At 40.7% G+C, this 118986-nt stretch overlaps 3 protein-coding genes and 1 long non-coding RNA gene across 4 annotated transcripts; 1 reads left to right on the top strand and 3 right to left on the bottom strand.

The window, feature by feature from the left end:
- Window positions 1-3340: 3340 nt before the first annotated feature.
- On the bottom strand, window positions 3341-6245 carry LOC110987407 (uncharacterized). The gene is made up of 2 exons (XR_002599266.2): window positions 5818-6245; window positions 3341-4963 (listed from the first exon to the last, which is right to left on the bottom strand). It is a non-coding gene; the product is annotated as an uncharacterized LOC110987407 (long non-coding RNA).
- Window positions 6246-12931: 6686 nt separating this feature from the next.
- On the bottom strand, window positions 12932-14181 carry LOC147799765 (uncharacterized). The gene is made up of 2 exons (XM_087133820.1): window positions 13393-14181; window positions 12932-13195 (listed from the first exon to the last, which is right to left on the bottom strand). Exons 1-2 carry the CDS (start codon window positions 14179-14181, stop codon window positions 12932-12934), a joined length of 1053 nt encoding a protein of 350 aa, XP_086989946.1.
- Window positions 14182-27501: 13320 nt separating this feature from the next.
- On the bottom strand, window positions 27502-36495 carry LOC110987408 (two pore potassium channel protein sup-9-like). The gene is made up of 2 exons (XM_022250121.2): window positions 35921-36495; window positions 27502-29466 (listed from the first exon to the last, which is right to left on the bottom strand). Exons 1-2 carry the CDS (start codon window positions 36219-36221, stop codon window positions 28664-28666), a joined length of 1104 nt encoding a protein of 367 aa, XP_022105813.1. The 5' UTR covers window positions 36222-36495; the 3' UTR covers window positions 27502-28663.
- Window positions 36496-47429: 10934 nt separating this feature from the next.
- Window positions 47430-107335, top strand: LOC110987388 (membrane-bound glycerophospholipid O-acyltransferase 2-like). Its single transcript, XM_022250082.2, has 12 exons — window positions 47430-47550; window positions 51025-51170; window positions 56516-56686; window positions 61106-61161; window positions 61390-61444; window positions 67343-67520; window positions 72094-72184; window positions 72480-72581; window positions 75704-75807; window positions 96704-96901; window positions 97007-97158; window positions 98282-107335. The coding sequence occupies exons 1-12, from the start codon at window positions 47479-47481 to the stop codon at window positions 98502-98504; spliced, it is 1548 nt and encodes a 515-aa protein (XP_022105774.1). The 5' UTR covers window positions 47430-47478; the 3' UTR covers window positions 98505-107335.
- Window positions 107336-118986: the final 11651 nt, after the last annotated feature.

The raw sequence follows: 118986 nt of genomic DNA, 5'->3' as shown, positions 1-118986 counted from the left end.
GGCCAGTTCGTGGAAAAATACCCAGACTTTGTCAATAAAAATCCGCATGTTCTTTGCCAATACAGAAGACATTCTGTTAGCTTATTAAACTTACAAATAATGTGTCAGAACCTTTGGTCATTGATTATACGCATTCTGCAATTTTAACTTGTGAATATGTGTTCTCCCCAATACTGTTTGTTATTTTTTTACTTGTCAAACATTTTGGCGTTGTAATCTTTGTGCAGCCGCTTATTCATTCATAGTCACACAAAAATAATAGGCAATACATGCGCTAAACTGAAAACCATTCTGTGCACTGACGTTATAAAAAAAACCTTGTAATTGGATTAGTCACATCAATCCATAAAAGAGAAAATGTTGAACCTACGTTGCGCGTTTGAGTCAGTCTGCTTGTTTCATTATAGAGTTGTTAGACGCTTTGCATTGAATATATCGATGTTATCCAAATGACTCTGTAAGCATGATCAAACCAACAAAAATCCTCAGTCATGAAGTTTTCTTAAACATTTTAAGACTCAAAATACAATGTATTTGTCTTTTCCTTGACTGCCTAATCCATTATATTAATTGGAAACGTTGAAATCAAATTTAAGCACATAAGAGAAGGGCTGGGGTAAAGTTAAAATGGCCGGGGATTCTTTCAGCGATCTGGCCCATAGGTACATCTCACAAGCCATGCAGATACGTCGGTGTTTAGCAAGCCATGAAAGTGTAACAAAACAAAAACCGTAAAACAACCTTAATTGAAAAGTTTCAACAGGCACTCAAACTTGAGGAATGAGATTGAATCTGGAAGCAAGATACTTAAGTCACACTATTCTGAATTGTTTCAATGGACTTGCATTGTAACGACATGCAGTTTTTGTATTCATAACATTTCTGTGAATTTTCGGACGTATAATTTGATATATCGTATAGACAAAAGTTCAATTTACGTGGCCATTTTTTGCACGGAAGGTGATTGTCCGCCCTGCTCACGTAGTCATCGTGCCGTGTTCTCTCGGGTGACAGGCGAAAATAACTTGACGCTCCGGCGAGCGGAATTATTACTAACACGGACTCTTCCTAAACAGACCAAGAAGCCATTACAATTGTACACACCTGACTGCTTTCCTTCGATCCCATCGCCGTAAACAAGACTGACGCCCTGGGCTTTCAGGGTATAAGGTCGCCGGAGCACCTGCCCTCGTTCCTTGTCTTTATTTTCCCAGAAACTTTGATCTGGGCAGTAAAATGCATGCAAGGATCACTTATACTTGCCAATATTTCAAGGAAAACGAAAATAATTAAAACTCCCAAATTCCACGACTCGAATCTTAATGTGTTTCGGCGTCAGCATAATGTAAAGAGGTCGTGGGCTCATGTCCCATACTGGTTCTAGGGGAACACGATACATACACGGTGTTAGAGACATTATGCCCAAACAGTGAAAATCCCAACATCCAAATCACTCACTCTCACTTCTCCTTTAATTTTCGGTCACCCCTCACCAGATATATTCATAAACTTATGTTAGGTTTTTGTCGACAAAGGGAATGGATGTAGTGGTTTCTTTCAGACGTGTAGAATCTTCTTGAAGGTATCAGGAATATTCAGTGAAAGAAAATCTTTAATTTCCGGTGAGATTTTTGTGAAAATCATTTTCTCTTCAATCATTTTTAAGTACAAAGTGGTATAACTCCTTAACACAACTTATAGCATTTTTTTGTCAAGCTGAGACGGTTTATGAGTACCTTCCAAAACAGCATATTGAGAAAAAGCCGAAATGTCCTTGATATACTATTGTGGTCACAGCACCAGTCTCCGTAATTAAAATGGCATCGACAAAGATTACGCCCTGAGTGGTTTAAGGCGCTGAAATTAGGGCATGGGGTGTTCCAAGTTTTCATCGTTTCTTTCAACTCGCATCGTGAAATCGATTCAACCAAGTCACCATACAAATCTTTGAATCAAAGACAAGGCATTCATCGTATTAAATGTGAACACCATAGAACCAGCAAAAAACAAGACTATAGAACAGATGGAATAGTCTTTAAACTGTGTAAGTTAAGCTGGAAATTCGCATGTATCTAACAATAAGACATGTATAATTATGAAATCCGTAACTCTAAAATTGACAGGTTTATAAAATGCGCTTAAAATGCTTATTTTTAAAGTTAATACCAGGTTAAAAATTTGCACAGTGACATTGAAAGGTCTTTTTTATGAAGTGTGATACTGTTCATTATTTTGCATTGTATAAAATGTAGGGGTTTTCGTCGTATGCGTCAAGAACCTCATAAATTAAAACGGGACAGGTGGATTATGTCAGAGTTACGTTAAGATTCCTTTCCAATTCAAGAAATAAATCCTTGGCAAAGTAATAGGATTGCCCAAAGCTGTTGTATTCGTTGAGGCACTTGTTAATTAGACATGAGCAGGGTTGCAAGTAGAGCAAACGAACAGTTTAAATTTTGGTTAAGAATTGCATTGTCCCAAAGCATATATATAAAAAGTACGATGTTAATTGTTTATAATTATTTTAGATAAGGAAGGCATTAATTCCTGATCACTGTATGCACTTCTTTGAATGTTTGATCTGAGTTCACGTTGTGCAGTTGCAAATTACTCAGTGGCTGCCCAATACTTCTATGGTTTTTCTTGCTTGCCAACATACTGCCCTTCCGCCTGAGTCCTCTATACTGACTGCCAGGAAGGCTGTTGAACTACCCACCTGGCCAGTTGATTGAAGCTTTCCAACTTGTTTGGTTGAATAGCAATTTAAGTCCGAATCCAACTGAGCCAGGTTCGATCCGATCGGTGGTCAGATTCGACAGACAGGAATTCAGTCCACATCATTATATCTTAGAAATGTGTGGACAACGGATCATGAGGAAATCTTGAAGTCAAAGACTTTGCAATCAAGGGGATAAAAGTGATGTTTCACAACAAAATTATAGAAACAATTCATTGAGACAAAAATTATTGAGGGAAGAATTAGACTTGGATCAATGGATACCTCACTGAAATAATTTTATGGACTATCATCAAGTTTGGTAAGGTGCCAGGAAATAATGACCAATCACTGCCTCAGACAGCCTGACAAATTGAATCTCAGTGACGTCTCCTAGCAACTGGTACACGAAATCTCAACTAGGGTATTTCATGCACGATTGCCACGCATCCAATAAAAGGCAAATGGATTTTTGCACTCTGGTCCAGAGTTGAAAGTTTTGTAACTGGTTGTTGGCCAAACTAAGGACAACAAAAGTGTCATTTTGATTTATGCGGTTCATAGGACTAACGATTGGCTGTTGTGGACATCAGAAGAACTCAGAAGGCCGTTTCAACATTCATGTACTAAAGTATCTGGAACAAAGTGTTTAATTATTTAATAGGGTGTTACATTGCGAATAATATAGAATTATTTAATTATTTAAATAATCTCTCTTGACAGTTACTTTGAAAAAAATATCACAGTTTACCTTGATTGAAAGAGTTTAAAACCGTCTTGTTTAACATTGATGCTGTTATAAATTACCAGAGACCGCCACTATTTAATTACGTTCCAAATTCAATAAGACAGCGTATGGTATGTCATCAGGACCATCTCTTCTTGTGTTTTTAAGCAGTTCATGGCACTTGAGTCCGTAGCTGATAACCAGCTATTTGGGCATCACGACGCAAAAGCATTGTTGGACTATTCTAGATCTCACAATAGAAAACTGTGTAGACGTTCAGATGAAATGGAAATTTACTGTTTAAACACGTTGAGTTTCATATGAATTCCAACAGAGTCTCGAAGTTGAACCCAGATAGCTCGCTTTCGGAACCCTTGGATAGGAAAATTAACTTGAACTTGCAAAATTTTAGAATATGCAATTATTTTTGTTTATTTGTTTCTAACAAAATCAACATCGAACATACATGAAAGTTACTTGCTAGCCTGTAGCACTCTGATAAATTGGCTGAACTGGAAGAGAAATATCTTGTCGGAAATTGACCTCTCACTTTCCGAAAATCTAGAATACAAGAGGACTTGTGCAACTTGGTGTGCACGTACAGAAGTAACAATTTCCAAGATTATTTTTGGTGTTCTTTAGGTTAAAAGTGAACTGAAACAGCAGGCCACAAAATGTATACGTTTCATTTAAAACGAATTTACTGGAGTAGTAAGCATTATAAAACAAAAAAATTAAACCCTAACCTTTGTTGACAAGAACTGTCCAAGGTAAGCCCAAGTAAATCTAGTACCCATCAGCTGTACATGTACATTGTAGGTAGTATAAGCAACGTGATACTTCTTGTTCTCATGTTTGTGTAACCTGGGTTCACCCAAAATGGCAGGAACCGATTTAAATAACCAACTCCTTTCGGGAAAACAAATCAATTGTCGACATCAGTTATACTGTGCACAGTTGAAAATTGCTTTATTGCAACCATATTACGCATTAAAATAGTATTGTCATGTCACCGCTGACTGTATAACCAAAGTGGGAAAAACATATGTATATTTCAGTATCTGACTGTAGCACAAAACCCAGATATATCGCCCTAATGTTCATCAAGGACAATTAAAGTTCTCTGTAGATATGCAGCTGGCGACGTCAACGGATCGTTGTCGTGGGGTGGTGGTGTTCTTGCGAGAATTCAGCTCGGCATTTTCTGTGGAAAAGAGTTCAAAGGATTGTACAGGTACTTGCGGATTTGGTGTCACTAGATTGCTGGCACTTGATGTCACAGGCTGGCTGGCTGGCACACTTGGTGTCACAAGTTGGCTAGCATGTTTGGTACCGCAAAGTGGCTGGTGTTTGGGTGATACTGGGCGATAACGGGGCTGAGGACAACGTACTCCTCAACGATCCCAGACCAGGCGGTGACTGGCATACAAGTGTTGAGATGCCACGGGAGCGGGAAGGGCAAGCACAAAAGTCCCCTTCTGGCTATTCCCAGTAGACAACTCGGCCTGATATCTCTGTATCTAAAAGAGCCAAACATGGTGGTCCATGCCACACCACCAAATGTTCTAACCACTCTAAAGTGGACTAAAAATGGCGAACTCTGCTTTCCCTTAATTAACGCATCTATTTTACATGTACGTTTAAGAGTTTTGACGCAAAACACAGACTTATATACATGTATACACACCCATAAATTTAACATGTGGAAAAACAAAAGTTTACCCCCCAAAATGAATAAAACTATCTCGGCATCAAATATGCTTCATGGCGCCATATGACCAGACTTTAACATAAAAAAAATGAAAGTGAAGGCCAAAGCTAGACTGGCTCAAAGGTTTCTCGGTTTCGAATTAAACATATGCACTGATTCAAGCTAAGAATTTTGACTTCTCAATGACAATTCCCATAAACAAAGAAAAAACTCTGCAGTCCGAGTCATCGGACAATAGTTTGAAATCTCTGAGCGAGTTCTGACAATCCAAGTCGAAGCAAGCTTTAAAATATTCCATAAAGCAGTTCCCCAGGTTAAGGGCAATTATAAGAAAATAAATCGTCAAACATGCCAAAGGCTTCTAAGAGAATGAACGTGGTAACAGCCATGAGCTACATGCTGGAGATCTCTCAACAAAGACGCATGTACGTTCTGCATTCAGTAACATTAAAACTTTATAAGGGACTGTTTCTCACTTTGCCTAAAGCCACAGCAAAATGTACCAGAACGTTTTTCCTACTATGTACAGGCTATCATTAAGCTTACAAAGTTCTTGACATTAAAACTTGGCAAGGGTTCAAAAAGACACCATAGCAAATGACTACCAGTACACTTTTCTAAGCTAACAATCTATCTGCTCAAATTGGCATAAACTTGACTTACCTAAAAAAGCCAACATTCAATCTTTGCAGAACAGCAGCTTGGTGAAAGTCCCACTTGCAGGTATTTGGACCTCTAAACTATAGAGCTACAATGTACTAGGAACAATTTCCGTTGTCTTTTGCTCTGAAATACTGGACAAGGAGCGGAGTGCTTTACTGTTCGTTGTTTGCTGACAAGATGTGGAAATGCACATGGCCAGCAATTTTGGGCACATGTAGCCCACAACCTCCTGCTACACTCCAAGACCAGTTTGCCCTCCCATTGGACAGTCTTGTTACCACCACAAGGGGTAATGCCCTGATTGGGCATCCTGGAGGGCGAAAATTATGGGATGGAGGGTAGAACGGTGTAAGGCAACTCACTCCCTTAATCCCTCTCACTTACATAATCCCACTTCCAAGAAAAAGGGAAGATCAAGGCGTTACAGCTTGGGTAGACAGGAAAGAGATAAACATTTATTGTCTAGCTACAAGTTTCAGTAGAGAGGGATAGAGATCAATAAAATGGTGCACACATTAGGAAAACAGAGAAAATGGACACGAAGTAATTTCTAACCTCAGACCTTTATGAGGTCAGGGTTACATTTGCATGATTTGAAAACTCGCGTGCACGAACGCGGAGACCTAGGGAATGCATTGTTTATTTTTTCTGTCTTTATCTATTCGAAGTTTTACTTTCGAATTCAGAGGAAGAGTTCCGAACGTTCCTGAACGTTTTCTGAGGCGGTTTTACTAGGGCTTAAACATAACGTCACGCCTTGTTTATATGTGCGCTTTACAATGAGGACTCGATGGATCGCGTCCCACTTCACTGCCATAGGGGTGCAGACCAGTAAATGAAGTTCCATAGACAATGATAAATACTCCCACTTTAAAAAATGCTCACAAGTTTCTGAGGTGTTCAAAACACACGGCAATTATTTAAAGCTCATCTCCTCATCTTTTCTTTTCCTTTCAGTTTTTAGTGGCTTATCCGATCACTTCTCAAGATATTTTTATGAAGCCTGCAGCCATTTTGAAAAGAGATGCCTACACCCCACAGCAAAATAGACCATTTTAGGGCACTGATTTCATCCAGTCACTCTATTAACAAATCCTGGATGAGCCACTGCTTCGCTGAGTGATCCTTTACTTTCTTTACTTAAGTCAGAACTGTCCGCTAATGTAAATGATCTGAATCCATGATATCTTGACATTTTTGTTGTTTTAAACAGCTGCCGACTATGACAAAGCATGGAGGAAGGAATAACAAAGCATAAAGTCTTAAGACGGAGATATTCGTTGTGACCGCGTCTTCTGCATTTTTGATGATGGTGATCGGAAATGTAAGGGAAATCTGTGTTATAAAAATACTTGGAATTAAGAGGACATCAGCTTTAGACAATTGCAATTAGATAATTTCTGCGATTAACGTGATGATCTTCTGGTTCTGGAGACTCGAGAGTTTTGTGTATTTTTTTAAAAATAAATCACACATATAAAGGGCGGACATGCCTTTGTCTATGACACCAAGACAATCATAAAAGGGTTGTATCTTCGATGACAGCTCAACATGCTGTCCATATATGGTGTGTGAATATATTTTGGATCAACTAACGTACATTCGTTGTAACTAACAATATGTGAATTATCTAAGGATTGGTATTTTCAACTGACGAAATGTGCCTATAACATCATTCCTGTGATATTTTTGTGATAGTTATAATAAAACCGTGAGGGACCAAAATGTCCTTTGACAAAGAAATCTTACATCTACTTTGATCTTGTACACGTCTTATTCACGTTTGCCTCTGCATTTGACCTTGCTGTTCCTGTTCATTTTTTATTATTTATTTCCACCACTCGTGTCAACTAACGAAATCAATCCAGCACCAAAGTGCACGTTTCCTCGAACAACAAACCATTCACTCTGATTGGCTGATGACTGCGTGTATGTGCGAAATTGATCCAAGAAATTGATCTTCGACTAATTTCGAGCCTCTCCAGGATCATTTAATTAGCGGTCGAGCCCTGGGAAAAAGCGCGATGAACGCTGAACCTTTTCGGGTCGGCATATGAAGCGTTCGTATTGGTTGATTTCAGAAACGTACGTATTTTGCTATTTAAAGAGCGCTGCATGGTTGGAGTGCTGTACTAACTGAGAAACTTTTGTTGGAATAGGATGACCATGTCTTATGATACTACATCTACGTTACATCCGTGGTTGGCTCCATTGACTCGCATATTGATTAATAAGTCATGTTTTTGTATTAACTATCACACACAAAGCCATATAGCATGCATCTCTGACACAGTTTGCCTTTCATTTAGCAGACCCCCGTACTTTCCAGCTTGGTTGTTTTCTAAGTCATCACAAGTAACAAGAGTTCTTAATTCTGTTTATATTCTTCCATGATAATATAAACTCCTTGAAACATGATTCCTCTGACGCAGTTTACTCGTATCCAAAAAAGCTGGTATTATTCACAAAATGCGGAAATGACAAATGGGCACACGACAAAAGAAAGTTTTCCGCTCAGTGCAAAGACAAACTTAAATTAGTATGTTTAGTTTCCGACCGTTTCGAAAAACAAATAAGAAAACAACATGCTTCATTACGTCTGTCCCATTCTAAGGCCATTTAGATCATTCTTATCTTGTTTTTCTGGAGCCCTATTCTTTCTAAAAAGCCCTACCAGTATCTGAAACTTATTTTTAATAGATTGCAAGAATTAGACATATAATGTTTTGCAGAGATAATGCTGTATAGTGTTATATATCCATGTCAAAGTGTTTTGGACAGAGCAGCCCCTGCATCACACCCTGTTGACAGATTAGATATTACAATATTTACAGCATGCATTGTGCTCACATCATCTCTTATTTTTGCATTTGAAACGCAAAACGCACATGAATATTCTTGTGTCGAGAAGGAATACATTTTTATCTGGCTACTTACTAGCTTGCTCCCAAAACAGGACAAGAAAATAACATAACTTACCGTATGCAGTGTCTTGATGCATTTCGCTTTCGCAACGATGATTACATCGCTCTGACTTGATTTGATTCGATTTGAAATGGTTTATACTAGATCGACCACAGCAGCCAAAAGCTGAATTACGGCCAGATTATGTGTAAGCATCAAATATCAATTGCGTTGCATATATATTAACTAAAAAAGGATAAAATATAAAACATCAGATGAAAACAAACATAAATTTACGAGATTATTTTTCAGAGACGTGATTTAAAGTTGATAAAATACTGTGAAGATTGCTTGCTGCAGTTAAAAAAAAATAACTCTAAAAATACAAAACATGCCTGGTACCGACAAAGAAAGTGCCAAGACAGACAGTTAGAAAAAACAACAAAAAACAATTGATCAGACAGACCATAAGTGGGATTACCTAAGATCTATATAGCAGGATAAACAAGAAACCATCTTCCAAATAAAAATGGGAATGCTACTGCACCAGTCAGATTTACAAAGTCAAGCAGTAGCTACAAAGAATGACTGTCGGCCTAATAGTTAGAAAAAACATTAAACGGATTTCAAAATAAAAATGTACCGGTAAGTCAATACAAGCGAGGTTATGAAAGTAAAGTAAAAATACTATGGCGACAATCTCAGTCTCAATAAAAGATTCAGGTTCACGAAACACACAAAAGCTTGCTTTGTAAGGATACCAATAATGCTCAACCAGAGTTAATTTCATACAATTGACATTATACAAATTTCTGCCGTAACTCATTGTCTTGCTTTAATGAGTTATTTCTTGCTATGACAACTTACTGAACAACATGTTGCACCTTGTGAAATATATTTCACATATTACAAGTGGCACAAATGGGCTTCAAAGCAAGATGTTCAAAATAAAGTTTATTGCAGTTTTAAAATATATGGATAGTTTTTACATTACTCTGTGATCGTGTTAGATAGAGCATAACGTGACCCCCGATGAGCAAGTAATTACTTCTTGTGGCAATGATACTCAGGACAGGTTTAATATTCAACGCGTTCCGGGTCTACCTCAAGGAAGCAAATTGAGAAAACGGACACGCACTAGACAAAATGCATCGCATGGGTGCATTAAAAAGACCTTAGGGAATTAACGCTACAAGACGATCCTTTATTATGCATGTAAGAATTGTCCTTTATTTCAACGGTTTAGACTTTTTCGTGGTATAAACCTCCAAAATAAGGAATGCCATTTGGATTGTATGTCCTAAATATATAGCTACGATTTTTGGGGGGGATATCTAATTTATCATGAAAGCAGCATTCACTCCGTATTTGGGGCTGTTTTTCAATATCACAGTTGGTCACATGACAATAATAACCATGTGGGAAATTATTGACTTGGAGTTTTCAACTACATTAACCTACGTTACAGCCACTCTTTCCCCTGAAGAACACTGTTTACATTATTATTACCAAATTATTACCAACATCTAGGGAAAAAAGAAGCACTGAACTTTTGGCTTTCCTTATAACACGAACAATGGTTCAGACTGGACTTTAAATTTTATGAGTAGGCCTAAATCAAGTCCGTTCGGTAAAGACATCTGGTATTCCCAGATGCATTCTCACACTCCTATGAGGCAAGCCCCTTGCTTCTTAGTGAGCTGAAGCATACCACAGACAAGTTTCTGTAAAATTCGATGCATAAAATACTCTTTTGTGCGTTGTATTTACAGCAACTGATCAGGAGGGAAAGGCTTAATCAAATCAATTGTACTCTTGCCGTTATACTAGACACTACTGGCACTTAATAAAAAACGAGGGTATGGCGGTTGAAATGGTAACGAAACTTTCCGAAACGGGAAATTCAAGACAATAACGAATAGAATTTAATTTTATATCGCATAGGAATTTTGAGTTTTCTGCCCCAGGGCTCCACGTTTATATTAGTGAAAAGGTTGATATAAGCAACCTTACCATAATTTCGTGTAGAAAATGATGTCCAATGAATGGTGAGCCTTTCAGACTGGAGAGCCAAATGCCAATCACGAACAGTCCTATCAAAGGGCTAAGTTACATGACGTAATTGGTTTAGGCTACGTGACGAAAGCAATTACAAATTAACTTCTAATTCTGCAGTCTTGTATTAATTTCATGTACATAGTGAACTAAATATTGTAATAATTCAAGCGGCGTTTGCTGAATTGGCTTCTTGGTTAAAATACTAAAAATAAATGTAGTACGCCTTCACGATTCACTCAGAGTTCGGTAACTCAGTTGAGTCAGTGAAAATTTCCTGACGTGGAAACTGTAGAACTGAAAAGAAATGAAACTTTTAAATCATGTCTTATTTTGGACAGTTTCTAATTTTTAGTCTTCATGTGCGCTAAAGATGATGTCGTTACAACAAAACATTTTCCCGTCAGAGCTGAGAAAACACTGTCCAGAATACCAGCAATTACTCTAGAAAAGGTCTATCTGTAGAGTCTTTGTGCCATAGTACTGTGCCGAATAGTTTGTGTCGAGACGGGATAAGCCTGCGGCAAGACTCCTCAAGCGAGGAGGTGCATGTAATCAGATAACTTAAGCTTAGCCTGAGGACAGTATGCGAACGGCCAACGAACTCAGACGATGTAGTTTCTCTCACCTATAAAGGTCAGCCTCTTAATTCGGGGAGATAAACCTTTGGTGAAATTGCATGATTGCAGCAGGTGTGCAACGGCAATTTATACCTTTTTTTCTGGGTTCGTTGATGAAATCGTTTGGAAAAGTGAATCTACACACTGCGGGTCGGAAACGTAACAGTTCTACACGCTTCGTTTAGTTTGACTGCAATGGAAAGTAGGTCCGTGACCTGCATGCTTGCTATGGTACTTTGACATACTTAGGCGCCAGTTGTATATTCACATATTTAAAAGCTTGATCCCTGTAAAATTTGAGTGTCATTATTAATGACAAGTTGACATGGGAAATGCATTGCCAGAAAGCAGAAATTCCTTCCACTAATTGCACGCAACCTTGGTGGTCTTAGAAATTGAAATATTTTGTCACAGCTCGTTTTCTGATTTCTTTTTACACTACGTTATCCTTGCCTCATCTTCAGTATAGTATATATACCTGCCTGGGGAAATATGCGTAGAACATACCTTGACTTGACAAATTATACGTGATGTAGAAGAATTCTTTAAGATTGGTGAATGGCTCTGGCTTTAAGGATAACATCCTCTTTATTTGTTAAATTCAACACTTTACCTGTATATGATTTTTATAAATATCACTTGTGTGCTCTAATGGATAATTTTGAAACACAACCAGATGTCCATTTGTCACTGTCATTGTGAGCATGTGTGAAAGAATGTGGACAGTAGTCGAAAAGGGTTATGTGTACGTTTACTGATCAGAACGTTCTTTGATCGAGAAGGAAGACACACATTTTTTTTGAGTGCATAAGCATGGAGCTGACTGTGACAGGAACCAGTGCCAACTTGCCTGGAGACGCCTGATGCAGCAGGTTTTGTCGGCAAATCGGTGAAAACGGCCACCCACCAGTTTGGCAAAGACAGTGCCAAAAATCTGTCTCGACAACGCAAAAGACTAAATAAATAGTCTAATTCTTAGGAGTGAGGAATTTTGGAAAACACAGAACCCACGGTTATTTCTTCACCGTTAATGTTGGAAGGCTGAGTGTTGCAGAACTGTTCGGTTCTTGTGAATCTCAATTGCCTGACGAACACGACGTGGATGCCATTGTTCTATGTTGGCTATGTGATGGGCTTGTTGCCAGTGGACTTGGTGGTCTTCAGTGCTGGAGTGTTTGATGATGGCAGATTTCTCGAGATCCCCCCGTCGTCCGTGGGCTCGGTGTTCATTGAGTCTGGTAGTGAGATCTCTGCCATTTTCTCCGATATACACCTTGCTGCATTCGCAGGGGATCCTGTAGACGCCTGGCTTGGTCTTGGGGTCTTGTTTGTCCTTGTGAGACTGGAGAGCTGCTTGGATCTTGTTGGGGGCGGTGTGGAAAACTTTGTTGCCATGGTGTAGAAGGATGCGCTGGATCCAGTGGGAGGTATTGCCTATGTAGGGGAGGGTGACAGAACTAATGTGCCTAATGGGTTGACCTTGGGTATAGGAGACCCGCTGGTCTGGAGGCGGTCTAGGGTCTTGGGTCTTGATCTCACTTGAACCCGTTCCGCTGTTGTGCTGTGGAGATGTGATGGAGTTCCGGTTGCAGGTGGTCTTGGTCGCAGATGTTGTATGCTCGACGCACGAGGGTTCTGTTGACGCAGGCCTTAATGCTGGGGTGGTGGAATGACCGGTTGTTCAGGTAGCGGTCGGTATGTGTTGGCTTCCTATACACTGTGCGGGATAGGGTGCCATCTTGTAGTCTTGAAACCTCGACATCCAAGAATGCAATGCGTCCGTCTTGAGGTCTTGTGGGCTGTGTGGCCAGATGACGAAAGTGTCGTCCACATACCGGATCCATACGCTGGGCTTGAGGTCCGCGGAGAAGAGGGCTGTCTGCTCAAATTCTTCCATGAACAGGTCTGCCAGAACCGGGGATAGAGGCGATCCCATGGAGGTTCCGGAAGACTGCTCGAAGAATTTGTCTCTCCACTGGAAGCAGGAAAATGATACGCAGCTGATCAGGAGATCGTGGATTTGATGTGGTGTGAGGTTGGTCCGGTCGCTGAGTGAGGGATCGTGAAGTAACCTATCCTTGGCGATGATGCATGCTTCGGATGTGGGTACGTTAGTGAAGAGAGAGACCACATCGAAACTGACCATTATGTCTGTGGGGCGTAGAAACAACCCGTCGATGAACTGAGCGAACTTGTCCGAGTTCTTGATATGATGTGGGGTGTTGCCGACCAGAGGGTGAAGGATCTTGGTGAGGTGCCTGGCGATGTTGTAGGTGGGGCCGCCTCGGGGAGCTACGATGGGTCGGAGTGGGATACCGGTCTTGTGAATCTTGGGCTGGCCGAAGAATATTGGACATCTTGTACTGGAGGGTCGAAGCTGTCGGTATAGGGCCATGGAGATGCTGTCTGACCGTTGGAGGGCTAGAAGCTTAGCCTGGAATGTCTTTTGGATGGAAGGTATGGGGTTCTTGTGAAGGGGCCGGTAGGCACCTGACTCAAGAATATCCCGCACCTTACGTTCATAGTCAGCTTTGTCCATTACGACAGTTGCGTTCCCCTTGTCTGCAGTGAGGATGTGGATGGAGTGATCTCTTTGTAGGCTGTTGATGGCTTGCTGTTCGGTCTTGTAGATGTTGGGCTTGACAGGCTTGTGGTTCTTGAGGGCTTGGCTGATGTGGAGGTGGGCGTCGTCTGCAGCGCTCTTGTTCAGGTGGCGAAGGGCTGGCTCAACAGACTGGATGATGTCTGCTACTGGAGGGGACCGTGGGACCAAGGCAAAGTTCATACCGAGGGTAGGACTCTGGATTCCGTGGGTGACAAGCGGCGGTGACTGAGGTTGCCCACGGTTTGCCTTGTGAACGCAGCTTGTGAAACGGAGGTGGGGCTTAGTATGGTATAGACATGAGGATATAGAAGATCCTATAGTCCGACTGGGAATATGGGATTTACTCTGGTTCTTGGAGAGGCGACGGAATTTCTTGATCTGTCAGCGGCGAATTGACCTGAAGACATGGCGGCAGACATTGTCTGTCATTCTCTTGATCTTGGTGAAGTCTTCAGTTGAAACCGTTGTAGCGATATGATCCTGTATTAAACAACCCAACAAACACCCAAACAAACAAAAAACAAACACCCCAACAAACAACAAACAAACACCCCATTTCGGCGCAAAGCAGCTTAATCAACCACAGTAACTATCTCTGCCCTCACTGGTACCCAATTGCTCCGGGTCGGGAAGAGGCAATGAATGAGAAAGTGCCTTGCCCATGGCACACGCACCATGACCCTGGGCTGGATTCGAAACCGCAACCCGCGGCTTTAATACCCACCGATTGCGAATTCAACGCTCTTAACCACAAGGCTACGGCTGGGAGCAGTGGTTGTTCATTATACATTAGCACAGCATGATGGTAGGCAAATAGTTGTTCTCAGGACATCCATTTGCATTCACGGAATAATTCTAAAATGAAAATACTTCTCCAAGCCCATTTCTGAAATCTTTCGCGTTTTTTCATTTGCATTTGGAAGCTGTACGACCCAGTATTCATTAAGAAGTTGAACACATGAGTTGTGAAGAAGTATCAGGGATTCAGTAGGAATATATAGTCGGACCCTTAAAAGCATCCGTACTGCTTAAACTGAACACATTGTGTAACTGTCTCAATTTGTTCATTACAACATAATTCTTCAAGGCACTTGTATACCCTTTATTTCTTTTGAAACATTACTGCTAATAGTTATATTAAAATCATCAATACTCCATAGCAAAACTAAGACTTATAACAAGATGGTCTGCCTATATCTAATTCATAACTCACGTCACACCATTAGACAATTTCTATTCTACTTTATGAACATCCATGCCACGTATATTAGTTTCATCAGCATATACATATAAATTAAACCATTGATACAGAACCTGACATGTTAATTACATAAAGAGGAAAACGAAAGGAACTCCCATGCATACATTGAAAGCAGGTGCATTGGACCCTTAAAAAAGACTTACTGGGTGCGACCAGATAAGTAGGACTGTAACCATTAAGCACCGCTAGTGAACTCAGCTTCTTTAAAACGCTTTTCACGAATCAATGAATGCAACCCTGGATTATTTACTATCATCAATGTTATTAAACCAAAGATTTAACTAAAGCTGTTGTAGTTGAGATGAATGCGAAGGTCTAAAACAAGTAAAAGGTGACTACTTAGGGTGTAAGCGATATTATTGGAAATGAACGGGGCATTTCAGGGTTTTTGCTGGGGAGTCTTGGGAAACTCTTTTTTAAACAAGGGGAGCGGTTACTTCATGTAGTTGTCACTATTGGTGGAAAGCCATTCAGTCTCTTTGTTTAATTTGTGTAACGCCCTAAAAAATGACAATCAGCGCGGGGGTGATCCCCCGCGCCGTGCTTGCCCTTTGTAGTGTTTTACTTTCAATCGGAAACACTGAAATGGAGCTATACTTACCACAACACGTATTGTCACCAGATTTGTGAGGGACAAGACCATGGCACTTTTCCATTATTATGTAACGTAACGGAACTTTAAAAAGAAACTGTCAATGATTGGCCACTAATGGGCACGCTAATTTAAATAGGCGGCAGCTCATATCATCCTTTCCTGTGGCTTGTTTCGAGTTCATCTTCACCGAGTTCATCATTCATCGAGTTCATTACACATTCTACATATAGGCCTACTGATACTGTTTTCAAACGTAGTTTCAAGTCAAGAATGGCCTCAAGGTCATGCAAATCACAAAAACGGTTTATCAGCGCAGATTTTTGCAACAGATGAAACTAAATACGGGATAGCATTGGATACCAGATTGTAGTGTTATCTAAAACATTCATAGTCGACTAGTTGCAAAGAAAGAATTTTTATAAGAAAACTCAGTCTTGTGAAATGCGTTCAGACAAATAATGTTTGCTGTGAAACCTCTACATAATTTGATTACGTAGGCTGATACATCAGTGTTCCAAATGACATGAATTTCAAACCTAATTTATTCGCATTTTCCAACATCTTTTCATATTTCACGAGTTCAGACCAACAATCCTTACCAGCTGCACTATTTAGTTTTTATTAACTTTGCATGTAGGATACCCTATCTTGAAAGAAGTTTGATAGTGCACCATATGTGACGGCCAGTTGTCCTTCCTCGTTGTCGGCTCTCTCCACTACCGTATCCATTGCCAAACCCACCCAACCAACTGATAACTCCACAGTAAGATCCTTCCAACACCCCGCCACCAAGTCGTCCGTCAACCACACCCTTGGCCGTACAGCTTATACGAGATCTGTGAAAAGGATTTCCGAAGCTACCCTCTTCCCTGCCTTCATCAAGTCAAGTCACTTTACGCTCCAGCTAAAAGTCTCTAGCATCTGCTTTTTTCGCACTCTAATAACCAGTGACACAAGCCAATCCCTCTCTATCATCTCCTTCCACGGGTCACCGATTCCAAGCTTCTTTAGAAGACAGCGCTTCACTCTATATCCGGTATCCCAGAGAATCCTGGTCGAATCGTCGAGTTGACACTCACCGGTTACTCTCGGCACCACCACACTTCAAGCAGAAATTGATTCTACAAGGTTTACCTGCAAACTTCAATCAGTCTTAGTCTTTCTTTACCATGCAAAGTCTCAAATCTTACTGCGAATCTAATTCAGACCATTGTGAATTAGAGTTATGGACTTATACTTGGTTATCGTTCCCCTCATTTGGAATAAATATGTCCAACGACGCTTGAATAATGGCATTTATAGTCTCTCTAATCAACAAAAAATGGGTCATTCAAATGAATTCACTCGTTACTGCTCCACGTTAATTCTTTTGCTGTAGGTCTGATACTTGAGTAAATATACCTCAATCTTTGGTTAATTAATCGACGCGCAGCTGTCCAGCTGATGATGAATATTTTGCTGTTTGGCGTATCTAATGTCAGAATTTCAAACCAGAAACCACACACACCTACAACAAATTACTGATATGCAATTTCGAAATATCCTTACAGTTTTGTTGTACAATCGGTGGCCGCTTTGAGTAGAGGTTTCCACGGAGTAAATTGAATAATTGAGCAATGCCACAACGTGACAACCTTTGTACATTACTGACATACACCTCACCAATTGATAAAAAAACGTTCCAGATACATCATACTTATAGAAGGAAACCAGAAAGAAACTATTACCAAACAGAAAAGGAATTCCTCAAGGGGTATGTTTCTGATTGTATCGGGGCAAGCTTAAGGATATCTGTTCAGTACAAATCGTCATGTTTGTCTGTAAATGAGAAAAGCAGACAAATCAGATCTGTTTTCGTGCATATATCAAGGAGGGATTGCCAACTGAGCCAGACGAAACAGGTACAGTTCAGTTTGAGTCAACGCCCGCGGCTTTCTTAACCAGTAAAAACTAAACACGTTCCTTCTGATTTTTTTCTTTAAATGACAGATAAAATTATATTCAACGAAGACAGTCTTGATCCTAAAAATTAATGTGGTACTGGATGGTTTGGGTAATAACTGACTTTAAGACTTACCTGTTGGGAGCAATGACTAAAAAGAAACATTCAGCTCAAAACACGCCGGAATTTAGCTGAAGACGTCCACGCTAATGTGCCTACGTGTTTCTGGGAACCTGTTTAAAATCATCATTCCTTAGAAATAACACGTCACAAAGGTAACGTAGGTCCTACTGGAAGTATATCCCCTTGTCACTTTCCTCTGATTTTTTGCTTTCGTCTGTAAATATTTCCATCATGCAAATCAGTTTTTCAAGGACAATGAACAACATAATCTGCACGGCTCTTTTTACTATCACCAGCCTTGCCTAATTTGTCTTGATTTCAGTAGAGACGAAAATTCATATGCAATGAGCCCTGAAAATTTTATGACAATAAAGGCTCAAATTCCTGTTTCAATGTCAGCAGGCCACGCAGAAATAATAAGGGATGAAAAAATATAAAAGCTCGTTGCAAAGCAACAGATCCAGAGCAAGGATGCTCATAAGAGGATGACTTTGATCATTTCCGCCATTGCTAAATCTTGCGAAGTATCTTTTCTGATATTTACTCTTAGAAATGCCTTCATAGTAAAAACGAGTAAAATTGAACAAAACCACACGAGAGTATATCCTCTGCAGCTCCAATCTTAACAAATATCATCTCATTTCTGATTAATTATGCAATGTAGGTCCCTATCAGCTAAAAGGAAAACAAGTCTTACATGGATCGCTAACTGATTGACCTAGTCTTTTAAAGGTTCTACGCTGAAGCTCCATTGTTATTATGACGGCTAGTCACCAGCCTCATATAAAAAGACTAACCAAACTAATTTATCATTTGTCTCTTTAAAGCGCCTCATTGGTAAAATCTAAGAGGAATTTTTTGGACGTGTAATCTGAACCAAAGATGGCCTTTCACTGTCGCCTCTGAAAGTACAAGTATCGCCATAAAGTGATGACTAAATATTAATAGCTCTGTTTGATACTTCCGCCTCTGGTGTATCATGTACTTTTTAAAGATGTGTGGTTCAGGTAAACACACTGTCAAAAATATTTAATGTCAATAATTAATCGCACAAATCATCTCTTTAAGCTTGGACTTTATCGAGGTAATGGTGGGAATTGCTGTTTTTGAATAGGTCATTTGAAAGTCAGCGTACATTCATGGAAACGATATAAAGTCAATTATTGTAACATAAGCATAAACTATTTTAAAACATTTAAGGAGGGCACATTTCAAAAAGTTTTCAATACAAGTACAACATAAAACGATGAACAATAACGTCTGATTTGCCAGACGTTGCCCATTTTTAATAGTAAAGAAATATCAATTTTATGCTTGTTTCAAAAACGTAGCAGATGATTTTGCAAAAAAATAAAATCAGGAACTTCACTCTTGTTTTAAATTGTGCAGAATGTCATCAAACCCAGTAGACCTGTGTGTAATTCAGAACTGCAGTACAGAAGTGAACATCATGTTACTGTAATTTGAAAATGACCGATGAACTGTTCACTGACTCATAAAGAGACAAAGATTAAGATTAATCTGAAAAATGGACATACAACAACCGGATATTCTAGTCGATCAGCAATTTTGGCAGTACCCTTCGCGTGAAAAATAACCACTCAGCGGGCGGTAATTCACTGGCTTCTTACTAGCATTGTCGCTTTAGGAAAACGAAGTGTCATGTTTCAAATAGCAATTATGCCACTAATTACTTTAGCTTCCAGGGAACAGTTAGATTATACATAGATTACACCTGTTACCTTTAAGTGTAAACAAAATAGTGGAATAGTCAAGTTTAGCGTATTGTGGACACCTTTTGACACTTGAAATGATTGTAGAGCTATTAAACTTGGAGTAGAAATGTCATGTTGAGCGTATGTAATAAGTTTTCTGTTTGAATGTTGTTGAACAGTCAGTATTTTATTTCTCCTTATATTACAATTTTATCGAGAATGCATGAATAATGAAACAATGGTGTATGGAAACCTAATAAAAAATCGTTGAAATATGACAAAGTACGTGAGACAGTCGGCTGAATATGTCCGACTGTAAATGTACACTAATTACCGATGATATGTTTGAAGTCATAAACATTGTTCATGTACTCTGAGTGGCTCCATCAAAGCATGAAGTCCAGCCTAATCTAATCCACCCTAATGTAATGAGTGTCGACCATTATTACATAATGTAATAAGTGTTTTAGACTTAATCTTGCAGATTAAGTCACCGAGGCTTATAATATCTCGTATCTTTTCTATATATCTCTCATTCCAATATCTGACCCCAGCATTCCCTGTCTGAATTGTAAATATTTTATGAAAATTAAAGTATTGAACCCTAATAATAAATGTTTCATAGACTATTTGTTTGTAACATTTCAGTCAATGTTATTCTATGTGACTGTTTATCCAATCAAGTATGGCCTAAACTTTAAACTTCACTATTGCATATTCTCGTAGATGGAAGCTGGAACCTAAAATCCTGCATACATTTACAAAAGGCATCGGTATACAAAAGTTAGCTATTTCCATAACCTAGGTCCGAATACAAGACGTCACAGTTAAGTTCCCTAGATTAAAACCTGTGCCCCGCCTGCATAGCCTGCACGATTTGACAGTCCGCCATTTGTCGGCTTCTGTGATTCTGTGCAGCTGTCACGCCCACTCAACCATTTTTACCGGCTGTCTACCGCCTTGGTTTCTCAGCACAATCCCTTGTGGGTCTTTAACCTGTTAAGTATTAGCTAGATTGCTGGTTGCTAGGAACCAAAGATGTCTGGAGAACTGAGTCCTATTCCAAGTGCGATAATGCAGTCTGTCCACTGGTTTGACCAAGGATTAAATTAATCTGAGGGGATTAACGCGTAGTTTTGAGATTTTTCGGGAATAAAAAATAAAATAAAATGTAGGACAAACATGCAGCTGCCTCGGTGGTGAAAAGATCTCTAGCGTTATGGCTGCTAATAAATGCGTTCTCCTTTTGTTCCGGCTGCACAGCCATTTTTCCCCTTTTGTATGCTGCGAACACACGTGTATACATCTTAACCCGTACGTGCAATCGCCATGAAATACGTTTCAAGGTCATTACTAAAGCTCTGGATCGTAGAACTAAAGTTCATTAACGCATGCTCATATTTTATTATAAAACGGCAAGGAACCGCCAAAACACGTCACTCGACACTAAAGTGAACCTGGTTTTCTACTCTGTATAAGAGATCAAATTTCATATGATTTCCATATAATACACAGTATTTGACATGAACGCACCGTATTTAGACGATGGATGCTTTCAGAATTTTTAAATATGCTTCAATTTTCACCTGTGAGTCCATTCTTGCCTTCTTTCAAAGAATACAGTCTTTAACTCAAATAAACTATCAAAATATATAGAAATAAAAATTCAAACGGGACTCATTTGGAGTTTTAAAATCCGAGCCATATTTTGAAAAACTAACAGATTTTTTTTAATGTTAATTTCATTAAAAGGCAAAAGAATGGTTATTATATGCAGTTATGTTTCCTGATTTCAAATTCATCACGGCATTAGAATTCAATTAAAATGAAAACAAGTCTTGACACGACTAGTGCTACTATCTTTTTGAACATCCACAAATTCAGGCTATAAGCCATGGAACCATGGTTTTCATCCAATTTTAACGCAGTTTGTTATTAAAGTCGCATCTTCTCATTATACAGTTGAGAGGAGCGCGACCTTTTAGTTCAGCATTGGGATTAATCAGTTGGGAACTGAAGGGGCGAGGATGACTTATCACCCCGTCGGGTCCTTGGAGAATACACGGTTCCTCATGGACACGGGGAGAAAATTAATGAAGATCTGTCGAGATAGAGGATAATCAAACAAATAGAGTTGAAGGGGTTCAGGAGACACAGAGGGGGGTTGTGAAGTAAGACGTGATCAGAATGAACTTGTAAAGAGGGAAACTGTCAGAGAGCAATTAGATTCATAGAGAGAACTGTCATACAGAACTTAGGTATATTTTTTGAATGCATTCTGGCCTATTGTCATTCGTTCGTAGTATGACATTTAGCAGCATACGGGGAAAACCAACAGCAAAAAAAAAAAAAAAAAAAAACACATGCCGTAAATACCTTCCTACATGAGGAATTAAACATTCCCCTCTTGCAGTAATTAACATTTGGTCACACTTTCTATTTTGTTCTGTTGAACACTTGAGAACATTACATCACTTCACAATACTCCCAAATTATTGGTATGAATTACTGCCATCCCTTGGCGGTATAAGCACAGAGATGTATCAACATTGTCCCCCTGGGAAAATGTCATGTCACCTCGCAGAAACCCTCCATTTCAGTGATCAATAGCCCACGCAAAAAGACATTGTAATTGATGTCTAAAAGTCCACTGAAATTCCGGTATTACTGTGCAGATAAGCATAAATGAGAGTCTCATTACTGAAACTGATCGTATCGTTATGCCAATTACTACACCTTCATGTACTTGTAGTACACCATTTATAATGCTACCAACAGCATCCTACCCGTTGCTAAAACCATGCCGACCAATATCGCGCCCAAAAGAACGTTTCTTCATCAAGGTACTGATTAGTTCACTCAAAATTTACTGCATATTCTATGACTGAAATTTATGTGGTTTTTTTGGGGGGGGGGCTATAAGAGTGACCATATTCTATTACCCATGCACATTATTTTTGTGATTAACATCATCACTTTTGAATAATTTAGAAAATAAACTTACACGCAAGCCGAAGAAACGTTGCTTAGTTACAATATCAACAGTGGATGATTTTTGAACTCATTAAAAACATTATTGGGCGGGGGGTACTCAGTATAATACTGCTTCATCCAGTCATACAGTATTTTCACCTTTAAGAAATAATTCTCCATGCCATCAAGATATCAGTGCTTAAAACTCAATATAGCACTGCCTGTTACAATTTAGATATTTCACCTGGTACTCGAAAGGGCCTGAACAAAAAATAATATCGTCTAGCGTTCCAAAATGCTACAGATGATGCGATAATGCACAGCTGGTTGCAGAAATCGATGTAAGGGTACTCGGGAAGACAACATCAAAAAGTTGAACGCCGAGACCAGCTTTGATAAATTACTTGGCGCCTGGTGAGAAGACTACGTTGTATGGCCTTCGTGTGTATTGATTTTACAGTTTACTGAACATCTATCTTCCGCAACCGCTCCGCTCAATATTCAGGATGTTGAACCCAGTTGATGTAGGATGTTGGTAACACACTGCATCAACATACAGTTGTCTATATAGAGAAGTGGAAACAAGACTACAGGCATAATACGTGGATGCACGCCACACTGTAATCAAGTTTCGTATTTTAATTATCTACTCAGTACGTAAGTGAAGCATTTAAAATTGTCTATGTCTATTTTTGTCTCTTTTCATCAATATTTATGAAGGGTTATCTGCGACGGACGAACAATATTTTTAACTATTTTGGGTTGTTAGACATGGGATGGATCGTCAACGGAGCGACGAAATAAGTAGAGTTTTTCTTTTAATGTGATCCAGACACGTGGGGCACCTCTTGATTAACAGGTTTCTAATAACATACTTAAAATATTGGTATGCCATGTGGATACTTTCAAAAATATATATGTAACACAAATTGTAACCTAGCAGTAGGCTACACTTAAACGTGTATAAAAGTACTAACTAGTAGTAAAGTAGTAGTTTGAGTGAAGCCTTTCTGTTAACACTTAACAAAACGCTTGATAAGCAGTAGAAACACGTTGTACAGCTTCAGTTAACCAGCCAGCTGTAAACCAGCATGATTTGACACCTTCAGAATTAACATACAACGTCTCCAATACCAACAGCATATGTTACATAGCGAGTATAGTCTTTTATGCATCAATGCTTGTCATTTTTAATAACCGACTCGGCCTTGTGCTGGATTGTATTTACCTCTGATGTTCTTTCGCATAATGAACTAAAGAAGGAAGATACAGCATAATGTTTAGTCCATATGGAAAATATTTCACATCTGTTTCGCTTATTTCTGATTAAGTAAGAAATACCCAGAATTGTCACATTATGTGCCTTTAAGTTGGCCCGATATATAAGGCCTCTCGCAATGTGCCTTTAGGTTATCCTAGTAAGGCCTCTTGTGATGTTTCATGGATTAATCTTCAAGGATGCTTCGTGTTTATATTTGTCTTTTCGGGGGTATGATGGAATGAGTGAATCTTCCTGGTGTTAAAGCAGCGCGTTCATCCTCCATTAACACAAGCGTCCTTCATATTCAACCTGCAAACTGGAGGACCTGCTATAGGTGATATATCAGACACCTAATATTTCATGGTCGATTTTCTTTTACCTCCACCGTAATTGGCGTTTGTCAAGTCCTGCAATAGGCATCAAGGGGCTAGTAAATATAGCTCTGCACTATCACTATCAGAAAACTGTCAACATATTTCCGTAAATTAATACTTGGTATAACTTATTCCACAAACCTTTTAATAATTTCATGTTCACAAAGATGAAAAGACACGGGGGCAAGTTTCTCTCCGGAGACATGTTTCCTCCTTGATTTTCTGGGGATTTAAAGCTCAAACCCTCCGAAACGGCACTGCCACCTGAATCTCTGGTGGAGATTCCTTCAAAGATGAAGACAAGTTTGGACCTTTGTTTTGAAAAAACCCAACAAATCCCACTTTGTCTCTCCACCAATACCGAAACCATGATTCGCCACGTAATGTGATTAATAAACGTTGTCGATAATAAACGGAGAACTGTCTTATTTTCGAACACACTTTTGCGACTAATCTAATACAGAGACTAACAGAAACAAGTTTTGCATGTAAATTGTTTTGTTTAAGTTTCATGTGGAAGAACAAAAGGTTTTCTGACATGAAAATTACTTTCGCAATTAAACTCAAGGAAACACTGGAAATTACTAGGATAAGAACTTCATTTGCCATTAGATCAAAATACGCCTAAAAAGACAGACACACCAAAAATCTTTGTTAAAAATGAAGTTTAATTCAATGCTTCGTTTTTAGTTCCCAAAATGTTGAAAATCACGTATTACACAATATGAATTTGTATAAAAAACAAATGATAGCCACTTTAAGAAAAAGGACTATGTTTGCGCTGAATATTCAGGAATATAATATGAACCGTCATTTTAATCTCCACCAAATAACGCAACTCTTTATTCATGACGTTTTAGGTCTACTACAAGAAAGAACGGGTTGAAATCTTGTGCAAAATGCGGGTAACATGAGTACTTAACAAACGAAATAATCAATTAACCAAATACAAATATCAAATTAGTAATTCCCTGTCTAGATATGACTCAGCATCACAAATAAATTTTTCTCAATGCAGAAGTATCAATTTACAGGCTTCATAAACAAGCGTTTCCTGGTTTAATATATAATGAATAATATACTAATTCGAAAAATTCGTGTGTTTACTGATATGTATATTGGTAATGTTTACTTTGACAGCATGGCCTATCGTCAAACTGCTGCCTCCGTTGTTATAAAAAGGTTTGGATGAGTGCGTCAGCACAAATAATGGTGTAATAAACAAAGGTTTTCAAAGGTATTTGGCTTCTAAATCAAAAAGTCGTTTTGGTCTGATCTAGCCCATTGGATGCGTGTAGAAGCCTAGGATCGGCACATTGAACATGTATATTAACATTCTGTCAATGCTGAGTAATGTCTTGATTAAAAAAACCACAAACATCTCAAATCTACTAAACGCGTTTGTAATACTTACATTTTGGTGGTTATGTGCAATTACTTTAGAAGTAAAAATGTACAAAATTATTAAAACGCTGGAAAATCATTCTTTGTGTATTAAATCAGATACAATATCAATAACGGGTAATAATACCAGGTCTTGAGAGGAAACAAATTGGAAAGCTTAAATTAATAATAGAATGGATGCCTGGTATTGGCTCCATTAAATGATGCTATAATGTTGGGTGCTAATAAGGATATCCAAACCACCAGTATGAATTATTCACATGTAAATATCAAAGTAGTATTTAGACCTAATGCCACACTGTTATCCACGGCGCGACATAACTTATGTATTTACAAATAAATTAAGAATGCTGTACAAATCGGTACACCATTTTCTTACACTCTCAGGAGCAATGTGGACGTGCTAAACAAGTACGTGACCGAAATACTAACATCTCCAGCACATACGATGCAAGATATGGGGTGGAGAGCACCCCACCTCCCGTCTTTGTGTTGGTCATTGTTTGATCGGAGTCTCAGGAATTCTTTACAGGCTTCTTGGGGGGGGGGTGTTAGGTAACAATAGTCTAGAGTGTGTATAGAGATTGGACATGTGGGGGGAGGTACCAATCGGCCTCATATCGTGCACGATATCCTCCAGCAATGTCTGTTGCTTTTGCAATCCCTGTGGTACTTCAATAGCTTGACACTTGTCTGGTTAGCATTCCATTCAGAATAACCCAGTGAATTTTATAAGGCGACCAGGCACGATCTCTAGCCACGCAAATTGTACGACCGCCTAGATGGATTGTAAAATAACGATCTGCTTCTTGAGACCTCATTTTGCAGAATAAAGTACAGGCGGGTGCAAATCAAATCTATTTCGGTATACCCAGCTATTACTGGAAGATTGTCAAGCTCATATTTAACGAGCAGGTCACCGTTTGGGCGTCGCCCCTGGCCCCTTGCGATAGGTTTACGCTTCAGTTTTCCTATGCTAGTTTTTATCACTGTTGAAGAAGTTAGATTTGGTCAACTTCAGTCAAACTTGCTGCAGAAACGGCTCATGAATTTTGCATTTTCCCACACTATGCGTGGGTGCATCAGCAACACGTCACAAGAATAATATAGGTACACGCAACAGGGGCAGAGGTTAAAGATTGTGTGTGAATGGATTTGCATATATTGTTGTATATTAATTCAACACCAGTGTACTCAATCGAAGCTACCTGTCATCTGCTCAGTTTGCCACTCATTTAACCAAACAGTAGCACGTGGACTATCGTGAACAATTTTGTTGTTAGCTGACAAAGGGTCATTTAAGCCGCCACAGAACCCAATTTATTGAAGATAACCTGGTGTTATCAAGTGAATTCACTGGTACAAAAGCACAGCTTTATTTACATGTTACGAATACTTTTCACCTCTGCTGTAGCAGTAAAAGGAGAAATTGCAATGTTTTGGATTTATGCTAATGAAGATTTCCACATTTTGAGCAAAGCATGATGTAATTTAAGGCAGAACGAGAGTGTCTCCACAGCTTTATGTAGTATGTTTTACATAATGGTATAAGAATAGACGTTTGATATCAAATACTTAATTTGTCATACAGTTGAAATGTTCACATTTTAAAAACGCTTTCAGTGTTTAATGCTAACTGTTGTTTTAACTGTTGTTCATTATAAAGATGAGATGGTATGTTTGTTTGTTTTGCAAGCGGGAGTGTTTGTAGCGCGTAAAAACAACCGTTATATACCGCTATATACGGGTATAAGTGTGGCCCGATCTTATACATGTATTTCCTGTTCGCAGTGTCCCTTAAAAAGATAACAGTTTCTATAAATATACAATTATTACAAACTTGTTTTATTTATATAAAAGCAGCGGTTCCATTCAATGTAGTTGGATCCTGTGGGTCTGAGAATTTTGATGCATTTGCCTGATTGACCGCTTAAGAGCTCTGCTATGAGACTTATCATGCATTCGACCAAAGGTCTTGAGGTTGGTTTACTCCCTCGGGATGATCAACAAATCCTCAAGACTCGTCTGTCCAGGTAATTCAGTAAGGGCCAGCCATATCGTGTGAGCTGGCGCTGGTTCAAGTGTACATCAGGGGCACACGTCTCAAGGCACTGCCTTTCACCTAGAGTTGTGTAAATGTAGGCAGTCGTTTCCTACTTTGCATCTTTAGTGTATATCCATTATATAATCAGACTGTGACCAAAGAACCATTTTTGAACACCTTTTTCTCTAGGGTACAAAAGTCATCCTTTGGTTTGACGTTAGTAAGACGTTTCCTTGGCGATCTAACATAATGGTGTAATTACCAACAGTCAAAACAGCGTCTTTTTTCCATCAATATCACGCTGCCATCAAGAACCAGAATAAAGCGGAAAAGGTAAACTAGCCTCAAAGTAGGAAGGTTTTGAAGAGTACCTACCCAACTATAAGACCATACCCGTTCAGAAAAATATACATGTACACCCTTCAGAATTAACATCATTCAAACAGACTAGTCACCGACGAGACACAGAATTCAACAAAGTGAACTCAAGTTCTTAATTCCCTATACTGCTGCAGTTTAAACCGTTCCGAGATATTTCCTTTATCACTTTCGCGTGATCGTATTTTTGGAGCGACAAATGGCCTGATTTATTTAAGATATTAAGAGTGGTCCTTATGGTCCTTATTTGGGATCACCGAATTAGCTCAGTTTAATAGAAGTTTATAAAGACATATATTTATTAAAGCAATCTTTCTCCTTAACAGTGGTATGAACCGAATCTCGATTCAATATGCAACCATCTAGTTATAAGGTATATTTCTACCAGTGTTTCAACTGTTGTCAGATCTTCTAGTCAGCCGATCAAATCTTTTCACATGGTCCTCTCTCTCCTGTTTAAAATCCTGTTGGAAATTCATCGGGTAAATGTAGCCTTATTTTTTTACTTGTGTAATTCCTTGGCAGGTAGTTCCTTGGTTGTGTATCACCATCTTATAATTAAACTCCCGTCGAAAATCTTTGTTCGGGTAGGCTAGATCGATTTACGTTTTGAAGATCTTTCGCACGTCATGAAGTTTTCAAATGTTTCATCGTCCGAATAAGTGGCATGATAAATGGTAGGTCCCATGTGTTGGAGATGTATTGCGTTGGGGCCAATCCCATACGGATCATGATGAGTTCTATGAGGATGCTTACAGTTGTTACAACAGGAGGCACAAATGGATCTCGGGTCCATTTTCTTGCCAAGTAAAGCACCTCCAGCGTGTGAATGATGATAAGGTAGATGACCATCTATGTGATTAAGGTCTAACCCACTACTGCGTGAGGTCATTTCTTGAGCTTGAGCCTCACGCCTCTCGTCCTCGGTATTAAGCGTTAAAAGACGCAGCACCAACAAGTTCATAACAGAGGCGACCACAACTAAGGCTGCAAGAATATAGATAATCGCAAAGGCCGCATACTCCGGCCTTTTTTGTAGCATATTGTCCTGCTGAAGGGCTACAAAATCTCCCAAGCCCACAGTTGTTAACGTTATGGCTACGTAATAAATAGAATCTAAAAGATTCCAATTTTCAAAATTAACAAATGCCACAGCGCCACCTCCTGTGATCAACATGGTACACAGACCTCCCAACATGACAAGTTCCGTGTGTGATACCTCAGCTTTCTTAAACCTTACACATCGTTTGAAGTTTTTCACACAGAATCCCATGAATATGTTGAGCCGCTCACCAACACTTTGAAACATGACGAGGTTCAGCGGGATTCCGACTAAGGCATACAAAATACAGAAGATTTTCCCTCCGTCCGTCAACGGGGCTGAGTGACCATATCCTAAAGAAAAAAGGAACAGAGGTAATTTTAATACAGCACAAGACAAATAAATTGTTACGGTATACTGTAAACTGTAAGTGTAGCTCGACCAGATGAACACTGTGCAGGTATAAATCTGCTGAAAAGCTAGAAGCGAAGAGTCGGGCAGTGATGAATTTAAATGAAACCTACCAATCATCCTATACAAATCTGCATGCAAAGTCATTTTTCAGTGTCTACAAACTGATCTGTTCCGTTTTAACCCAATTTTCTATTAATTTGCATCCCAGTTTAACTGATTCTCACAAAAACTCGAAGTTACTAGCACTTTGTAACAATCAACAGTTTGACATTTAAGATCACGGAAATGCGATTTCGCAAAATGTAAGGATTGCATATTAAGTGTCATACAAATTCTTTGAAAGAATAATTTCCCAAGTTCCAAAATTAGTATATGTGCATGATCAGAAACTTGCTTAATAAAGCACAGTAAATACTGACGAGCTACTGTAGTTAGATGTTTGGCTGGTAATATGTTGTTGAATTGAACAGTGAATATTACGCTAAAAGTGCACTAGTGAAATCGACTCTATGTACTCAGAGTGCTTCACTTTCTATACACACGAGTAGATCAAAGACATGTAACTATATTATTCATCTTATATCCCAAAGTGTGCCTATTAATTCATTTCCATCTCAGACAAAACCAATAAAAGTATGTCGTCGTGTTGCATTTATTGCTGATTCAAGGATCTGTCACATTAGGAAAAGCTTGCCTAACTCTTGTAGGAGAGCACATGCCTGTAATGTTTGTGATGTGAAATCCGCCACAGACTATAGTATGTTTATATTAAAATCACATGCAGTATCCGCCCCGAGCTGAAGTGAGCCCCCAATCGGCGAAAAGAAAGACAGGTGGTTACAAGTGGGTTCTTGGACACGTTCCGCGAGTACGCAGTACGCAAAGACCACGCATGCCGGAGTAAGGTCGAGTTCGGTCGGCCTGTTCTTGACACGGCTTTTTTGTTCTCGCGCTCGAACGGCGGGAAAACGACTCAAGAACACTGTTGTCGGAACAGGATCATACACCCCCTCATCGTCAGGGTTTTACAGGAACAAACGGGAAAACTCGTGAAATTTTGATTTTTGAACAGCTGCAAAAAGTAGAAAAATGGCTCCCAAAGCCAGAGATAATTAATGGTACGTTTTGCAAAATTAACATGAATTATTTTCCATAACACAGAAATGAATGTTCCTGTTTAAATAGAAAGAATTCAGCCCATCCAAACACTAACTCTCGAATAACGTACATGGACTCGGGCGTGTTGCATGCCGCATGCTCACGTCGCTAACTACCAGCAATAGCTGGTTGTTTGTTCCTGGAGTTTGAGCGGCTGACCCACGAACAACAAATCGAATTGTTCGTGAGCATACGAGAACAAGCCGCCTGAACTCAGTTTAGTTACGAGTACCAAGCGTGCTCCGCGTCAAACGTGCACATACCATGTACGCACCTACGCGGTGAGTACCCCCCCAAAAAAACCCAAAAAACAAAAACAAAAAACCCACAAACCAAACCCAACCCAACCAAACCAAACTAAACCCAACCAAACCAAACCAAACCCAACCAAACAAAAACCCGCCCTCTTTTATTCCGCTCAAAGCGGATAGTGTCACAAGCAAAAGCTGCATTAAAATATGTACAGTAATCTACAAAATATCCAATTCAACACCTGCATGTCGCATGTAAATATCTTGAATAAACAAGTTATCAATTACTACTGAAAACTGCTTACCGGTACAATCAGCATTGATTTAAATACATAATACCCTAAAGCAATACCCTAATGCACGCTAAGACTAATGAACATTGTTCACAATGATCGTCGTACTGAATGTTTAAACTTTTAACAGTGTTCAACAAACTTCAACTGTTCATTTCATGACAGCTTTTGACAAGTGCACCTTATTTTTTACGTTGTGCATTACATGCATCCCTCCGGAAATGAAATGACAGCATAGTGAAAAAAAAAAAAAACATTCACATGCAGTATTAAATAAGCACAATAAAATGGTACCTCGTACATGTAACTGTGAATCTCTGTTAGTCTGTAAGGCGGGTGCTCAGCAACTGATTTTCGATCCAAAAAGTGACTTTTTCATTTCGAAATGTTTCAATGTAATCTCTACAGTTACCACTACCATATGTAGATTGAAAAGGTTGACTAAAATAGTTTAGTATACATGGCCTACAGTATAACAATTAGTCTAAAAATCCCAAGACATTATACCTGTGAGTAGATATAGATGCTCAAAGAACATGATGTACGTACATTACGGGTACTATGGTGTTTTGTATAAATGCTATCAAACGTAATTACACTTCATTTTTCATTGCACGCAAAATTTACTCTATATTGTATTATGATGTACCCCGCATCTAGGGTAAGTTGTTACAATTTCTCACTTCAATGATTAATGATCAATGACTAATAAAGTTGTCCTTCGGTAAAATGCTGTTTTTATATATTTTAGACATACATCAGCTTCAGCTATGACTGAGCGAAACACTCGTCACATTTTGTAATTGAGTTATGGTTTTAATGTTTGCTCCGGCCTTCCTCTACATACTACAGATTCTAAAACTCTTGTTTACTTCTTCCATCATTTGTACCATCTTAGCCATCATCTAATCATGAAACAGTACTCGGGGCATGTAACCACCAATATGCATTGTATTCCCAGTCCTTTCTTATTTGATTTTGAGGTCAAACCACGTAATTACCAACAAGACCCGAGATAAGAATAGACTCAATATCATTCCGTATGTGCATGATAATGTAGACCTTTGTGGTACTAAATTAACAAATGCTTATATCCCACTAGCATAAATTTAAAAAGCTGTAAGGCAAATCATACTAATGTAAAAGGTTTTGGAAATTCATTCAAAAAGGGTACTAAAACAGAAGATAGAAACATGGAATGTCGATGTCACTGGAATATTAAAATTAAACAACGATTTAATACCACGATGGACACCAACTTGCCAAGTTACCCCTTTCAGTTTTGGTTAAGTTAAGTCGTTAATACGACTCTAATCAAATGCTTTGTCGTGCCCAATATTCTATCTGTACCATTCAAACATGTCTTCCCGGGGTTAATTCATGTAGTTGAATACCCTTGGACGTATAAAGTGATGGTTTGTAGTAGAACCATGCAAAGAGTATGTGGGGGACTCCGGCTCTGTTGAGATGTATACATTCATCTTTTGTTTGACTGCTCTTTGTCCACCAACGATCTTGTATTTGGTATAATAAGACACAATTTAGGCGTGACAACAAATTTGTCACAGAACTACGCTGTAATAAGGACAGAAACATTTTTCATGTGGATTTATCATATCTCCATAGCAAAACTAATTTAATTTATAGTCAGCATGCATGGATCAGATAAGATAGGAATGTTTAGCAAAAGGTTTAAATGAATCGTGACTGGCATGACAAGATGGACAATAAAGTTTGAATGAATAGCTGCACCCAATGGTTCAACACCTATGTTATACGATTTATAGGTTCCCTTAATGCTGGAGGGGGTGCATTGCGTGTAATACTAACATTACAGCCTAAAGTTAGCCGGAAATTATTTTTATGTATTAATGACTACATTATACCTAGCACAGGTCAAAAAATTAAGTTTGAAACGTGTTGATGTTGACTAATTGTTTACGATATAAAAAAACTGATTTCAATATCAAACTTTTTTTGAGTCATTCCATTGTATTTTCAGTTGTATAACCACAAAGTTAGCAATGACATTTCCCGAGTTTTTTTCTCGCGATATGCAAAAGATTTATCAACAACTACAATTCGCTAATTCACACGAAAAGTTGGAAAATGGGTTGTTTTGTACACGTGTTCTGTATAGCACTGTACAAGAAAATACGACCTACCTACTATGAGATAACACACTGAGATACACGTAGCAAGTGACACATTTTGATGCAAAACTTGATTGCCTTAGGGTAGTTAATTAACCGTCATGGAATTGGAGTGATAGCAAAGAGTGCCCAACGCATGACATCACCTACGCGCCTATATCATGTACGAGCTATCAAATCTTCCATGGCAACCGGTAACCATATTCAATGCGTATTTATTGAGAGAGGCAAAACCATGGAAGTTAATACTAATAATAAGCAAATTGTAAGAATCTGAAGGACAGGAAAACCTCTGGTAAATGAGCTTCGAACTGAGAATTATATATGCCTGCTGTAATATACTTTATTTGAGACACGGAATAACATAGTTTAGTCTTCCTTTTCTTCATTTGAAATAATGTAGGCCTACGTATGAGGCCACAACGGGTTGGGTGACGTTCGTGCCGCATTAGTAAAGGTATATTTTCGGTTATTTCCTCTATCAAGTAGCAATCAAATAAAAAACATCACCTTGTACTTTACATTTCACAAACCGAGACACAATCAGATGCACGACTTTCGCAAGGTACATGTACAATGCACTTGAGATTTTAATTCTGTTGCATGAATAATTCCACTGGTCAGCCTGATCACGAGGCCAGTTCCAATTTCTTTTGAACATCCGTAATAAGTGTAAAATCTCATATTTTCCAAAACAAACTAACTTCACATATTAATATCTTTCATACTAACTTTATGATGCATACGGTGGACTGTACATCACACAGTAAGTCATGGTTCAGGCGCATAGGATTCGAATAGTGGCTCATGGCTATGGAGAAAGGCTGGCCTGTGCTCTGCGCTTCTCTTTAACTTGCTCTGGATGTTTCTCGAAGAATGAAAACATAGCTAAGCTTCACCAAGTACAATGATACGAGGAGGTTGGTGTGGCCTTAGGCAGCTTGTCAATTCGTCCTGATCAACATTTTTCTCCATCGAGGCGTGTATTTTTGCATATTTAGTAATTGACAGCTACATTGTACATGTATGCCGCATTTTCTTACATCATTGTATATGCTTGTCTAAATGCCAATGCATCTCACAACTTCCACTACACATAACAATACTCTCATTTCTACACGGATTTGTTCAGCTGATTCATAAGACATTGAACGTAATGCTACCAAGGCTCTGTCAGTTCACCGGTGTAACATAGGGAAAACAGTTAGGGGTTCCTTTAGCTAACACTACAAAGATAAAACACACCTCATTTTTTTTTAAATACACAGATGTGGGTACCCATGTCTTTTAACACTGACGACTTGAAACTGAAATGCAAACTAATTTCAAGGCGATAGGGATATGGAGACAACATGCACTGCAAACATGGTGTACGTGCATTTTTAACAAAAAACGGGAACGGATTATGTAAATCGTCTACTAACACCATCTCGTTGGATAGAATTCATATTTGTGATCCTTTTCGTGCGAGCATGTCAAGGTCATTATTTTTGCCATCGTATAAAGGTGTTCACAATGCAGCGCATGAATGTACATGTAGGCCTACATGTATACCGAGTATATGTACATGTAGAAAAACCTTTATATCGCGTTCTCTTAACGGATTTTACACCGAGTAATTATTCATATGTCGAAAAGTTAAAAATGGGTATGTCCACGATGTTTACCGTCGCATTGGCTTTAGTAGATAATATCATCCTTAACTGAACAAAACAAAAATGGAATTGCTTGAACCATAAAATTACGTTTTGAATATAAATGTCTTCGGAATAAAGATTTTATCCGATGTTCGTTCTTTTTACACGAAATATACACAGCAAACATGGTAACTATCACTTTGTTAACACATATATACTTTGTGTCCCTTTGTTACTTTTAATAATCTGACGAAAATAATTTCGCCTGTCGTATAGGAATCTAACCAATACACTAGGCTCAGTAGTATAAACACTTGTATAATTGTCGGCATACAGTACATTCAACAGACCTTGTTTATAGCGTTTAGGTGATGCTTTACATTTTTTTTTAATTTCACGCAAATCGTTTGAAGAGCAAATACTCGAGCAAGGCCGTGAATGTCTCATCGGGTAATACCTATAATAGCCTCCGTTTAGATTTTTTTCAAGTGTCTGTAGTCCAAACTTTCGTTTTGTGAGTACAAGGATTATGAAACTGTATTAATCTCTTAAAACAGCTCCCACCCATTTACTATTCCCAAATCCTCCAATTCCAATACTATTTTACATATACCCTTGGGGTTAGGGTTAACACAACACAGCCGTTTGTCCGCTGTTTGCAAATTTGATAATTATATCATAAATTTATTGTGTAATGGTGTTAAGTGCGGGAACCAATGATGACACTTTGAGACATTAACAGTCTATTGTATTTCTTACTGTGGTTGCTGTATGTACGCATCAGGTATAACTAGGCCCGTGTGGAAACAGGCATCGAGCTATTTGTTCTCTGAGTTAAAAATTTACAACACAGAAATGCTAAGGTTGTAAAATGATTTAGTATACTCATAACCCAACTTACCTATCGTGGTAATAACAGTCATGCAAAAGAAGAAAGATCCGGTAAATTTCCACTGCACGCCAGCTCTATGAGGAACATATTTAATCATGGTTAACCGCAAGTCATCCAAATCGCTGTCTGTGATATTGTAGTGTTCCTTTATTGTTCGGGTAATATTCTCCAACTTCAGTTTTTCTGCTTCTTCATGTTGAGACTCCAGTACGTCGAATACCGCTGCCCCAGCTAGTAGATAGAGGAAAGTTGAGATAAGAAGGACTAATGTCCGTACGTTTTGGCGCTTCATGCTTAGGCGCACGGACATTCATATGGCTGATATTTCCAAACATGGACGGCGACTCAACACCATCCACTCCATACACAGGAATGCCGTTGTACGATTGCACACGCCGGTTTGTTGGCTCGCCACCGGCAATACAGTTGCTTTGCGTGTTGTGTGACAAGCCATACGGACTCGTCGCTAGTGCTGGTCGGTTAGGCCAGAGAGCTGTGTTGACTCGTGGCGCCGCCTGGTGCAAGCTTAGGAAAAGATGCGGGTCGGGCTAAGCCCAGCGCCGTGTATGTCGGATATAGTGAAAACGTATTGAGCTATGTATGGCCTTAGCCTTCAATAGCAAATTTTGCAATCGACGGCCGTTGCGTGTGCTATTCTTAAGCCGTCGTAGGCTTAACTTGTAGAATTCATCTTGAGGGATTAGGCAGTAGGCTATAAATATTGAAGTAATTGCTGGAGTTGTTTTAATAATGATGTTGATAATGATGTTGATGCAGTGGTGATAATATTGATCTGCTCTGCCCGTTCATTCTAATGGTGTTATTCTGATCATCTAAATAACACCATTACCTGGCAGGTAATGGCATGCCGGCGATGTAAACAACCACATGATGGTGCTGGGGACGATGTACAGACCGTTAACGAAACAGATTGCAATGAATGACTTTTAGAGTCGTGGACCATAAATGTTATAAAAAGGAAACGAACAGAAAAAACCACACCATATGGACAAATGTACAAAGTAAAGCAACAAACTGTAATAACGAAGCCTCTGACATACGTAAGAATACGCTAAATATGAAGAGACATTTTTGTAGAAAACTTCACTTTCTCAACATGCTCAAAGGCAGCTTGCGGCCACTCCCATCATTCCCCATCCCTGTCCACAGGGTGGCGCTATTAACGGAAATAAGATTGCAGGCCGGTAAGCTTTTTTTATTTACACCGTAGCCTAGGGTTTTTCAATCTGGTAGTGCTAATTCGCGCTTGAAAAGAGACTAATGCTGACTGAACCAGTCAAAGCGAGCGCCCGAAAACACGCAAGGATGGTGCCTGCATGTACTACAACAAAAATCTGTATTTAGTTCCGACAGTTGATACTTCAGAGGTGATAGACCGATGGATTGTGACAGTATTGGGGTGATTCCTCTTCCTCTGATAGTCAAGTTATTTCTTTGGTGTGTGTGAAAAAAGCAGAATTTTAATCACCACCGTGATAGCTGGCTTGATGAGCTAGGTTAGCCAAGCTCACGCAATGTTTTATTATTACCCCCAGAGATTGTTTCGAAAAGAGGGGTCTGTTTGGGCCAAGAAATGGTGGGATTGTGTCAGTATGGCCCAGGATCATCTCTGTAGATTCAGGGGCACCCATCTGGGGGCAAAGCAGACGAAAATGGGATTGAAAATTAGTCAGAAGAGCCCCAGGAAGGTCATTTGGAATGGGATGTCATTTGAAAAATGGCCGCTGGGAGGGCTTGGCAACAATCACTTTTTGGGGGGTGAGTTTGTTTTGGGCGGATAATTAAAAAAGTCATTGGTTAACCTACTAAAAATTGAAAATCAAATGAAACCTGAAGGACCAAACAACACATTGTTTTTTTGTTTGAGAGGCTTCAGGGACTTCAGTTGCCTGCCATGGGGCTCCAAACTTGGTTGATTTTACACTATTTTCAATGGAGCTTGAATTGGTTCAGTGCACCCTTAGCGACATGCATTGAAACCCTTAGCAATTACGTAAATGTTTCTGCCCCACGTTAAATCCCATGCGCTCATGTATGTACTCAGCACTAGTGCACTAGTCTCTTTTCATGCGCAAATTGGCACCACCACAGAAAAAACCCTAGTCTACGGTGTAAAAAGAAAATACGCGGCCGGTAAATAAGCTGCCACAGCCAATAGTGATAGACTGTAAGTGTAAATCATAATAAGTATAAAGCGCATTGGTGATACATAAATTTATTAAATTTGCTTTTAAAGGTAAGATAATTTGATTAAGCAGGAAATTACAGATAAACATTGGTTAAAAAATTCTGAAAGTGAGCTCCAATTCACAGTCTCACACCCAGAGGCAATAAACTGTATCAGCAAATAGTACAGTTGAACCAGTTAAGAGAAGTTTTTTGAGGAAGATTCCGAGATATATATATATATGTATATATATATATATATATATATATAAATAAAAAGAGGCAGGAGTGCAGAATCAGAGCTTTTAATTAAAGAAATCAGGGAAGCATTAAATGCGGGTTTATTAAGTTGGCTGAACTTCCAAGTTGATAAGTTGTAACTTTAAAAAAGTCTCGAGTTATTTTACTTCAGGAACTTTCTGACAGACACCGGTCCCATAAATTATGTGCAGATGTTCTGATTTGATTAAGTTCCAGTAAGTGTAATAAATTGATAGACAAGTTTCTTGAAAAGAAACAGTGAATCGTAAAGAATCAAATATCAGACAGCCCACGTTTGGTTTTTAAAGTTTGGACGCCAGGTGTGGATCTGGCCTGGGGTTCCCCCAGGTTCGACACCAAAAATAAAAAAGTGGGTAGATAATCAGTAAAAATGTTACGTATTACCTATGTGTCCACAGTCCACAACAATCACATATGAAAAATATCCGAGGGGCCTATTAATAAGCCGCCCCCTGGAAAAATAAGAATCCGCTTGTGTATAGTCCCTTAGTGTAATGGACCGATGTTTCCGTGTTAAATTTAATGACAATTCGGGGTTTAAAAAATACAGCTTGTAGTTCACTTGATTTTCCTTCTGTTGTTCAAATATATCCACATGCAACCCAGTTTGTCTATACACTTCTCTCTAAATAACTAGTGTGACGGAAAACAATTGGAAAAAAATAATAATTGGGTAAAAAATCTTAAACAAATGGAGAAAAAATGTAACACAAGAATAAAGCTATTATTATATAGATTGGCGTGTGTCTTAATTAAACGGCAGCAAAGTATTTTTTCTGTCCAAAGATCAATGGAAAGGTAAGAACTTTCTCAAAATACCTCAAACTTACATCTGAAAGATATATTGCGGAGAGAGCAGAATTTGAGCGAGACTTTTCAAAGGAAGGCTAAACAATCATTTTCGAGAGGACATTTTCCCCTAGTGTAAATACAATAGTACACTGAATAGATGCGTTAATTTTTGTTATTTCAACGAACAGTCGTCGGGTCTCATTAAATCGAATACAAAGTTCAAGCAAACACCATTACTAAAAGGTGGTGACCTGTCCTAATGCAAGATGTTGTCTCTCACACTTTGCTTAAATTGTGACATTTGACTGTCAAATTACTGCAACAGCTAGTTTAGTCAGTAATGAGACTGTGGATACCCACTGGTGTTCATCTAGTCAATTTTGGCAGAGAAAATCATATGTTGCCCTTTTAATGCATCGTTTTATAATAACACGAAAACATAACGCCATCATCAACTCACTAAATGACGTGAAGGACTTGAAAGGAATTCAGAGACGCATAATCTATATGCCATCTTGCATAATTATCTAGAAACCCAAATCGAGGATTTCTTACGTCACTGGGAAGGACGCATAACTTGCTCAAAGAAGCTGAACTGAACTGTTACATATTAAATAGGCCTAGTCCGAAAAAATCTGCGAATTCGCTGCAAATATCCAGGCCTACATGTAGATACTTTGTATTTTTTTGTTCTTAACTTATCAATAAATGCGCACTCCCTCTTCGTAGCATCCCTCAGTCTCCCCTACGCAAGGAAGACTGAGGGATTTAAACGTGTTTTTAATGGGCACTGAGAGCGTGTGGACGGTTATGACCGACGAGATGTGACATGGACGTGTGGTCGAGCAAGCATGTCGCCACGACTGCGTGTACAGCATGGAGCTATAAAACAGTACCCATAATCCTTTGCACATGCAACTCCTAGCATTCCGTAAAATTCGCGAGCGGCGCGTAATTTGATTCGCACCACTAGGTTGGTTATTTTAACTCCCCTTGCGATCGTAAAAGTACTGGCGGTGGCCATCATTGCCCCCTCTGATCTTGGGCTGTGCTTACTCCTTGTGTTTATAGCTCCATGGTTACGGTCACTTTACCACACCGTGAAGTGTTGTTTATGAGTGAATCCACGCCGGTGTTTTACTTGTTGAAGACAGACACATGTACAAAGTGTACGTAAATTTTAAAATTTGGGACCTCTTTTCGAAGCCATGAAAAGGGGAAAAATGCACTTTCGATGGCCATCTGATCTGCAAGCCGACTTCGCCTGCACGTTCTGGACTGGAAAGTCCTGCGGTGCATTTTGTTTTTGCAAGACAAATTACATGAGCTGCACCGTTATAACGTTATGGAACGCCGTTATAGCGAACATCACTTTTATATCTAGCTAGTTTCGCTTGTCTATCATTTCGTTGCTGATTTCTAACATACATATGTATGCACCTCTGGTACCACACATCAGAATGGTCTCCCGTTTATTAGAGTTTCATTTTACAACCGCACTATGCCACATGCAATTAATAAAGTTGTTGCCCTTCCTCGATCGTGTAGTTTTGGTATAGAATCTATACACGAATGAAAAATGATTGGACGGTATACATACGGACTATTGGGCATGCATGATTGTCGAATTGAAACTGATACTCTTTGCACGTGCTTGTGTGCCACGACGATCCAACCTCCTCCCCAGCAGATTCTTTATTTCCGGCTTTAGTCTTCCAATGTAGTCAACCAGGAAAGGAATTTTCCTACGATGTAGCAACAACATTATCAAGAAAATAATCTGGTGTATTTGAGGTTTGCGACTTCCACATATAATGCCGTCATTATAGTTTGTGGACTTGCAAATATATATCTAGTTCAAGGGTCTGAGCAGGTAGCGGGGCGTGGGGGCGCACTGCATGCTCGAAATCACGGCAGATGTGCTCCTCATGTACAGAGACTAGGCCGATCCATCAATCTTCGGGGTTGTCTGGTAAATTCCTGACGACTCGATCTTGACAAAAACTTAGGTCCATCGCCCAAGGTTGAATATAGTTCGTGACTCGGCATGTCAGAAGTCACTAGGGAATCCTCGTCTGGGTTGGACGTTGTTTTCATTATGCACTTCATTTTCGAGATGTAAAGTACAGGCCTAGGCCTACACGTACATGCACAATGTTATAATGAAATAATGTTGCTTTTTGGATACTAACACACACACAAAAAAAACAACTGTACAATATTTTACCAGCCCCGTTGGATCATGCCTCAATTAGATGCAAGCGTGGTTGGTCGTGTCGGTATAAACCTTAACTTTGATGCAAGCGTAGTGGTCGTGTCGGTAACCGTGACTAGCAACATGCAGCTGGTTCAAACTGACAGTCGCAATTTACCTAAAAGCAACTGGGACAGGACACAAAAAATAGACAGAAGGAAAGTTAGGATTTCTCACCAAAAAATTTGAAGAAAAATAATGTGCCCTCAAAAACACACAAACAAACAAACAAACAAACAAACAAACAAACAAACAAACAAACAAACAAACAAACAAACAAGCACCCCCCAAAAACAGACTTCAGTCAAACTGTGCTCAAAACCGGTCAACTGAATAAAAAAGATGAACTAGTGTACACAATCGAAGAGCGACAGAAAAACAACAGGGTATAATATTGTTTCAACTACTAAAAAAAAAGAAGAAGAAAAACGCCTTAGAGAAAAGAAAAAAGACCACCTTGTCAAAATAATACCTCTGGCAGTATGAAACGCCAAGGAGGCAAAAACTAATTGGAGTCAACACATCGATCGTTCCCCTACATCGATCGATCGTTCCCCTACATCGATCGATCGATAACTCAATTGGCTCGGGACCAGACTAACGGGTACGGAACACGGGTGGCCTCGTGTGCTGGTGGGCTATGGTTACAGGGAACACGTGTTATTTGGTGCTGGAAGAGGTTACGTAACGTTGGCATCGATGTAGCTTCATCGCTCTTTCGTCATCGGTCTTTCTTCATCGCTCTTTTTTCATCGCTCTTTCTTCATCGATCTTTTTTCATCGCTCTTTCTTCATCGATCAAAAGAGTTCGATCAATCTATGCAGGGAAAGATCGATCGATGTAGAAGAACGATCGGTCGATGTAGAAGAACGATCGATTGATGTGGGGGAACGATCGATCGATATAGGGGAACGATCGATTGATGTAGGGAAACGATCGATCGATGTTGAAGAACGATCGATATGTTGCCTCCAAGTTTTTGCCTCTCTGGCGCTCCATAGGCAGAGACTCAAAAATGATTCAGCAGACCACCAAACAAGGCAAGGTTTGGCTGAGGGAAAATTTGTCAATGTTGCCTCCTAACAGCGGCCTGTCCGCTCAATGATCTATCTACCAGTAACATGCTAAACCATTCAGAGGGACCGTATTCCTTAGTATTATGCAAGGGGGGCTACAAAATAAACAAGGGCCAAATTTACAGGACGCTTTTGCCAAATGTCTTTTGTGTGGGGAAAAACATTAACATGGGGAGCACCGCTTCTTTATATTATTTAGACCCAGGAAAAGAAGCAATAAATTTGTCCCCATTACGCAAGCGTGGTTGATCATGTCGGTCACCGTGACTATGACGATGTTTTGTTTATCTTTGAATACAAAACGAGGCAGTGAGAGCTTCAATTTAAGTGTGAACTCAAGATTTCCAAGCTGAGAATTTATGGATTTCAAAAAATTCGAGGATAACCCTAAAGAAATTGAAAAAGGAAACTAATCTGGCGACCATAATTTTTACTTTCTTGGGAGACACACAAGACCACTATCTTCCAGAACGTCACCAGGCAGCGCCACTAGTTGTTTCCGATTTTGCTAGTAGAAACTCCGAGTCCAATGTTTATTTTGGACTGGTTCATCAGCGCTAGGGATGCATACATGTGTATCCGAGCTTTGTGCCTGATGCAGGAGAACAATGGCTCGATGACGACGTGACCAGTCTACAATTAGCAGTTGTTGGTCTGCTGTGGTGTGGGGTATGACGTTTTAAACACCCAAGGGACGCATTACAGCGCCGGGGTCAAGAGCAAAGGGCGCTAACGCGTCCCTCGGGTTTTCGAAACATCAAGCCACCTCCGAATAATTTGTTTTCCAGTTCTCAACTCCGTCTCTATCTCAAACTTCATATTGTTTACCACCCAACTTTGAAGTTTTTAGCTCAAACGTAAGTCAGAGTGTACCATGGGCACATCAAAGTAGCGAAATATGTCAGTACTTCAATTTAATTTGAACGCTTCAGGCCTACAACCGATGATAAGTTTTGGAGACGAAGGTTGAAAAGGAGAGGCCCGAGCTTGACCGTGACCAAGAGAGGGCGAAATTTTTCTAGCAACGCCATCTTTTCGCTCTTTTTCGGGCACTTGGTGGGAAGCCCTGATAGCCTTGCACAGATTTTGTGAAGGAAAACGCCACACAGGGTCACAGCTAACGACATGCAGAACATTGTGGGTAAATTTCTGACTTGCGCGCGAGCTCGCTCAATGCGTTACACAAGGGGCGAATATCAATTTGATTTTTTTTCTAAATAATTCCTGAAATATTCTCACAACACTTTCGATCACAAAATTGATCACGATAACCAATGATTTGAAATTATATCGCTAAAAATATAGCCGACACTTTGCGCGTACCCAAGCATTGCCATTTGCGAACCAAAACATTTAAATAACACTTCCCTAACTGAAAGTGATAACCTTGCAGTCCGCAGGTTTTGCACAGTGTAGCTGGCCGATCACAGTGCAAAGCCACCCCTCCTCCCCATCCTGCGCCCAGTTCGATCAGCCGCTGGGTGACGAGTGAATTCCCACCAACGTGCTCTTTTCAACCGACGAGGGGGTGCTTCTTTCTCAAGGCGGATTCTTTGGCTTCAATCAGCCGGCCGTTTACCGATACTTCGTTGTGCGTCGGAGTCTTCATCTGCTTTCTAGCCCCTGACTTCGAAATTGTTAGCTTAATATTAAGTCCAAATGGTACCACAAAGACGTCGAATAGGATGCCGAAGAGAAAAAAATACAAGTGCCTCAATTTAATTTGAACACTTCAATCAGAGATTCATTTTGGAGACAAAGCTCGAACAGCGAAAAAGGCTTTCAGACACAGTCAACAATTAGAACGTGCAGTTGGAGATGAATGTGTGTGTGGCGCTATACGATCGGCGCTATGCAATCTTTTATGGAACGCCAAAGAGGCAAAAACTTGGAGGCAACACATCGATCGATCGTTCCCCTACTACATAGATCGATTGTTGCCCTGCATCGATCAATCGCTCTTCTACATTGATCAGTCGTTCCCTACATCGATCGATCGATCTCTTTTGGTCGATGAAGAAATAGCGATGAAAAAAGACCAATGAAGAAAGACCGATGAAGCTACATCGATGCCAACGTTACGTTACCTCTTCCAGAACCAAATAACACGTGTTCCCTGTAACCATGGCCCACCAGCACACAAGGGTGCAGACCACTAATTCAAGTGAGAGTTTCTGGCTGGCTCATTAGCATTAAAAGTGCCCCCCCCATAGCATCTTTTGAGAAAGGAGCTTGTTTGACCCCCAAAATGGAGAGATCAACTCCCAGGGTCTTTGAGCTTTCATATGAGAGCAGAATGGCTAAAAACTACGGTTGAAAAACGGTCCTGAGTGCCCGAGAAAGTTTGAGGGTTGCTACTTGAAAAACGGCTGCAATCAGACTTCGGAAAATTCACTTTTTTGGGGGGGTGAGTTTGTTTTGTGGGATTAATTAAACATGTAATTGCTTAACCCGCAAAAAATTGGAAAGAAATTGAAAGATAAGTGACCAGACAAGAATTTCATCTGTGTTTCAGAAATCTCAGGGATGTTTGCGTACATGTTATTAGGCCCTAAACAGTGCTGATTTTACACTGTTTTCAATGGGGCTTGAATTAGTGGACTGTACCCACAAGGCCATCCGTGTTCATTACCCGTAAGTCTGGTCCCGAGCCAATTGAGTTGTCAGATGGGTGTTAATTTCTAGTTTTCTTGTCATGAAACCACTGAGAATATTTGCTATTTTCCCCTGGATGGGATGCCAGTTCATTATGGTTCGCTCCATAGCCAAGTATGGGCACCGATTCTTACTCCTAATAACTCGAATTTTACTTTCCACACTAATAGCATTCCGGCGGAACTATTCTGTCAGAATGCTACTCAAAAGTCAACCCTCATGAAGCTCAGTCCAAAGGAAATTAAACTATATTTATATAGTTTTTAGGAATCCCAAATGCATCAAAATCATACATGCATAGTGAAATTTGATAAAACAAATAATGGGAACTGGTGTATTAAGTTTGATATTATTGTACATAGTCTAAATTATTACCAACATGTAGGAGAGAAAGAAGCATATTGTAGCGTGTCCTACTGATAGGGTTCTGACGCTTATACAGATGCACACAGCTAGCCACAAATTGCCGTTCTGGCCAAGAAACCTTCAAGGTGGTTTTATTTCTCTAACGTACATGTACAACACTGTGTCGATCCAAAAGGCTCCAGACACGAGGCGTCTAGGCGGGGACTGCGCAGGCGCGAGACTGGAAAACCGCGGGCCCTTCGCATACCAGCGGGGTCAGCCAGCTAGTCCCATGCGGGTCCGAGCTGACACCCCCACCGGCCGGACCCGCCGGCGGTACAATGTGCTTTTGGCTTTCCCTTTACACAATTAACACGAACAATGGTTCAGACTGGACAAGAAACATAAGACAGGAGACATGCAACACAGTAGGATACACTGGCAGGATAGACAACAGTTAAAGACAGATGTGCTCGATGTTGAGACCAGACCTTTAAAGAATGGAAGTAGATTGGCATGATTACATGATCTGATTTTTATTATTAAAACTAATAAGGTAGGTTTGGAAATAATAAGTGCTACATCTGCTTTGGTAACAGGAGCGAAAAATGAAGAATGTGCACATCTTTCATCAAGAAAGTGTTCAAATGAACTGCTTGATTGGGGACGTTCACCTGCTATTTTCCTGCCAATGTTAATGAAAAGCATTAGCAATATCAATGTAAAAATCAATTTTAGCATCATTTTGCGTATAATAGGACGGATTTTGTTTAACGTTCGTTTTACCGAGCAACGAATTAATAAGCTCCCATGCAAGTTCCGTTAACACTATGCCTGTCTTTATTAAATTGTTCACCAAAGTTTTTTGGCCATTCTTATAACACATATTAACTTTTTAAAAACTTTATGTGGGCAGATTTATTATGAACTGTAGGATTCTGAAGATATTTTGATGCAGATGTTTTTCTCTGATTGAGTTATAGATCCCTTCCAGTCTCCAAGGTGGTTTTGACTTTAAGATTTCGGAGCTCACACTGTGAAAAATTTTTGTCATACACAGTTTAAGAAGTTCTGAGGCTTCATCGACATTATCTGGCGTAAGTTCATCTTAATCTTAGTTTTTGCTTACAGACTACCAAAGAAATGTTCATTTTTTTCTCTTTTTTTTCATTTGTAATAATACCATGTTACAAAACTTCTGAAGTTTCTTAGTGTGTTCATTTTAATCCTCTCTTACTCACTCATCGGTTAAACGACGATGTCCAGAGATTGTATCGGCGGTTGTAGTCTAAATGCTATGAATTAATCCTTTGTTTTCTCTAAACATCCGGGCGATAGTCTTTTAGAATCGACGAGATGGCCGAGATTAGACGCTCTCTTTGTTTACGCTTAACAATGTGCTTATTTTATTATTTATTTGTTATTTTCGACCTCATCAGTGTTAGCTTGGGATCTCAGGGGATCAGGAATGAAAATAGGAAAGGATCGTATTGAAACAAGTTGACAAATTAGATCAAGATATTTTAAATTCAGAAGGGAATAGTGTGTTCATCAGTGTTATGGAAGTGCATAGCTAAGCTAGATAAGTAGGCCATTGAATGAAAGAATAGTTCCATTGGTCACGTTGATCAGCCGGTTCTGCCGGTTTCGCAAGGATGTTATCAGTGTGGAAAATAAAATTCGTATCCACCTGGAGTAAATATGTTTGCCCATAGTGGCTAGGGAGCGACTAATAGCAACTGGCATCCCATCCAGGGGAAATAGAAAACAGTATTCTTGTTGTGGTTTAAAGCTGACATAAACACCCACCAGACAACTCAATTTATTGGCTCAGACCAGACCAGACTTTGTTGAAGTTTTTTGCCTCTTTGGCGTTCCATAATCTTTGGTACGTATAAAGCCCAAGCCCCGCCTTCGTCTGGCGCGCTTCAATTCGATACATGGGCAACCTTATTATATCGTACTTTCCGTAGACATGGCGACCGTGGAAAGTCCCTCAAATGTACTGACATATTTCTCGAAACTTCTTGGAGTCCGCGAGGCAGAAGTAAGACTAAGATCAGTGTTGATTTTTGTTAGAAATGAAAGCTGTCTGTCTTTATTAATGAATATTTCCATGTCGTGTTTTGGAGATTTAAAGCTTAAACTAGGCTAACCAGCTAACGCCGTGTCAGGCAACAAGTGTACAATGTACATGTACGTGTACATAGGCCACATTACTTTGAGAACTCTAAAGCCACTAGGCCTACTCCGTCATACTCCGTGGGACTTAGAGAAGACCAGGTTTACATGGCGTCCTAAAGCTCTCAGGTTTTGGAATCGAATTTTGTTGTGAAATGGTTCACAGATATTAAACCAAATTTTCCCCTGTCAGCAAACCTGCTTAGGGCCTACCTCCTAATCCTATAAAGTGGGATAACCAAGGTTCAGAGCATGAGCTGGAGTATTTTTAAATAAAAATGTAATTTTTGTTCACGAATTTCTCGCTTCCACCCATTGACTGTTACTCCATTCATGCCGTTTGTGTTTATCAGACTGCGCATGCGTCCAACCCACCAATGACTGCACTTTCTGCGCGTTTTGGTTCGACCATTTTCGGTGGCGGGTTTTGATCGTGAGACCATCCTGGCTGCTGCTATGACCTGGAAACACACATTGGGCAAGACGTGCGACATGTATGTTTAGCTAGGACAAATACAACACAAGATGTTATCCCCTTCCACCACAAAAATTTGATTTAAAAACCCCATAGCGTTACGATGCCATGTAAACCTTGTTTTCTCTAACTGTCACACGGAGTATGGCGGAGTAGAAACTTAAGAGTTGTCAAAGTAGGCCTACATCATGCACATGTAGGCCCAATGGAGTCGGTCATACTAATTACCGTCAACACACTGCCAATACATTGTCAACACAGCGTTGACACCTCGAAAACGTGCTAAAACCAAAGAAGCGGTACTTGACCGTAAAGTGTTCGCAGAATGGATATTTTGCCTAAACCTCAACATGTTAGACTCTGGAAAATTGCCATTTTAATTTAACTGAAATCGCCTCCTTCGAACAGCTCAGAAATCAGCAGCCATGTTACCTCTTGGGCAGCTTAAGACCATACCATTTTGCCAGAGGGGTGCTAATATTATATGACAAAGAAACAGGGAAGTCATTACCATGCTTTTTTTCGTAAAGTTTATATATTTTTATTTTTCTTAAGATTGAGTAATTGTCCCTTTTCGTATTTTAATAATAACAGTGTTGAATAAAATCTGTGATGTTGTTTCTGTGATATTGATTTTTACTCTCTTAAAAAAGTATTTTAATTTACAGCCATTTCGTTTAAACTTCTGGGTGTGAATGTGCCTTCAATACACCAAGTATTGCGGGGCAGGGAGGGGACAACAAAAAATTACAAAAAAATGTCAGAAGAGCTGAAAAGGATATAATCGGTGTACTTATTTGTAAAATATTAGCAGCAAAACCCTTTGAAAATACCGCACAATAAAAGCAAAGATCTTGGGACCATGAGTAGACTTTTGTTATTTGTTCCCCCCATTATTAAGTTGAATAAGCCCGAAACTGCATTTGCTTTTTGGCTTTGCACCCCCACATACACTGAATAATAAAGCACATCATTGGCAAAAGACATGTTAATGTTTTAACTCCTTATTTGTATAAAATAGTCTGTGAAGAAATGTCCAACATTTCGGAGATTCCCCCACAATAGGTAGGAAATCAGGAAAGCACAGTGATTTTACTGATAATTGGGGGAGATGAATAGTCCGATCATCCACAAAACATACACATTTCATAATAGGAAGTAATGGTAGTTAAAAATTAAAAAAAAATGAAATTTACAAAACACTACTCACAACATGATCCAAGCAATGCACCAACCATCTGAACTACCAGTTGATGCCCTTTGTTGCATTACCCGCATACCCACACCTAAATGGTAGAGTCCAAGCCCCATGAGAAGGCAAGATGGCGGCAAATAGCTTCGCTGCAACGGATCATTTTTTTGTGCGATAAAACTCCATTTTGAAAATTTATTTGTGACTTCCAACTACTGGACATGCTGGAAAGTCTCTTTCATCCCAAGTACAGTATTAGACTTCTACACGTACGTGTATGCCTCTTTTGCTGATTGAACTTGTATTCTCGAGGTGTTGACATTGTGTTGACATTACTGTCATGTGTTGACAATGTGTTGACGGTAATTAGTAAGACCCTTCTTGAAAAACTATAGAGTCGACAGGGATTTTGTGTTGACAGTAATTAGTAAGACCCTTCTTGAAAAACTATAGAGTCGACAGGGATTTTGTGTTGACGGTAATTAGTAAGACCCTTCTTGAAAAACTATAGAGTCGACAGGGATTTTGTGTTGACAGTAATTAGTAAGACCCTTCTTGAAAACTATAAAATTGACGGGGATTTTGTTCAAGATTTGCAATGTATGTTGCCCCAAGAGACTAGGGGCTTGAACATATTTTTTTCCCGTGTCACAAAACAAATTTTCTTCAAGTTCGCAGATCACTGGTCTGTTGCCATTGGGGAACACATCCTGTCCCACAAATATATTCCAGTGGATGTGATCAAGCTTCCTTTGCGCTCTTCATTCTGTTCTATGCATGTTAACGCACTTTCATTCAGCTTCAGTGGTGTGTTTTTTCAAAGCCATTTGTTTTGCGTAAATTTCTGTGACGGGAGAAATTGGCAAAGTTTGATTTTAATGTGACAAATCAGTAATCACCCTTTAGGTGCTCATCCTGAAGTTAAACTTCCATCCTCCGTATTTTAGTGAAAATTACCTTTAGGCTGTTTGGGTAACTGTATCCAAGTGTCCTAAAACAATCAAGCTTTGCTGGGGTGAAGTACATGTACATATGTACATGTAGAAACGGGACAAAGCAGCGGGATGGTGTGGGGATGGTGCAAAGTGGCGATAGTGTGAAGTAAGGGGCGAAGTGACACGGGATGAAGTGGAAATAGGGCTAAGTGACTGACACCCTAATGGAAATAGGGAGCCTGCATGTATTGCCGTTTCTGATGAAGATGAAGGATGCCTGGGCTTGGCCATCAGTGTTCCAGATATCAGTTATGACGCCTCTCATTTCATCAGATGTTGTGAAATAATTCAGTGCTTTTCACTTCAGGAAGTAAGAACCCTAAAAGTTCATTTTCATCTTATGGCTCATATTTTGTAGAACCTGCCCTATTTTCAGAAAGACTGTATTCTACGTGGTGTTGTAAGGCTTGTGGAAACAGTATTGTTTTGCATACCTTAAATGTAAGATCTTGGTTGTACGTGTATGGGTTTCTTGATAAAGTAACCAGTTTCTATTTTTTAAAAGATTTTGCATTCTCATGCCTGCAGTATATTATGTTACATGCATGTACGGTACATGTACTGGTATGAATTAATCACAAATGCGTACATGTACTGGCATGAGTTAATCACAAATGCGTGCATCTGAATTACATGTATACATTTTAATTTTGTTTTTGAATTTCTGTTATATTTCAGATCACCTTCTTAATATGCCAGTTCACAGCATTCTTCTATTCCTATCTGTTTCGATGGTACTTAAATCCAAGGAAGGTGTCTGCAACAACGCGGCACATTAGCCAAGTTCTCCTTGGCATTTTAATGGCATGCGTGTCATTTGGATGGTAAGACATGTAACATTTCACCAGACACTTACACAAGTATGTATGTTTGTACCATGTATGCAGTCAGTGTCATGCACTTCACTGATCAGTGTGCAACCTTGTCTCTTTATACTCATGTACATGTACATTCTTTCCGCACATTAATTCAAGCTTCCTTTATACATGTTTTCCCTCCCTTTTTACATGTACCGGTACATGTATACATGTATGGTAATTCATGTATGTATGTGTTCATTGTACATGTATTGTACAAAATGGCTCTTATGAAATCCTTATTACTGACCATAATGTACTCATTGGCCATTACATCATTCCGAGTGCTGTTTGCCATGCAACATGTACTGAACGTGTGCATGTACATGTACTGTACAGTATATGTTGGTATTTTGCATTTGTAATACCCAACTTGAGACTGGAATGTTTTCAGTACAAGTTTACACATGGATGTTATCTGCATAGAATCATACTGGAAATACATACACTGTGTACAAAAATGTACCCTGCTATGTACTTTTACAAGGTGTGAGCACTAAGTTATACTGGCAAGCCTGTGTTGCCAAGTAAATATTTGTCTTTACCTGAAGCTTTGGCAAAGGGATTTGTATTAACCCACTTCTTAGTGCTTACAACCACAGTTATGATGAGAAGGGCAAAGTCCTTCTACATGTACATGTATATGACAGAAAAGTGTGCAGAAGTTTAAGCATAGCCAACTGGTTTTATGCATACATGTACAGTACATGTATGTGAAATTTTGGTATTAGCACATGTACGTGTACATGTGGCTATACTACACTAGCCTGTTGGTTTGCAAAGCATGTCCTTGGGAAAAACTCTGAAAGTAACAGTACATGTACATGTAGATACTTCAGTCCTTTTGGTTTAAGGCATGTGATTGCACTCCTACTCCATTGCACTCCTAAAAGCTTCCCGAGAAGTGCAAATAATTGCACGGCTGAAACTGTCTGTACCGCACTTTCTCGGCATAAGTTTACTTTATAATTATTCTTCACAATTTGTGAAAAAAATGGAACAAAAAGAATCAAACAGTAGGCCTACCTAAGAGTTAGTGATGACAGAATCGGTTTTTATTCTCCCGGCGAAACGGTTGACATGGTTGAGTGCAACAGCTCTGTCAGTGTACAATCGTTCAGCACACGCACGTCGCACAGGGCGGCAGCAACTTTTGCTGCATGCGTAATGCTACATACACTAGACTGTACATGGCTTACATGCTTCTACACGTCAAATGCAGTGCTACGAGATCACACCAGTTTTCAGTCAAATTTTCCGAAAGGATTCCCTGATTATCCCAAGTTTTTTGTGGAGATGTCTGTCCTGTAAGTCGTTCCGATCACAACAATGGTATTTTTCAGAAAAAAAATTGGGCTTTTACTTGCATCTGCACGAAGTGATCTCCAGAAGTCGACATGCTTTCATGATGCAGGCTCCTGCGCCCTATGCGTAGTGAAACAACGAATTCCTTGAAGTTGAGACTGGGACCAGACCAATCAATCATGATGCACAACACAGTGCGTGAAAGCCATGGAGAGATCATGCCAGCGTGGATCACAGCAGATTTTTGTGTGCAGACACGTAAACATCCTGATGTTTCCCGATAAACTTTTTAGCGTTATGAACGGAAATAACTCACAGGAAGGAGATCTGGCAAAGAGAAACCTCTGGAAAATCGGGAGATTTATTTGAAAAATTTAATGGAGAATTGGAGTGACCTTGTGGCTCAGAGGAGCTCTGCATGGTCCGTCAAGGCTCGTATTATGGAAAGGGCATGATTCTGTGACTGTCATCAAACCTTGAATCTGTTCACATGTATTGGACATATCTCTTTGAGTTTGCTTGAAGTAAGCGGGTGTGATCTGAAACTGTTGCATTATTTTTTGTTGGTTTTGTTGATTGTATGTACAAAATGTTTACCCAATTTTATCTTTCTATTTTACAATGTCTTGATTGACCCAGGGTTTGGATTAATTTTTCAAAATCACACACCTAAAAAAAATGCACACCTGGAAATGTCCAGGAGTGCTTTTTTCACATGCCTGCAATTCCCAAATCACAAGGACTGATACTTTGTCCACCACAACAAGTAGTCTAGTGGGAACCTTTTACAATACGTACATAAATTGACCATTTGTAACTCACATTGTAAGGTAAAAGATATTATTATCCCGAATTCATGGCAGTAATATTCAAAGGGGGAACCTTGGTATTCTACAAATACTGCATAAGGCATATTGCTACAGTATGCATGGGCATGGTGGTTGTGGCACGGCATCTGCTTGGAATGTCAAAGCAGTGTTCACTAGTACACTTCCTTATATGACTCGTACATATACAAATGTGTACATGTATGTTTGTACGTGTACATGTACTTACAGTGTACATAATTTTTTGGTGGGAATTCGCACATTTTCATCTTTCTGTCAAAGCATTGATTTGCTTCTGGAAATTGACGTTTTCCTGGTACCACCCCATCGCTTCCCTTCCTTCAGTGTCTTCATCAGTGTGTTTCTTTGCTTTTTATTATTTTGCACTTTGTTAGCATCATGAAAGACATCCAGGAACCCAATTTGTTTTACGTTTATGTACATTTACAAGCTTACTTGTCAAATTCTGATTTTCCATATTTGCCATAACATGCATAATACATGTATGTACATGTACCACAGCATTCCCAAGAGGCTCTTCTGTACGTAATGTACATGTACGTTGTACATGTATGTACATGTACATATGTACAATGTACATGTACACGTAAGTACGGGTATGTACTCTTGACTGAATGTGCAACATCAGTGGGAAACATTACACTGTACGTGTACATGTACCAGTACCTTGTTTATTAATAGAATGTACATGTACATGTACATGTATACATGTACTTGGCAAAAAATGCCAATTTTTTCTGAATGTAAGTATATTAAACCAGCGATGTACAAATTATCGTGGAAATTAATTTGAAACTGAGTTTGTACATGTACATGTTTGCCCACCCATTGCTGTGATACACGCTTGGATGCGTTGGTGCATGGACTGAATTTGCCTCCTGATGGTAATCTGAGGTAGAGTGTGCCACTCATCGATAAAAGCAGTGGCAAGTTTTTGAGCTGTTCTACATGTTCTAGGCACCACTGGACATGACCAAATACAGCAATTGAGTTCATCCTGCGCATGCTTGATTGGGCTTACCGGTAGGTCTGGACTGAAGGCAGGCCACGGTGCAAGTTCAGTGAGATTGTCCTCAAGATACTGCATAATCACTCTGGCTTGAGGTTGTGCACTGTGACCTGACCTTAGTTCTGAACTTGTGGAATAGTAACTGAAATAAATAATTGATACTTCTCAACTTGTCCAACGGGTTTCACTGAACTTAAATTTATTATGAAATTCCGGAACTTGTTTAAAACTTGTTGAAGAGTTTGCATAAATTAAATAAATCGTATATTTAAAGTGTAACACCATTTACTACTATTTAAAAATTAGGAACTTTGAAATACTAGTTTACAAATCAACCAATCAGATATGAGGATTTATGCAGGTATTGTTTAAAACAAATGATAAATGCTTCATTTTTGTGCAGTGGTAAGAATAATTTCAAAAGGTGACAGGTGAAATGTTCCATTCCACAGGTGAATTGCACTCATAAACATTCGTTATTTGTATGATAAATACATTAATAAACAGGGATCTGCCGCTGCCGGTCGGGCCCGACCGGCACGCAGAATTGCTGACCAAATCAACTTTTCCGACCGGCACGTATTCCCGATAAGAACCCAAATAAAATAGCATCTTGGTCGAGGGATCGATAGTGAAGATATGAAGATCGTGAAGAAACCGTAAAATTTCTTCGTAAATTTCACTTTGCACTGCCATGCATATCGTCTGCGCATCCACGTACGTGCATATGCAACACATCTGGACCAAATATTAACATGAACCAATAGGAGGCTTTGTTACGCGCAATGCACGTGTACATAGTGCGTAACGAATCTTTCCATTGGTTGGAAGGCCACACATAGGCTTGCATATGCAACGCTCTCAGTGCGCGAAGATCGGAAAACCCCCTCTCCATGATGTACAGGGTTGTTTGTCCAGTTCTGCATTTTACCCAGTAACATTCGGTGCATGTATTTTCTGTTCGATGTTGCATGAAAACGATCACTGCAATTGTTTTTTAAACCAATGATCGCACCCCATCGTTAATTGTTGTTTATCCCACGGTGAAAATATTAACTCCACAATTTTTTTATTCAAAAGTAACAACATGATTTTGCCTTTTCCGTAAATGAGTTCTATATGGCAAGATACACGCGCTCAGTATGCACGTGACACATGGCCAGATGTGTCAGAAAAGCAAATGGCCAATCTACATTATGTTCATGTAGACTTTAAAATGACTGTTCAGAAAATCCCTGCACACATTTATGAATGTCGTTATCCCATATGCATACTGTACGAACTTTCGTACAAAGAAAATAAGGAAAATATTCTGCCAAGATTTTGCATGTTTCGCCTTATTTTCAACACGCAAAAAAAATGAAAAATTATTTGAATAGCAATGAAAAATTATGGGCATCATAGAGATAGAAACTAATTCAATATTTAAGGGATTTACAGAATAAAATCAATATTTATTTCTACTCTTTTTTTCTAATTCAATTGCCCGTCTAAAATTATCACCTCATCCTAGTTGACCAAAATTACAAATTTTCAATTTTTTTATTAAATTTCAGAAATTTCAGACATGAGATCCCTAATTCTAGGCTGTGTATACACAGCTGAAAACACCCAGAAAGTGCTGTTTCCGGCCATCTGGGGGCTTTTAGATTCCCAAAATTTTCTGGTACACTTCGTGCCAACCGATGGTGGCGCTCCGCTTAGATAGTCCTGCCGGCACTAAAACCATCCTGGGCAGAACCCTGAATACAGATCTATTAAAATTATGAAAATATGTACCGTACATATTTTAAGCAGGTTTGTGAGAACTGGTCATACATGTGGTTTTACGTTTACGTGTACCGAGGCATGACAGATGCAACATTCCATACTTCAATGTACCATTGGCTTCTTACTGAGGTACAAATGCGAGCCTCTACATGTACAGTACTTGTATGTATACTTGTACATACTGTGCATGTAACACAATATGTACATCCATGTTCTATGGTACATGTATCACTGGCTACTTTTCCTTTGGGCAGTGCTGTGTTCTCGTCAGCTACCCTCCATCCTCAAGACATGTTCAGTGTTGCATTCTAGTTTGGCTGAATGCATTCAGGTAGCAAAGACTGAAACCCTTTGTTTTGCATTCTCTCATCTCTCTACAGGGGTATTTTTCATATTCTTATTGGAGCTGGTGTCAGCTTGCTGATGATCTTCACCATTGACCCTAAAGTTGTTCAGTACTACGTCTTTGCATTTGCCATGATACATTTATCATGGGTTCATCTGTACATGCAAGTTCGCAATGCTGGAGTAGGAAATCTGGACTATATTGGGTGAGTCGCTTCCCTTCGCCAAGTACAATGTACATATACATGTAGCTTGCCTTTGAGTGAGTACTTTGTTGTGTTTAAGGTTCAGTTAACACAGTAAATACATGAGAAATTAGGAAACTGTAATTATCAGCAATTAAGCAACACTTATATGAACTTTGTAAACACAGAAACATCTTGTTGGTTTGAAATTGGTAAAGTAGTCAAAACGCATGTATACATGTACATGAGTCCAGTCCAAAAGAATGTTCAATTGATCAAATAAAATCAAGTAAACTCAGCACTCTCATGTTGTTTAGCTCTACCAGTACTCAAATTACATGCAGTAGTCTTTGGCCCAAGTAGGTTTTCTGGTTTGTCTCTTGGGATGGTTCTGTGGTTTAAGTGTGCTGAATTTCGAAAGGGTGGCAGGCCTTAATGTTTGTGAATTTGTAGAAAGGTGTGTGGCATTTCATGTTCTGCCATCATCAAGTAGGTAAGTGGACGGACCTTTAGATCTGGTGTGAGGGTCCATAGCGGTTACAGCCCTTATGCACATGTCTAGGATGCTTGACACACATATTGTCCTCTCCTGTCTGGAAACGGGGTTGTACTGCACCATGCTTCTGGTCTGTGTTCTGCTTGTAATTCCACTGATGATGTTCCACTCAGCTGTGGATATCAGGCGATGTACATGTACAGTGGCCAGTCTCTGTTTGCCGAATGTTCAGGTTCATAGTCATGGGCCGGTTATTTAGTAGTTCTGCTAGTGACTTGCAAGTGGTAGCGTGTGCAATTGCTCGATATGCTGTCAGTAGTTCCAGAGTTGCAGCTTTCCAAGGTTTGTGTTCACGAGTCGCAATTTGGAGGGCTTGCTTAAGAACGTGATTAAATTGCTCAATGAGACCGTTTGCCTGCGGGTGGTACAGAGATGTGCGAATGTGTTCTATTCCTCTTTGGCTCAAGTACGACTGAAAGTCGGCAGAAATGAACTACGTTCCATGGTCCGAAACCAGTTCATCAGGAAGCCCTTCCCACGTGAAAAGAGAGTGAAGCATGGAGCAGACGGACCGTGAAGTGGCCATAGCTGTAAAGGTAATTTTTGGCCTTTTACTGTAGTAGTCCATAACGATAAGTAAAAATCTGCAGTTGTGGGAGCCATGTTCAATGGGACCGCAAATGTCAACAGCTAACTTTTGCCACGGTTTTGCAGGAAGGGGAACAGGCTGTAGTGGCAGAGTGGGAGTATACATGTACACTGCCTTGTCAAAAGCTTGACAAGCAGAACAGTTGTGAATTTGGTGCTCGATCTGTTTGTCCATTCCTGGCCATCAGTAGCATTCACGTAGGCGTTGTTTCGTACGAACGATGCCTTGGTGCCCTTGATGTGTAATGGTAATTAGGCCAGGCTGAAGAGCACATAGAAAAACGAAGCTATCGCCTCGCATAACACAGTTATCAACAACTGAAAGTCCATCCTTGAGGGTGAAGTACATGTAGGGTTGTATCTCTGCGGTAATTTTCTACTAAGAGGGCCAACCAGAGATGATGTAGTCAGACACAGGTTGAAGGACTGCATCTGTCACTGTTGCAGTGTGGAGTTCAGTCTTTGTGACAGCAGAAGTATCGACCAGTAAGGCTCAGATCCACTGAACAATAATTTCATCATCCTGGTAACACCAGGATGATGAAATTATTGTTCAGTGGATGGTGTTCAGTAGTTCGAGTTGTAATAGGGAGTGGCAATCTGGATAGAGCATCAGCCACTCGATTGTGTGCTCCAGCAGTTGAAGTTGAAGTTCAGCAAGCGTGCGGCCCATTTGGCAATGCGCATTGGTTTGTGACTACAGTAAACTCCGGCTAAGTCGGAACTCTCAGGAATCAAGAAATTTTGATGACTTACACAAATGCCAACTTGTGCTGTAAGTCTTCATTTTTCTGACTTACACGTACAGTACACATGTATTGCCTATGTACATGTACATTATGATTCCTTACACTAATTCAATGGCTTTGATTTACCCTGGTTTATTTCTACCTCCATGGTCGATCCCAGCAAATTCGTTCTCGATTATTATCCTCACGGGCTGCAAATTTGATAATTGATCATGTGCTCCTAAGGACGAAGCAAGGACGGCAAGCCACTGCATATCACATCACGACTTGACAGTGCAGTACGTACATGTACGTGATACAGTTACGGGCGTGTAATGCTTTGGATCTCTTGTGAGACGTACAGTGGTGTGGAATGTACCCAGAACTGTAATGAGCTTGTGATGGTATGTAGTAAGTTTAGATGTTGTAGGTTGCAAGGCCTCAAGTGTGAAGAACTTTCCAAGTGTAGATGCAGGAATTATTGACACTGCAGCACCAGTGCCAATAATCATGGTAAGTGGAACAGATGAGCCAAGAATGACAGGCACTTGCCACTGTCCACATGCAAAATGTGCTGGATTGTCAGGACATTGGAATCACTGTATGCAGGAAGACTGACATGATCCTCTTCAGTGTGTAAACCATGAACTGGATAGCTTGTACATGTACATGTAGACCTGAGCATAATGTCACAGTTTACGGCATTTAGTGCGTGTACATGTACAGTGTAGCATTTCTAGCTTTGCAGTTCAAGTTGTTCACCACATCAGTAACAATACTGTGTCTACCGTTGCTAGTTTCTTGATCAGCAGTAGTATGATTTTAGCACAGTTGGCGATGTTTGGGAGGCCTACGGCATTTAACTGTGTGTACATCAGCATCTGCTGTATGAACAGAGTTCTCTCCAATGATTTTGGACTCTGGCCAGGCTGACTCAACTTGTCAGGCAATGGTGATTGCATTTGCGAGTGTTAGCTCTGGTTCCAGAAGAAGTCTCTCTTGAATCTGCGTTGAGTATGTGCGTTCAATGAATTGATCTCTGATCATCTCATCTGATGTGTTATCGAAGTTGCAGGAGGATGCAAGTGCACGTACATTGTGTATTTCATGAATGTAATCCTCAACAGATTCCCCTGGCAATTGGGAACGTCTGTGAAATTTGTACTGTTCAGCCACAGCGTTCAGTTTTGTCTGGAAGTGTCTGTCAAGGGCATGGAGAGCAGCTTCATATTCGTCAGCATCATCTGTATTCTCTTGCGGTAATGTATGGAACATCCGCTGACCTTCAGTACCAAGGCAATGCAGAAACAGTGGAGGTTTATGAACAGCAGAGCATTAGCACCTGATGCAATTGTGTATGTTTCAAAGATACCGCGCCACTGTATCCATGGAACGGGCGCAGTTCCAGGTGTTATTAGAACAAACAGAGGGAGTGGAAACGATGCTATAGCGTAAAGACACTTAAGTGCGTTCTGTCCTCCCTCGTTACCAAATTATGTTGTGTTCAAGGTTCAGTAAACACAGTAAATGCACGAGAAATTAGGAAATACTCAGAACGATTACCCAGCTTTTTTCCACTATCTCCAACATGGCGCAGCATGTCTCCCTCCTCTCTCCTGAGGGCGCCATTCATATAACATGGACACAACATACATGTACATGTACTTCCCCATTGTCAATAAGCCTGCCTTTGGATGAGTACATGTACTTCCCCATTGTCAATTACATACAATTGTAGCTTACCCTTCAGTAAGTACATGTAGTTCCCAATTGTCAACTAGCCTACCTTTGGTTGAGTACTTCCTCATTGTCATAAACTTGGCCTTTAAGTAGGTACATGTACATGTACTTGCTCATTGTCAACTAGCCTGCCTTTGGGTTATTACCTCCCCATTGTCAACAAGCTTACCTTTGGTTGAGCATCTCACGATCAGTGTATATCTTCCTTCCAAAACGTAAACCAGAAAATAGTGATATTTCCTACTTTACCAAACAAAATAAAAGAGAATGAGGTGAAACAGCATCTCATAAGATTGCAAGGGTCAAAAATCTGAAAGTATACAAGTTCCTAGCATGTACATGTACATACATGTACATGTACATTTGCATATAACATTGAGGACAAAACACAGATAGAACTGGATGTTTCCCTGCCACATTGTCAGAGTATTAACAATCTGGAATATGTTTCCTTATATCCTTACATCTGCACAATGTTGTTTTTAAAAAATATTTTGTTCCTTTGCATACATGTACTTGTATTTACTTTGCATGCATTTTCAAAGTCTGAAGATAAGTACAGTGTAGATTTCTGTGGTTTCAGAAAATCAGCCCCCTCCTCAGAAAATAAACACAGTCAACAAACATGTACATGTATATTTACATTCTTTGTTGTTACACGTATAAAGGATAAATAACATTGCCTTTCTGAGACTGAAAATTCAAGAGCAACCAAAAATGCAAAGTACTTGTACGTGTAGTTTGCTTGAGATCAGTATCCCCTAGTACCGGTACATGTGCTTTAGTATTAATTGCAATGTACTGTTTATGTGTGCCTTCGTTTAACAGACCCATGATGATTCTCACTGTAAAGACAAGCAGTCTTGCCTTCAGCATTCATGATGGTAAGTAGGCCCTACATGCAGTACACACAGAGCTAATGTGAATGTGTCAGATGAATTACATGTACAGAACTTTGCTCTTTATAGACCTACATGTACATGTATGTGTACATGTATCTGCTGACTTGATACCAGACAGTTCAGTATACATGTATTATGGAAGCTGTGACATGAACTTACATTTTGTAAATGTACATGTATCTGTCAATTTTTACTTATTTCACCTTGCAGGATTCACCAAAGATGAGTCAAAACTGAACAGCTTGCAGAAACAATTAGTTGTCAGGTATGAACGTAAATAATTGGTTACATTATCATGTAAGTCACTACACTTATAGTACAGTCGATTCTCGTTGTGAAAACGGCTATTCCAAAATTTCTGTTATAACTGACATGTACTGTACATGTACACACATCTGTGGTCCTGACAAAAATGTCCACATTTGTGTTAAAACAAACTCACATTGTACGATATTTTTGTTGCAACGACAGGATTTGTGACTCTGTTGCCTGAAAACCAATTTTTGATGACCCATTTTTAACCACTTCGCACCGGTGGCAGTCATCAATGTTGATGGTGCCGGGGTGGGATAATTATCATTTGTTTTTCTGTTTTCAAAATTCCTAGGTGAGACTTTAGGCTATGCATGTTGGAAGTACATGTACTAACTATGGACAAGTTTGCGGTGACACCATGTGGATATACATGTATTTCTCTTTTGTGAGTGTGTGTGGTTCAAAGAAGAACCGGGGTTCACTCGACATTTCGGACAGTGTGCTCTGTCTGTCTTCAGGAGAAAGAGTGCCGAACTCATGCGTGTGTGGCCTTTAAGTACTGGTTGGGAGGATTGAGTGTAGTGGGAACTTGTTGATTGGATGATGTCCTCAACTGGGATCGACTTGGGTGGGAGGGCAAAGTTCTTACCCAAGGACAAGACTTTGTTCTCCGTGCTAGAGAGTCTCCGGTTAAGGTTCACCACTGTCTCCTTGAAGATGGAGCCAGCACTACAACACCTCAGCAAGACCGCATTCTATCTCCTTCCTTGACGTCAAGGTCCACCAGTGTGCAGATGGTTCCCTCGGGCACTCTGTCTACCGTAAGCCCACCCACACAGACCTGTACCTGTACCTTTCCATCATCCCAGCATAAAATCTTCAGTCATCCGTACCCTGATCCAACGAGTACACAAGATCTGCGATCAAGAATACTTACAAGATGAACTCCAGCACATCTCAATGGCACTCCAGCTCAAAGGATATCATTGGCGCTAAGTCAAGACTCAAAAACACCCTGACTGTCGGGTTGACTTTACCCAAAGTCAACCCCCAACTATAAGGACATAGTCAACCTCCCATTCATAGGTAGTACGTCATACAAGATCCAACGGATCCTCAATTAAGCTAGCATCAAGGTGTATCACTCATCGATCAAGAAAATCCAAGCCAGCCTGCAGACCCACAAGGACAAGCAAGACCACAAGACCAAAGCTGGTGTGTATAGGATCCCCTGCGAATGTGGGAAGGTGTATATTGGCGAGACTGGAAGAGATCTCTCTACCAGAGTCAAAGAGCACACTGCCCATGGCTGCAGAGGAGACTATGACAAATCGGCCATAGTGAAGCACTCACATGCTGAAGACCACATCATCAACTGGAAAGCAGCAGAACGCATCGTTCCTGTCAACAGATGGCACCCTAGATTCATCAGAGAAGCCATCAAGATCTGCAGACACAACACAGTATCCCAAGACATGGGCTTCAACATAAGCAACATCTGGTGCCCCCTACTACCCAGCCAGACCAATGGGTCCTCTATACCCACGGTCCACAACCCTCTCCCCACGACACCTACGTCAACAGTGACACTCATCACCGAGCCCACCAACAGCAACCCACAGGATTAGGATCCAAGCACCAGTTAAGCTATTCCGCCTCATCGAGTTCCCACTACAATCAATCCTCCCAACCAGTACTTAAAGGCCACACACGCAAGAGTTCGGCACACTTTCTCCTGAAGACGGACAGAGCACACTGTCCGAAACGTCGAGTGAACCCCGGATCTTCTTTGAACCACACACACTCACAAAAGAGAAATATATCCACATGGTGTCACCGCAAACTTGTCCATAGTTCCAAATTCCTATCTTCATTTACTGGACACTTACACCCACACAAAGGACTGTCTGGTTTCTGCTCTAATCTGACAGACAACATCAATTGATGCTGGAGTATTTCAGCCAGGCCTGTTTAATTTCCTTTTGTTCATGAAACTGGCACAGTGCGCGCTGACCTCTTTTAGTAGAGGCCAGATTAGTGTGCGGTGGTGGAGCGCTTTTGTCCCCGGTGGTAATTCACTTGCGCTAAATCCCCAAAACTGTGGTATACTGTTTCAAAACAAGGCTGGATTATCTCCACTATTGAGAGTAGCCTGGTCTTTTGTTACAAGGTCTAGTTCCCTTTGTCAGATTTCAGAGACCCTGGCCACACGTATAAAGAATATGTGGAAACCCCGGTGGCAAGTGGACAATGGGCGTTTACGAGTCACGGTGGTGAAAATTCTTGTGCAGTGCACCTCACTGGTTCCCACTGGGCCAAACCATTGCCAAAAAAAGGCGTGATGGCAACTAGTCATTGTACATATTACAGGCACAAAGTGTCGCACATTGCATTTCATTATATGTGAATGCAGCGTTCAGTTGTGAGTTGAAAACATCACCAGTACAAAATTACTGCAAGTTCATTCACACAAATTGATTTCATGTCTACGTTTGTTTTTTCTGTGTTCATAAATTTAATTTTAGGTGGTACTGCTTGAATTCGAAGCGAGTGTGTTTCCACAAAATTTCCAGCCACAGCATGAGGCTTATCACCCGCTTTCCATTATACATCACGTACTGGTACACTAAACAATGGGATATGCAGATATCGTTCACCAGTTTCCTATCATGACATGCGTAGTGCACAATTAAAAATCAATGATTTTTACACTGATTATGCAAACACACAACAAAACGTCCCTTCCCAATTCTGATAAAATACAACCCAATAAATTTGCTGATTCTCGCTTCTCAAGAGCCTAACTAATTGCCCACACTGAATTACATGTATCCATATTGCTTTTAAAAAGATCTAGCGTGACCACCAATGAGATTGTGCGCTTTCATGATGTACATTTTGCCAGACGGTTATCCAATCACAATATTCCCTCATGACGCCATACAACTTCATTCCAGTGGGTACGATCTTGCTGCTCCGTATTGTTTCCCACCATGCCTTGCACGATCTAACCCCTGATATGGTATAATTTAGATATCTCACTATTTGGGATATTTGAATGAGGACTTTAGTTAGTGTTTACGAGTGATGCAGAGTTATGCTTGCGTGACGTGCAAGAAATTAAGTGGGCACGAGTGCAGCTTTTGAAATACGCTCGTGATTGAATTTACATTTATGTACATGTCATTTTCGTATGCTACATGTACACGACAAGGGGCTAGTGAGGAAATGTGCACGCAGCCCATGGAGTCGAGGTTGGACATCATACTTCTTCAGCAGCTGCACTGTGGTTGGCGAGTGAACTCAGAATATCGATCAATCATGGTCAAGCAGCTAGTGCCGAACATCAAAAGACAGGCAGAAGTTTAAAACGAGAGCTTCTATGTCTGTTTGCAACAGAACATAGGGCTTTTTTGCATTTCTGAGCTTTTCAATGAAAATGCCTTGGTTATGATTGCATACTACATGTATATCTGCAAAGTTTCAACCCGCTGGGACAATCACTTCAGGAAATATAGGGCTTGAAAGGTCACACCTTTGATGTCACGTGACTTCTGAACTGATGATGACCGTCATCATCCCATGACGTCAATTTTCGTGGATCACGCATTCCCCTCTAGATATCTGCAAAGTTTCATCTCAATGGGATATTTACTTCAAGAAATATAGGGCTTAAGAGTTTGCACATTAAATGCCCTGTGACGTGACACTGATGGCGTCATGATCACAATTTTCTTGACGGCTCCACTGTGTTCAAAACCAATAGGGAAAAATAAGTACTCAAAATTGAATAAAAAATCATTTGATGACGTCATCATGACGTCGTGCTTCGCGGCACATCTTTGCCCTAGGGTCCTTGCTTGAGGCAACTTTGATGAAGATTGACCCTTGCAAAGGGACTAAAGTGCTCCGGAGAAGAACTGTACCAAAGAAGTAGAAACAAGAAGAAGAAAACGAAAGCTTCTATGTCTGTTTGCAACAGAACACAGGGTTTTTTGCTTTTCATTGAAAATGTCATTGTCATGATGGCATATCTGCAAAGTTACATCCCGCTGGGACAGGTACTTTTGGAGATATAAGGCTTTAAAGGATGCACCTTTCATGGCACGTGACTTGCCAATTGATGACGTCATCATCCCATGAGGTCAATTTTCGTCTATCACACATCTCCTTTCAGATATCTGCAAAGTCTCAACCCGCTGGGACATGTGCTTTTAGAGATATAGGGCTTTAAATGATGTATCTTTAATCTCACGTGACCTGTCAACTGATAACATCGCCATCCCATGAGGTCAATTTTTGTCTGTCACACATCCCCTTTCAGATATCTGCTAAGTCTCAACCAGCTATGTACATGTAGCACAGAAAGTGCAGACAAAAACTGGCAATTGGGAAAGTTTTGTAATACATATACTTTTGCCTACCAGAACCAGTTCCAGCACTTCATCCATCCAACTTCTTAACCCAGCTGCCCGGCGCTGCACTATGTGTAGCTGTTGGGCCCAGTGCACCCTTGCTTATGAATTGCAAAAAAGCCAAAAGAAGAAAGAAAAAAAAAAAACCTTGACTGAAAAATGCCTTTTTCGCAAAATTCGAAAAAGCTAAAAAAAAAACCTTGACGAAAAGAATGCCTTTTCCATAACTTGTGGAAAAGCCAAAAAAATATCTTGACAAAACAAACAACTTTCTCGCAAAATGTGATAAAGCCAATAAAAATGTCTCTCCTTGACTAACGTGTACATGTAGTTTGTGTTGGAAAGACTACTTACTGCATAGGGGGTTTCAGCTGAGGAGTCCTGAAATTCTTGCAGGCCTACGTGTGCATGCCGTTTAGTAAGCTTTGTCCTTATTCATGGCAATCTGAAGTCTTTAAAAAAATCCCTGGATCGGTGCTTTCACATGTATTTGCGTTTTATCTCCCATGTACATCAAAGATGTTGTCATACGGTATGAAGTTTATTATTCTAAACACATCACAATATATTTAATTAATCATATTAACCGAGAGATCTTTTTGGCATTGTTAACATCAACCACGTTCACATGTACAATGTGTGCACGTATAGTACATGTACATGTTAATGTACATTGTACATGGCTTTACACATAATGGACCTATCCATACAATGCACCGAAGCCATTGCATCGTTCCACCTAAAACAAATTTCGGATGCAATAAATGTTTCTACTAGGTCCCGCGGATTTCGTAGTAATGAGAGTCGACTGTACATCACAGTTTACTGCTAATTTTTGAATGAGCATTTTCTCGACACTTTTTCCTTCTCACAGGGAATTCATTCTATGTCACAAAATGTGAAAACTTGGGAAAACTACTGTAAATTGGGAAAATATTTTCTAACAAATGAGAAAAGCTTTTCACAGATTTTCCCTCAAGTTGTTAAAAATTTTGAAAGATTTTCCCACCATGGGAAATGATTTTCTCAGATTTCGTCACAAGTGGGAAAGATTTTCAGAGTTTCCTATAAATTGTCAAAACATTTTCATACCTCTTTCAAACTAGTGGGACATTATTTTCACACCTTGTGGAATGTGAGTGTTAATGTAAATATTCTTTTCACAAGTTTCCCCATTCCTATTCGCAGTGTTAATATTTCCAGTGTAATATCCTGTACATGTAAATTTGAAACAATGCCTCCATCTCATGTACTTTTAAAAATTATAGTGACACCTTTTTGCAGCCTCTGAATTCATGTTTATCAAGGTTATTTTGTCCAGTATCCCACAGGCCTTCCAGTCTTACATGTAAGTACATGTATTATCCTGCAGTTTGTAATAAAATTTAGGACCTCTATCAAGAATATGATGTCAAATGATTCACTTTCAGGCTTTCACACTGTCAATATTACTTTCTGTAAATAGTAAAAATCACTGTTTTGGTTTTTTTCAGGAGGTATCCTAGATTCCTGGAGTTCTGGAGTTATATCTTCAGCCCTCAAGGTCTTCTTGTTGGACCAATCTGCTACTTCTCCAACTATGTGGATTTTATCCAGGGAAATAACTTTATTCGGAAGGTCAAAAATGAGAGCGGAGAAGAGAGGATAGTCTATGAAGAGCCTTCTTCTATGGTAAAAAATTACCCCTAATGCCATGTATGTCTATCTTTGAAATTCATAGCAATAATGCATTCCTACTTGCTCTTCTTGATGCTTACAGACGGCCCTTCATGGACTCCCAATTCATGTTTACTCCACTGAATGGCAGCAAAAAGTCCTTCATGAACATCAAATGCTCCTACAGTCTCTTCTGAATACTTACATGTACAACCAACCCTTCCTTAACACTTAATGCATTCTTACAGTCTCTTCTGAATACCTACAAACAATCCTTCATGAACACCGAATGCATTCCTGTCATCTCTTCTGAATACCTACAAACAACCCTTCATGAACACCCAGTGCATTCCTATACAGTAGTCTGTTCTAAATACCGTTACTCTCCCACAAACTGTTCCCCTATTTGCATGTAGATGGTAGATTACACACATTGTACACAGCGTTTTGCATTCCACACGCGACCCCGTTGCTCTATGCTGCAACATGCCCTTGAACCGCAACTCCGAAGCACACTTCCAACTTAGTCATTTTCCCCCAAATCTTCTTCAGAGTCGATCCTACGTTCAGTCGCACATATAACCCTTACATTCGACCCACACAGACCCCCAACTCATACTTTATGTGTCCTGCCAAACCACATACCGAAAGCCTGTGTCTGGTCACGGCACAGCGAGGTCAATTACCTCCGCTCACCCTCAGTTTTACCCCGTAAGAATTACGTGTAGATTTCCTAGCCATCCAGAGACTAAGTGTTGTACACAACCCAATGTACCCAGAAAGGCTCACCTTTTCTTTTCCCTTGTTGACCTATTCCCCCTTGGCTCACCCACGAACAGCCTTTCACCCTCCCGCTCCCAAACTTCTCTGACCTTATCACTCTCTAGAAACTTAGTCTGTGAATACCAAGTGTGTACAAAATCCCCATAGACTTTTCTTCCATAGATTTTCTACATGTATGAACTATTCATAACTACCCCAATCCAGTGCTCCCATTGGCTAAGACACAGCCCCAAAAGTCTATATAAAGCGACCTGCTCCAGCGGTCAGCATCGATCATTCCCAAGCAGGCAGCTTTAGAGAAACAACTCCCTGACCGTTCGTTAGTGTATAGCTCCGATATGAACAACCTTTCTATCACTCCCAAATAAATACATGTAGCTCAGATTTGGATGAGCAGTAAGTGAGTAATATCCAGCCTTACAAGTAGCAGTTGCTCATTGTAAATATGGAGATGTAAATCATTCCTCGGGATAAATTAGTAGTGTGTCTACCAATGATTCTCATTCTTTATGATAACGACTCCCTATCCCAAGAGAGACTTTACAATACTTACAAACAGCCCTTCATGATCCTTGACGCCCACACGTACTGGGACAAGATGGGTGAGCTCATCTCCATGGGCCCTTACCGGAAATTGGCTGAGGACCCCACCGACCGGCTCTGCAGGAAGATCACAGCCTAGCTTCTCGCCCTTAACAAGTCCGGAGATCTTGACAATGCCAGCTACCGGAAGTTGCGCCCCACCAGCAAACAGCCTCCCCGGATGTATGGTCTACCCAAGATCCACAAGCCGGGGACACCCTTGAGACCCATCATTGCATGCGTGAGTTCCTTTGCCTACAACCTCTCCACGCATCTAGCTGGGATCCTGTCACATCTGACCGGTAGCACACCGAGCACCATGCCCAACTCCACAGCTTTTGCAGAGTCCCTCTGCCGGCAGCACATCGACAGCCATGAGGCGTTGATCACTTTCGACGTCCTGTCTTTGTTTAACAATGTCCCCATAGATGGCGCTTGCTGTGTGGTCCTTCGTCGCCTGAAGGAGGACCCTGAGTTGCCTCACCGGACATCGCTCTCCCCTGCCGAGATCGTCTCCCTGCTAGAGTTTGTCCTGTGTTCCACGTATTTCCTGTATGATGGAGCGTACTACGGACACACAGACGGAGCAGCCGTGGGTAGTCCGGTGTCAGCGGTTACTGCCAATCTGTACATGGAATCGTTCGAGGAGGAGGCCCTGCAGAGTTGCCCACCCGACTGCCATCCTACCCTGTGGAAGCGGTACGTCGATGACACCTTTGTCATTGCACCACGGAATCAAGCCAGCCGTCTACTCAACCACCTGAACAGCCTCAAGCCCAGCATCCAGTTCACCATCGAGAATGAGCAAGACAACAGCGTCGCATTCCTGGACACCATGGTCCACTGGGAACCCAACGGCAGCCTGACCAGCACTGTGTATCGCAAGCCTACCCACACCGACCAATACCTGGCCTTTGACTCACACCACCCAGTGTCCGTCAAGAGGGGCGTGGCCAAGTGCCTACATGACCGCGCCTCACGCCTAGTCACCAGACCGCGCCACACAGCCGCCGAGTCACCGCTGCCCTCACAGCGAACGGGTATCCAGCGTCCTTCATCCGGCAATCATCAAGACCCAAGACCAGCACCGAACTGGAGCGACCAGAGTACGAGGCTTTTACCGTTCTTCCCTTTGTGGACGGTATCTTCGGACGGCTGAAGAGGATCCTGGAGGACCACGGCGCTCACACCGTGTTCCGATCATCCATCACCTTGAGGAACCAACTCATGCTTCTTAAGGATCCCATCCCACCCGGAAGACGTAGAGGAGTGGTCTACAGGATACATGCGGTGACTGTGATAAGGTATACATCGGCGAAACTGGCAGATCAATCGGCGAGAGAATCAAGGAGCACCAGCACGACGTGAGACTCTCCCGTGTGGAGTCGTCAGGGGTAGCCGAGCACACCTGGGGAGCTGGTCTTCACCTCAATTGGGACGACGTGCAGTGCATGGACCAAGACCAGCATTGGTACACAAAACACGTCAAGGAGGCCATCCACATCCGCCTGAATAGACACAACATCAACAGGGACAGCGGCATCGACATCCCCGGGTTCTGGCTCCCCACCATCCGCCAACACATCCACCGGAGCACTGGAGCACAACAGAGCCACACCGAGGACTCGCCCCCTCACGCCCATGGAGTGGAGCGTGCGACCCCCGCTGAGGTCACCCGTACTGCTCCGCAATACACGGCGGGTGGCACGCGGTCCAGTGGTATACAGCGGACTCTGCAGCATCCAGACTTCAGTTGCCTGATGAAGGCTAGCAGCACCAGTAGCCAAAACGTCGCTACTAGCAACACAACACCGCGAGTCATCAATTATCTTTTTCCTGTATTTGTCATCCACCGCGGTGATTATGTTTATCTCTTCTATTGACCCAGTACATTCTTACAGTCTCTTTTGAATGCCTTCAAACATGCCTTTTTGAACACCAAGTGCATTCCTACAGTCTCTTCTGAATGCCAAGAAATAACCCATCATGGACTCCCAATGCATTCTTACAGTCTCTTCTGAATGCCAAGAAATAATCCATCATGGATTCCCAAAGCATTCCTACAGTCTTGTCTGATGCTTACAAACAGCCCTTCATTGACCTCAACGCATGCCTTCAACGCATGCATACACTTCTGAATGCCAACAAGCAACCTATCAGAGACTCCATAAATGCATTCGTACTCGTACATGTACTTCATGCCTTTGGATTTCCGTGTTTTGGAACCAGGTACCTGTTTTTCTAAAGGTCAGGTACTAATTTATACCCTTCAAATTGAAGACAAGCAAATAACCACATCTCTGTCAATGTATAGTCACTCATAATATTTTCCCCAGCCCATGGACGATTCTAAATGGCTACCATTGTTGCAATGGAACAAATCTTCAAGGGCTCTGTAGCCAATTCTTTGGGCATACTGCAACTTTGTACCAAATCTCATGCTTTTTTATGATAGGCACAAGTCTCCCAAATATATATGTAGGTTTCACATGGGGGGCTACCAAGGTGGAAACAAGTAACAGGTATTTACATTTCCTTAATTGGGAGGTACATGTACAGTGTAACACTTATAACAAGGTCCTTGGGACTTTTACAAATTACCTTATCATAATAGTTACCTCTTATTATCAGTAATGGAAAACAAAGGGTTGGGGCTTTAAATTAACCTTGCAACTATATACATGTAAATGTACATGACCTTGTGTTAAGGGTGCTCTTATCTGTGTTCGACTATTAATGCTTACCAATGGCCATTTGTGGTCGCTCATTGCCAGCTTAGAGTGTGTCACATGCCGGCTACATGTACAAAGTCTGTCACATGCCAGCTTAAGTCCGTCACGCGCCACCTACCGGGTACAGTTTGGCATATGCTTGTTGAAGTGTGTCACATACCAGGTTTAGTCTGTCACATGCCAGCTTATGTCTGTCATATGGCAGCTAAATTTGTTGCATGCCAGCTGACGTTTGTCCCGCACCAGCTTATAAAGTCCGTCATATGCCAGCTAAGCTCTGTCACATGCAAGCTGTAGTTCATCCCGTGGCAGCTTAAGTCTGTTCCATGCCAGTTTAAAGTTTCACATTAGAGGGGGCTGCCTACACTTTTGTTTAGAGTATACATGAAGATATTATTGGCAAATGGTAGGTCTGTGTGTATTGTTAATGGTAGGTTGCTTGTTAAATCATTAAGATGCCTTCAAATCACATCTCAATTCTTTTATTTCAGAGGGCTGTGACGATGAAATCACTCTTTGCGCTTTTCTGTGCTGTTATTCTCATGACTACTGTGCCTAAAGTGCCTATCATGGGCAACATATGTAAGTTAGTTAGAGGGGAAGTTGCATGCCTTGGTCAAACCAGTTTGAGACTTGAAATGTTCCAGTGTGTTACATACATTTTCATTTTATGTTAATGTAAAGAAATCATTTTCAATCTTATGGGCTTTCTGTGGGACATGTGTCTTACTGTGTTTTCATATCCTCATTATCTTATACACATGCCTTTATTGGCACAATGTGTGTGTAGACATACATTTGAAGAGTGTTTGAAGAATGTATGTATTGATGGTGTTCGATGTAATATAACTGCGTGTATTATTGTTTTTCTTTCCAGCTGCTGAAGTTCTGAAAAGTTCATCCATCCTGTACAGACTTGGTTATCTTCTAGTCTCTGTAGAAGTAGCGAAGTCAAAATACTTTTTTGGTTGGATGTGGGGTAAGTTTGATGTCAGCCTGTACTTTAGCATTTTTAAATATCTTTCCACTTCTGACCAGCTGGTCTACACACAGTAAAGAGTTTAGCTAAAGCCTTTAGTTACAGGCTTTGCCCTTACCTTACGTATATACAGTCGACTCTCGTTAATACGAAGGCCTTGGGACTAAGTTTAGCTCGTATTATCTGGACCTCTCATATGCGAAAGCTGCCATCCTGCTTGACGTATGTATTAACAAGCAACCATAAGTAAAGCGTACATACATGTATAAAGCGTAAAGGCACATACATTTTGTTATATGAATTTTATTTTAAGAAATTTATGAAAGTGAGATACAGTTTAATGAATAAAGACTTGTAATAAAGAAAGTTTTAAATAAATAAAAGAAAAAATATAAAATGTAAGATCGAAGGATGCGAAATTTCCACCAGTCATGTTGATTTGGAGCAATGCCGTATGACTCGTCCCTGGCCCCGCACGCTGTGATGAGATCCTCATGTACGCATGTAACGTAAGTACATTAACAATTTAGTTGGTAACCCTCACCAGATCTGTGCTTGTTGCTCATAAAACTTGGAGGAAACCAGCTATTGGTGGTGTGGACAGCAGATCGAGGGCGAATTTTGAGTTTAGAAAGGTCTGTGGATTTAGTGAAAAAAGTATTAGCGAGGGGTGCACTTTTTTCTTCAAAACTTATGGATGTTATTTTCTTAAACATTTTGGGAATGAAAAGCACAGATTAGTTATGATTTTCTTCATGTAGAAATGTCAAAATTGGAAGGGACGATATTTTCATGTTACGGTGGGGAGCGGGTAACAATTTTTTGACGGATGGGCAGATTTTTGGGTCACGGTACACAAATTTTATTAAGTTTCCTGGGGGACTTTGGTCTTGAGGATTTTTTTTTGGGGGGGGAGGAATCAAACCACCTACATATCGTCGCACTTTTGGTGGCACTGGCTTGTGTTCACGTGGTTCGAGAGTCGCCTAAAAGAATTTCTTTGTTGGATACTGGAACTGCAAATGCCCATTGTTTGTCTCTCGCAGCACTGGACACAAATGGTGTGATTCGGTGAGGGAAAACTGCAGCGTCTGTATGCACATGAATTACTCAAGCACCTTTCAAAATTGAATGGACTGGCAGATTGACAAGTTGCCTTCAAATTTGTCAGTCCCGCCTAAATTGTGCACATTCCTATGAGGGAAAAAATGTGTAATATGAGCTTGGATGTTACGATGTTTCGGTTAAGACAAGCATGAATTGCACACCGGCTGAGTGCAAATCTATTGTTATCTTTCTATGCTTACTGAGACTCGACTGTATATATACATATACTGTACATGTATAACACTATACATAACAGGTTTTGCCCTTACCCAACGTATATTAATAAGCACTGTATGCTCAGTGCTTGTCCGAGAGCTTGTGAAAAAAACCTCATAAGCTTACTCGGGTGGGACTCGAACCCACGACCTCCTGCTTACTAGTGCAGATGTCTTTAATAACCACTTGACCACCGAGCTTGCAGGGGTCGGCTGGCTGGTCCGAATCATATGAAGCAGCGGATACTGCGAACTATTTTCAAGATGTAATTTTATACACACTATACTTTGCGCTTGTCTCAGAACTAGCGGAAACATAGACAAGCTTACTTAAGTGTGACTCAAACCCACAACCTCCTATAGATGTGTTAACATTTCCCAGGTGCAAAGTACATCTTGAAAAAGACAATCTTCTTGTACTTGCATTACCGGTGTAATGAAGAAGATGACCGTGCTCCCTTTGAACTTGTGAGAGATCTCTTGTCTTCATGGTTGGCTTCTTGATAGTTCACAGTTAACGTATGATGAGCCTGGCTCTAATGCTGTAGTTGCATGTAACGACTGTCATTGCCTTTTTACTGTACTGCCCTCCTTAAAATGTTTCTAATCTCAATTTGGCATGGAGTCAGGAAATAGCTCCGCTGTTTTAATATTTGGTCACACTGGAAGATGATGTCATTGACATGGAGTAAAACTGTGTAGTAAACAAGAAAACACAAGCTATGAATACATGTACGTGCACTACAGTATTACTACACAAACATTACACATGTATGAGTCTCTAGTCTCAAAATACACTGAGATTCATGCTAATAACTAGTCAAATGAGTACATGTGCATGTAAATACTGAGCTCACAGAGCCCTACATATGTCTTTACTTGTAACAGGCCTATAAGTGCAGAAAATAACCATACACACCCCCATGAACACGTGGATCGCTTGGTGTGTTATATGTTGTTGCATCCTTAAACAATATGTCAACATGTGGGTATATACATGTGTAAACAAGGTAAACTTGACATGAAAACCGAATGTTATAAAGGCGTCTAAACTACTTGAAACTCCTCTTGATAAGGAATAAAACTGGAATCAACTTATAGGCAATGCTTCACGAGGCGCTATATAGTAGGGCCGGCGACCATTTAGACCCGGTTTAAAAAGGGCCCCCCCCCGGTAAGCTCGCCCTGTTGCAAAAACCCCTTTCATACCGGCCTGGCTACCTGCCTGGGATGCTGGACTGGTTGTTGATGTCGAACTTCTCCATCCTGGGGTCTATTGTTTGCAAGTACTGGTACATGTAATCTATCCCAGAAGGAACCTGCTTGTGGTTTTTAATCCTTCAGCTCTATACAATGTTTACACTAATCCGCTTAGACCCCCAGTCATCTGTGGAAGCATGGTAGGGGAAGCCTTTCATCAGGGACTTTGAAATGCCAATGTGCAGACAGGCCCGATACTGGCCTGGAACAGCCTGAATACCGGCCAGGCATTATACCGGGTGGGCTACCGGGGGGGCCCTTTTCCAACCGGGTCTAAATGGTCGCCGTCCCTTAGCAAGGAGCGAGAGGAGAATTTGTGCCCTGAAAATGTGGGAAAACGATGCACAAATTCACTGTGAGAAATCCACTGTCTATGGATGACTGTAAAGCATGGTTCTCAGATTACCGGTCAAAGGAGGGCGCTATTAAGAAATACAGTGGAAGCAATGTAAACATAACCAGTATGTGTATCTCCTTTGCAAAATGGTAAATACAATCTGATTCAGGCATCACATCCCTGATGTTTTGTTTTGCTTGTAGCTGATGCAATTTGTAATGCAGCTGGGCTTGGCTTTGCTGGCTATGATGAGAATGGCAGACCAGATTGGTCAGGAGTTCAAAATGTTGATGTCATCGGATTCCAGGTAACTCAGCCAATTAGTTAAGGTTAAAAGGCCATTTTTAGAGTTTAGAAACAATACAAATAAAGTTGTTTTGTTTGAACAATCAAAACATAAGATATATTTTCTTTAATTACACCAAAATTCCAAATGTGAGGTCAAACTGTTGCTTTTGTGGAACTGATATCACTAGAATGAAGGTTTACAATTAGTATGACAGTCGAAGTTTTCTCTCTGAACAATTTTTAGTGTGTTAGCTTTTTTTACATATTGTTTTGGACGGACACAGATAGCGGTATCTGTACATCCATGTAGTCCTCTATGACAAATGTTAAAAATTAGTGTGTGTATTCTTTTGGAATGGACGGGCAGAATGGTCAGCAACATTGCATTCCATGGGACCGGTGGCAGAATGGTCAGCAATATTGCATTCCATGGTACCAGTGGCAGAATGGTCAGCAACATTGCATTCCATGGGACCAATGGCAGAATGGTCAGCAACATTGCATTCCATGGGATCAATGGCAGAATGGTCAGCAACATTGCATTCCATGGGATCAATGGCAGAATGGTCAGCAACATTGCATTCCATGGGATCAATGGCAGAATGGTCAGCAACATTGCATTCCATGGGATCAATGGCAGAATGGTCAGCAACATTGCACTTCATTGGACCAATGCCAGAATGGTCAGGGTCATTGCATTCCATTGGACCAATGGTGGAATGGTCCGGATCATTGCATTCCTTTAGACCAATTGCAGAATGGTAAGGAACATTGTTTTCCTTTGGAACAGTTGTGGAATGGCCAGGAGCCTTGCATTCCATTACACCAATGGTGGAATTGTCATAAAAATTTTATTCCATTGGACCAATGGCAGAATGGTCAATAACATTGCATTCCTTTAGACTAGTGGTGAAATGGTCAGGAACATTGCATTCGACTGGACCAATTACAGATAGAATGGACAGGGAATGGTGAGGAACTTTGCATTCCATAGGACCAGTGGTGAAATGCTCAGGAGCATTGCATTGCAATGGACCAATGATGGAATGGTCAGGAACATTACATTCCATTGGATCAATGGCCATATGGTCAGGAACATCGCACTTCATTTTACGGATGGTGGAACGGTCACGAACATTGCATTCCATACTTCTAATAGTGGAATGGTCATAACATTGCATTCCATACAGTACATTCCAAAAGCTTCTCCTGACACTCGCGAGCAACGAGCATGTTTGAGCGAGGGAATTTCTGAATGAGTACGAGGGCCCTTGCAAAATAACAAGTGACTACACTTATTCTTCTCTTCGGAAGCTCCCAGCTGAAGCTTCCTACACTGCAGAGTGCATCGAAAAAATCTTGTTTGATGCATTTAACAGCAGGACCTTGAACGAGAACAAGGTTTTGAAGAGACCTATGTCAGAAGGAACAAACCATACATCATTTCTAAGTACATGTACTACTATACCACTGCTTAAAAGTTTGGAAATTGTTGGATCTTCAGAAAACAAAAGCGGTTTCAAAGACTTTATTTGTATGACTTGCCCAAAGGCAATTAATAAATTTCGCGAGGTCAGAGATCACTGTCACATGACGGGAAAGTACCGAGGCCCCGCACACGGCAGTTGTAATTCAAAGTTAAGAGTCGTCCCAGTAGTAGTCACTAAAAAACGGCTGTCGCACGAGGCGTTTAAAAGTTGCCTATTTGAATTGGTGCAACATTTTAATAAGCAGCAATCATTCAGATCTGAGAAGCATCAGATATTCACAGCAGTGATGTAGTCGAGTACTTTTTGAGAACCAAGTTCTCTACCAAATATTTAACTAGTTAGAAGGGAACAAAGCTGAAGTACATCGGCATTTGATGGTACATGCATAAAGGTAAGATCACGAAGCAACTTTACTTTAGACCATCACTGTTTGATTAAAATTAACTTTTTAGGACAAAAGTACTCGGAAAGTACTCGGCCGAGTACTTTCCGAGTACTTTTCTCCTCAAAACTTAAATTTTACACAGTGTCTGAAGTCCAACAATTATTTTGTAATCTTACCTCTGCACATTTACCATCAAATGCCTGTGCACTCTGGCTTTATTCCCTCTTACCCAGTTCAGTATTTTGCAGAGTACGTTGGTACTTGGAAACTACTCGACTACAACACTGATTCACGGTGTCGCAAAATAAATCAAGTCTCTCGCCGCTAGATACAAAGCGTTACGTATTATCAGACAGCATTGATACGTTAGCCCACGGGCATTATTTAGCGGGCGGTAACTCGGTGTCTTTGGGTATAACTTTAAGCTCTTCGATGAAACTTCTATTTGGTTTATTTGATAAATAATATAAAGTGGGCCCCGTTTTCACGCGCTTGCCATTGACCTCATGCCTGTGCGGTTCCTTACTTTATAAACGTCCACGCTCCAAATCGGATCTGTGGCTCTTCTCACGGTGCCTCCCTCCTGCTCACCCGGGTAATGTAAATATCTAACTAATACATCTAGAGGTAATTCATGCAATTTGCTTTTAACGGGGCCGCGGGCGTTTGCCGTACTTGACCCAATTTTATTGCGTTTGCAGGCTCTTTATCAATTGAACGTGTTTTTTTCTTCATTTAGGGATTTTACGACTTGAGGCAAGCGTTTCACGTATGCAACGTTACGAATGCCTGCGTTTAACATTTTCTGCGCGTATTTATGGCCAAATGAACGCTTGGCTGAAGTTCGATTAAATCGTTCCACGATTCCCTGCGATCGATGTACTCCGGGTTTATCCACTTGAATTTCTACTTTATTTTTCGTCATCAATTTTTAAACTCGCCTTTAAATTCCGATCCCGAGTCCACCATTATAACCTTTGGCCAAGTCAGTGGCGAACGATCGTAAATTTTCTTGACGGCTTCAGACGTTTGCTCGGCCGTTTTACTGGTCAATGGCTCGGCTTCTTTATAACGAGAACCGACGTCTATGACGCATAAAGCGTATTTATAAGTGTTACGGCCCACGCGATCCCAAGGCAAGTATAAAACGTCCAATTGTTGCATGTCATAAGGACTAACATATTCTGATTGTAACGTCATTGGCCTGGGTACGTAATCTGGAGCGGGTAAATAAATTTGCCAAACTGCCTGTTTTTTTAACCAGGATCGCACGGTTGGTTTTTCTGCACCCGTTTTTGTGCCAAATGATCGACGGCACTTTCGCCTTGCCAATAGCCTTGAGAGCTGAAAAATAATTTTGGAAATTCTTGGTTCATTTAGAATATAATATAAATGGCAAGCGCATTAATGATGGTCGGAGGAGCGATAGTAAATGCATTAGCATTTACGGGTTCAAACTTTTTGTTTGTTAGTCTATCAAAGAGTAAAAAGACGAGGAAAGTAAACGTGGAACGTAAACGCGACGACCTAGCCCTGGAACAATTGGCACAAGTGAAAGAATCCTGGGAGCAAAATCGCATTCGTATGTTAGACTTTTTAAACGAACATATGAGACAAAAACGCGCGAGTCAGCAGACGTTTGTAAAAGTGGACGACGCGTTACGCGCTTATGCCGGATTGACCAGTAAAAACGACCAGAGCCGAAATTATCCAATCTCTAAGTGCCGTCCGAAGACCAGAAAATTCGCGAGTTTATATGGATTTTAGGCAGGACGGCTTTGGTAGGTCTTTCTGGTGTATCGGTACAGTTGAAATACTATTTTTAAAAGAATGGATCATCAATTATCAGACGTGAAAGCCAACCTAAGCAACATCGAGCAAATGCTCGGCGACATACGCCCAGATATCGATCTTATTGGTTACTTGGTTTTAGAGATTCAAAATTGGGCAGCAGAAATGGAATCTGAATCATTTCGCAAGAGAAATCAATTAACGCAATATGAAGACTTATTTTTCGTGGCGGGTGTATCGTTTATCACGTTTTCTTTCCTGTAAAATATTTTCCAGTAAATTAAGAATCGTCAGATATTAAGAAATTATGTCGCATCAATTCACTAAAAAATTAAACCCGAGTCGCAGACTAAAAGCGCCTTGCGTGATTAAAGGCGAAAGACTTTAAGTAACCATCATGCATAATCCGAGTACCATAGCAGCGGGCCACACGCTGAACGTAAAATTCCCCGCCTTGGGCATTGACGACGTAATCGTCCCGGGTACTGCAAAGTTGGCGCTTAAACTCGATTTAGACGGAGCATCGGATGATAATCGTACAGTGTATAGCAACGTAGTGCGAAATTTCGGAAATTTCGGAAATAAACGTCAGTTTACAATGTAATAAAATCGTCAGTTACCGAGACGCGGACGTGTTTCATAATTTCAAAGATAACTGGCTACCAATTTCACAAACTAAAAATATGGCTTATTTCGGATTAGAACGTGAAAACGTCGCAAAATCGCGCCTTGGTGCTTCCGACTAGATGCAGCCGCAAACAACGGCAAAGATAAGGCGATTGCCGATGCATTTAAAAATCGATATGCGATACCGTTAGATGCGCTGCTATAGACGGTCACGGGCCGTTTTATCCATCGGGGTTTAAAGAACCTCAGACGTATCAGTTGACTTTAACAGCAGGATAAAGTTGTCAATTCGGTAGATACCTTGACAGAATATGCAATTTCAGACCTGACCCTAGAGTATGAAGTTGCTACAAACCGAAACCTGGCAATGAGTATACGGTTTTATAATCCGCATATAACTAAAACGGTCGTCACGGTCGAAGGCAAACCAAATCAACTATACTTGCAGGGACTTTTCGAGAATCAGCATTTATCGAGATTACTTAATGTTTTGGCGACTCGGAACTGAATCGGCTCGTGCAGTTGAAAGGGCCTAAACCTGATGGGCATCGACATGGCTGACTATTGAAAAGATAAATACGGCCTGTGGCTCGATTTCAGGAGTTCCAATGGGAATTCGGCTCACGGGTCTGGTAGGCCATTAGGCGGCGGTGGTGATATATCGATTCAGATGGAGCGCGAGGCAGAGGCCGCGGGGCCTTTAATGATGTACGTCTTTTTAAAAGTCTTCATTGCGCGTTAATCGTAGGCGATACCGGGATTGGCAAAACTCTTTGGATATTAGATCTATTAGAAACCGAGTATAAATTTACGTTTGAGGCAATTATTATTATTTGTCCCACGTTATTTAAAAATAAAATCTATTTGTAGCGACTGTGGGTTCATACCGATGAAAACGTTTATTTATGCGACTTGGGTAGGGAGAACTTAGAATTAAATGAAGCGATCAATCTATACCAGAAAATTTTTGACGGAACAAATACGCTTTTTATTATCGATGATTGCGCCTTGAATCAGATTATAAAGTATAGAAAAAAATAGTAAAACGTGTGTGTTGTCTAAAATGGCCTTTAGTGGGCGCCGTTATAACGCAAAAATGTAATGCCGTTTTAAAAGACTTTTGGAGTAATATGGCTTGTGTGTCTATTTTTTACTGTGAAGATAAATCGTCTTTCGATCAAATGTTGGATGAAAACAATGCTATACCCTATGAAGAATGCGACCAATTGAAACGGCATTTAAGAAATTTGAAATATTGTAAATTGGTCATTAATACTCAGCCGCCCGTCTCGTGGTTTTTGATGTGAATAAAACTTATAAAATATTTTTAAAAATTGACAATAATTGAAATGGATAATAAAAAATGTACCCAGTGTAAGATATCACAAGAAATCTCTAATTTTCGAATTAAGTCGAATGGCGAGATAAATTTATAGTGTAATAACTGTCTCGATAAAAAGAACAGAGAGTGAAAATAAGAGACGGAAAGACACGTGTATAGAATGTGACGGCGCGGACTTTTGTCCTCATAAAAAACAGATTTGCCTGCAAAATTTGCGGCGATGCGGTTAAAATCACAATTGATCGATGGCTGAGTAACTCTAAACAGCACTACAAATAATATAATTTATTCAACCCTGAAAAATTTGTCGATCGGGAATTTCTAGAAGAAATGGTCGACGAGCATGAAGGTTGTTACTATCTCGACTGCGAGGCGAAATTACAATATATCGAGCAAAGAGATGATCAAGCGACAATCGAAAGATTACATACGGATTTTGTGCACGTGAAATGGAATTGTGCACTCGCTTGTCGAAGATGTAACTTTATGAAAAAATATAATATGGTACCCGAATCAACTGATTTATAATGCCTGCTAGCTATTAATTACTTATTGCAAACGTTGACCAAATTAAAAATCCCAAACGCGTGGAGCAGGGGAAAAAACTAGCCGAGCACAACAAGAAAATGAAGCAACAAAAAGATGAAATGAGGCGAAGCGAGTGAAACGAAACGGTTTCAGAAAACAGAAATTTGATATTAGGTGGCTTGGCAATTGCCACGCTCGCACTTTTCTTAATTTTTAAAAATATGTCAGCGCCTGCAAAAGTTCAAGTTGATCAACCACCGCCAAAAATTCAAACAACTACTGCGCCCGAAATCCTGGAATTAATTTTTAAAAGGCTATATATTAAGAATGAGTAACGCAAAAGCTTTAGACGTAAACGGCGTGGCCAATACTATTTACCACGGTGCAGAAGTCAGTTTAATTTCCATAGGATACGCCATGCCATCGAGTAAGCTGTTTAAAATCAAACCACTCGATTTGAATAAGCTATCAGTCAAAGACACGTTAAAATTGCCCGCAGTGTCAAGCGGCGCATTAGCCACGCAAGGATGGCTTGTGGCACAAGGTATATTGCCGCAGGTTTGCCTAGCACTTAAAATAAAAACTGTTTATTTTAAAGTAACAAGGGCTGAAGGTGGATTTGACCCTGAAGAAATACCCATGGAAAACAGAGGGGACTCAAGTTTAACGAATGACGACGACGACGACTTTTCTTTAGGCACGGTTGAAATCAGCAGCGAACTTGATACGACTTCAATCTCCTAGAACGGTTAAACCGAAGCTAACCTGAAACACCCAGCCCAGGTTAGAACTCAACGTGCATAAACCGATAGTTGATAACTTTTACGAAAATTATTGTAAAATGGGTAGCACCGACGTACCGAGTAGACCTAATTACGGTTTAATTGAATACCGGCCAATTAAGGGTTATTTTTCGAAGGTGCTTATAGATGGGCAACGCGGGAAGTATTATTAACGAGTTAAAAGAGCCGGGTCAATTGCTAAATTTTGAGACTGTAGCAGAACAGGCCAAAAGCCGCGGAATATTCATGAGAGATATTTTAGGATTTCGAGACTAAGGCCAAAAGATAGAACATGTGAGTCAGAGTTTAAAAACGAATCAACCAGAAAAAATCGAGCTAATGGAATTTCCCAAAGCCGCGGATCGAGTGAGCGAAATTGTAGGAGAGCTTACGAATGATAAACTATCGCAAAGGGATTTTGTAGGAGAAAGTAAACGAGTACCAACGGAGGGATTAAATCTATTAAACCAGGGCAAATTGGATCTGCTGGACGATAAAATTCAACAGGTTAAAAATGAATTGGAAGAAACGACGACCGATGCGAATGCCCGGAACTCTCGGAGCAATTAGACGATTTACAAAATCGACAGAAAAGGCCGATTAGAAGTCATTAATAGAAATACGGATAAACCCTGCACGCAAATTAATTGAATTAAAGAAACAATTACCGCTGTCATGGATTCCGATTTGACATTTGGCGAGAGAATTAGAATTTTTTTCGAGAGCAGGGTGTTATGATTGTAAGAATTTAACTGCCTTTGGGTTGGCCGTTTATTGCATCATCGCAAGTGTGGCCGCCAGCGTAAAGTCGGTAGGAACGCCTAGTCTGTAACCTGAACCCAACGCCAGCACTTTCATCAAAAGGTGGAATCGTCGATTTGATAAAACGTCAATTATGGAATTTGGCGAATGTATTGAAGAAACTCGGATTGAAAGCGCTCGCGGCATTGCCGGGAATAATCGGCAGTATTTTAGGGTGGATATTAAATGTGACGAGTAAGGCGGTCAGTTGGGTCGCGGAACACGTGTGGACTTTATTTGTAGCGGTAGGTTATTTGGTTTTGACTTTAATACAAAAACGTAGGTTAATAAATAAGTTTAGGTAAAAAAAGATTACTCCAATTCTCAAATTTGAGAAAGGGGTATATTTTTTGCTTTTATTTTTCTAAATAAATACTTCATACAGCATGAAACTGAGACCACCTACAGCAATGGCTCCTACTGTCAACGATAATTCGCTTTGCGTCTAACGGTTTCTTTTCTGGTAAAATTGGCTTTACTGTTGAAATTGGCTCAGGTAAAATTGGCAGTTCTTTTTCTGGTACTTGATCGTCTAAAACTCCACCGGAATTTAAACTCGGTCCATTAAACCTGTCTGCATGTCTTTAGTCGCGATTTGTAAATTATTATATCCTTCAAAAGTGCGGATACGTAAATCCATATCCGCAGGTACCAGATATAACCCCGGCGCTACTACCAAATTTAGAGGCGTTTTCTCGTATTGCAATGAATCTTGAAATTGCTCTGAATTCATTAGATACTCCACTATAGTAATAAACTGTCGTTGCGCGTCTAGTCCAGTGCCAGTGGCTAAAACACTCGTCTTTGTTTGTGCCTGACCTCCCAATAACGCGTATACGTAAGCTCGGCTCGATTCATTCACCTTTGTAACGCCCACGTCCGTCAACCTAGACTTTTTGGGAATAAAATCCCACCAGGTTAGAGTGATTGCGTCCGACTGTTGAATCCAAGTGACAGTATAAGTTCGCGCGTGACCAGATCCTTTTGGCGGATCAGCCCAGCCAAAGCAAATATAAATAGATCCCGCTTATTTGCCATTGGTGACGTGTAAGTCGTGCGGGTCGTAGTTTTTACCGGGGACTGGGACGTATCCAATGGTATAATAATAAAAGGCAGTTCATAGTCCATTTGATACCGTGTCCTGTGTCTGTTTATACGACTTATTCGGATCGACTCCGTATAAATTTCCGATGATCGTAATTGTTGTGCAATGCGTCAAATACGTCGTCGCTCGCAATGGCGAGTTGTAAAATATTTTCTCACGGTGTAATACACTTTGAAATTAAATAAAGCCGACATGTACGGATTGGGATCAGATAACAAGTCAAAACGCACTCCACATGCAGTCGTTGCTCAGTACATTGCGAAATTAAATTGATTTTGATAAAACGAAATCGGCTCGCTTGGCCTTTATTGAAAACGATCGATAAATGATTAAAGTTGGCTCCCATTTATTTTAGACGCGTTTAAAAAGGAGTTGTCGTTGGTTTCACGTCTCGGTAAGCGGGTGGCTGTTCTTCGTACTTTACTGACTTGTGCAAAGTTATTCGCCAAGTTTTTTCAAAAGATCTTTTTTAAAAACTGCCGCTCGTTCATTGGCTAGCGCTTCTGCTCTTTCACTGACTTGCCGTTTGAATTCTTTACTCGTCGATTTACTTTTTTTAAAAATTATGTCGTACTTGACCTAATTTTTTCTTTCATTTCGTTAAACGTTTTAACCTCAAATAAAAACAGTACAAATTCCTCTTGGGATATGTCGCCGTCTTCAATCGCGTGCGAGACGTGTTCCTCGATTGCATTTAATTTGGCATCGGCAAGTACGCGGGTTTGAACGTGTTTTTTTTTTTGTGCGCCAGTCGACGGCTGGCGTATTTTAACATCGCGTAAGCGCCAAATGCCCGATTGCGAGACCTTCCATCACTAGTCCTACGGGGCCAGTAATTACTCCTAAAATAGCGGGAATTCCTATAGCCGCGGAAGTTGTGCCTATCGCTTCTGTGCCGTACTCCACGTAATTGAGTGCAGTAAGTATTAGTTTAATTTTTTTGTAACTAACTTCATGTGCATTACGTTCTCTTTGGATTTGAGATTTAATTTATTTGATTTTTTTGTCGAGTTTGTCTCGGTTTGATACCCAGTTATCTGGATAGATAGACTCGTCGTTTGTCGTCATCTGCTTAAAATATACATTTTAAATTTTTGCGCCTAATATATTTAACTCGATAATTAATCTGTCGTTTTCATTTCGTAAGAGTCCGCCTCTATTTCTTCGCTGCAATATTCTAGGTGTTTCAAAGTCGCTACGGAAATATCGATTCGTTGAAATCAGTTGTAACAGGTCAAACGAGTGCCTGTTGTAAAAATTATAGTTTTTGTCTAATTGAGAACAATAAATGAATACGAGCCTATCCGATTCTAACGTATAGCGTCTTTCAAATAAAATGTTTTTAACTGAAATTACCTTATCGCCGTTTGAGTTATCGATGACATTTTTAATTTAAACGCCTTAGGATTTTGGCACAAATAAAAATTATGAGTCTCCTTTTTATATTAAACAGGTTTTAAAAATCTTGTTCGGAAAGTTTAAATTTATTGAGGGCATTTTCCCAGTGTTTATCCGAGACTTGAAATAAGTCTTTAGCGGTTGATTCAGCTTCCCCAGTCACGTCTTGGTATAAGACGACGATTAAGGCTTGTAGCGGTTTGCCTCTGGAAATCTTACCCGCTAAAACTCGGTTTAATTTGTATTCGATGATGCCCGCTTGATGATGCGCCAATTGAACGTTTAATTCTTTTAAAGTCTTACTCGACTTTGATTTTTGTTTTTTATAAACAAAACGCTGGTTATAGTTACCACCATTTACCGCTGTATATTTACCGTTTTCCACTTCATCTGAATAAATCTGAGCTATTATTAATTCGCAATTGCGGCAGGCAAGTTCATAATCTCTTATTATTTTTTTGTTATTCAAACGGGGTAACATCTGGCTAAAAAAATGGATTAACTTTCGTTCGTCCATGGGTAAATACTCGTTTTTATTTGTCATGGTTTTTTATTAATAGTGACGTAAAAATAGCCTCAGTTATTCCTAGGAATAACTGAGGTTGAATTCATTCATAAGTTAATTATTCAGATTAAATTCACCCTTCATTTCACGGGGGATTCAGATCCAGATTCAGATCCAGATTCAGATCCATATTCAGATTGTCCAAATCCGCTAAACGCTTGCAATGCTGACTTATTTGAAATTAGGCCGTCTTTTCTAATTATCAACATTGCCGCCGATACTTCATACCTAACACTTGCATCGCAAGAAAGCAAACCGTGAGTTCCGTAATATACGTCTTTTGGACAAATAAAAGATTGTGCGTTGCATCTCTCATTAATAAATTTCTTGATATTTGACAAGTCGATGGGCCGCTTTCGATGATCAACTAGAGAGGCATAGGGATGTATTTTAACGTACAATCGGTGCTTGTCCGTGTAAGGCGGTTTAACTACGTATTCTATCTTGTTCAAATCATCAATATCGCGACTAGCTTTACAGGCGTTTATGGTATTAGACGGGAGATTAGACCTAGTGTTGGCTAAAAAGGTAAACAGCAAAATTTGTGACCGAATATGCCCGCGGTAGGTTGTTGTAATTGATAGCAAATTTGTCGCCCTACAAATTTCCCGGCGTTTTTATCTCTAGTGCCGTATTTATAAAGCGGGTTTATGCCGTAAAGTGGTTCAATCTTCATAATCAACAGACGTTTATTTTGACCATTGTGATGATAAAAAATGGGCGAACTGCAATGTTGGCCGTCTTTAATCACAGGTTTTGAAATGATGAAATTACTCGGATCGAAAGGACCGTAAGTGACGTTGGAATCGCAGTTGTCGGTATTGAGACGCTCATAAAAACGATATATACTTGGGTTGACACGGTTACGATTTTCCGGCTTTGTCAGACATTTTTCTCATTTTTATTCAGCCGCGTTCATTAACTCGGGTGGGATTTCTACTTGTTGCTGAATGGGGCAGTGAATCGGTTTCTCGCATGTGCCGCAGCTTTTTATACTTGCCGTTTACGAGCACCACGTGATCCTTTGCTTCCAACTCGATACAATTTACGCAGCAGGTGCAGGCGGTACAACCGAAACACTCTATACAATTGCTGCACTCGTAACAGTTTTGGCAACTGTCCAAGGCACTTTTGACAGTCATAAAAATTTAAACAATATACGCAATTTATACACCTGCCGCAATCGTCGCAAGTGGAGCGGTTATTACATCTGGTGCAGTCGTTGCATTTGTGAAAATCGTGGCATTCTTAATAATCAATCTTCGTAAGAATCAATCAAGTTGATTGTGAATTTCTCGTGTCTTTGCAAAAATAACAATTCATGTTTGTTTTTTGGTTTATCAGTTTTTATATATTTGTCTCGTTTCTATTTATTTTTCAATTTTTAAATGGCGCATAAATCATCGGGAATAAATATTTCATTCGGCTTGTAAACTTGCCAGTCTTAGTCTTTCTCACTAAACAAATGCGGTGCCTTTGGTTTGCCACGTCTAGTTTTGCCTGCTCGATTGAATCTCGTTGTGATTCGTAGCCGTTGACAATTACTCACGTCGCTTGAACGGCAACTAATTTAGCGTATTCAAATTTAGTGACCAACGTTAGAGTCATTTGATTTAGAAAAATGTTGAAAAATTTATCTAATTTTTCCCGGCGCTTCACGAGTGCTGGTTTGGAAGTCCCTTATTGGGTCACAGGGTTTTGGGGAAACCCTTTCTGCGCAGCGGTGAGTGAAAATCCCTGTTGCTCTTTATCTCTCGCTTCCCTTCTACTCTATGGTTGTTAATGGTGGCAGAGCTAATTAAATCCGTCAGTGCAGGGTGTAAAACTGGAGAGCAGGTTAAAGATTTTTCCCCAGACAGTGTCTACTCAGTATTATATTAACGTGAATATACAGTATTTAGTGCTAATGGTAGTTGGCAGTGGTCACAGAATGTTACAGGTACAATTTAAATTCCTGCATACATCATGTACATAGGCTCTACTGCACTTTTAAATTATTAGCCTCATCCTATTTGAATATATTCATGTGTGAATACCCACTGTTTGCCAAGAAAAAAAAATTAAAGATGTACACACACCACAAGATCATGAGTTGTGTTTAAAAAAGGGTTACGGTTTATCTTCATTTACATTATAACTTATAATACTGTGGCAACCAAGAAATATTTTAAGTTTTACTAAAAACACAGCTGCTCTTTTATCTCATCCCACAAACTGTAACCTGCTGATATTCAAGATCATTTTGGTTCAAAGGTGTCAAGTCCGGTTCAGAGGTGTCAAGAAGTATCAGAACTCCCCTTTTTTAGGCTAATTTAGTCAGCGCTTCAGGAGAGTGACTCGAAAAGAAACGTGCCGTGGGATTGTTGCGCCCAGGCGCCCTACGTACGAGAAACATGTTGCCGTCAATTTATTCAAATTAACATTGCTGCACGACGGACACGGTGAGTGTATCCACATAGGACCTACCAAAAATCACCCATTTCATCTCCAAGGTTTTACGTTATGGTTTTCAATATTTCTATTTACAATAAATATAGGTTTCAGTCTTATTCAGAGGTAAATATTTACTTCCCTTTTTCGTGGATAGAGCACCCTGCCACAATATGCCACGTGTACAAACAGCTCGCCAGTTGCACACCAGAATTGTGGAGCGTGACCTCCATAAAATTAAGAGTGCACCCCTACAAATAAATTCCTATATACAGCATTGATAAATCCCCATACTTCACAAATATTTTAACAATACAACTCAGGCTGCACAGAAAAATGATGTTCCACGTGTCCTCTTTCATTTTCCTTTCAATTTTTAGTGGGTTGACCAAAGACGTTTTGAGAAATTCTCACCCAAAGCAGACCACTCGTAAAACGAAGGAAATTTCACTGCCCGGGAAAGTAGCCATTTGAAAATGCATCCCTCTGCAAAATGGCTCAAATAGTGCCACTTTCGGACCCGATTGCATCCAAATTGCTCAGAATTGGAAGCCCCGAGTCCGGCCCAGAGGTTCATTGCACTAATTCTTCAATTCCCCACTTCAATCTGGAGACTCTCTAAAGACTCTCTTATATATAGAATATTTTGCGTGTATAACTTTTATTAATGAGCTTGGCGGACATATTTCCAGCCTAAATACGAGGGTGCACCCTAACAAATGCGAGATGGTCAGTTCTCCATCTTGCGCCGCTGCGTGGCGCTACACAATCTTTGATAAAATGTATATTAAATACCCATCGCCAGCGCTGGCCCTATTTCTCCTGATAGGATTCATCAGTTTAACTCATTTTTTGACCCAAAAAGTAAATGAATAAAACTGAGGCCTTGTTTGCGAGAGGGGGAGTTTGAGTTGTCATTGAGGATTTATAAAATATGTTGCAGTGGATTTGGGGTGAGGGGGAAGCATTTCAATCTTAAAGTGACTTAGATGAGAAGGGATCGTCCGAACATCAGAATGGGCAAGTACAGGAGCTGGGTATACGTTCCTTCATAACAGATAAGGTTTTGAGTTCGACCGAAAATTGCAGTTCGCCTTTTGGAAAACGGTATACCTACTGGTTTAGACGGACTGATTTGTCGTATATATATCTATAATCACAACCAATCGATTCCAAAATTATGCATCAAGGAACTCAAGACGCAGTTTGTATTGTTTCGTTCCACGTTTTAGCACGGGGAAGGGAAACATGGTTTTGGTGATATCTTCACGCATTTTTCGAAAGTTGTGTCATTAGTCTGTAGGCATTGCCTATTGAGGCACCAGTTCTCGGACTGCGCGTCCAAAATATATACTTACAGATCTACGTCACAAGTAAACGCATCATGCAGTCTGTACATGTAGTGTATAATCTATACACGTGTGTGGGTTTACACACGCGGCATTCACCACAACTTCTTAGATGTGAACCACGCTCGACATTTTGTTTTCTCATTGTTGGGTATTGCAGCAGAAAGCCTCAACGATGTAAGCCTAAATTGTTAAGTGACTGATTTGGAGCTGCTGGTGATAGCCTATAATCTTGGCAGAGTCGTGAGTTAATCTTTCTGGTACTAAACTTTATAAGTGTGATTATTTTGCTGTGATTTTCTGCCAAAGTGTTGGCGGTTTTCTAACGATGTGCAATGCTGGGTCAATTTAAGTTGCATATTGTATCCATGTCTTAGTATAACACACGGATATTTCAGAATGTTGTCAGAAACGTTGTTTTGACAAGCTATATTGATTGATTTATATCACAGATTAAACAGAGTCAACATCCCTCGGTGACAGGCGAACTTGTTTTGCAAGTGTGTTATTTTGGGGGTGTCAGTGACCACAGATCTAGGCTTATCGGCAGTCGCGCAGAAACTGCAACTAGTAATGTACATATATTAAAATAAAAACAACGCGGCCGTCTGTTCTGGTTTGCAGTACGGCATGTACAGGGAGGCACCGCACACATGCACGGAGGTACAAGTTTGTCACTCGCTCGTAACGCGAGAGATACGGAACGAGCGAACTTCACTCATTTACTGCTTGCAAAATCGCGAGGATTTACCAAGGTCCCTCACTCGTTACTCGCGAGTTCATCGAGGCCCCTTGCGAGTTTTCGGAGTAACTTTCAGCTGTACTGTAGGTCTAATGGGGGAATGATCATTAACATTGCATTCCATTTAACCAATCCTGGAATGTTCAGAAACATAGCATTCCATTGTACCAATGGGGGAACTGTCAAGAATATTCCATTCCATAGATAGTGGAACGTTCAGGAAAGTTGCATTCCATTAGACTCCATGTATTCCCACAACCCGTCATGATATGTTGGCTCACTGCAAATCTGTGCCTGTTATCTGTCAGGAAACATGGAGTCTTTGGTGATAATACATGTCATTCGAGGGTAGTTTATGTTATTTGTGACTGTTAATAGGTAATAGTGGTTGTGATTTGATACATCGTATTATGTTAACCACTTCGTGCCGGGGCATTTTTCAATGTTGATGATGCTGGGCTAGCATTACTATGATTTTTTTCCGTTTTCAAAATCCTTCAAAAATTCATCATTTCATTTAACGGTCGTTTATAGCCACACGAAGTAATCTTCAGGCACTACTCTAAGTTGATGGGTGACCTTCATTGACGCCGGAGTATGTCAGCCAGGCCTGCAGCCTTGTAAACAGAGCCCAGATTGTGCGGTGTTATATAACTATCTTTTGTTCACGAACCTGGCTCAGTGCACTGCTGACCTCTTTTCAATAGGGGCCAAATTAGCGTGCAGCAGTGCTGTATGGCTCATCGCTGCGGTGGTGGAGCGCTTTTGTCCCCGGTGGTAATCCGCTTGCTCTCAATGCCCCAAACCCTGGTATAGGGTTGCAAAAAAGGCTGGATTATGGCCACTTTTGAGAGTGAAAAATGCCAGTAATGCCCAGCAGCCTGGTCTTTTGTTCGGAGTACGGTCTTTTGTTACAGGGCCCTGTTTCCTTTGTCCGAGTTCGGAGACCCCGGCCACCCATATAAACCATATGTCTCCGATACCGGAGTCCCCAGCAGGAAGTGGTCAACGCCTACGGCTGTCACAGCAAATGGCACGGCATGAGTGAAAGTGCCACCACAAAGGCCGATTTGTCACGGCTTATGTAACTGTGTCATAGTAAAAGTACATACATGGACATCATGGCAAAGCACATTTCTGACTTGAATTATTTTCAGTTTTTCCTCTTGTGATGTCCAGCTAAAGTACTTCATTTTGCCAAGTTTAATCCATGTGCTAGATGGGATAAAATCAACCTTTCAGAGGATAAATACGGTCTGTGAAACTTCGTATGGGTACACCAACCCCTTCCTGACCAGAAAATGTACATGTAGTCATGCTAACTAGTATCACTTCTTTCTTTTGGTCAGTGGGCAAGATGGCTCGAAGTGGGCAAACATCATTGATACAGGTTATTTTTTCAAGTAACTTGAGGTAAACCTTAAATGGGTTGACATCTTATTAGACAGGCTCGCAATTAGAACATTAATTTTCTGCTTAGTTGGTCCTGTGACTTAGGCTCATTTCACAGGCTCGGTAGACAGGCTCCCAATTAGAACATTAATTTTTTGTGAAGATGGTCTCGTGACTTAGGCATGCTTCACTGGCTTGGTGCAGCCAAAGGTGCGGTGGGCTGAATTGTACAATACTTTTTATATATGTACCGATATGCGTATCATCAATGTTAAAGGTACATGTATAAGGTATGTCATTACTGGCATACATATTGCACTTTTGAATGTACCTCAGGGGTTGCCATGTACATGTACGTGTATATGTATTAGCATGACTAGACACCGTGACTTTTCGTACATGGACCTAGCACAAATGCCCATGTCTTAGCCCAGCATGCCCATTTAGCACAAGTTCATAATGAAGTGTACATACCGGTATAGACCAGCACTTGGCCTGCTTATAGCAGTAATAGAAGTCATGCTTAATTCTTTAGTGTTTGGGGTAACATAGTGGGCCTGTTTGCTCTTTTGATGCTGGCACCATAGGCTGGCAGCTTGAACAGTTGAGTCAGAATTGCGTGCAATGCAGCTTTTGAAATATTGTCCAATCGCATGGTATAAGAGCTGACGCAGCACGCACAAAAAGATGTGGGAATCACTGAACTGGCTATATTAAGCTACCATATCGAGGCTCTGCATGCCTATGGCAGCAGCGTTCAAAGAGTGAATACCCTGTTTGTTTTACATTAGTAAAATTAGTAAAATCATTAGTAGTGATGATGAATCCAACTCAAGTCAAGACATATGCTTGATTAACACCTGCTCCTTTTGAAAAGTTTTTCACTTTCTCAGTTTGGACAAAATGTTACTGCGTTCAGTTTGTGTTCACAAACTGAATGCCGTAAACCACTGTCGTATAGAGTAAAAAGGGAACCTGCCCATGGTTGTGGATGCAGTTTTACACTGAAACATTTTGTACATACAGTCTCTGAACAGGTTCTGTGTTGGTGTGTTCTAATCCATAGACTGGCTCAAAGTCACTATTTGCATCAATCGGGGTAGTTTGCTATTCCTGAGATTTTTGCTATAGGTTGAAAATTTGCTTTGGCTGATAGTATTTTTCTGTGCCAAAAGTGCTTTTGCCGTGGTGCTTTTGTGGTTGTGAATTTGTTGTAAATTTAGCCTTTACTGGGTGAATTTGCATTTGCCGCAACAGTTGTTGGCCACCATAAACGTGGGTGCACTCGTACATACATTTATTTTAGTGGCATTGTTGACAAAACTGACAATGTAAGCTATGATTAGATTTCAGAAAGAATGTTGCATATTTTCCAAGCCTGCTTCACCATTTACAGGCCCTAGTCTGAGTTGTATCCGAGATTAAAAATTTAATATCTAATAGGTAAACTGGTACAGAATTTTGGGGGGAAACCCGACAGAGCTACAATGCACAATGCAAAGTATTCTACTTGTTAACATCCCAACATCAGGAGTTTTTCATGTGTACAATATGGCAGCACATACATGTATTTACAGTTGCAAACAGATGACTCTAAATAAACAAGTAATATGCCATTTCTGATGTAAAATCTGTCAGAAATTTTGAGATGTACTCATGCATTCTTTTTTTTTTCTACTCTGTTACAGTCAAACCTCGTAAATAACAGCAACTGCTAATATAACAGTACAATAAGTTCTAAATTCTTTGCTCTTCATTGTTTTCACTTTTGATAATAAAAGTTCCTGCTCTAACAAGGTTATCTGCAAAGTGCAAGGAACCTCTTATTAATGGAGTTTGACTGTACATGGACAAACATATGCCCAACTGCAGTTTATCCTGCTGTGAGCATTCCATTAGTAACACCGTATTTTTGCATAAGGCAGGCGTTCAATATTCACAAACAGCATATTCCCAACAGAATGCAGTACGGTGCATTCCAAAGGAAAGTTCCAATGGGCTGCGAACGTTCCTGACTTATCAGACGCTCTCTTACATATAGGAGGATTACTTACCATATGTTAATGTATACTCATTGTTCCAAGTTGAAATACCTACCACAAACACAGTAGTTCATGGACTAGAGTATGAAGCAGAATTAGAGTAAAAAAGATCGTAACATGTTTTCCGATAAATGTAATGCTTTTTAAAAAATCGGATTTTTGTGTAATGTAGTCTTTTTTAAACAGACCGTAATTGTTGAATTCATTTTCCTAAACCGAATGAAGTCTTTCGCACCTAATATATTTTTTGGATGAAATTTTACAGACCTAACATGTTTTGTAGACCTGACGTTTTTAAGATACGAATGAAATTTTTGGACCTAATATGTTTTTAAGATTCGAGTAAATTTCTTTAGATCTAACATGTTTTGAAGATTCGAATGAACTTTTTCAGACCTAACATGTTTTCGAAATCCGAAAGAAATTTGACAGACCTAATGTCCTTGTCTGCCAAATTTTTGCCCGTCTTTCGTGCGTGCCTCAAAGTAACAGAGTCAGAGGTTGGAAGTGAAGGCAAAATTTTGTATGGGATTTTTCAGTTTTGCCGACTGGGAGTTTTCCCTGACATTTCTCTACTTATGACTAATGATGAATATCATGAACGCTCTGAGAAAGTATCATGCAAGCAGGAAACCGTATGGGTGAAAACGGAAAGTTTTTGTTTGTGCCTGATAATCGGGCAATTTGACGTGATTGTACGCATTCGTGCTCTCGGTCTTGAAAAAAAGTAAACTGATAGATACAAAACAATTATCAGTCTCCCAGACAGTATCACCGGTGACCTGAGGGGAATTCAACAAAAGTGTGAAAATTGGACACGAAGCTAGGTAAAAATACAATAATTTTTATACTTTGTCAAAAAATTTACATTTTCCATTTTGATTTTTTCAGGCGATTTTTTGCACCAGAAGGTAATACATACCACCATTTGATAGACTCTTGGCAATTTATTCACACATGAAGTCTTCAAGGGAAATGACAGTACCTTCTCCCACATGGGTCACCACATATATACCTCGTCTGCTTGAATAATTTTTCAGGCTGAAGACCATGATGTCACTATTGCGCAAGTGCGAATACACAAACTAAATGGGTGCACAGTCTATGGGGATCGAACATACATGCAGGGACGTCGTATGTAGTCGCATGACTTAATTCGAAATTTGGGTCTTATAGCACTAACTGCCCGATTGTTTAAGGGAGCGGGAATAATTCTATAGTTTGACTGCGCATGTGCATCTCAAACGTAGCTGAATCGTCGAAAAAGATTCGGAACTTCGGGTACCATCGGGCCGAACACCGTCAAAAAGATCGGATGCTTTCTCAATTCGGATGCTTGTTCAATATTTGGATGCTTTTTAAAGTCGGATGCTTTCAAAATTCGGATGTTTTCTGAATTCGGATGAAATGCGGGTGCGGACCTCGAAACCTTCGGCTGTTTATTGTCGGGGAAAATGCCTTCGAATCTGGAAAACGTTAGGTCTGTCAAATTTCATTCGGATTTCAAAAACATGTTAGGTCTGAAAAATTTCATTTGAGTCTTCAAAACATGTTTGGTCTGAAAAAATTTACTCGAATCTTAAAAAAATACTAGGTCCAAAAAATTTATTCATATCTTAAAACATGTCATGTCTACAAAATTTTATTCTAATCTTAAAAACATGCTAGGTCAAAAAAAAATTCATTGGAATCTTAAAAACATGTTAGGTCTGAAAAATATACTTGAATCTTTAAAAAAAATTAGGTCCAAAAAATTTTATTCGTATCTTAAAAACGTCAGGTCTACAAAATTTTATTCGAATCTTAAAAACATGTTGGGTCAAAAAAAGTTCATTCGAATCTAAAAAAGGACAGGGTTAGGTCTGTAAAATTTTCATCCAAAAAAGATGTATTAGGTACGAAAGACTTTATTGGGTTTTGGAAAATGAATTCAAAAATTCAAAGTATGGTATGTTTTAAAAGACATTACATTACAAAAAAAATTGATTTTAAAAAAACATTACATTTCTCGGAAAACATGTTCCGATCTCTTTGACTCTAATTCTGCTTCGTACTAGAGGAGTTGGTTTCAGATGGTAAAGTGTGGTAAATTTGTGTTATGGAATAAGTATTATCATCTGTAAAGAGTCATGTCTAATCTTTACAGACTGCTACCAGCCTGAAGACATTGATTGACAGTTGGAATATCACATGTGCTATGTGGCTGAAGTATGTGTGTTTTGACCGAGTTCCTTCTCACAAACGTTTCCTGACGTTTGTCCTGTCAGCATTTTGGCATGGATTTTACCCAGGATACTTTGCAACATTCATCTCTGGCTCACTCATGGTGTCTGCAGCTGCAAAAGTAAGTCTTTCTCCTGTATCTCATTCAGTGATTATTCTTAAAATTTGATGCATTGAAATGCATGTGAACAATCTCCATTGTTTCTATGCTTCTGTTGTCTTACAGGTCAGATATGTTGTGCGACCATTCTTCTTATCGTCTTCTAAGATGAAATTGTTCTATGATGTCATTACATGGTTGTGTACATATGTGACATTGGCGTATATCATCACACCATTTACCTATTTAAGACTGCAACCAACTTTGCAGTTTTTCAAGTAAGTGTCAGGCCATTCAAGCAATTTTAAAGAAAGATGTTTTATGCTTGACAACTTATTATCTTTTGATCTACTCTATATCATATTTGAGACATTCGGACTGCCCTTTATACCTTGATTTTTTTTGCACTGGCCCACCAATTATCATATTGGTTGTTCTTGTGGTCAGTTGTTTTTTATCATCGGTGTAAGTTCAGCGTCCACTGTAAATTACACCTCTGATGACAAATAAGTTTTTACAGGGATTCCATCAGATGAACTGGGCATCCAAAAGATCCCTGGCAAAGCAGTGTTAAAAGTGTTTAGACCGGAATGATTTAACCAATAAATGAAATTTTACTTGCGGTTAGAATACAGCCAAACCTTTGTTGTAAAGTGGACAGGCAAACATCATGTGTGAGAGTTTGAACGTCATGCTTGTGAGTTTGAACGCCATGTTTGCAATGTCTCGTTTTCATGCAAGTACCGGGCCCAAATATTAGTTGAGGAAGATAAAGTTAAAATTTCAACTTGACTTTTTCATCGGGTGGTTAGTTAGGGATTATTCTTCCAAAAATTATCGAACGTGATAGGCTGAATGTAAAATCCCCATAGGCGGAGCGCGCGAGGGTTCTGGAAGCTCACTGCATTACCTTTTACTTTTAGGCTATTGGCTCAGTGCCCGGTAGCGTAGACTACATGTACATGTAATTCACAAACACGACCTTCCAACTCACACACACAACGTTCCAACTCGCACACACGATGTTCAACTCACACACGACATCTGCAACTCACACATGACGTTTACGATTGACAATCACGATGTTTTAAGTCATACACGACATTCCAACTCCACATCGTTCGAACTCATAAACACGACGTTCAAATGACAAACAAGACGTTCAAACACACGCACACGACGTTTGCCTGTTTGCTTTAGAACACCATACAAACCTTATTAAGAGTATTATTATTAATATATTTACAACCTTCTCATGAAAAGAAATTTTCAGGTCTGAATCCTTTTGCTCTCAATTGTTTTTGTCCCTGATAATACAAAGTTCCCATTAAAACAAGGTTGTGCGCAAAGCCCAAAGGACCTCTTATTAACAAGGTTCAACTGTACGTATTGTTTTTGTAGTTCGTACTACTGGTTTTTGCATGTACTTGCTGCACTGGTTCTCCTAGTATTTCCATCAAGACGGCGATCTTCTCATCAACCTGAAACCATTCAGAAGACCAATCAGAATGGGTTCAGTGTATCAGATTGTCAAAACTACATCCAAGATAGTGGAGCAACTACGTGTAGTATCCGTGATGTAGTATGTGGAACAGAAACAGAACATGGACGGAAGGGAAGGTGAAAGGTGACAAGTCAGGTCAAAGATTTTGACGTAATGGTGTTTTTTTCAAATCTTGGGTCTGTCAGGGTGGATCCTTCCCCCTCCCCTGGAGGGACACTGCCATGAATTTGTTTTCATTTTTCTGCAGTAACAGATTTTGAAATATCTGTACAATGTATGAATCTCAGTGCTTGGATATTTTTTTAGCAATACTTTGGCCAAAGTCAGAGCTGAAGCAAATGTCTTGAAAATGGCCATAATTATTATTATGTCCTGTGCCCTGTGTTAAACCATGGATTTACTTTTATGATTGAATTAGTGTTTGAACAAATGGACACGAACGTACAAACAACTGAGTCAAGGGATGCAAGCTGGGAGCTAGGAATGCAGCTGGGAGCTATGGTGTGGTGGGGCTGTTGGCATACAAGGGATGGAGCTCGGAACGAAGCTATTGTTGGGGCTATTGATGGCATATAACCTGAAATTGGTACTTGAGTTTGATCATTTGTCGAGTACTCGCTGTGCACCTCGTTTTTAATAGTTTCACGTAATTTTATGAAGTCTTCTACTTTCATCCTACCCCAAACAGTCGCAAAATGTGCTAATTTCCTTTGTGCCTAGTTCTCTTCGCTAAAAGCTTTATTAACTGTAGTGTGCCCGCTATCCCCATGATGCATAACAGAACAGCCGCCATGATCGTCCTTTTCTTAGCACCATTTCTTAACAAATGGCACTAAGAAAAGGACGGTCAGACATGTCATTTTTGGCATCTTTGAATTCTACAAGTTACCATTTCGCTCTGTGTTCCTGTGGTATTTTCATTAACCGTAACATTAATAAACTGTAGTTTCCAAATATGATGTAATTTTTCAGATGTATGTGTTGTTGTTTCTCTGTGGCATTTTTTCTCTCTGAGTATGGTCGTTGGTTTCCTGACGATTCTACAAAGCTCATACCACCTAGTGATGTATTGTATCACACATGCATACGGGACAGACGCTCAAGCGAGCTTGACACGCAGTAAAAGCTATCAGGGTCTGTGCGCAAACTCGACACCTTTGAATTTAAAATAATTTTTTCAGTTAGGCGTTTTGCTTTTAGCATAATGTGTTGAGTTAGAACAGCGCGTTATGCAGGGTTTGATTATTTGATATGAACCGTGCAATTGAGTTATATATCACACTGCTTGTTGGATCGACCAATCAGAATTGAGAATTGAAGCTTGCCTGAAGATCTATAAATAATATAGGGTCAACTGGCTTAACGCATTAAGACTGACAGGAGTTGGTTGATGGTTTGATCGAGCTCATACACTTTTTGATATCTTCGCTAATACCAGCAAAATTCCTGGTCAGTTTGGGGTTAGCTAACCATCACACACAAGGGACTTAGTTGTAGTGCTTGTGATCCAAGCGCTCAGCTCCCCTAGTGTGACTACTGTGGCGACGTCTATTGGGGCGGTATACATTCCAATGCCTTCCGAAGAATACACCTCTCCACTGGCATGACTCACAAGAATGGTCCCACGCCACCCCCGCCAGCCACACCGATCGCCCCATGCCTTGACCCACTGCTCAGACACGTTCATCGGGAGCATCCAGGCATGAAGTAGACATTCCACCCTACCGGACTGCCCCCGATTGTTTTCTGGAACAGCCCCGGTGAATATAGTACCGGGCCACACAGGCAAGTAGAACCTACCAGTCGGCTTTGCCGCTGAGGCTTCCGCACTCCGTATGTCACTGCGGCTATCATGTGAGACTCACCGAGAAGAATGATTTCTAGGCTACTTCCCCGGCAGTTCACCAGACCCCTTCAGCTGAACAGGAACCACTCCCCCAATGCCTCGGTTCATCTGGCGTCTTCTGTCAACTTGATGCCCGGTTCACCTGTAACCGTAACCATGCTTGTCTTCTGCCGGGACCAAACACGAGAAGTCAAGCTCGTCAACCTAACCAGATGTTTCTTCTGTAGACATGACGGCGGATGGGTCTCTTGGAAACCCTCTCTTCGATAGTCAGCCACCTCAATCCAACGCCTATGCCTCCGGCAACTCCTGCGGACCCGATATCTAGTACCTCGGGAAAACTCATTCAAGGACAGGGACAAGGTTAAATTCGACATTACCCTGACGAATCTGGACAGAGCCTCCCGTCACGGTCCCCGCTGTCTCTTTCCCAAGTATCTGGCGTATACCTGCAAGGAAAATTCGCCTGTCGCTCCAGATTTAGCGGCCGTTGCCCTCCGGGCTCTTTACGAGAATGCCAACACTATCTTTAAGCAGTTTGCACGGATCTTCACACTGGCTATGCCCTCGCTAAGATGGAACATGCTCGGCACCGTGAATATACCCTGTGACGAAGTCAAGCCATAACTCCAGCATCTCCTGCTTTACGGCAAGGTTCTCTTCGCCGGAAAATTCATGGAAACTGGAGGCAGAGGCATAGTGAATTGACACCACCTACAAGCTGACTCTTTGCGGTCCTTCTCATCCACCAACTGTGTCAGCACCGAACAGACAACCACTGAACTCAGCCCTCTAGGCAGGCCCCTCGCCACGGAGACCCCAGTTTCTTTCGACACTTCTCGTTCATTTAGCTATCCGGTCATAGACGTCCCTCCTCTTCTCAACCTGCAGTCATCCCAGAAGAGCCTTAAGATATGAGCCATCTGCCCTATCCCCATGTCACTTCGGAATGAGGGCTTCATCTGTAATTTTTACCTCATCCCAAAGAAGGAACCCAGCAAGTGGAGACCCATAATAAACCTCAAATCTCTGAACAAATTCATCGATCTGAGGAAATTCCGCATGAGACACTTTGGACGGTAACTTAGTCTCTCGCCATTCCTTCTTTATTAAATAGGCATCATTGACTGAAAGAGACCTATCTCCACAGTCCTCGCCTCCTCGGGCTGATGGCCAGCATGGTGGACCTAGCTCCCCTTTTTCAACTATACAGGCGGACCGTTACAACTCCATTTCCTGGCGTTCCTTAGGCCCAAACGGGACGCGATCAGACTTCCTGTTCCCATACAGACTTCATTGTCCCTCGCCTACAGTAGTGGATTTGGAGCTTCCCTTCCCTGTCCAGGCATCAGGAACCTGGGAACCCTGACTTCCTTTGAAGTCTTCAATGTGCTGGAACTTCAAGTGGCATTGTGTCCTATTACGCAAGCTCAACCGGAAATAAATTATTTGCTATTGCATCTGCCGTCCCTAGCTGCAACAAAAACATGACAAATGCACATGGTATAGGGAGCACGGTTCTTCGGCGAGTAGCCTGCGGGAAGCCTGGTACCGATGTTATTTTATAACGGAGACCAATGGTACACATGTATTTATATATTCAAGTACAAAATACTACCTTCACGAAGCTGTTCTCAATTGTCTTGTCTTATCCATGCGGCTAGCAATAAGAGGCCAAACGCATAGCAACCAAATGCACCTGCGACCACTCACACCCAGGAAAAAAAGCAAGCCCGTCCGCGTGGGCTGTCGTGAAAATTGTCAATGGCCTTATCACTGCCTCCTTTACTACCTTTCCAACTCTACTCATGTTTAGCATTCCAGTCTTCCTCATCTGCATATGAAAACATACTTTGCAGAGTACTACCTGCAATACAATAGGAAAATACAATTCAATACACTGCAACACGTTTACTTGAGCGTCAAGGGCAAATGTGTCCTGATCCACTTGGACAACTCCTCTGACAATAACAGCCTGTATCAACTGTCAGGGAGGCACTCATTCTCGTCTGTGTGTTTTGACCGGACATGTTTCTGTGGGGGAAAGACCAAGGAATCGACCTGCGAGCGACCCACATCCTGGGAGTCGACTACTCAATCGCCAATGCCCTGTCAGTTAAAATACACCCCTAGTGAACACTGCACCTCGGCGTGACAAAGCAGATCTTCGCCCAAGTCTAAAAGCCGAACATCGACCTCTTTGCCTAAGTGGAGGACACTCAACTAATGGTGTTCTGCCGCAGATTTCACCACCCGCGTGCCTAGTTGACAAACGCTCTCCAGATCAGCTGGGACCAGATGCTTTTCCACTGATATCACCAATCCCGACAGTGCTCTTCAAAATCGAGCGGCAGCATGTCTGTGTACTTCTCATCGCCCCTTCTGGCCCTGCCAGTCTTGGTTCCCTCGCCTGACCAGACTGTTGGTCCAGACATCACTTGTTCTGCCCTCCAGCCAAGACCTCCGTCACCAGCCGAAGTCCGATATACTTTACTCTCATTTGGCGTCCCTGCACCTGACTTGCTGCCCATGTCAAACGATCATACCGATCAGCAGACCTTTCTAAAAAAGCTGCCGACATGGCTGCAAGAGGCCGAAGTCAATTAACATGCAGCGTCTACAGCAGCAGATTACGACATTTTGAGTCATGGTGCTCAGAAGGAGGTCCCTCTCTGATCGAAGTGCTTGGGACTGCAGTTGCCTATTTCGTCATGTACCAGTTAAAATCAGGCCTACAAGTAGTGACCATCCACAACTACTGGTCCGCCATTGCAGCCATTCCTGGTGGCTGAATTCTACCAGACAATGATGCACTTAAATATCTGCTCTAAGGGATGTTTATAGAACATCCCCCTACCAAACAACTAGTTCTTTCCTTGGACTTATCAGCCGCCCTCCAGCTCCTCGACAGTCCTCCCTTGCAGCCCCCAGCAAGGTGTCTTTACTACACATTGAAGCTGACGTTCCTACTAGCAGTCGGCACTTCAAGGCCGGGGCAGCGAATTGAAATCTCTATCCCCCACCGATGACCACATCAGATGGGAACCGTATGGTGTACTCCTCATTCAAGCCTTCGGTTTCCTCACCAAAAACCTGTCAGTTTCCTGCCACCCTCCTTAAATATTTGTTCCGGACATAGCATGCCGAAACTTCAGATGAGAAAGAGTGGTGCCCAGTGAGAACTCTCAAATGGTACTTACCATATCCAGAAAATGGAGAAGTATAACATCACAGCTACTTATTATGACGATAAAGCCACACCAGGCTGCTACCCGAAACACTGTAGCCAGATGGGCGGTTCGGCCATCAAGTTTGCCAATCAAACTCAACGCTTCATCAGGGCCCATAAATCAAGCAGTAACCACTTCCTGGGCCTACTTCTGGGGCATCTTCATGGAGGAGATATGCAAGGCAGCATGTTGGAAGACCCCATCGACGTTTACTTCATGCCACCTCACTTATGCCTTGCAGAAAGACTGCTCACACGGCAAAGCTGTCTGGACATTAGCTACATCGAAGCCAGTGGGCTCCTCATCTGGACGGGCTGACAGAGGAACTACCGAACAGCTCCTTTGTCTGGTGAGTCTGTGTTATAGCTTCCTGCCTCTTATATTTATATATCCACATCTGACCACACTTTTTTCTTTAGTGCGTCCTTGCCTAACCCTCCTTGGATCGGTGCTACTCTGCATATTTAGCGACTGTTTGGGGTAGGATGAAAGCAGAAGACCCCTCCCCACAGACATGTGGGAAGGATTCTGCTATTGAATACCTACCCCAAACATTTGGCTCCTTCCCATCCCCCACTTGAGCTCAGACAGGTCCATACCGTTTAAGGACGATCATGGCGGCCGTTCCGCTACGCATTATGGGTGTAGAGGGTGTACTACTGTTAATCAACTTTGTAGCGAATAGAAGTAGGTGCACAGAAATTTGCTAATTAAGCGACTGTTTGGGGTAGGTATTAAATAGCAGATCCCCTCACACGTCTGTGGAAGAGGAATGTGGCAGGTGTCTTGGTTTTGTACTTGAATATAAATTCTGCATCCAAGTTGGATCAGATTTTCAAGACATGCCTCAATCCAAGCAGAGAGGAAAGAACTTTGAACTTCCCTGGCAAAAATAGCCAATTAGACTGTCTTTTGGCAGACCCGATATATGTCTATAGCAAAACGCAGCAACTCTACCCAACAATTACAATACTGGGTAACTGTAGTTAGCTTTTGAGCAGTATGATCCCTGCTGCTTTATACATTAGTAACCTATAATGAGAGTTGTAAGTGTTATGACTTGAGTCATCGCAACATATTGACTCAAGTTGAGTCGTATTATAGATGTAGTGACGAGTCAGGTTGAGTCCTTAGACAAAATTGTTTAGTCAAGTATTTAACTACAGTCAATTCGAATCAAAAACGCGTGAAAACAAAATTATAATTAAAAGCAAGACAAAAAGTCAACTTTTGGCATTTTAAAATTTACCTCCGGTTACTTTATGTGGGCTCGCCAGACTTTACTCTTGATGATAGTAACACAAGACATGAACTTTAACTGACATTGTAAATCATCGCAATTTTTTGCTTTTATGTTTGGACTTCAGTCTTAACTCTCGAGTCAGGTTTTCTAATGAGGGACTCAAGTTTGTCATTTCTTGTAGTGACTCAAGTTGAATTATTTATCCTTTAGCACTCAATGTGAGTCACTAAAAATTGTGACTCGTGCCATAACAACCACGCCGATAACTTCTCTGGTTAATGCATGATACAGAGTATGTTTTACTTAAATTAGCTACTTGCATTATACAAGTTCCATCAACGTACGTGTATGTGCAGGTATCTTCAGATCTTGCATGATTAGTTCATGCCTGTAGTTGCTGGCAATTTGAACTTTACCCTACCTTTTATTTATTGGAGGGAGTTTTGGCTTATATCACTTTTTAATCATTGCCAGTATTCACCTTCTTTGTCATGACCTTTATGAAATATGATTTTTAAAGGGTTTAAATAAGAATTAGTGCATATTCAACTCGAAAAAGCTTTCCAGTGGTGATTGTCACGTACTCTTCCCCACCTACAGATGAAATCTAAAAAAAAATTGATTAGATTTTTTGCCAGCAAGGACCAAAATGGGATTTCTCAAGCAGCAAGGACCAGTACAAATTCATTATTTAAATTCAAATCACTGAAGTCGCTCCAAGTATTGCAAAAAGCATATTCTACCAGGAAATCTGCCATGTTGCTAGAACTTCTGAAGTCTTCACTGTACACTTGCCATTGTGCATGCATAATACAGCATTTGTAGAACGGATGGTTTTTAGCCTGTTGTAGCGATCATCAAGCGCTTTGAATGTCATATTGTAACCCCTGTGTATTCCTTACTCCTATGGTTCAAATAGTGTCATGTATTGTTTGGTGCCAGATCTCAACAAATGTCTGATGTGTGTATGCAGATGTTTCAGTGAAAATTTCAGTTGGCCCTGTTGCTTAAATAAATTTAGAAGCGTTGCTTAAACTACATTTAGAAGCATTCATAAATGATATACCTATACATGTAAAATGGATGATTTGAACGGCTCTTGAACTCACAAAATGACACCGGGAGAAGTAAAAAGATTGAGATAGCAGGTCATCGTGACTGTAGATATTATCATGTTAAGGGGACAGATTTTTACGTATTAAAAATTACTTCTCTACAAGAAATAAATGAATTGTAACTTTCGTTGTAACGCTGCCTCAGAAATTATCTAACGCTACTTTATATTCTCGGAGCAGTCATTTGTGTCATTGTACTTTTCTTGAAGTAATGAGTCCATAGCTGTGTTTATGTAATACATGTTCAGAAAGAAACTGTTGAAACAACAGAACTTGCTCTTAATGGGCGTAGAATAGTTTCCTTATCACTGAGTGGATGGTGAGGAAAACACTGCTTTTAGCGGCGTTGCCATAGTCTTGTTTCAGTAGGTGGTTTTTTTAGTATTAATATCATTTTTTCACCCAACTCTGAAGATTATAATCAGTGTAGCTTTATTAAAACATTTCATTTTCCAGCAGTAGATCACGTTTGATTAAAAAATCCAATTTAAGGAATATGGCGTGTACTTCACAGGAGAGTCTAGGTGTAGGCACCCACCCCCTGTGGCTTTCAAATGAGCCTGTTCAGTAACATATGCATCTCAATACTTGAACTCCAAAATACCTCAGTCCATTTGGATGGAACATCAAGTAGAACCAACTTTTGCAGAATTAAGTAGGTAATGTGTGGGTTAAGACACGCGTAGACAATTTTCCGTCGCAAAGATTTGCCTACCACGAAGCATCACTTCCGCCTTTGTTCTCCCTACTCGCGTATAAAGTGATGAGAGTTCTTCGGGGACATTATCATTGTAAAATGTAAATATCATGATCTTTAGCTTGGATTTCTGTTGAATTACTATATAGTCTAGTGAACGTTTTCATTAAGTGATTTGAACAAAGTGCCCTTGAAACAGACCAGTTGATTTTCTGCAAGTATAACCAGGTTTGAAGTGAATGCAAACTGACGATTGTGTATTTTGAAATAGATGCATGGATCTGTTAGATTGGCTGTGCATCAATGGTTAATCACTTTTATGTGGATTTTTTCTTGTGAAATGACAGTACAGAGGAATATATATTTATAGAGAGCTATATATTTGAAAATGATTGAATCAAGTTGATGGATTGTATGGTAATTACATTTTTGTATATGAATTTAACAAGGTGTTTTTTGTTCTGGCGTTTGTTTTCAAAGTGTTTTGTGCATTTATTTCTTTACCTGCTGCAGACGTTCAATTTCGTTAGGATTACTCTAATTTCAAAATGATGCTACTTTGTCGGTTAATTACAAAGTAAATGCCCAAGTTTCGATTTTTGCTTAACTTCAAATGTCCTTATGTTTTCGTGTACGACTTAATTTTGTTTGGAACCAGTCTGTGTGAGGTGGGCATAATTATTTCCATGATGTCACACTTATGAACCAGAGGTGAAAAACGAGTATCTGTATTCGGCAACTAATTAATTGCAGTGCATTTATCCTTGATGTAGTATGTATTTCGTTATCCTATGTGAAATAAAATTTCACTTGTTCTAAACATGCCTTGCATGCGTATCTAGCAAGTGCTGATGTTTCGATACAAGTTTTCAATCATATTTTGGCTAAAATGTCGCCTTCCGTGAACCTCAGAAGCAGTATTCAACCCAAGTAAAGTTTGTTAAGTGTGAATGTGAACGTCATACCTTTGATAGTTCATTTAGATAAAGTTAACAGAAATTTGTAATAGTTGAATGAAATAGAAACTCACAGGGTTGTCTTTGTGATGGGAGATCCCCGTCATGAACAGTACGATGATGCACGATACCTTGTTTACGTAATTGTGGCAAAGAGACTAGCAAAAGATTTTGGCAACCGTGAGAAGCCTGCTTGCTGTTGAAACGTCTTTAACTGTGAAAAATAGACTGGGCCCCGTACTTTCTACCCGTTTAAAAGCATTTTAAGCTTGTACATGTAAATTGGACTTGAGAACAACTCATTTGTCTGGTTCCCTGATGTAAATGTATAACACAGAAATGACACCATCTGATAAGGAGTGTCCAACTAAATGAATTGGAAAGTAGAGGGGCTCCTGCACTGTACATGTTACTCAACCGTTCCCCAAGTAAATCGTGTTAAAATTGCGCAGTAGCAGCATTCCAGTCGGTAAACCAATGTTGGTAGCCTTTGAACATCGTTTTTATACCAAAATTTAAATTTTTTTGCCGACTCGCAGGTGTACGGCCAAGTGCGTCAACCACAAACCAGAGCCTTTTTTATTGTGGCCTAATCAACGCACAGGGTTAGGTTTACAAGTTTATGACGCGTTCCATATACATGCTCATTGGCCAAGCGACACATACGTCAACTATTTGCATAAAACAATCCCATGTACATCCACAAATTGGCATAAATGGGCCTAATCAGAAAGCACCTTTCTGTATACATTTATTTAAGTCACACTTTCAAGTGACGTCTCAACTGCGCTCTTTCTGTTGTCCAATTAGATGACTTTATTTTGATGATGTAGCCGGCCTCAACTAACGAGACACAGTTTTTCAGTGTTAGGAAGACCGATTTCTGTACTTCAGTTTTAGGCTTGGTGCAGGCTGGTTGACCTTTCATCTGTGAGGTCGGTGCTTTAAGTAGAGAGACAAGTCTCTGCTCTTTCCAACGGTACCAGACTTGGCACCTACACATGGAGTATAGTCACACACAAAAGCACTCTCCACCAAACAAAAATGACCCATGAATGGACAACATTTTAAACAACAAATGACAGAGTGAACATCTGTTTTGTCAAAATGATGTGTATGAGTGGTTTCTGTATAGGGATGCCATCCTTACTGACATGCATACACAATGTTGAAAAGCAATAATTTTGATTTCTTTATTTTGTCCTGTGACATTGACTTCTGCGTAAAACTTAAGGCTTGTTGTTACATTCTGTGACTTGATTCAGTAACCAAGTTGCTGTGCAAGTCAATTTCTTTGTTATAAAGATAATCACTTGCTTTTTGGCACGTGATTAAGAAGGGTGTTGCATACCTGTGTACAAAAATTATTTCTATGTAGTAAATTTTTTTGTGTGGCCTTTGATAGAAGTTGCAAGTTTCTTTTGCTGTCCAGTGTAGTTAGATAGATATAAAATCGTTTCTGCGGAAGAGTATAAGGTCCACTTGTCAAAAAAAACTCGCTGCGGCGAGTTACTATCTCGTCGCTGCGATTTAATTATCTGGCCGCAGCGTGTTAGTCACGTGGACATTTGATGATACAGGACCCTTATAAGGAGAGCAGTCGGAATCATTGGTCTGGTATACAGACTGATACGCAGCGAGGTGAACTAGTTTTAGCAAACTCGCCACGGCGCGATAGTAAGTCGCAGCGGCGAGATAGTATCTCGAATAATTTTTTTTGCAAGTGACCCTTATGCGCTTCCGTATTTTTCTAGCCCTACTCTTAACTTTGCAAATTCGTACATATTTGACCCTACCGCATTCGGTGCATCTCGATGTTTTCTGCCATGAATTACAACATAGCCGAAGCTTTAAAAATCTTAATTTTTTAAGAAATCAATTCCTCCATAGTCCAAGACTCAAATTGTGCAGGTATTAAGAGATTTTGCTATTTAGACAGATAGAGCCTTTTCGTAGCCCTAGTTGAACTTTAATAATAATTCATATATATTTCACCCTATCTCCTTTGCTGCATTCCTATGTTTTCCCCTTGAATTCTGTCACAGTGTGACTTCTATTTCGGTAAATGCAGGAGTATAACTTATTCCTTTTTTATATAATGGCAGAGTCCAGAAAATTCTTTATTTATGCAAATGAGACATGGTTATTTCTTTGCTTGAGTGATTGACATGCTGTGTGTATAGTATACTGTTAATGGGTATACATGTACATTGTACATGTAGACACACAGGAACATGCAGCACTACTGGGCAGACACACCCAAGTTGGTAATAAAAGCATAGGTTGCAAAGCATTCCAGCTTTCAAATGAGAAGAAACTGCACCAGCTGGAAAACTGTGTAAAGTCTGTTTTCTTTTATTATACACATTTATTGAGGAATTACATTGTAATGAGCATATCCTGTATCTTATATGGTACCATTTTGATTAAGATTTTGGAGGGAAATTCAAAGCTGTCCTACTTATATATGTATGTTTGGCTCAAATAGAGAACTCAGAATGTTGTAGTGTGTATTTACTATATTGATTGTTTTACAGAACTGATCTACACACACTTGAAGCTCTTTTGTTTGTATTTCAAAAAAGTTCCCTGGTAGGGGTCAGCATGTGAGTGGACTCAGTCCACAGTGCAGCTTGTGTGGCAACAAAATGAGATACCTAGCTACGGTGGCCGGACCAAGGGGGGTTCCCTACTGAGTGGACACTGTCCTGTGTGGACACCCGCATTCGGTGTGGACATTGTCCTTGGTGGACGTCATCCGAGGCGGTCCTTGTCCTGCTTGGATAAATCACATTCTGCAAGGACCCTTGTTGTGGGCACACTCTCTTTTGTAAACTCTCCTGTGTGGACCTATCCTGCATGGTAACCCCTTGCCTGTGTGGCTAAAACAACCAAGTACTGCTGGAACTGATGTGTGGCTGTAAAGGCCCCCATGACTTCAAGGTCAGGGACATCACGGTTTCGACCATGGCGCATACAGTTAAATGTAGACAAACACAACATCTGAAGTCCTGCCCTCTTAGTGAACTTTCCAACAGGGATTCGGACTGTTTATTATATTGGTGGTGGGTTAAAATTATAATAATTAGTTGATATCCCTGGTAGTATTAAAGACCATATGGGAACTAAATGGGCCCGTAATGGGCCAACATATGGATCCCGGGTTAGGGTTAGAAGGGGTGTCCCCGTTCGGTGAGCCTGAACTACTTTTGACTCCCGTAACCTTTGACCTTGAAACTTCTAGGAAAGTTAGCAGAACTCTTCATCTACCCTGTGTTTTAGTTTGAGAGTCATAGGTCAAAAGGTCACAGAGTTATGGCATTTTCACCCTTGGCCCCTTGAAAAATTTACTGAAAATGACTTGCAATACAGGTTCAGATATGTTTTGCACCCGAATCAGGTCAAGGGCTATCTTTTGGGACCCCAAAATTCTTATGCTTTTCTTTGTTTGGGGAAACTGACCGGAAGTGACGTCATAACTTTGATATTGTACGAGATACGAGGATGGAGTCTGAGAGAAAGTTGTTCGCCTTGAGACACTCTTTCGAATGGTACCACTTTATATCCTGTCAGGTGTTCCCTTTAGGCTGGGTATAGGGAGGAGGCATAGGGTATGTGTATTATTGCATAGGGCCTTGGCGCCAGTTTTTCAAAGTATAAAGTTTGTACACAACCAAAGGGGAAAGCTTAAATCGGCTAAAACCGTTGAACCGCGAGCCCAATGCGAACCAAATTTATACGAAAGAAAGAGTGTCTGCTTGTGATCGTGTACGTAGAAGTATGACGTCTGAGGTTTATTTGTTGAGCTTTTATAAAGGATTTTCATGTGCCGTTTCCGGATATGTACAAAACGTATGGGTGTGTGCAAGTACATTGCAGAAAAAAGGTCACTTTGGACCTATCAGAAAATGATCAGACGGCTGTAGTACGTGTAAAAAAGCATGTTAAATGTTACTTTTTGGACTAGTTCTACCTGGACAGTTGGGGTTAAAGGGGCTAGGGGTAGAGGGGTTAGGGTTAGAAGGGGTGTCCCCGTTCGGTGACCCTGCATAACTTTTGACTCCTTTGACTTTTGACCTTCAATCTTTCTGGAAAGGTTGTGCAACTCTTCATCTACCTTGTGTATACGTTTAAAGGTCATAGGCCAAAGGGTAACGGAGTTATGCCTTTTTCCCCGAGGGCTTTATTTTTTTGGTGACCCCTTGAAAAATCACTGAAAATGACTCGCGATCCAGGTTTGGATATATTTTGCATCCGAATCAGGCCACAGGCTATCTTTTGGGACCCCAAAAAATCTTATGTTTTTCTTTTTTTTTTGAAAAGTGTCCAGAAATGACGTCATAACTTTGGTGTTTTACGAGATACGAGGATGGAGTCTCTCAGAAAGTTGTTTGCCTTGAGGTACGCTTTTGAATGGTGCCACTTTATATCCTGTGGGTGTTCTCTTTAGGCTGGGTATAGAGTAGAGCCATAGGGTATGTGTATTAATGCATCGGGCCTTAGCGCCAGTTTTTCGAGTATAAAGTTTGTACACAACCTATGTGGAAGACAAATCGGCTATAACAGTTGAACCGCGACCCCAATGGGAACCAAATTTATACGAAAGGAGGAATGTCTGCTTGTGAAAGTTTACAGAGATGAATGACGTCTCAAGTTTATTTGTTTAGTTGTTATAAGGGATTTTCATGTGCCGTTTCCCGACATGTACAAAATATATGGTGTGTACAAAAGGGTTAAGGTGTTAGGGTTGGGGGTTAGGTTTAGGGGGTTAGAGGGTTAGGGGTCTTTGGGTAAGGGGGTTAGGGTTAGGGGTTAGGGTAAGGGTTTAGGGTTAGGGTTAGGGGTGGGGTTAGGGTTAGGGTTGGGGTTAGGGTAAGGGCTAGGGTTAGGGGTTAGGGTTAGTGGTTAGGGGTGAGGTTAGGGTTAGGGTTAGAAGGGGTGTCCCCGTTTGGTGACCCTGAATTACTTTTGACTCCTGTAATCTTTGACCTTGAAACTTTTAGGAAAGTTAGCACAACTCTTTATCTACTTTGTGTTTAAGTTTGAGGGTCATAGGGTCATGGAGTTATGCCTTTTTCCCCGAGGGCTTTATTTTTTTGGTGACCCCTTGAAGAATCACTGAAAATGACTCGAGATCCAGGTTTGGATGTATTTTGCATCCGATTTAGGCCACGGGCTATCTTCTGGGACCCAAAAAATTTCTTATGTTTTTCTTTATTTTTCAAAAAATTGACCGGAAGTGACGTCATAACTTTGGTGTTGTACGAGATACGAAAATGGAGTCTCAGAGAAAGTTGTTCGCCTTGAGCTACTCTTTCGAATGGTGCCACTTTATATCCTGTGGGGTGTTCCCTTTAGGCTGGGTATAGAGTAGAGCCGTAGGGTATGTGTATTAATGCATGGGGCCTTAGCGCCAGTTTTTCAAAGTATAAAGTTTGTACACAGCCTAAGGGGAAGACTTAAATCGGCTATAACTGTTAAACCGCTACCCCAATGTGAACCAAATTTATACAAAAGAAAGAGTGTCTGCTTGTGGTCGTTTACGTAGAAGTATGGCAACTCAAGTATATCTGTTTAGTTGTTACAATGGAGTTTCATTTGGCCAGTTTCCAGACGTGTACAAAACATATGGTTATGTACTAAAGTGTTAGGGTTGGGGTTAGGGTTAGGGTTAGAGGGGTTAGGGTTAGGGTTAGGGTTGGGTTAGGGTTGGGTTAGGGTTGGGTTAGGGTTAGGGTTAGAAGGGGTGTCCCCGTTCGGTGACCTTGAATAACTTTTGATTCCTATGACCTTTCACCTTGAAACTTACAGGAAAGGTAGCACAACTCTTTATCCACCATGTGTTAAAGTTTGAGAGTCATAGGTCGAAGGGTCATGGAGTTATAGCCTTTCTCCCGAGGGCACTGTTTTTTTTGGTGACCCCTAAAAAATTACTGAAAATGACTCGCGATCCAGGTTTGGATGCATTTTGCATCCGAATCAAGCCACGGGCTATCTTTTGGGACCAAAAAAATTTCTTATGTTTTTCTTTATTTTTAAAAAGATTGACCGGAAGTGACGTCATAACTTTGGTGTTGTACGAGATACGAGGATGGAATCTGAGAGAAAGTTGTTTGCCTTGAGATACCCTATCGAATGGTGCCACTTTATATCCTGTGGGGTGTTCCCTTTAGGCTGGGTATAGAGGAGAGCCATAGGGTATGTGTATTAATGCATAGGGCCTTAGCGCCAGAAGTATGAAGTTTGTACACAACTAATAGGGAAGATTTGAATCGGCTATAACTGTTGAACTGCGACTCCAATGCGAACCAAATTGATACAAAAGGAAGAGTGTCTACTTGTTGTCATTTGCATAGAAGTATGGCGACTCAAGTATATCTGTTTAGTTGTAACAAGGGAGTTTCATGTGGCCAGTTTGCAGACGTGTACAAAACATATGGGTATGTACAAAAGTGTTAGGGTTAGAAGGGTTAGGGTTAGAAGGGTTAGGGTTAGAAGGGTTAGGGGTTTAGGGTGTTAGGGTTAGGGGTTTAGGGTGTTAGGGTTAGGGGTTAGGGTTAGGGGTTAGGGGTTAGGGGTTAGGGGTTAGGGGTTAGGGTTAGGGTTAGGGGTTAGGGTTAGGGTTAGGGGTTAGGGTTAGGGTTAGAAGGGGTGTCCCCGTTCGGTGACCTTGAATAACTTTTGATTCCTATGACCTTTCACCTTGAAACTTACAGGAAAGATAGCACAACTCTTTATCCACCATGTGTTAAAGTTTGAGAGTCATAGGTCGAAGGGTCATGGAGTTATAGCCTTTCTCCCGAGGGCACTGTTTTTTTTGGTGACCCCTTGAAAAATTACTGAAAATGACTCGCGATCCAGGTTTGGATGCATTTTGCATCCGAATCAAGCCACGGGCTATCTTTTGGGACCAAAAAAATTTCTTATGTTTTTCTTTATTTTTAAAAAGATTGACCGGAAGTGACGTCATAACTTTGGTGTTGTACGAGATACGAGGCTGAAGTCTGAGAGAAAGTTGTTCGCCTTGAGATACTCTATCGAATGGTGCCACTTGATATCCTGTAGGGTTTTCCCTTTAGGCTGGGTATAGAGTGGAGGCATAGGGTATGTGTATTAATGCAAAGGGCCTTAGTGCCAGTTTTCCAAGTATAAAGTTTGTACACAACCAATGGGGAAGACTTAAATCGGCTGTAACTGTTGAACCGCGACCCCAATGCAAACCAAATTCAAACGAATGGAGGAGTGTCTGTTTGTGATCGTTTACAGAGACGGATGATGTCTATAGGGAAAAGACCCGTCAATCACTTTCTGTCTCACTCTGGACGATAGGAAACATGCAAAAGACAATACCTGAATATGCAGAAGTGAGAAAAAGGGCACGGATTATCCTCCAGATGAAAGGGTTAAAAAAGCCCCACTTCTTTTCTAACCACGACCCAATACGTCAACCAAGGGCCTGTTTCTATGGGACCGCGCATGTACAAATAGGCCCCCGGTTAACGGTTAGGAGGTTAGGGTTAGGGTTAGAAGGGTTAGGGTTAGGGGGTTTGGGTTAGGGGGTTAGGGTTAGGGGGTTAGGGTTAGGGGGTTAGGGTTAGGGGGTTAGGGTTAGGGGGTTAGGGTTATGGTTAGGGGTTTAGGGTTAGGGTTAGGGGGTTAGGGTTAGGGGGATAGGGTTAGGGGGTTAGGGTTAGGGGGTTAGGGTTAGGGGGTTAGGGTTAGGGTTAGGGGGTTAGGGTTAGGGTGTTAGGGTTAGAGGGTTAGGGGGTTAGAGGGTGAGGGTTAGAGGGTTAGGGGTTAGGGTTAGAGGGTTAGGGTTAGAGGGTTAGGGTTAGAGGGTTAGGGGTTAGGGTTAGGGGTTAGAGGGTGAGGGGTGAGGGTGAGGGTGAGGGTGAGGGTGAGGGTTAGGGTTAGGGTTAGGGTTAGGGTTAGAAGGGGTGTCCCCGTTCGGTGACCTTGAATAACTTTTGATTCCTATGACCTTTCACCTTGAAACTTACAGGAAAGGTAGCACAACTCTTTATCCACCATGTGTTAAAGTTTGAGAGTCATAGGTCGAAGGGTCATGGAGTTATAGCCTTTCTCCCGAGGGCACTGTTTTTTTGGTGACCCCTTGAAAAATTACTGAAAATGACTCGCGATCCAGGTTTGGATGCATTTTGCATCCGAATCAAGCCACGGGCTATCTTTTGGGACCAAAAAAATTTCTTATGTTTTTCTTTATTTTTAAAAAGATTGACCGGAAGTGACGTCATAACTTTGGTGTTGTACGAGATACGAGGATGGAATCTGAGAGAAAGTTGTTTGCCTTGAGATACCCTATCGAATGGTGCCACTTTATATCCTGTGGGGTGTTCCCTTTAGGCTGGGTATAGAGGAGAGCCATAGGGTATGTGTATTAATGCATAGGGCCTTAGCGCCAGTTTTTCCCAAGTATGAAGTTTGTACACAACTAATAGGGAAGACTTGAATCGGCTATAACTGTTGAACTGCGACTCCAATGCGAACCAAATTGATACAAAAGGAAGAGTGTCTACTTGTTGTCATTTGCATAGAAGTATGGCGACTCAAGTATATCTGTTTAGTTGTAACAAGGGAGTTTCATGTGGCCAGTTTGCAGACGTGTACAAAACATATGGGTGTGTACAAAAGTGTTAGGGTTAGAAGGGTTAGGGTTAGAAGGGTTAGGGTTAGAAGGGTTAGGGGTTTAGGGTGTTAGGGTTAGGGGTTTAGGGTGTTAGGGTTAGGGGTTAGGGTTAGGGGTTAGGGGTTAGGGTTAGGGGTTAGGGTTAGGGGTTAGGGGTTAGGGGTTAGGGTTAGGGGTTAGGGTTAGGGGTTAGGGTTAGGGTTAGAAGGGGTGTCCCCGTTCGGTGACCTTGAATAACTTTTGATTCCTATGACCTTTCACCTTGAAACTTACAGGAAAGATAGCACAACTCTTTATCCACCATGTGTTAAAGTTTGAGAGTCATAGGTCGAAGGGTCATGGAGTTATAGCCTTTCTCCCGAGGGCACTGTTTTTTTTGGTGACCCCTTGAAAAATTACTGAAAATGACTCGCGATCCAGGTTTGGATGCATTTTGCATCCGAATCAAGCCACGGGCTATCTTTTGGGACCAAAAAAATTTCTTATGTTTTTCTTTATTTTTAAAAAGATTGACCGGAAGTGACGTCATAACTTTGGTGTTGTACGAGATACGAGGATGGAATCTGAGAGAAAGTTGTTTGCCTTGAGATACCCTATCGAATGGTGCCACTTTATATCCTGTGGGGTGTTCCCTTTAGGCTGGGTATAGAGGAGAGCCATAGGGTATGTGTATTAATGCATAGGGCCTTAGCGCCAGTTTTTCTCAAGTATGAAGTTTGTACACAACTAATAGGGAAGACTTGAATCGGCTATAACTGTTGAACTGCGACTCCAATGCGAACCAAATTGATACAAAAGGAAGAGTGTCTACTTGTTGTCATTTGCATAGAAGTATGGCGACTCAAGTATATCTGTTTAGTTGTAACAAGGGAGTTTCATGTGGCCAGTTTGCAGACGTGTACAAAACATATGGGTGTGTACAAAAGTGTTAGGGTTAGAAGGGTTAGGGTTAGAAGGGTTAGGGTTAGAAGGGTTAGGGGTTTAGGGTGTTAGGGTTAGGGGTTTAGGGTGTTAGGGTTAGGGGTTAGGGTTAGGGGTTAGGGATAGGGGGTAGGGTTAGGGGTTAGGGTTAGGGGTTAGGGTTAGGGGTTAGGGTTAGGGGTTAGGGTTAGGGTTAGAAGGGGTGTCCCCGTTCGGTGACCTTGAATAACTTTTGATTCCTATGATCTTTCACCTTGAAACTTACAGGAAAGGTAGCACAACTCTTTATCCACCATGTGTTAAAGTTTGAGAGTCATAGGTCGAAGGGTCATGGAGTTATAGCCTTTCTCCCGAGGGCGCTGTTTTTTTTTGGTGACCCCTTGAAAAATTACTGAAAATGACTCGCGATCCAGGTTTGGATGCATTTTGCATCCGAATCAAGCCACGGGCTATCTTTTGGGACCAAAAAAATTTCTGATGTTTTTCTTTATTTTTAAAAAGATTGACCGGAAGTGACGTCATAACTTGGGTGTTGTACGAGATACGAGGATGGAGTCTGAGAGAAAGTTGTTTGCCTTGAGGTACTCTTTCGAATGGTACCACTTTATATCCTGTGGGGTGTTCCCTTTAGGCTGGGTATAGAAGAGAGCCATAGGGTATGTGTGTTAATGCATAGGGCCTTAGCGCCAGTTTTTCCCAAGTATGAAGTTTGTACACAACTAATAGGGAAGACTTGAATCGGCTATAACTGTTGAACTGCGACTCCAATGGGTACCAAATTTATACAAAAGGAAGAGTGTCTACTTGTTGTCATTTGCATAGAAGTATGGCGACTCAAGTATATCTGTTTAGTTGTAACAAGGGAGTTTCATGTGGCATGTTTGCAGACGTGTACAAAACATATGGGTATGTACAAAAGTGTTAGGGTTAGGGTTAGAAGGGTTAGGGTTAGAAGGGTTAGGGTTAGAAGGGTTAGGGGTTTAGGGTGTTAGGGTTAGGGGTTTAGGGTGTTAGGGTTAGGAGAGAGGGTTAGGGTTAGGGTTAGGGTTAGGGGTTAGGGTTAGGGTTAGAAGGGGTGTCCCCGTTCGGTGACCTTGAATAACTTTTGATTCCTATGACCTTTCACCTTGAAACTTACAGGAAAGATAGCACAACTCTTTATCCACCATGTGTTAAAGTTTGAGAGTCATAGGTCGAAGGGTCATGGAGTTATAGCCTTTCTCCCGAGGGCACTGTTTTTTTTGGTGACCCCTTGAAAAATTACTGAAAATGACTCGCGATCCAGGTTTGGATGCATTTTGCATCCGAATCAAGCCACGGGCTATCTTTTGGGACCAAAAAAATTTCTTATGTTTTTCTTTATTTTTAAAAAGATTGACCGGAAGTGACGTCATAACTTTGGTGTTGTACGAGATACGAGGCTGAAGTCTGAGAGAAAGTTGTTCGCCTTGAGATACTCTATCGAATGGTGCCACTTGATATCCTGTAGGGTTTTCCCTTTAGGCTGGGTATAGAGTGGAGGCATAGGGTATGTGTATTAATGCAAAGGGCCTTAGTGCCAGTTTTCCAAGTATAAAGTTTGTACACAACCAATGGGGAAGACTTAAATCGGCTGTAACTGTTGAACCGCGACCCCAATGCAAACCAAATTCAAACGAATGGAGGAGTGTCTGTTTGTGATCGTTTACAGAGACGGATGATGTCTATAGGGAAAAGACCCGTCAATCACTTTCTGTCTCACTCTGGACGATAGGAAACATGCAAAAGACAATACCTGAATATGCAGAAGTGAGAAAAAGGGCACGGATTATCCTCCAGATGAAAGGGTTAAAAAAGCCCCACTTCTTTTCTAACCAGGACCCAATACGTCAACCAAGGGCCTGTTTCTATGGGACCGCGCATGTACAAATAGGCCCCCGGTAACGGTTAGGAGGTTAGGGTTAGGGT

This window comes from Acanthaster planci, linkage group LG02 (assembly GCF_054643075.1).
Source record: "Acanthaster planci isolate LZ-2023a linkage group LG02, COTS_SCS, whole genome shotgun sequence".
NCBI lineage: Eukaryota > Metazoa > Echinodermata > Asteroidea > Valvatida > Acanthasteridae > Acanthaster > Acanthaster planci.
Note: the sequence above shows the minus strand (reverse complement) of the source record. Positions and strands in the feature narration are given on the sequence as shown.

What these genes read in the sequence shown, in the direction of transcription:
- LOC110987408 (XM_022250121.2), bottom strand. Translation starts at nt 36,221, where the DNA reads ATGTCCGTGCGCCTAAGCATGAAGCGCCAAAACGTACGGACATTAGTC. An exon ending in GACTGTTATTACCACGATAG is followed by an intron (nt 29,467 to 35,920) that starts GTAAGTTGGGTT and finishes TTTTTTCTTTAG; the next exon opens with GATATGGTCACTCAGCCCCG.
- LOC110987388 (XM_022250082.2), top strand. Translation starts at nt 47,479, where the DNA reads ATGGCGACCGTGGAAAGTCCCTCAAATGTACTGACATATTTCTCGAAA. An exon ending in GCATGCGTGTCATTTGGATG is followed by an intron (nt 51,171 to 56,515) that starts GTAAGACATGTA and finishes ATCTCTCTACAG; the next exon opens with GGGTATTTTTCATATTCTTA. An exon ending in GGAAATCTGGACTATATTGG is followed by an intron (nt 56,687 to 61,105) that starts GTGAGTCGCTTC and finishes TTCGTTTAACAG; the next exon opens with ACCCATGATGATTCTCACTG.
- LOC147799765 (XM_087133820.1), bottom strand. Translation starts at nt 14,181, where the DNA reads ATGAACTTTGCCTTGGTCCCACGGTCCCCTCCAGTAGCAGACATCATC. An exon ending in ACGATCTCCTGATCAGCTGC is followed by an intron (nt 13,196 to 13,392) that starts GTATCATTTTCC and finishes CTGGCCACACAG; the next exon opens with CCCACAAGACCTCAAGACGG.